Source organism: Neodiprion pinetum, chromosome 1, assembly GCF_021155775.2.
Source record: "Neodiprion pinetum isolate iyNeoPine1 chromosome 1, iyNeoPine1.2, whole genome shotgun sequence".
Lineage (NCBI taxonomy): Eukaryota > Metazoa > Arthropoda > Insecta > Hymenoptera > Diprionidae > Neodiprion > Neodiprion pinetum.
The window spans coordinates 2,216,472-2,338,012 of record NC_060232.1 but is presented as its reverse complement, the minus strand read 5'-3'; the positions used below and the strand labels follow the sequence as shown (position 1 = coordinate 2,338,012).

The following is a 121,541-nucleotide window of genomic DNA, read 5'->3' as shown; positions in this document are numbered from 1 at the left end:
TCCCCTAAATTTCAAGGGCCCGATCGAATCTGGCACTGAATGCGGAAACAAGGATATACTTTATACTCGTGCGATTGATCTGCGCTTTGAGCTTGAAGATTTGTGTAGAAAAACGATGTATAGATCACGCACCTCGGAGTTTCTTCGAAGCGGGAATGAGAAAGGAAGGAAAAACCAGAGACCAGTTATGGGTAAACTAAAAGGCGCTTAATTGCACTTTGCATCCACTGCTGTTATCCGCACACGCCAATGTCTGCAAATGCATACGTAAATTCAGATCCTCCGAGCGATCGAAGTGCCGCTGCATATTTAGCGCCGACGTTTCGTTAGTTACAGTTAAGCTAATTAAAGTTGGATGGTAAATCCGAGGTATTCTATTAATTGCGGTCGACCCAATATCTCTGGTTCGTTCACCGGGAGGTCGGCCGAGGAGGAGCTGTGCGCCAGGTTGGCGGGCGCAAGGGTGGAGGGAAATTGCAAAACTCTGCTTCCTGCATTTGACCCAGAATCGCAGAGATAACGGACCGACAAGGTGCAACAGCAATGAATCCCCTTTGCATTTTCCTGCTGAACCATGCACATGCATGTTGCCCGCTTACACCCAACTCCAAACACCGGTACTCGAGGTAACCGCCTCTCAACAAGGCGCCATTATGCCTTTCCACCAGGCTTCCACCGACCTGCATCGGACGAAACTGACAATCGTGAGTTTCAAACTCTTCTCGTGGAAAACGACGATTCGCTGTATATTGTTCTTTGCGCCAGAGAGAGAGACAGAGAGAAAGACAGAGAGAGGGAGAGAGAGTCGGAATGGGAGCGCCGTGTCCATTTTATCGATTCGTCGTTTGCACCGTTGTCCGAGATTTTTTTCGAAACGGTTAAAAATCATCCTTATTTTCAGTACCGTCCATTATCCCCACTCGTAGTGCACTTAAATTACAGCGCATGCTAGTCGTCCTTAACCCATTCAGTCACAGAAGCCACTATACTGGCATCCTGTTTCTTTTCTTTGCCAATTTATTTTATATTCCATGCAAAATTCTGAATTTTTTTGCATTTTCAGGTAAAAAAATACTTAAACTTTGGAATGGGGATAGGATTTTTTATGAATCCATAATTGTTACAAATAAGTATAAGCAAAAAAAAAAAAAAAAAAGAAACGTATTTTCGAGAAATTTGATAATAAACGTATACTGAAAACGCTTGGAATTCATTGGTTGACAAACAGAAATCTCAGAATGGCTATCAAATTTAAAAAATTCAATGCTTGGGGATATTTTTCACCCTTCCCGGGGGTGCAAATAAATAGTATTCTCGGCCTAAATTCGTAATGTCTCAAACTAAACCTCACTAAAGAAAACTGTCTAAAACAATGTCGATAATTCATCACGTTTTCAACCCATTGCGGGGATTGTTTTCAGCTTTATTATACTATTCACGCCAGATTCGCATTCAGCTTCTAAAAATACGTAGATAACGTGTAATCGCACTTACGTGCCAAAAAAAATTCAGGATTTTGCATGGAAAAAAAATAAAATAAATAAATGACGAAGTAAACGAAGAGAAAAAATAAAGGGTGCCGCTGTAACGGCTGCTCTGACTGAAAGCGTTACCACCGGGCACATCTGCTCTCTGTCGAAGCGAATGGAATGGAAACCGACGCGAGGTGAACACCTGCAAGCGGGCCACAGCCCTTAGACGAGAAGCCGTTAAGACTGCGCCACAATAAAGTAATTGGCTCGGGGGTGGAAAGACGGAGGTTCGCGTTCTCGGGGCTGAGGGTGCGTGCTGCGGCACATCGCGGCGCCCATTTCTCAGGTCTAATCTAAGGAGGTGACCGGTCAGTAGGTGAGCCAGGTTCGCATGTCGCTCCGCATGCACCCCGGAATTGTTTGTATAGAAGTCGGGCTGGCGCAGATGGTTCTTCCGTCTTGTTAACGGGGTCAGACTCGCTCGACTCGAGGGTACACGGATACGTAATCGTTCGGGGTGGTCCTTAAGAGGGTTGTTTTTCAGTTATTCTAGCCGAATTGCACTTCCTCCAAATAAGGAAAAAAAACGTCAGATTCGACGAGATTGCCTCGCACGACGATGTGTACTTTTTTAACTAAGACCTCGCGGTCGGGTTACAGATTTTTTTGGAACATTAGTACTCTTGCGATAAAATAGATACCGAGGAAAAAAAGTTTTTCCCACGCTATTTCCATAAGCTACTACTTCGATCGCAAAGCTGACCACCTTGGAGTCGATGCGGAGTGCTCGAATATTCAGGGAATTCTTTTTCCATAAATTTGAAAGCGTTTAAGCCCCCGGGGGTATAAAAATTCAAAAACAATCCTATCAAGGACCACCCTAATAATCGCTCGACCCGCGACTTTCGACTTTTTCGGGGAGGTCTTTTAGCCGCTTGAAGTCGGCGCGGAATAATTTAGGGCAGGAATTTGACATCGTTCGTGGAGTTTCGTGCGATCGGGTAGGGCGATCAGGGCGACGAGGGAGGTCCGGGAAGTCGTGGATCCGGGAAAAGTGCCTCCTCGCGTGAACCGCATGCACAGAGGCAACAAACCTCTGAATCTCGGCCGGGCTGTTCCACTTTCGGATTCACAGCCGGCTACGATTCGTTATTATTTTCACTAAAACACCTGCTATCTTACCGCCGCTACGTGACGCGCCTCTTAATTCGCTCCCTGGTTCCTTGCAAATATCTCCCGGCACGGAAAGACACGCGCCCGGACCTAATTTTGATAAATACCAGGTGGATTTTTTAGGGGCAGCCGAGATCATGGGTCGATCTCGTTTCTCAAAGCGGCAACTACCCCGCTTTGACTCTGACGTCTGACAAACACCGATACTTAGCCGATTCTACGACTTCAAAGGGCCCGGCCGGCTGCTGTCATAAAATTGCTTTATAAAAAAGATTCCCTCGAGACGCCCGGCCGTTTCTTCAAGATGTTCCTTTTCGCCGAAATCTCCGTGTGCTTGGGCAAATACGTACACGCGTAGATCCGCGCCGCCTTGAACGGCAGAAATCTCCCTCGTTTTTCAACGGGATTACATTATATTATATACACAGTGTTGAACGCGTAGACTATCTTGTCGGTAAAACGACGTTTTTTCTTCTTCTCGAGATTATAACATCACGCGATAGGTCTGAATTACACAGATCGACAGAAACAAATTTTTGGTTTTTCCCGAGTTTCTATTTAAATGAACAAATTATGATTCTACACACCGAATAATAACGAAAATCTTCATTTATTACTTTCAAAGTTTGTCTTTGTTATTTTTTACGTTGATAAATAAGATTCGAAATTTTTGGTTGACGGTATAATCAAGCGGCAGGTAGCAGCAGGTTGAAATAAAAAGCAAACTTTATCTGATGTAACTATTTTTTCCTTTATTAGTTACCGGAAAGAAATTGCAAATTTGACGGTGTTATATTTTAAAAAGTGTACAAGCGCCGGACTGTTTCTACGCGTATATTGAAAATCGATATACCCTCGAGTTCTCCGATTGACGAAGTACACACGCAGATGTAACATGTGTCAATTGTACCTGCGAACGGGATCGTTGAAGGTTCGTTTGTGCGAGATGAAAACTGAAAAGCCTCATCGAGACGCGCGATTCTTGTCGATAAAATCGTTTTCACTCTATGCATTACCCGATATGGATATTTATACAATTATAGGAACGAATCTGCGGCCGCCTCGTCGCGGGGCTGCTGAATATTTCGCAACCGAGCGAACGCGAATTTAAAGCCCCGAGGCAATTTGGAGGTAACTACCTCGGCGGGTAATTTTTTTATTTTTTTAACCGGGAGGTTGTACATGTATCGTTTGCTTTTCGCATGGTCGATGGTTACGAACTTTATACCATTTTAAAAATTTTTTTATCCTCGAAGGCTGCGACTTCATTTCTTGCTCTTAGCCGGGCGTTTCTTCTTCTTTTCTTCGGGTCTGTACGGGCCGAACTTTTGGCGCACCATAACACCCCGCCACCAGGCTTGAATTTTAATCGTACTTTTTCGCACGTGTTCCTCGAGCTCTTTCTTCCTGCGATCAGCTTCTTTCTCCGCCAAGTACGTGTCGATGAAACTCTGTTTCTCTCGTTGCTGTAGTTATAAAGAGAGTCCGGAGAAAGAATACGGCGGAAAACGAAACAACTCACTTCCACCATCCGCCTCGATCATTCAAACGAATATCGCAAAGCTTACCTCTTCCTTCAGTAGCTCCAACGCTGTTTTCTCCAACTTTATCTTCTTCTCCAGCCTCCCGATCTCGTTCGTATACTCGGTCCATTCTCGATCGTGTCGTTTCTCCCAGCCGATTGTCAGCTCCTCATTTTCCTGTCCGGCGTGAAATTCGACGTTAAGGAGGGGATACAGCTCGCAGGTTCTAAAATCCCCCCCCCCCCCCCCCGCCCCCTCGCCCCTTCACCCCTTAACCAAGTGCAGAATGACTGCGAGAAACGCGTTCGTCTCATTGTCAGATTTACGTACCGCGATGTTGTCGCACAAGAAAGCTTCGATGTCTCCGGTGATACGATTTTCATTTTTCTCGTCTATCTCGAGCTTCTCCAGAGTTCGGCGTAAGTCTTTCTCCGCGAAACGACAGCGCGCTATGTTCTGTTCGCATCTGGCTTTCTCCCAAGCAGAAACGTACGCGATCGACGCTCTGCCCTTTGCCTGTTGTGCCTCCATTTCTCTCTGAAACGAGAGGCGTCAAGTATCTCTTTACGAACTCTACCGCAGCTGACAGAGAGAGAGAGAGAGGGAAGAGAGAAAAGAGAGATTTTCACCCTGCGAACGACTGAGAACGATGACAGCGCATTCGAGGTAGCGATAACAATAATATCTAGCTTATAAAAATTGAAACGAAAAATCCCGAATATGAGTTTCTCAAAAAGGTACCAAAACCGTCGACAATTTTTCGACACATTTTCTCCTCTCCGATTCGTTGGCTGTTCTCTCTTGAGCGATTAGCTCTCGCAGCCGTTTCACCTCCTCGTTGTTTTTCTCCGCTTTGGTGAGGATCGAATATTCCTCTGTTTGTGCGTCGGTAAAACTTTTCGGGATCGTTGTCAGGACTTGGAACGATCCGCTTGACCGCAACTCCTGGACTGTATTCTCCAGGATGTTTACCAGCTTTGTACTGGAAGGAGATGTTCGCGTGAGCAAAAACAACGAGAGCTTTCGAAATTGAGACGAACCTGTCGCTTGTGAGCTTTTGAAAAACAGCTTCCGTCTCCATATCCTTTATGGCTCGCTCCTCGCTGGTGTAGAGTAAACGTGACTTGATCAGATCCAAATACCTGCGGGAAGGAATAATTTTGGAAGCGCATGGCAAGATTATAGACGCGAAATTTCTCCTGGTTGAAGAAAATTTTCATTACTTCGCAGAGAGTAAAAAGTTCACCTCACGTCGGTCGGCACGAAGTTCAAATTAGTACCAGTTTTCTTCAAATTGTTCCTTTGAAGGATCGCTGCCATTTGTTCGAGGCATTCTTCCAGGGACGATACTATTACGTCTTTTTCCCAGGTCCTTAAACGAACTTCCGTTCCATTTTTTACCCCACGAACGACCGCCTTGGGAGGAAGAAATTTGAACTTGAGACGGTAATTTCCCCTTCATCCACGTCGAGAAAAGTTTCAAGACACCCGCCGCCCCGACTTTGAAAACAGAAGTGTGACCACCTTCGGCCGATCTCAAGCGAAGTAAAAGTCGACCGCTGGTCTTATTTCGAGTAAACCGGTGCTGTTTCCGGCTGAATCTCGGCTCACCTGACGATCGGGATCCCCTCGGGCGAAAAACGAAGCCAAGTCTTCATCCCCGAGCATTCCGTAAAAAATTAAACAGAGGCACGTCGGATGACACTAACGAGAAAAACCGGCAGAACCCTAATAAAGGAGCCCGGACTTAATGTAGTCGTGGCTGGAACAACAATACTTACCCCGCAGACTTTATCCCTAAGCCTTGAAGCGGTCGTTTGATCCATCGCAGTCGTTGCCGGGGAAACTGAGCACAGCAATTGCGGCGTGTGGCGTTATTATCATCGCACGGAGAGCGAGAGAGAGAGAGAGAGAGAGAGAGAGTGGCGGGGGGTGGGGGGAGGAGTAAGCGCCGAGCTTAGACTCGGGATCCACTCTTGCAAATTGCCAGGGATGGTTTACCTGGATCGAGGGCGGCGGCGATAGTCTCGAGGCGATTTTTGCCAGTGAAGCATTAACCTGGCTGCTGATTCGGGCCGAACTTGTTCATCATCGCGAAAGATGAATCCCGGAGTTGCGCCAGCTCCGGATGGATAACTGTGAACACTGAACACCCTGCCGAGTATCTCCTGCCGGACCACTGACTCGGACTAAAGCGAATTCGATGCTGAAAGCACCGGCTGGCTGGATGCAGACTAGACAACGACGTTTCCCGGAGGCGTTGCTCCTGCAGTTAATTAACGAAGCTTTGACTACGACCGGCAGTCGGCTCGGTCGTTGCAAGGGACTCGCGCTTATTCCCTTTGTCGAAACGATCTTCCGACGGGACTCCGGCTTTCTTTATGCCTCCTATTTCGCCCGAGCTCCTGCAGCCACTTTGGTAACTTTCTTACGGTCCTTGGTTACGCTTCAATATCCGGTAAACGTCTACGAAACGTGAGTGAAAATGAATTTGATCCGGAAACGTGAGTCATTTCTGCGTCCTTCCGTCCGTCAGAAGCTGATCCGTCTCTCCTGCGACTTTATTTTTCACCCACTTTTCAATAAGTTTTCGATAAGCCGATGCTTGGTGAAAAGTTCGACTGGATGAAAAATCTGGACTTTATCTCGATCAAACGTCCATCTCAACAGCGAATCGTTTCAATTCTTCCAACTGATATTCTCTCACTTTTTTTTTCTCGTTTACCGTAGCACGACGAATGAGAAATTTTCACTCTCCGAGTATTGTTCCGAACATTTTTCACCGCGTGTCGATGATTCCCATTCATGCTTTTGAAATATCGTCGAGGGCCGATCGATGAGGCAGCGTTTCAATTGTCTTCGAAAGAAAATTTTCGACTATCCCGGGGTTCGATCGACCGGAACGAGAGAGCGAAGGTTGGAGCGAATGAAAATTGATCGGGCTGCGCGGGGCGGTGAATTAGTTACTTTTTCCCAGTGCCTCTTTTCGTTGACTTATCCGCGCTCGAATGTGGCGAGAAGAGTGCTTGTCCTAGTTTTGATTGGAAAACTTTTCCCAGCGAAGACTTTTAATTGAATCTGCATTGTCGAGGAGGCCGTCCGGCATACCTAGTTAGGTCCTCGAAAATCCTCTCCCGGTTCTTCTCGGTATTCCTTTCCGCCCTCAAAGATCGCGAGATAATGGACCAGACCGTCCTCCGCACGTGCTTGTCCCCCTTTATTACATCATCCCGATTCGGGCCACACGTCGGTTCTCCGCTCTTCGTCCCGATCGCGCGTAAAATCCCGCCTTCGAAAGCTGGAAAAATCCTCTGAACTCTGAAAATTTCTCAATAAGGTAAGCGTACCGGTTACTGATCCTGTCCCAATTATCGACCCGTTTCGGTTGTGTCTGGTTGATCCTCAGTTCTAAAATTACAAAATACCAAATTTGTAATTGTCTAACCCTCTGGCAATTGATTTTACTCATCGAGAAATTCACAATTTGTGCCGTAAATTGATAATTTTGTCAAATAAAAGGGTCAACAATTGGGTCCAAAGGTGTTAATAACTAGTACACTTACCTTACAAGTCACTCGGAAGTCCCAGAAATGGTCTCGCGGTGAGAGTCGAACGAGCCTGATAATCCGGTGCCGGCGTTGCCGATAATCAGCAGCCGGTTACATTCCAATTTCGCTAATTACCGCCAACCGTCTCATCCGGAGGTCAGAATAACGCGCGCATTTCGAACGTCTGAGAATGTTTACCGAAAATGTTCACGTGTCCAATCGTAAGATGTTTTGAAAGAATTCAGCGCGTCAATTATTACACGATTTATATAGTAAATTTGATAAAATGTATAAGAAATCACCTAAAAAAATTACGAAAGATCAAAATTCGTACAGTTGATTGTATAATTTTTGACCTGGCATACTTTACGATTCGTGCTTTTCGTAATTTATTACATATTCGATCGAATTTACATAACAAATCACGTGTAAAAAATCAAACGCCGAATTCTTAGAAACCATTACATGATTTGACACGCGAACATTTTCAGTAGCGACAAGTTACGGTTACAGCAGGTGCCTGCTTATACGATACGGAATGGAAAAGGGATCCTGCAAGCTCTCGAAATTTGTAAGAAAATGGATATCCGAAGGACGGACGGACGGAGTCGTCGTGGAAAGCTCGGGACTGGCGGGTGCTTTTTCGAGCCGTCGCGTCAGCTGGCCGAGCGACGGCGTCGCGACGCCCTGCGTCGGGTGAACGGGGAACCCAGGAATGGACCGGACCGTGGCGAAAGCTCGAGGAAGGTCGGAGTCTGCGCGTCGCGTTGCGACGGCGCCGTGGTCGTCGATCCACCCGAGCTTTCAGCGAGGGCGAGGGCGGTGGCGGAATCCGAGGTTGAGCTGGTGCGGTGAGCTCCGATAGCGAAGGCGGCTGCACTCGGTGTTCGAGTTTCGACCGACTGCGTCGCGACGCTGGTTAAATTCGGGCCGATTTCATGGCGGCTCCTCGTAGAATTTCGCCCCGTATTCACCGCCGTCGCCGTTCTTCTTCCTGTCGTTGTCGTTGTCGTCGTCGTTGCCGCTATTGCTGCTGTTGCTACTGTTGTTGACGTTGTTGGAAAACACCGCCGATGTTCGTCACCCCCGCGTTTTTCTCCGTCGGGAGAATTTCGAGCATCTTCGTCGCGTAGCGCCGAGTTTTCGCGAGGAGTGCACGGTTCTCGCTCTGCTCGCTGTTTCGCGTACCGAGTCGCGAGATAATCGCGGGTGTTTTATCGTTGGTTTTCACGTGCAGTCACACCGAGCGAGGCTTGAGATTACGCCGGAAATCCCATCACCTTCAGAACGGTGAGTTATTGTCTGTACCCTGCGGCGGATGGTGATCGCTGTGAATCGGGACAGGGCGCGGGTTCCGATCGCGCAGCGATCGGCTCCTTCGTCCCGAGGAAAAAACCCTCGCCTCGCAACTCCACGTCTATCACCAACCCCCGTTAGTAACACCGTCGAGGACACGTGACCGCGGTATCGAGAGTTTTCATTGTTTACATTTACAAAATACACGTAATTTGGGGGCTGCTTTTTCAGACTCGGCAAGCTCGAGCCGAGCTCAGTTCGACCGCGGTAAAGAGCCGCTGTTAGGCATCGAATCAACGATCCGACGTGACTTTAGAGACTGGCTAATTGTAAGTACGACACGGATACTGCAACGCGGCAGCAGTTGCGGAGCGTTTGTTGTTTAAACACAGCGGCATTTGAAGCAATTGGAACTGGTTCGAGACAATGGGATTGAAACTGGATGTCGGATCGTCGTTTCGCGCCGATTGCAATCGACTTCGATACTTTAGCGACAGGCTTAGCGAAAGTTCGCCGATACGATCGAAAGGCTTCTCTGTATAGAAAATAATCGCGCAAGAGGTTTAAACCACGTTGAATCGCCACAATTATCTGCACGTTCCGTGTAAGTCAGGCAGTAAAAAAAGGCGATTAACAGGCAGGAAAAACTAGACGAGGCTGAAGCTAGCAGCCAAACGTCCCAACGTTCGTTCGGATAAGGTTGCAGTCAAGTCCGAAAACCAAAATTTTGCGAAACACCTTCGCAGAGTTACAAGGATAAGGCTGAACTGCATTTTTTTAGTTCCAACAAGTTTGGCTGCCAACTCTTGCCGCCGGTTTCACCTTCGCGAAAACGAGCGGCATCGGCCTCCGTTACCCGGTGCACATGGCAGTGAAGGACGCACCTTCGCCGTAATCCCCGTATTGCGCCAACGGCCTGCTTAGCAATTCCGAAAGTGTCTTTGGCGAAAGAGGCGAGTGCTTTTGTGCGAGAGCCGGGTTAAGACTCGGTGCAGCAAGGGAGAAAGGGAGGATGGATGATGCCCCAGAGCCACCGATATCCACCGGGAGGTTCACCCGGTTCGGGGAACTTCCTTCCGGTTTCTCCTCTTCCTCTTCTCCAGGAATTGGCACGGAAAGGAAATCCGTACCGACGATGAATTTCAAATCGGACCGAAACGCTGCGAGATGTTTCATGCGAGTTCGAATTTATCGTCCGTATCCGTTCCCCGCTAAACTCCCATCAACGAGATTTTTACCACCTTTCGATATAAGAGTTATTTTAAAAGAAACTTCTGCTCCCGTACTTATACGAGGTGTGTTCAAAAAGTGACGGGAATTTTCGTTTTTTTTTTTTTTTTCTTTTCTTTTTGTTGTCTTTATGGAAAAGAATTTCATTCGTTCGTCTACAACAACGTCATATATAAACCTACTTTAAAATGCTCCCCATTAAATATTATACACTTATACGCCAGCGCTTTTTCCAATCACCGAAACACTTCTTGAACTCGTTCTTTGGGATATCGTTCAATTCTCTCAGCCATGCCATTTTAACCTCGTCTAGGCTTGCAAAACGACGACCGTTTTAAGGTTCTCTTAATGTATTCATACGGAGCCATTTCTGGCGAATATGGAGGCTGGGGCATCGTTACGGTTTTTTTTTTTTTTTTTTTTTTTACCAATAAAGCAGCTGCAGGAGCAACGAATTCTCCGATCCATTTTCAAAATCATCGATCTTGCCAAAACACATGTAACGTTTTTGACAGCAGACGGTAAACCGAATATCCAATACGTCTAACCACAAATACCAACGCGAAAACGAAGATATCGCGCAAATCGTTCTAACGCAACACGCAACATTATAAAATTCCCGTTATTTTTTTAACACACCTCGTAAAGCGAGAAAAGCCTTGACGGCAACGGGGAGGAAAATTTCTTGCCCGATATCACCTTTCGAAGACGGATCTTGGCTTTCGCGTCAGATTTCACGAACCCAACGCCGGGGTTTCGAAAGAATTCACAACGCGAGGTACTCTCGTTGTTCCACTCACCGAGGGATATCAAATTTGACACGGTTATTTCGGCACTCTGTATCCGCCGATTTGTAACCCTTTCATTCGTTGTCGATCGATACCTATTTGCAGGCAATGTCCTTAGAGATTAACGATATTGTCATTTAGGGACTCTGGAAGCTGAAGAGATTCGATCGAGTTGCGCTGGGTGGGAAAACAACACCCTGTACCCAAACGTACGTGCAAACCCAATTAAAAAACAGAAGCTAAACGAGAAGCAAAAAAAAAAAAAAAAAAAAAGGTTGATCGAGAGAGAGCTTAATTTTCCTAGTAAATTGACCGTTTTTCCGAGAGCAAAACGGACAGCATTGTTTGCGCGTACGAACCCGACGACACTCGATAGATTTCAATATCGAACCTTTCCGCGTGTACACGCTTATATGTACGGGAGTTTTTCATTTCCACGAAATTAAACTGTGATCTGCGAACGAAACTTTTTGGTCACACTTCATTTCTCTCGGCGTTACGTTGTATGTTTAAGGTACGGAAATTCAACGTCACGTACCTTAAAGTTATCGGGCAATCGTATTCGAGGCAGGGCGAAGGATCGTCAATCATCCGGCCGGCATTCATCTCAAAGTATAATCTATTGGTTGCATAAGCAGAATATATAGGTATATAACAGTCGGTCGGTTTTTCTCTCCTCCCATTTTCCCGCTGTTTTCGTTTTTTCTTTCATTCTTCCTTCGTTTCTTTCTCTCATTCTCCTCTCCACGGAATGGAAATTATTTGCATTCAACTGGTACGATAAGATCCTCCATCGGAAATAATTGCGTTCACTTTCAGCTGAATACACTATTCGCGGTTACAATGCGAACTTTTTCCTCCCCTTTTGCACATTCTTACTTACTACTCACTCGGCGCTTACGGCCAAAGACGCTATACGCTCCTGTACCTACGCAAAAGCGAGATCGTACGACTGATTCTACAATCTACACGCGCATTCTTCAACCTTCGTTGCCGTTTGAGAATCGTTCGTTTCTGTTTAATCGAAAATACCGGCGAGATAGCTCGCTTCGCGGCCCGGGTTTAACGGCTTGAAAAAGTTTCACCTCGCGGTGTAAGCTTGTCGACGAAAGTTTTAAATTAAAAAAAAATCAGAACGCAACTACTCAAGGACGAAGATCGTTGTTGCGCAAAATCGGCGAGTCGATTCCCTCGATTACTTCGCATTAGGATAAAGATAAAGTGACAAGGTACTCGAATCGGTTAAGGGGTTATATCCGGTCAGGATATTCCAAAAACCGATTATTTCGATTCTTTTTTAATTTCACTTTCGTAACGTACGTATATTCGAGTACATACACAGAAAATTTCACGTAGAACCGACAAATATTCTCGAAGTTACGCGCACATTTGCAAAGACGCCACGGAGCGTTTGAAAGTCCTTTTGAAACGTTGAACGGGTTTTTCTTAAAACTATGTTTTCAAAGTCGGTAAGCAAGATTTCTCGGAAACGGATGAACCGATCAGCCTCCAATTTTTACACGAGCTTTATGAATATATTTTTCAGTCCTTGATCGAAGGTTTTTTCTCGCCGGTAAATATCTTCCCATTTTATAAACAAACTAAGGGGAAAATTTTTATGGAAAATAGAATTTTTTTTCTCTCGGAACAACGACGAGGGAAACCAACGAACCCCTGAAAATCCCTGATTTTACAACGCCTCGAGCGCTACACGCGCTCTTTTCTAAACTTTGTACAAAAACCGGGTTGAAAATCTGCTCCGAAAATAATTGAGCATTGTTGCAGATGCCTGTGAACATTGACGAGTATAAAAAGGAGAAATGAAGGTAACGTTTTTGTGAAAAAATGTCACGTCACTCGGCGGAGTTACGGTAATCGGTATAAAAATAAGTGAAACAAATTGCGGGAATGGACGGAGTCGACTTCTTGCGGTCTGCGTCGATTATATTTACGCAAGAGATTTGATCAAGCCAGAAATAACCCGATATACGTATACTTCGGGCAGCTTCTTACCGAGGATCTGAGGAAAGTGGACACTGGAGATTGCACTCGAGAATCGAAGGACGCGAACATCTGGTGGAAAAGGAAGAGAATAAGCCAAAATAAAGGAGAACAAAAATATCGCGAGGGGAAAGAGAAAGAGAGAGAGAGAGAGAGACGCGAGTGTAAAAACAGTGGAATATCGAAAAGGTGGTTGCTGTTGTAGGAGGAGAAAGAGACGAAAAATAAAAGAAGAAGAAAAAGAAGAAGAAGATGAAGAAGAAGTCTCCTCGAATATCCGCGAACGCCTTCGCCTGCCATCCAAGGATCGAGACGTCAATCGGACGCAGCACTTTGCGAAGCCCCGGATCAGAATCCATTTTAAATTCTCCCCGGAGTCAGGGACGAGTCACTACAGTAGCTGCCATTCGCACACGTGCCCGATACACGCGTGTACGTGTAAGCACACCTACGCTTTACTTGACACGCATTTCTCTTCGTCTCCCAACAGAGACAGACACGCAGGCAGCGTCTTAACGTCGGTGTATATTTATTTTATTTTCCTTTGTTTTCGTTACGTTTCGTTTCGTTTCGTTTCGCATTTTTTCTTCCTCGCTTCTCCACCCTCTCCCATCGTCCAACTTTTTCTTTTCTTTTCTTTTTTTTGTTTTTGGTTTTTTTTTTTGGTTTTTTTTTTGACGAGGATGAAATCCAGCAATATTTCTCCAGCGTTCCCCCTTTGTGCTCAAGGGATTGTACGAATATTCCTAAGGGATAAGGAACGGTGAGAAAGCGCGAGAGCGAAATAGTGCAGGGGGGAGAAGGGATGAAGGAAGGGCCCGGAGGGGGATGAGCGTAAGTTATGACGTCATAAACATCAAGGGCTCGTCTCGAAAGTTGCCGCTTTTTTCATACACGTATACTCGTTGCATTGTATAACGTGGGTACAAAGGTAAAAAATGTAATGATATGTGTACAAAGCCACGATACGCGGGATATAAAGTGCAAGCCATGCATTACGGGTATCGCGTCGTCTCGATCGCTTCGCGATACGTGCACCACGTCGATGAAAGCTCAATTTCATTCTCACTCCCAGCACTGAGAAAAATTCAGTAAAACAGGTATCGTTAATAAACTGTTCGAGTGTTGCTGGGATTACGAAAAACGAGTTACGAGTAACCATTTTGCGCTATCGTCGATCCTTTTTTGGTAATTGCAACGCAAAATCAGTTTGTTCGGTTCACTGTACTTTTTTAATTAACTTTAGTTCTGTGGCTCAGTAACGAGGCGATCCACATTAATGTCCGATACATATTTCTGGTGGGAATTTAATGTTGCAGAGAAAAGGTATCTTGTAATATTTTGATAACTAATCTCTTTCAAAAGTTATCCAACGTTAAAGTTGAAATCGTGGAAAAATTCGCTTTTTTCGATATCAACAACGAAAATATTAGACTTGTGAGAAAATATTGTGGATTTTTTTTTTTTTTTTTGAAAGGCACTTCAACAGTTATAAAATCGTGTGATTCAATTAGTTTTCAACTTAAGCAAATTAATTTTTTACTCAAAAAAAGGTGATTTTAAAACGAAATTATTTAATTCTCGCGTTCATTAAAATCATTAGCGAGACGACGTATATTTAGGTAAGTTATTTTTTATTACTTACTTAGAGTACCAAAAAGTATGACTACATTTTATTCACTAAATTGATTAGTTTAAAAACATGTATTTTCGGTGTTATTCTCGAATAACTTTTGAAAGAGTTTACGTATTAAAATATTATAAGCTTTTTTCTAGAGCATTAAATATCCTACAAAAATATGTATCGAGAATTCATGTACATCGCCTTGTTACCGAGCTGCAAAATTCCGAAACAACTGAAATTATTTTCTCGCGTTAATTGAACGAAAAATGGAAAATTACGTTCAGCAACCGTTAAAAAAATTGTTAACGGCTCAAATTGTAACATGCGTCTCATTTCCTCTTCCTAAAACTATTGAAATTGTGAAATTAAAAGAAAAAACAGAAAACTATCGATTTTTGTGAACCATTTTAATATATATATAATAATATATATCTATATAAATATATGTATACGCGATTGAAAAAATGTTGAATACACGTAGCGAAAAGAAAGCAAATAAATTTAAACAAACGAAGAAGCAAAGGATATTTGATCGGCAGAGGTATCTTGGCGAAATAGCTTGCGGTGGAAAAGATGAAGTTGAATAGACGAGGCTCAAATTATCGGGAAAATTGGGACTCGATTCGGTGTACACGCATAAATTACGAACCCGGTTCGAGTGTCTTGACCCCAAGGTTCTCGGGGTCGAAGCGAGCGTGTAGCGTAATCTGCAAGGTTCGCCCTTGATTTTCGAGAGCTCGCTTTAATTTCGCGGCTCCATCCACTTGGACATTACACGGTCATTTTCGCGCTCCCTCGTCGGCTCCCGAGTTTCGGGCGAACCGGAGACGGTTCGAATCCTTGTTATAATTTAAAACTGACTGCACGTTCGCCGTTTAATTTTCCCTCGGATCGGTGCAGCCGAGCCGTTTATTAGCCGCTGTTGAAAAGCTGCGTGAGCTGCCCGCCGAGCCGAGGATTATATTATAATTATGCGGCTTCTGGACGTACCGAGAGACGATTGGCGAAAATTCGATATTGTGGCGAGGTTTGACCGGCCGCTCGATGATTGAATCGGGGAAAAATTCGAGGAGGAAAACAGCACCGAGGGTATCAGAATGACCAAAAGTGAAAAATATGTTTCCCGTTTAATCGAGTGTAATCGATTATTTTTTTTTCACAATCGCTTGTTGTTATTTACGACGCGATACAACATCAATTTATGGGATCCAAGTATCAGTGTCTTACTTAACAAGTATCTGGTTTATACAACAAGTGAAAGATGAATGAATATTTTCACCCGATATTGAAAAATATTTTGAATGAAACTGTAAATCAATAAATAAATTTTCCGCTGTTAAGACTGATAACAAAAATACGAAACAATCGATTATTTTTAGCTCAGTGGGCACGGTTGAGAAGTGTTCGAAGCCTCGGGGGCAAAAATGGGTCCTTCGAAGAGAAGAATTAGGACGAGGGTGATTAAACACGTCTGAAAGATTGGCTGATTTATGCGTACAATTTCGGCCCGAAAGCAAACGACGTCTTTGGCGAGTAAACACGAGCTGCAGGTTTCGATTACGGAGCGTAGAAGGAAGGCGGCCTACCAAAACACGTTTAATTTTCCACCAAAGGTAACCGAGCCTGGATGCTGTTTGTTCCCGAGGTAGGTACGTGTAAACTGTGTTATAACCGCACTCGGGACACTGCGTAACAACGTTGCGTATACAGCTGAAGGGTACGAAGCAAGTGCGTCTCCCAATGCTCGGCTGTCGGGCCGGATCCCGCGGGAGAAAAGGGAGCGCCGTATTCTTGCGGCACGTCGAAACTCGCCGTCAGGTATGCGCCCGATGACAAATTGAAGGAGAAAAGGAGAGTAACGAGATCGCCTCGGCGAATTGCGACCTTCCTCCGTTATATGCGCGAGCTTTAACGGCATGTAGATCAACCTGCATTCACGATGAGATAATATAAAGTTCGTCGTGGCGAAAGAACCTCCATGAAACTAGATCCCGGCTCCTGGCACCGCCTTGTCCTTCCTTCTCTCTCTCTCTCTCTCTCTCTCCCGACACTTAGCTTTTAACGAATAGCTACGGCCGGCACGTTAAGGGTGGTTTATTTTTATTGACTGGACGCTAGGAGCGCTAGTGACGTTTGAAATAATAGGTCGTTGGGGTTTCCTTGGTTTGAGAAACGCCTCGGGATGGCCTGATTTTCAAACGCGGTAAACGACGACAAAGCGATCGAAAATCGTGCAGACTGGTACACGTATGTGCCCCATACGTACCATTTCGATCTGGGTCCGACCCTTGACCTCTCGGGTTTGGCTCGCGATTTTTTTTTAGATTTTTTTCCACGCGGTTTTAATCCTCTACAATTTTTAAAAATCATGAAAATGTTTCAGCAGCTATCCATAGTAAAATGACTTCCTCTTCCAATTTTGGAAGGAAAAAAGGTTGAAAACAGTAAGAAGGAAAAACTTCTCCGACTCCGGCTCTGAGCTTAAAAATTCTGATATCTAACACACGATTTTTCAGAATTTTTGTCAGATTTTTAAACTGCGTCGATCAATAACATGGTTTCGAAAAATTGTAGAAAATTAAAACCGTGTGGAAAAAAAATCTAAAAAAAAAGACCGAGTGCCTTTCAAAGTGCGCAAAAGCGTGTAAATAATCGCGGGTTGAATCCGAGAGGTCAAGGAGCTTGCAACGAGTGCGTGAAGTCAATTGACAGCATGGGCACAAAGAAGTACCGATAGTGGCGAAGAGTCGAGCGGATACGTTTCGCGCTTTATGCAGTCAGGGGTTTTTCAGTACCGCGGTGTTTTGTAAAATAACGTGACACAGCTGGTGAAGCGAAGCGTGAGAATTTAACCAGTGCAACAGTAATATAACAATATTCCCAACGCAGAGTGCATCCAAATCCCGAACACATGGTGAAAAGTAGAAACCTTTTGTTAATGTCGATTGAAACTCGTATAATATGGCGCAAAAATGGTTCCAACGTGACGAATAATCATTAAATTTTTTTCAACTTTATCCCATAGAGATTCCTGACGGGTACTGACTTCCGGGCAGTTTATTTTCGACAACAAATGATAACGTCTCCTTGCCTGACGGCATGTTTTCCCTAACACGTTCCATGGATTTTCTCTACTTTGATGCTTCTGACGGACTGCCTCCTCTGACAGCCTTAATTACCTTCGCAGATTGTAACTTTCCCGAAATTCCGAGACTCGTTTGCATGGTGTAGGCCAGTACTTCGAGGCTATCTTCTTCTCGAACCTTTTCTATCCTTATCCGTTTTGACCTGTCACTCAAGTCGTTCCAACTTGACGAAGAACGCCCCTTCGTTTTGAATTGTGAAGAATACAGGCACGTTGAGCCACGCGTAGAATTTATTCAAGAATTTTCTTCCCGCCCTGCTGACTTGTCTCCACTTTTGTACAAACTTTGATACAAATTTAGCAAAGACGTCTTTTGAATTTCGCGACAATTCTACGGATGTTTAAATTTTTTCGACGCATCTGTTTGAACGAGATCTTTTGCCGTGATATTTAGATTTTTTTTTTTAATACCATTTTCACAAATAGGAAAATTACGTTTCTTGCGTAAGAGATTTTTTTTATCATATCATTCGCAGATTCTGCAAGAATTAAAAAACAAAAAGTCACATGGAAGAATTATTTTCACCAATTTTTGATAAATAATATTTCAGAGGCGAAACCTATGAAAAACTGAAATGAAAGTGGCAAAAACGCAACCAAAAATCATCGCATAAAAATTATAACACAAGTCAAATCGGCAGCTATCTGCACCTAATTTTATAAACATGTTTTTAATAAATGTTTCATCGACAACTTCCGCTTGATTTCAGAGCTAGATCTTATATGACTTCTGACGCAATATTATTTTCGTTATCACGACTTTTCAGAACGTGACCAAAAAGCAAAAAGAATGACTACGTTCATTGTTCATTTACTATTTGATGCATTGTTATTAATAATTTCTAGCACCACGTTCAAATCGTACTTTCTTTCTGGAGAAGAATCGATTAAGATAGGGATCCTTGTTCTTCCTTAAGAGTTACAACACATACTAGATGTACCGCTGTAACTATTCCGATAGTTAAAAATCCCTAGAAAATAACTATTTTTGCCGACTCTTGGCCAGCTTTTAGGGATTTAAGAGCGATGTGCGGCCCAGTGAACTCGGGGTGATTTTCAACGGTCTGTAAAATCAGGAAACAAGTCGATCGGATCCATGCATCCACACCTCGAAATGTGCATTGGATATGACGCAAAGTGTTAGTGGGGAGATACTTTTGAAACGATTTGGGGGACAAGTACAGCTAGTATAAAAAAAAATTATCGTAGTTCCAAATCGACTCATTTCTTAATCAAAATTATACACTTCGCACAAAAAAAAATTGTTGGATAAATTTTTTTCATTAAAACTAGGATGACGGATAACTACTCGCACGCTTTGCGTACTTCAAAGCCCTGCATTCGAAAGACGAAGAATGATCCGTCAATGAATGTAAGGTACAATTTGGGCCAAGGGTGTGGAAAAATTATTACGATAGTCGAAACAAATAAGGTTCCTAAAAATTTTGCTCCGATCCGAAATGAAGTTTGATTGAGAAGCGAGTCGATTTTGGAGCAGGTTAAATTTTTTCGCAGCAGTTGTACCGCAGATCGCCTCAAGGGGGAACATACGCTAGATACGTCATAACATTGATTTCTTTTTTCAATGTAAAATGATATATAAACACTTGAAAAACATGATCTTAAATGCCCGGAATAAAGTTTGGAGTATTATTTTTCATTGCAAGTAGCTGTGAAAAAATGTTCCAAAGTGACTCAATTGTGATTCGTATGACTTTAAAAAATGATTAAATATAGTGTCGTTCGCTGTAATAAAAAATGCTCAACGTTTAGAAGATATCCACGAAATTCTTCCCTGAATACAATTCTTCAGGATGAGATGATAATTTGAAAAAATCAATCGTAACCAAGTTTATAAGATAATTCATTGTGAATAATAACAATATCAAAAAGTTGTTAACAAGCTATACAAAACTCTGCGCAACAAATCTCCAGTGAAATTATTTTAATTTCGCATAAAATGAATTCATTGATTCTTCTGAATACCTATGATTTTTTTTGGAATTTTCGGCGATTCAGAAAAACCCATTTTCGAGAATTTAAAAAATTTTGAAAAATAGATCAAAAATCCTGAATTTTTGTAAATGCCTGTACATTACACTGAAGAAGTTTTAAAATTATAGAACGAATAGTTTCGTAAATACAGCGTTAGAAAATTTCAGAAAACAGAATTATTCGTAATCACCTAAAGTTCAAAAAAAAAACATCACAGATGTTGAAAAAAATCAATGATCACATTTTACATGAAATAAAATAAAAATACACCATAGATTTGTTTAAACAATGATTGATCAACTTTCTGGCGCTGTTATTATTAAAAACGAATCGTCTCGTCGATTCTTTTTTTTTTTTTTTATCAGATTTTCATCTCAGCGCGAAGCGTTTGATATTCTCCTCGAGCCGCACTTTTGGCTGTAAATACACGTCCCGCAACACCTCAAGTCCCGGTTGAACGCGGTCCCCACGCCCTCGGTATTCAAAGGCGTCGAATCGTGGTTACAACCGCGATGCATCCCTTTCAGGACGAAGGGTCGAGATCAGTCGGCTGATCGAGTTTCGTAATTCTCGTGGAAATATTCCCACCTATAATACAACGTGTCAGCCGACGACCCACAGCTGGGCCGCTTTTCCGAGGCGTAAGTAATTGCATAAGGCGAGTTGTCGGAGTAATAACATCGCCGTCGTTTACGCTCACTCTCTCTCTCTCTCTATCTCTCTCGCTCTCGGCGTTTCGTAGCCGACGACAAAAGCCCGACGCAATTAGCGAAGCCGGCGGAAGACGCGCGGCGAAGCCTTCTCCAGGGAGAATCGGGAACCCGAAGAGGTTCCTTACTCTTCTTCGATCGCCCCGAGTGGACGACGGCTGCTGAGATAGCCGTGATCTCCCGCAGACGGGGATCATCCCGGAGAGAAAGGAGCGGTTAATGGCCCGGTTTAGAGTCGGATTATCCCGTGTACACTCCGCGGCTAATTCTACCGTGAAAAATTGACCCCGCTTGTTTTTCGTCCCGCAAACCGGACGGCCAGACGGCTCGAAGCCGGCAAAAAAAGATGCAAAAAACGCCAGGGTCTGCACGAGATCCGCCAAAAACTATCGGCACGCGAAAATTTGTTTTCTCTGGTTAACGCGGTATCGTCGACGCGCTTGAATGATGCTTGTACGGCGATTCGCACAAAGTACTCTCGGGAAATACAATCTATTTTGTTGTTAGAGGTGCTCCTTACTCCGTATTCGAATTCTAATCTGCCAATGAAACTGTACGAGTCTTTTATTTCCTTCAATATTCAAGTCAAACGACGCGTTTTCACGAAGGCTTCGGTCGATTAGGTTTCACACGTGTTATTCAAGACGACGTGAAAAAATGGTGCTTTTCATAAAGCTTATCGCGGTACTATTCTTGTGTCGAACATTTCGGAGGAGCGTGAGAAACAAGAGTTGACGTGGAAATTAAGATCGAACGAGTCGGGTACAATCTGATTGTGCTAATAATTAGCGATTGATAATTTAATTAATTGCGAATTAGGTGGCAACTTGCATGTTATTTGTTTTTTTCGTGTTTCCTGCGACAAGAGTTGTAGCGTAAGAGGCTTTTTGAAAAATGCCACTCGTCGATGTTGTTTCGAATAAAATCTGGCCACGCATGGAACGTGATTGAATGAAACCGCAGAGTAAATCTTTATTGTGTGTTCATATTTCAAGGAAATCGCAAAATTAACGCATACTCTTTTAACACTTTCACGCACACATTTTTCTTTACACGCGATTCACTTGAAATTTTCTATACATGGGCTGTTAGTGTCACCGATTGCGAATCTGAAATCGAAATTCTAAAATTCAAAATGGCGGATCCGACATGGCAGACAAACAAAAACGACGAGAAGAAAGATTTTGAAAAAATGCTGTAAAATTTGTTGCTGTGTATTAAGTTTGTGTAAAAATTGGCATTCGGATTTTCATAGCAGATTGGTAGAAAATGCAGTTTTCGTGGAAAATTAAGAATTTTGACCATTCGTTTAGACGCCTAGACGTGCTATTTTTTCAGTAAATAAATAAATAAATTATATATATTTTTTTTAGACTTGGAAATATTTCGGGGACCGTGTGGATCCAAAAAACATAAAAGTATACGCTTAATAAATAAAAAGCTGCGTCCCAGCGTGATTTAAAGTGTCAAACAATCGATGTCCCACGTCTCGTTGGGTACCGATGAGCAATTCGGGTTGAAAGTTACGGGAGAGCGGGAAACATCGGGGAATAAGAGAAAGGACGGGCCTTCGGAGACTCCGCGTGGACGTGGACTCTGGAATATGGAACGCGGATCCCGAAGCTCCGCGAGTTCACGTCGCTTGGACTTCTCCCATTTTCCCTCCCGCGGGAAGACTGAGCTAGTCCTCAACCGAAGGTTGTTCCCGGGGGAGTTCCTTGGCCGGAGCGTTTCTTCGCGCACGTAAAGAGCTGGCCGAGGAGAATATGCCGCCGAATATCCTGGTTATTTATTTTCGCGACGTTAGTAATCAAAGTTCAAAGGCGAAAATCAACGCCGGCGGTGAATTAAAGGCAAGAACTTTGTACGATCGGCAATTTACGAATGAAAATTTGTTAAAGGTTCTGCGGGACGTTTTTTTCCCGGATCACCGATACGCGGTGAAATTCAATTACTACCTAATATCGTAGAACAAACGGAAACTTTCGAGGGATGGTAAACTTTATCTCGAGAAACTTTTCTTTCCTGCGGGTAAACATATGTGTGCGAGACTGAAAGAGAAAAGAGAAGGGGGGAACATTTCGAAATCTCCGGGACATTCAGCCCGCTTCGCAATTAGTTAATTAAACTGAAATTGGCCGATGCACGGGTGTTCCCGAAACTCGAACGCTCAAGGGGATAATCACATTTCGTGGTAACAACACTCGAACCGATAGAAGATCTCCGTCATACAAGCTTCAACGTCAGGATATATCGTTCTTTTTCCATGTAAGAAAGAGTGTCCGTCTTACCTTGTCAAAAAGTTGTTCATCTTTGTACGGGGGCAGGAATTAATGGACGACGCCGGTAAGGTCCTTTATTTCCCTTTTCGTTTTGCTGAACGGACATCGATTTCCTCCCAAGGATAGAAGATTGTAGTACAGATCAGTGTTTTCGGTGTTCGGTACCTCCAGAAGTATCCCGGCTGTTTCTGAAACAGTGAAAACTGCGGGTACATACTAGAATCGGACTTTATTTGCCGGGCAATAAATAAGAGTCGTGAAACGTGTATTTAAACAGAAAATTAAAATTGAAATTAAAACTAAAGTTGTGGAAATAACGCAAGAAGAAAGAAAACAGCAGACATAAAGATAAATAGAAACAAAACGAACGGCAAGTACGAAAAGAGAAAATTGATAAATAGGTAAATAAGTAATTAATTAAACCAACAACGTAAAAATGAGTAAGAATAAGAATAAAAGTAAGAACGAGACGAGTTCAATGAGAAGAAAATTGATGAAACAATCGGAGAGAATGGGAATGAAAATTAGAATGACATTTTATTCAAAAAATTAAAACAGTCAACGGCGAATGCACAGCTTTTTGCGCACGCGATGAACGGCTGGCTGTTTGGCGAGGTACGGAAGGGGGTGAAGGGGAGGGGATAAATTCGTCTCGCGTTACGGTTTGACGTTCGAAAGCTCGCAGGATCAATGACAAACTAATTGGGAATTAATAGCCGAGAGATGTATCGTGACTCCGGCGGTTAAAGCCTCGTAACAGGGGCTTCGCCCTCTTCCTTGGAAACATGAATCGGGCGTGAATCATTGTCTAGGCTTGCAGCCAAGCCCGTAAATCCTCATGAAATTTAAAGAAATATCGCTCCGAGGAGAAGCCGAGATTTTTCATTCGAACCGACCAACGGCGCTGAAGCTGCACGTCCTTCGATTCCTCGACTCGCGGCGGAAACCGAGGGTGCAAAAATACACGCAATTATCTTCCGCCTGCGAACGATATTTTGCGACGTTGCACTTTCGGATTACACAGGTCTGGAAACAAAAAACTGCGCACGGTTTTTATACCGTTTCTTGTAGACTTTTACACACTGAAATCGGGTAAAATACTCAAGAAGTTTAGCTTACAGTGGAAACTCACGTTTAATTCGAAATCTGGTATCGTATTCTTGATTCTAAGAATCCTACGGAAGAGTGATTTCTTACATCCATTTGATAGGAATTAGGGTGAGACTCGAGGATAAATACGAACGGGGCAACGGAAAATGGAAAGCGAAAGCGTGTTCGGAGGAGTATCAAAGAGTAGAAGAAAAGGTTTCACGGACGAAAATAATGAACACGGAATGTTAAGCACATTTAATAAAGAAATTGTTTGTTTAATTTTGTAAGGAATATCGTTTAGTTCAATGTAATAAAATGGTGGTTTTTTTCATTGTTGCTATGCTTTTTTTATACCAAAACTTTGCATTTTGCAAGAATACTTTACGCGATGGAGGAAAACGGAAATCATTTTTCGATTCAGCAAACTCGGAAACATGAATTTACCAGAAACATCCCCTGCAACTGAAAAACAATATTTTTTTGCAGATCTGTGTTGTCTCGATTCTTGAATGATCGTCGATTCTGCAGATCGTCTCTTAATCCTGGCTCATCGGTATTTACGCGTACATGCATTGTTACTGCGATAAGCAACGTCGGAGTTTAAATAAACTCGCGTAAAAATTTCGAAGCATTCTGCTCTACACGCGGACCGAAATTTACCGATACGAAAGCTCGAATACGTGACCTCGGACAACAAAAATCAACGCGTGCGTATATCTCGAGAGAATTCGCGAAAAGGGTGAAAGAGTGAAACCGAATTTCCCTCCCGACATAAAAATGCGAAACACCTTTCAAAATTCCGAGTACGTATTTTTTTGGAAACGAAAAATGTCCGTCGGGGTTGAGAAAAAAAAAAGAACCATCTTATCCATCTCTCTCTCTCTTCCTCTCTCTCAACTTTACACTACCATTGACGAAGAATTTAGCTCGGGGAAAAGATGGCATGCGATTTTGATCCTCGCTTCGCCAATAGACACCCCGAGTTTTACGGACGCGTACTTCGGTCGATAAGTTTCTCGGGGATGCGACACCCACTCCGGGATTCTTATTGGTCCTGAAGGATCTCAGCTGCACAGCGACAGCTCGACAAATGCAGTCTATGTACACAATGTGTCTTTCTCTGGAGAAAATGTCGCTTATCTACTCTCCGCAGAATACACGTTGGATGAAATTTTTCACAAGGGACTGACGGGAGGAACCTTGGCGCTTCTTTCGTCTTGACGCTTTTTTTCCGGAACGAACGTCCGACAAATTCTTGATTCAAACCTCGAGCCGCTTCCCGTCACCTCGGTCAACCCGCCGTGAATTTTGAACGACGATAAGATTACGCCTGTGAGTAATGTATTTTTCCTTGCAGTCAAATTCCTTGAAACTTGGTATGTAAGTGTCCTCGAGGTCACCGATTTTAAAAATTGCGTCGGATTTGAGAAATCTTCAACATTCGAAATGCCGGATCCGATATGCCGCACTGAAAATGCGAAAGTGATCGGAATGGCTCGAAAATACACACTCGGGAGTTTTTTGGAGCCGCCCAAATACAAGGCCGAAAACCCCCGAGTAATGAATTTCGAGCGAATCGGGTCAATTTTTATATTTTCAGCCGACAAGAAGAAAAGAACGGGATCGAATCCTTGTGCCGTTAATTCACACCCGCTTATATGTGTGTAGAAGAGATGATTCCACCTGATTCCGGGGGTAAAAATATAGAAACACCAAAAAAGCGAAGGGACGCAATATCGAATTTTTAAAAAAAGCGAAAGCTTACGATAATATAGAATATAGAATTCCTCTCGATAATACAGAATTGTATACAGATTCTCGATTTTACCGTTCTATGTTTCGACCTTTCTACACATTGTCGACTTTCTATATTCGCAATTTTCTACACTTGGACATTCCAGATTTTTAAATTTCATATGAAAATTCGATCTAAACGTTCAAAACACGGGTCAATAAATAACAGATCGATGCTCTTTTCGAGATGAGAAGAATGAAATAAAAATCGCAAGATATGCTCCTAGGGAATTCTGAGTTATAGATAAATCGAAGGGCGGAATTGTTGTAAAAAAATTTACTCTCCGAGTGAAAGCAGCTGGTTTTTAGGTACAAACGTCGTCGGAAATATAATATCCGATACTCGACTCTTCGGATTGTCGCGTGATTAACTGCCGCTCGTGATTGATCGGCGCGTCTGTCAGGAGTTCCGAAGATACTGGCGGCAGTTTTGGTAGATCGATGCTGGATAGTGACGAATTACGAGTGAGGAACGAATTTGGGGCTTCTGATCGACGACGCGTTCGCCCTTCATTCCCATCCATTTGCGCAACCGTCACCGAGAAATAAGTTATTTCATACAAAGAAATATTTTTCTCTGATCCCCTCGTTCGATATCAAGCAAAAATTTGTCAAATAACAATAAACAAATAAATAAATAATAGCTCTATTCAACTAAAGAAAGTTTTTCTTTTTAAAGAACTTCTTCGTTTTCTAGATCAGACAAAGAAGATCTTATTCCAAAACTAATTATATTTTTTTCCTTGCGTACTCTTGAAACTAAAAACCAATTCGTTTACGTCAAGCGAAAAAGGTAGAAAACCGTGAATATTTGCCGAACCGCGTTACAATGCGAAAAATTTTTTATTAAAGCTGTAAATTTTGTTTCGATTGATGAAACTCTTCTCGTCAACGAGAATCGAACGAGTGTCTGTATTTATTTTGCCGGAACGTCAATCCCCGATAATAATTGTTCGCCTCGTTATAACGAATGACGCAGAACCGCGGGTGGAATTCAGCCGGTTTTAGGCACACGTCGTTGATTTTATCGCAGATGTGGGAATTCGAATGCCGAATTTACGTCTCCTGCCTGCAGGGTGCGGCATAGAATATGCATGTATCTCGAAATGCGCAAAAGTGCGCAGCTGACAAGCAGATTTGATAAAGATACGCGAGGCTGCATGCCTCGCAATATCTCCTCGTCATAAATTAACAAGGCATCATTCACCCGAGTTACAACCTCCGGCGATATTAATCATCTCTGGCAGCCAACGTTCTACCTGCACGTTTCTTACCATGAACGCCCGTTGCAACAGGTTGAAAATTAGAAAAGAAAGCTTTCCGCTTTACCTGAAATTAACAAAATTTTGGCCGGAAATGATTTCAAATTAACGAAGAGTGATTTCGATAACTCCCTTCACTTTTTTACACTATTTTTCGATTTTCAATGATTTTTCGATTAATTTCAGTGCCTCCTTTTCAAATAATCACAGAGTTTTATCGCTCTGTGAATCGATTAAACCCCATTTTCGCAACATTCAACCTTTGTTCGAAATTTTTGAATATGAATAAGATGAGCTAATGATAGGATTCCGGTTGTTATTCAATGCTGCGGTCTATAGACGGTAGAAGGTTGTATATTTCCATCAACGTCTTTCATTCGGTAGTTATTCCGTATATAATATGTATGTGTATTCTTTGATAGGTTGCCAAAAACACGTGAAACAGCGGGCAAAAATGCTCTTTGAGGTCTGTAGCAGAAGCATTGTGTAGGGAAACTGATTTTTTCTTTTTCTCTCCCTCACCCTCTCAACATCCGTATTGCATGCACGTTTTTCACTTTCCTTTTTCGCTAGTTTTCCTTTCATCCCTGTCGTACACAGCTCTCCGAGGCTGGCGATATTTTAACGAATTCCGTCCCTCGCTCACGGCGACTCATACTTTACGCCTAGCTGTCAATTTTACCGAGGGGTCAGAATTGATTCAGTTTCGATGTTAAGAAGGCCTGATTCGGTCTGTTATTCCCGAAAGAAAAAGAAGAAGACGGAGAGAAGAGAGAAAAAAAAAGGAGAAAACGCTCGACCCGCGTCTCGACCTCCTGTCGAATTTGACGCTGATTGTAAGTCCGTTTTCTCTCGGACAAAAAAATCGTCCTCATCTTACGCACAACAATAATCCTCTCTCTCGAGAATGCAAGAAAACGCGAGCAGGTTAATCAGCTGCTACGTATTGTATATGCACGCATTATACGGTGTATGTACACACGTACAGAGAACCGTCGTAATTTAACTAATTGCACAATTACTTTTATGCCGGCTAATTATTTCCGCGCTTGTTCCAGGTGGTCAATTAATCTGGAGAGTCTAATTCCTGCGCCATATATTGCGGTAAGAGTACGCACATCTGTATACGTATAATACTGAAGCATTGTGTGGAGTAATTTAAAATTTGAATCCTAGGCCACTGCTGTGTACGGCAGGCGAAAATTGTAAGTTTCTCGGCAAGCGAGATAAGGGGAGAAATGTATGTATAGGTTTAGGAGTACGTCTATTTTTTTTTTTGTGATTTTCAGGATTTTCATCTGAAATCAATAGGGTTTCGAATTTACTTTAAGGACACATCTTTTTTTTTTGTATGAACCCAAACTTGGAGTAATGTCATTGTTTGAAGTATTTTTTTACTGCAAAGAGTTGAAGAAAAACAAGAAAAAAAAAGAAGAAAAATGGCAAAAAATTATGCTCCTTTGTTTAAACAGCTCTAAAATATTTAATTTTGACAATTTTTTTTTGGGGGGAAGTTAGGTTCATACGGAAGAAAGACATGTCCTTGAAGTAAATTTGAAACCCCATCGATTTCAGACGGAAACTGTGGCCTCCGTATTCTATCTGCCATATTTTTCGAGGAAACACTTGAACAAAATTACGATATTTATTTTAACATATGTACATAATGTGTTCTCAAAGTTTCAATAAATTATATATACATTACTTTTTTGCCAAAAAAAAATTCATGTAAATCAGTGAAAAAAAAACTTAGTCCTAAACCACTTTCTCACCTTAATGAATGAATTTTAATTCCAATTATCTCGACTATCGCATAGATCGTATTTCGTAATTATTAGATTGTCCAGATTCCTTATCGAAACAAGACGAGGTTCTGCTTTGACTCAATTTTGGAATATTTCGACGCTGGCAGATGCTGAATTAAATCCACCGGCCCTATCCTTCGTACACACACACACACACACACACACACACACACACACACACACACACACACACACACACACACACACACACACACACACGTATATAAACGATGAATTAATAACGCGTTGAAAAAACTTTCGACGTCTTTTATCGGATCTTTCCGAGTTTACGTGTAGGATAAAAGCGAGAAAGCGAGAAAACGAGTCACAGAGAAGAAAGAGAGGAAAGAAGGCGAAAAGGAGGAGAAGGAGGAGGAGGAGGGGGAAAGAATTAAATTAAATATTTCGCTTCGGAGTATAAGAAGGGACAAAAAATGATAATAACAATAAGAACAACAAAAATAACGATAATATCCCTCAGTCCTGCCTTTTTGCCAATATCTCTAATGACTCTTCATCACCTTCTTAGACGGCGTATTCTCTGCAAGCTTATTTCGTTCCCTAAATTGACAATTTAAACGCCCTCGATTGTCTGTCTGTGTCCGTCCGCAGTCTGGTTTCTTTTTTATTAGAACTGGAAAAAGCAATTATAACGAAAATGCGCGATTATATGTGTATTTACTTACGAAACTTGTGCAGACTGGGGATGAATCGAGTTTAATAATAAACGAAACACCTACGCTTCCGGAGAGTTGTTTGATTTCTTAATTAGTTTTTAACTATATATTATACGTAGGTGTACACAGGCACGGAGGACGAATATTTGGAAGTCAGATCACGGAAGCCGGAATATATCTCGATTTCTCGTTCCAACTTATTCGTCAAACAATTCGTCCAAACAACGGGACAATTAATTGCAGATGAAGGGAGACTGACGATTAAAAATGTCAAAAGAACCGTTTTAGTTTTAGATTTCGACAAAGAAAAAAAAAGTAAAAAACAACGAGGGTGAAAAATCTGGAAAGTGAAATTGTAGGAAACCGAGTTCGTTTGTTTTTTTCGGTAATAAAAATACCAACAAAATCGTAAAATTAAAGCATCTCCCGAACAATCGATATCGTGACCGTTCGATTGTTTGTTTCGGGTGTTCGCCGCGTTCTTATCCCCTTGAATTTCGCCGGCGAACGACTTTTCCGCAATTCGTAACGTCCGAATGATCTCCCGTCGATTCGAACTCTGCACGGAAACGAGTTCGAAGTTGACTCGGTAAATCGGGAGAGGAAGCCGGGAATACGGGGGCGATGATTGCGATCGCGATAATGCCGAGGATGAAGATGAGGGGCGGGGGTTGAAAGGGCACGGTCCGGTGGTCGCAGCCCCTCCAGCGGCCTATTTTCATCACCGCGCCGCATGCGAAGCGCTTGCCCCGCGCGTTTTCCACTCTCGAAAGGAGCTTTTGTTGCGTTCTTTTCATCGTCGCGGTGCCGGATTCAGGCCACGATGCTTACGCCTCGCCCCGTTCGCGAGCGAGCAACGGCAATGCGGACGACGAAACTAACGATTACACGAAATAATCGATTATTAGTTTTTCACTGTTTGATCAATTTGTGGGATTAAAGCGTCAATTATTGTCATTGTCCTACTTGCTAAGTACCTGTTTCGTGTAACAAGTGAAAGATGAATGAATATTTTCACCGGTTGTTGAAAAATATTTTTAACCAAACTATCAAGTATCGAAAAGCTGAAGTGTACGAAATTTTGGGTCCGAATGCACCGTTTAAAAGAAAAGCAAGACAATCGATTAATCCATTTATTTTTACCGATACGATCGAGTCGTGTCCGATTATGTTTTTGGCGACCTTACCGCTAATTAGAAAGTAGGAAGCAGAACGAAATGAAAAAAAGGTAAAATATTGTAAAAGACTCGATATCAAGTTTAATTTAATTTCTTCCTCTTCGCATCTCCGATCGTAATTTTTTACGGATTTAGAATGATAAATGCAAATTATTACATTATCGTCGATCGACGCGTTCGTCTTTTCGAGGTCTGCCGGTGCCGCAGAGGCTCGACTTGAGGTGAAAATTTCACTCGCTAGACCTACGTTGTACACCCTTACGTATACGATACATATACGTGTACGTATGCGTGTGTGACATATCCACGTACATTCGCCGGGAATTCGAACCGCGTTTGAGTATTATATTACCAGGAAGGGTTCAAAATGGAAGGTCGGAAGGTCAGCTCGTGAATTACGGATGGCGAAGTGAGCTGGCTGGGCCGCAAAACGATTGAAATTCAGGCGTATAAAGCTAGCTCGTTGCGAATACGTATTTCCCGTACAATAAACCATGAATTTCGCGATACCTGTATGCAGCAATTGTTTCGATTCAAACGAAATCAAACAACGCCGTAGGGGAAATTCTTGTCCTTATTAGAAGCGGATGTCCGAACTCGGGAGATTTTGGTCCCGCGTACGTAGCTTCGTGGTCTAATGACTTTTCCACCTCTTCCCGAGTGGGTCCGGTAACGATAGCGGCGCGAGAAGAGGATTCTTGGCTTGCATATACTTTGAAACAGTTTCGAGGCGCGTCGTTGATAGCGGCTAATTTGCCCCATAGTTAACCACCCGCGAAGTAGATTCAGGCACGATCTCGCAGCCGAGCCCGAGTCGAGTCATCGATAAGGTGCCTCGATAAGAACTTGGCTTCTCATTTTTATGGACTTTTCTTTTTGAGACCTTCCGATTTGCGAGTTTCATTTATAAAAAAAAAAAAAATACAAATAACAATTACAGCGCAAAGACTCGTTTCTTCGTCGTCTATAAATGTATGTATATATATTGTGTATGTGAGGTGTTTCAGGAAAAAATAATATGCGATTTATCCACCGTATATGGGAAATCCCCTCAAAAGTTTTTTCAGGTTGAAAGAAAGATAAGCGTTTTACGTTACGTGAAAGATCTTGGTCGGTTGATTTTTCAATTTTTTACACTTAGAAAAAGGAAAACAATCTTTTATAGTTGACGGAAAAATATGCAGTATGGCTCAAAAAAATAATCTAAAACGCGTTGTAGTGAAATTCTGATATGGAAGAATCGCAAAAAATTTTTACTTTCATTTTTTATAATATATCTCTATTATATTTCACAAAATATGTTTTACGGCATTTTTTGCAACCCTTCTACATCAGCGTTTCTCTGTCACGCACTTTCGATAAAGTTTTTTGGAACACACTACGGTTTCTTCTAGTATTCTTCTTGTAAAAATCGTTTTCCCACACCGGAAACCGGCGTTACAGTGCACAGTCTTCTTGAGGCTTATTTTTAGGCTAAGGCAAGCGATTTTTGAATACACCCCCTATAAAATTTGATAATTTTTTAAATGTGAAACACGGTCTCTAATTTACAGTGTATATCATTGAACCACACGGCGGTTATAATCGGTAAAGATTTTGTGAAAACTCCGGCTAAAGTTCGACCAAGCGGAATTTCAACCGTATAGATAAATGAAACACAGCCGTATACGTATGATGTACACGTACAAGCTTAACGCTGCTGGGAAAAGTTTAACCGACACGCGAATTGCGCCGCGCTTTTGACTCTGCGGTCGGATTTAACAGCGGCGTCCGTAATTTTTGCTCGATCTGTATTACGTTTGATCGAAAATTTTTTTTTACAGCGAGTATAAAAATCAAATTTCGGATCGGCATTCGCGGGATGATGGGAATTATTTTCTGTATAAGCCGGTAGAAGAGACTGAAAATCAACATCTCACAGCTGACGGGTTTTATAAATTAGCCAATCTAAAGTTACTAAAACTTAGCCGCACTGCGGCGAAGCCTCCATTATGAGTCGAGACTTTTTATTACGGACTCGGGATTAATGACGTCACGGACTATCTTGCCAGACGCACGCGATTTAGTCTGAATTTTCATACTCATTCCGGGTATAAATCGTGAAATAAAGACGTTCGTGTTTACAGTTTTAACTAATTTCGAGTGCGGTTCGTGGATTTCGCTGATTCGCCGCCGCGCAAAAGCTCGCCATTTGCGAAATCCGAGGGTAAACGGGGAGGGCTAGGTATGCGAATAATCCAAGATACGGCGTGTTACAGCGATCACCGATCACTTTCAACGAAAACTCCTTCGGCCTAAAGAGTCCCGCGATTCGATATCGACGCCGGAAGTCGCGCGCTATCGGGATGAAAATGCGACGCCGATGAAGGGGGGAGGAGGAGGGATGACTTATCGCGGTTCTGATAAACTGAGTACCGGCTACGTCGAATAAGAATTTTTTCACCAAGTTCCTCTCATCTTCGGGGCAAGAACGAAGCCTCGAGTATCGCGCTATCTCACCTAATGCATTCCCGATGGCCTCTCGAATACGCTTACCTGTACACATACGTACATGTCTGTAGGTACGCAAGCTTTCGAGCCGCCAGTGCTTTCAGCCGCTGTGAAACTTTCGCGGACAAATTACCCAAGAGTCGGCAATTATACCTATGCTCGTGATATACTCGAGGCAGTGCAATTTCACAGCTATGTAAAATGCACAGAATTTTTTTTATACCGTTCCTTATAGATTTTCGCTCACTGAAATCGGGAAAAATAGTCGTAAAGTTCCGTCGCTGCGGTTTTTCTTTTTGTTTTCGAACTCGTGTTTGCAGTTTCGTTTAGAGTGGAAACTCCCGTTCAATTCGAAATCTGGGGTTCTGTTAATGATTTTAAAAATCCCATGCAAAAGCGATTTTTTACTTCCATTTAACGCGTATTAGAGTCGGATCGAAGAATAAATGTCCGTTTGACTCGAAACAAATGCCGTCCATACATTCGCCACACGAGCTGTAAGATCTGCGCGACATTTTCTTTTTCCGCGTGTGTGTGTTTCCAATCGTTGCAGTTGCGGCATTTGCGTTTGCTGCTTTCGTCGCAATTACCGTCTCTTGCGGGCGAGTCTCTACGGGTTATGCTGCGATTTTGCGGGAATGCGTCGCGAAGCTTTGATCGCCCGGCCGCAAGCTCGACCTGCGGAATCTCACCGGAGTGTTTAAGCTCCTCGAAGAGACGTCGGTCGATGCGAAGTGGGCACCCCGTGGCGATGACGGGTTAGGATGCCCATAATACGCGGCCCGACTATTATATCGATTCTGCCCCGGCAGCCAGGGAAACGCTACAACGGACCGAATGATTAGCCATGCACGGTGATCGCGTGCCGCCGCCTTTCGCCCCAAGCAAAATGACCGCTCGCTGCACGAGGACCGACGACTCGGGTTTATAATCGAAAATTATAAGGGGGCTGCGAGAAACTTGTAGGTGCGATCCGGAACGCAGAGAAATAACGACGCGATGACGAAAAGAAGTAGAAGAAGAAAAAAAAAAAAGAAAACGAACCGAGTCGAATCTGATTGAAAGCTAAGAATTTTCACAGCGAGGGGGTGAAGATGAAACAATACGCGGTTTCGAACTTTCAAAGCTCACAGATGTTGGAAAATTTGGAAAAGAATGAATTTCAAATTTGAGGAAATAACCGCATCGTTCGAACGATTCCGACGAATGTTGGTTCGTTTTTTATCCGACATAGAATTTTTCTCGCCGGCTCGGAAGTTGGTAGAAAAAAAAATATTCCGATTTGTAAAATTGTTGTATAATTTACCGCGCATCTTTCGGAAACCTTCTTCTCAGCTATTTCGGAACTTTTCGTTACAGCGTCAATTTTTCAGCATTTTACAATCCAGTCGCTCCGAGGTAAAGTTCCCGCTCGGGTTCGGATTTCAGGGAAAAGGACGCGCGGACCATCCTTCATTTGGATAAGACAAACCGGGCACGACTGCCGGATAAAAAGCAATCTTCCGAGAACGAAGACTGAGACTCGGAGACGGACAGGACGAAGGAACAGGTTTAGAAGTACGCGGTTAGGGCGATGGCGAATCGGGTACAAGGGAAGGACGAGGAGGACAACTCAATTTACCGGACGGTCCTCCTGCAGGATGTGTCATCCTTAATCCGTTGTATCGCTTTTCGTACACGTGTCACTTGGCTTGTCCATGGAAGAAGAAGAAGGAAATAAAAAGACCGAGTTCTTATCCGGTGTATTCGACCCCCGCGGTTTTTCTCTTGAAAACGAAGTCGGCTTAATTCTGGCAATATCCATTATTTTCCTCGGCTTCGGCGATACAATACTCATGTGTTTCGACCGTCGATTTTCTTTCCTCCGGTAAGCGAGGATGGGATCGATCACCTTAATCGGCGATACGTCTAATTTTCGGGAAAACTAAGGCGCGTGTTGCGAATTCTTACGGATCGCAGAACGGAAACTGGTCCGTTTAATACCTCCGGAAAATTCTTGTTTTCCCCTCCCACCCCATCCCGTATCCGCTGTGGGATTTATTATGAATTATTCAAGCTCGAAGGAAGCCTCCGGAAAGATCGTGTTACAAAAACGTACGACGGCTTATAACGGCGTTAAAGCCCGGCGTTGACGAGGGATTTCTATATCGGCGGTTCCGATGTTGAGTAGAGCAGCTTCTGCCTCGTAATTTAAATCCTAATTATTTATCCAGCGGAAACAGATGTTGTTTGAATGTTGAAGGTGGAGCTTTTGAAGGGCAATCGTTGCCGCGGGGCGAAAGGGAAGGATAAAGGGGCTAAAATTTCAATCAATGTCAGTCCTCCTTCGGCTCGCGACGTGACGTTTTTAAAATCACCAACGTACGCGAGTATCGCACTCTCCTCGTATCCTTCTCTCATCGCGCTGCATCTTCGTATTCCTAATAAATCCCGGTAATAAAGCGATTTATCTTCGGATGCGAAACACTGTTTCGGGGGAAATGATTGTGCGCCAAAGGCCGAAGAATAAGGGAGAACCGAGTCGAGGCGGAACGAAGCCTCGGTGAAAGGCAAGAAAAGCGAGGCACGTTTCCGACGAGATAGGAAGGATGTTAGTCGAATCCTCGCGCAGCCTCGCGGATCAAAAGAAATTCCGGGAAAAGCAGAAGTACCGAAATATCATTAAACCCGACGATCGAATTCCATTTTTATTCCTCTCGCCTACGCGGGTGGGACCTGCGAAATAAATTCTCCGCAATTTTTCTACCGCACAAGTTTTTTCCAAACCGCATTCGGAATCATCCTTCGGATCCTCGCGCAAGAAAAGTCGCGGGAATTCGGATCGCGAAGGAAGCAAAGCGCCCGTCGTCTTACGCACGGAATTAAAAATCCTCCTGGAAAAATTCCGACCGTAAGTTTCAGCTGAACCTTTTACGCGATGATCATTTTCTTTAGCTCGGCGCCAGAAAATTGAACCCAGCACTCGTTCGGCTCCTGGAGTATTCTCCGCGTCTTATATGGAGCATTCTCCGTAAAAACGTATGGTAATAATAACTCGATTTTTTTATTCCATCAAAATTTTTATGGGTGAATATACCTAATGAGAGGATTTTTTTTCACAACTTCGTTGTTTAAGCTTTAAATGAAAAAGTCATACCGCAATTGTTTCAAAAACAAAAAAAAAGAAAGAAAAATAAAAACACTTCAGCTTGTCAAATTTTCGTGAAGTTGTGAAATTTTTTAAAGAAAAAAATTCATGTATCTAGAACGTGTGAACGAAAAAAATATTTCATAATCGTGAAAACTCCTTTCATTAAACGTAATCAGCCATAAAAATTTAAGTAGAATGAAAGATTCTAACTATTATTCCCGTACGTTTCGACGGAGAATGTCCCACATATTCTATCTTCGACAATATCGCATTTCGAGTAGGTAAATGAGATACTCTTGACGATCGCTCGCTTTCGCCTCTCGACGTACGTCGGCGAACAATATTCACCTGCACGGAAAAACGCCGAGGAAAATTACAATGTTTACAATCTAAGATCCATCCCAAGGGAATTTATATCAGAGATGCAGTCATTGTGATTAACGTCAGCCAATCGAATTATTCGCCTGTTAAATTCCCGATCCGTTGATTGGACGACGAGGCTGAACATTCTGGCGCCGAGAAGTCGGCTGCCTGTGATTAATTCACGAATTTTAATACGCAGCTTGTAAACACTTCGTCGTTGTATTTTCGTAACGAGAATTGTTCTCGCCCACAATAAATATTATAATTAGCGATAACAAAAACTTGAGAATACAAAAGCGGTTTTCCAATGATTCTCGAGTGAATTCGATTCAACTCTCTACGATTCTCCTCACATATCAATGGCGAAATTGTCACGGCGAATGACTTTCGCGTATATGTAAGATTGAACCGCATCGTCGAATGTCTCGGCATTATTTCGCCCGATTTCTCGCTTCCGCAAAGAACACTCATAATAATCATCGGAAAGGAGCCAAACATATCAATCATTCGGCCAGAGCTTTTTTTCCGTGCGGCGGGAACTTTCTTTTTTTCTTTCTTTCTTTCTCTCTCTCTCTCTCTCTTTCTGGATGGCTAGTAATTTGCAAAATCATTCGCTTGCCGATAGCTGCAATTATAACCATCGACGTACAATTTTCCACCCTTAAATTAACTGCCTAATAATTTTTCTTCGCAAGAGTTGCACAAATCTGAGAACGTGAAACCGGTCGTATACGTAATTCTTCCCCTGGGAAAAAGGGGGGAATGAATAATATTATCCGCATGATGCGCCGATCACGAGGAATGAATAACAAAATTCTTCTCTTTGGAAAAATACACCCCTATTTACGCCCCGCAGAAACCAGGGACATATTATTATGAATTTGACGGAATATTGAACGGATGCCAAATGCCGGGCGGTTCAACCTTCGCCCTCTTCGCCCTCCGGCGAGTGGATGAAACCCCCGCATATTACGCGGTGCGTGTTTATATTCAACCCCCGTCAGCCCCCCCTGCTTATAAAACCCGTGTAAGGTACGATACCTACGTAAGGGATACGGTTTTCTTTTACGCGCTGCCTGTGTACTAAAATGCAGGCGAACGTTAGCTTCGCTGAAAGAATGCCCGGTTCTTGCGACATTTTTCGAGAGGCTAATTTGAGGACCTTACTCCCCCTTCTTTCCGTCCGGCTCTGGGACGCTCGTGGCTAAGGGGAAATTTGGGGTGGGGTTGAAATTCTGAATTTGAAAAGCTCCGACAGCGTCGAAATCCGAATTTTTTCGTGGCGAAGCTTGAAGTAAAGAAGTCAAACTTTTGCGGAATATCAAAGTTCGGAATGGTCCGAAAACCGACGCTCAAAGTTCCGAAAGGGTAAAATTCCGAAAGGGCGGTACTACAAGTCAAAGTTCCGAAAGTGCGAAAATTTAAAACTTGAAACATCGAAATTCCGAATGATCCAAGATCTTCAGTTCCGTAAATTTCTGGCTCGGTGAAATTTCACCACTGTGAGCTTTCTTTGTTTCGGATTTTCAAAATTTTTACGTTTAGAATCCTTGTCATTCTGAATTTTCTTTCTTTACATCAAGTTTTGCCACCAAATAATTCGGAATTAGGCACTTTCGGATCCTTTTAAATTGAGAACTTCAACCTCCCCCCTGAAATTTGTACCACCAGAAACAGTTTTAACTTCTTGATTCTGGAATTGGTCTTGAAAAGTTGATATCTCAGGTACGCAGCCTGACGTTCATATCTCGGCAAGATAAATCCTCTGATACTCGACGGAAATTGAAAACTTGGACAAAAAATAAAGAAAAAAAAAAAAGAAACGGCCGCCCGAACGTGATCGGATAATACAGGTATAGATCATACATGCCATCTACGAATCCATCTACTCAATTATTCCTGCCGAACGACGAACTCGGCGTGACGTACAGGAAACTTTTCACCGGAATTTTTTTCTACAATGTCGCAGATCGTCGGATCTGCACGTTCAACGGGGGGAGGGGGGGTACAGCTCGACGGTCTAAAATTATACCTGTTTGTAGGAGTTTTTTTTTTTTTTTTTTTTTTTTTTCAAAGAAAAATAAAACACTCAGAGCTATTTAAATTTGAGGACTTTATTATTTATAATTTCAAGAACATTTTCACATTTTTTCATTGAAATTAATAACAAAATGGCTGCATGGCACATATAAGTAGCGAACGACCGCATTTTCAAATCGATGGCGTAGATTCCCCGGTCAATTTTTGTCCGATCGATATGAAATTTTGACACAATCTTTAAAACTTGTCTATCGATACCGAGTTGTGCCTAGGTATTGGAATTTAAATCCGAAAATTTCTTTCTAAAAACTTTTTCAACAATTTTCTGATCGAAGAATGGAATTTTAGTTAATACTCGGATATGTATGAAATTTTTTTTCAACATTTGGGCCTCGAGGCCGAACCCGTAAAGGTGATTTTAATGCAAAAAATTATTTCAAACTGTTACAAGTTGGACAATGATGTCAGGAGATGCGCCACCGTAAAAAGTCCTCGAGTTCGGAGTCGTTCGCTACTTATACGCGCCATGCCGCCATTTTTTTTATTAATGTCAATGAAAAAATTCAAAAACATTCCTCAAAGTATAAATAATAAAGCCCTGAGACAGAAATTGCTCCAAGTGTTTTCATTTTCCTTGAAAATAGGTATGATTTTAAACCGTAATTTCTACCTCCAGCTTTCAGCAAATCTATAATCCTTGTCGGGGTTGGTTATAAGGTATTATACGTATACGTACATATATATACATATATATACACATGTACAAACACAGCGGGGATCGCGTCCAATCAAAAAGCAATCTGTGAAATTCAATCGAGGATTCGTCGACGCCGGAGAAGTGCGCGTAGGTTTGTGCATGTAGCGAATATATAACGGAGGGAATCGGAGTCTACTTTTACCCTCTTTGCTCTTCGTGCAGCCCATTATTGCGAGCCTCTCTACGCCGACATTTTCATCAGCGCGCGTGCCGAAGGAAGTCTGGAAGTGCGTCCAGAGGGACTCGGAGAAGTAGGAGGACCTTTTCGGAGTGAAAACCGAGCCACTGTGGCAGGTGTGAGATTTCACCCTGCGAGAAGATTTCAGAACCTTTCTAATCTTCCAAGACTTGTTGCCGAATTTTCTGGACAGAAGTAAATTGATTTTAACCGAGAAAATTTACAGAGCTTTATAATTTTCCGCACTACGTTATTTCAAAATTCTCCTTTTCTTTCGCAGTAAAATATCGGACCTCCTGCACAAGTGGCTCGGTTTTTACTCCGAAAAATTTCGAGACAATTGGAATTAGAATTAGAAATTGTTCGCTTTGGGAAAAGTCCCCCAAGGCAGCACAAAAGGTTTAACTTGTAAAACATGCACGCAATGGAATGAAAATAAACACGTCGGTGTGATAAAATAAAACAAAGTAAGAGAGAAAAAGAGTGAGACGAAGAAGGTCCGAGACATTCGAAATAAGCTGTTTACATTCACTCGCGGTAAAAAGATCCTTTTCGCAAATTTTCGGCAATTTGCGAAAGCCGTTGATTTTGTCACGCGCCTGACGGGAAACCGGATACCTTGTGCGAATAATTTCGCAGCTGCTAATACCGCCACCTGAATTCCAGGCACGGGTTCCGAAGCAGCGAAACAAAGCAGCCATCACCGACACGTGCGAGTCTCTGCAGAACTCTGCGAATTATCGCCTTCCTTCGTGCACCGAGCTTTTTCAATTCCTTCGGGCCTTCGGAAGTATCCGCCAATAGTCGCAAGTTTCGCGCTTTTGTCTAACCTCGAAAAATCCGGGTAAACTTTTTTAAGCGGGTAAAAACCCTGGAAGCTGAGAGCTTTGCAAGCACGTTGGCCCGCATCGGCCTCGATGAAACGCGAGCCGTAATATAATTGCCACCGCGAATACATCCGGCCTTAATCGAGCAATCGGAAAGCCCCGAAGTCGAGGACCATTTCTGCGGGTCAATATATACAGACTGCGAACCGCAAAGTAATTATACCAATGTCCTCTGTTATGTCGACGAATATTCGCAGGATGTAGAGCTATGCGCGAACGTACGTGGCGAAGTTGAAGGATGAAAATGGATTATACGACATTTGCCTGATTTTGTAACGAGATTAAGTTTACAGGTAATTCATACATTTTCGTTTCACCGTTTTGGCTAAGATTTTACTTCCAAGTAAATCAGCATCTGAACAGTTTTTCAAAGTACACGTATTAGAGTGGTTGAACAAAAAATAAACTTTTCTCTTTTCGTTCTTATCTCCTCGAATACATTAGCGCCTGATGGAAAAAAGATTCTACCGAAAAGTGAGCTCTCTACCTCAAGTATAACAGGTCGCTCTTTAAATATTTATTTCCAATCCGTTTAGCATTGGAAAATTTCACATTTCGATCAAATTTAAAATATATACTCGTAAACTGTCCAATATTTTTTATATTCATGCATTACGGATCCTTGAAGCTGATTCTTCGAATTTTCCGAACCTCTGTAACAAGCCTAGTAATCTTCGTACGTGCACAAATTACAGTCATCTTTTTTTTTCCCCCTTAACCACCCTAATATACATCCATATTACACCGATGTGCAAAGCAAATACGTGCGCGTGTGTAAAATGGAGAAAAAGGATCATAGGTACCTAGAATGAAAACGAATCGAAACTGTACGTTAGAAGGGGAACCGCAATTTTTCCGTCTATTATTCTCACGTAAACCGTGCAGAGCGCTACGAGTGCGTATGAATGTGTATAAATTTTCTTCATTTACGGGGAAAATATTGGGCGGATATTGAATAATTCAGCATCCGACTTACGTACGTACGTACAACGTATGTGTTACGTATACCTACGTGACTCTATAAAATTTGCGTAATCCGGCAGTCGCGTATCTCCTTACTTCACCTCGAACTGTGTGCAGGCGCCAGTGCATTTACCCGATCTGCAGAGAGCTTTGCATGACAATAAAATACACGCGAGGAAGTGCCGAGTGTCGGGAACAGACGCTCGCAGCGAAGCTTTTCAAACGCGCCTTTTGCAGAATTTTAAAGAAACAGAGAATGTTGGGAAAATTTCAAATTCTCGAACAATTTATTTATACACCTCGGAATTCAGCTCTGATTTCAGCGAAAATAAGGGGGAATTAAATAGAGAAACAGAAAACGATCGGGGAAGACAAATTCTGTACGTAATTGCTTGGAAAGTGATCGAATATTGAGGCATACGTGAATGTTGATGTTTCGTCGATGTCGATGATTTTTGTCTCGATCGATGCGATTCTTTTCATTTTGGAACTAATGAGCTTTTGGCACTGTTCGTGTCATTCGAATAGCGGAATTCGATTAAAAAAACAAAAACAGCAGAATCTTCGATCTTGAAAAGCGTCTGAGGGAAAAGTTTGCAGGCTGTCCCATTAATTGGGTTAAAGCTACCGTATTAATAGCCACCAACAATAAGCTAAAAATAATCGAACACAACTCCAGTGAATCGGTAGAAATGAAAGGATTAATCGATTATTTCGTATTTCTTTTTTTTTTTTAAAACGGTGCATTTGAAACCAAAATTTCGTAAATTTCAGTACATAACCTCAATGGCAAAAAAGTTTTTCGATAATTTACAGTTTCTTTCAAAGTATTTTCAAATTTTAGGTGAAAATGTTCATGAAATTGGTACTTGGTAAATAAATTGATGTTGTATCGCGTCGGTCGTGGGAGTCATGAAAAACAAAAACCGACCATCTGGAAAAATAATCGGTAACTTTTGGTCGTTCTTACCAATCAGTGCGTCCCGATCGACATCGGCGGTCGTCAATCGCCGTTTCGAAGTAGCAAAAATCCTTGTCACGTGACCGGGTTCAGGGGCTTTTCGACCCGACGTGCAACAGCGGAGGGTCGACGCCCGGAAAAAGGCCCGTGCATTCAGCCATTTTGCGATAAGGTGCGTGCACGAGGAGCGATAAAATTTTGTGGCGCTGCCGGCGAGCTTTAACGCTCATTCGGTCTAACGTACAGCTATCTGATTCCCTCTTGCCGTTTCGAACGATGCACGAACGGAGAGAAAGGCGGGTTCCTGCCGCGCGGAGAGCGTTGAAAATCGAGATAGCAAAGTGAATCGGAATTAAAACGATTGCACTTCCGATCCGCAAATACCTGCCCCACTTTCGACTCGCCTCCACCGCGAACTGCACTCCGATTCAATCCCCTATTTCGCGGGTATTAGTCGAGCGGTTGGAAAAAGCTCGGGCAGTTAAAGGCCAAACTTGTACAGCGGATTCCGATCGTTCGGTATAATTAATACGCCGTAGGGGTGGTTTATTTATTTATTTTTGCGGAAAGTTATCGCAGAGGAACGAGGAGCGTTTGTAATTGACGAAATTCGCGAATTTCAACCTTTTCAAACGTTGAAGTAATAACGTTGTACTATTTTCATGTACGTACCTGTTTGGGATGTGAATACGAGTAGAAGACTCGACACACCCCCTTTTTCTGACTACACCGCGCGAGTTGTGTAGACAATATTGTGACATACAAATTAGAAACGTCACGGAGATGATGAGCGAACAGATTTTACTCAAAACTGTAAGAAAAGCGACACACCTCAGGTTTTTTGATAGAGTATAATTCGTCAAGTGCAGAATTTACCGTAGAAACAGCGAAAGCCACTGTGTGCAGAGTAAAATCTGCCGCAAACATTTATGACAAGAAATATCGCTGACGCGGGTATTTTTTTCCCAAAAACCGTGACGTTTCCCTCTTTCCCTGCAGTTTTGAGTAAGTTCCACTCTCTTGCCCCTCTCCGCGATGAGAGCTTGCGATATTGCTGCATACGCGATCCGCGGAGCTTGTCTCTTATTTCCGAAGAAACGTAAAAAACGTCGAGCTTCGGGGGCGGTGCAGAAATTTCCCACTCGACTCGCATCCCCCCTGGAAAGGAGCGTGTCAAGGTCTACACCGAAAGTGTTTTAAGGGTTTCTCGGCACCCCGTGACGTCCGCGGCGTAGAGGGTGGAGGGTGGAGGGTGGAGCGATTCCGATGGAGACACGCTCGCATTCCGTTGTACGTATACCCGGGACGGACCGCGCTTTAAATGAAAAGCCTAATAGCATAATATCGGGAAAAGAAGAAAAAGAAGAAGAAGAAGAAGAAGCTACGGGTATGCCAGACATAACCTTATAGGTATACGTATACGTGTGTATAATAAGAGAGCGGGATGTTCGACATCGCGAAGGAATCCGAAGGTCAGCGGGTCTCCCCCTTTTATATCTATTTTACCGAGCTTCCCGGATCGCCCTCTGCGATGTGTGTTTTATACGTGTAATACAAAAACCCCCCTATAACCGTCTTGTGCAAATATTTAGGTATATATATTGGGGTGGTTCATTTATTAACTTTCTTCACTTTTTCAAGGTGGCACTCGAAAAATTTGTTACCAACACCGAAGTAAAAATTGTCGTAAGACCTGGAGGAGGTAGGAAAATATTTAGAGGTCGCTACCGATTATTGCAATATTTTTTATTACAATATTGTATGTACATTAGTGTATTTTTTTCGTATCGCGGTCTTTACATATATTTTCCTACCTCTTCCAGGTTTGACGATAATTTTTTTTTCTTCGGTATTTGTCAGAAATTTTTCGAGTGGCACGTTGGAGAAAAAAAAAAAAGTAAAAAAAAATGAACGACTTTTGTACACGTAAACTTTAGTGGTTCTTAAAAATCGAGTAAAAAATGTTCAAACTTTAGGAAGAAACTTGTTAAATTCCCTGGAGAAATTTCATTCGATCTTTTCCTCAAAATTAAACGGATTAGTAAATCATTGAAATGATTGAAAATTTTCGAAAGAAGCGTTCCTCGCTACCCCGGGATTTTCACGTCGACAATTTTACACCGCGAGAGAGAAACGAGAAGGATTTTTGGCACGCCTTGCTCGTTCGTAAGACGAGAAATGTGAGGCGGGTGCGGATTCAAGACGCGCGGTCATTTCGAGGATTGCGGCACAAGAGTGTCGCGGATAGTTGTAACGGTAACTCGACTACCGTCACGCAGTTACAGTCGAGTTCTCTTCGTTCTGCGAGATCACCTGTTGCTTACCAATCCATATATTCTCGTCATAAAATGAAATTATTCGGTCGAGCTCCGGGATCGCGACCTTCTGTATACGTATAAACTCTCATCCGAGCCGCCTGTAATCGGAGTAATTGCACCCAATTTACTGGCGAACATCTTCGGCTTGTAGGTTGTATAACGTAGGTGGGCACCTACCTACCCTGCGCACTCGCTTCCGCCCCGACTCTTCCCGTCTAACTTCACAGAGTAGATACGTACTACAAGGGTGTCTGGTGATAATGACCTGCTCGATAAACCCGAGAGGAAATCCTGTGTAAAGTTTCGAAAGATCTTTGCCCCGCTTTCTCTTTCTCTGGATATTATGTTTGCGAATAGAATGCAGACTGGAACCTTGTTGAAAATGATTTTTTGCCATTTTTTACGAGTTTTTAGGACCATTGGGCCGTTTCGTACGATTTTTTACACAAGACATTGTTTTCGTACGGTACGAAATTGTAGATATGCGTAGTTTGTCATAAAAACTTGTAGATTTTCATGTAAATTTGGATTATTTTTACGGTAAAACATCTGCAAGTCGCTGCAATTATTTTTTCTTCGCGTAAGAATCATCGATAAAAAAACTATGCGTATTTGGAATTTTGTACGAAATGATACGAAATCTTTTAATTTTTGTAAATATTCGTAGAAATGATGACCTTAATTTTGCAATAATTCTGTCAAAGATTCTTTCAAAGTTGTGCGACAATGTGGGGAAAAGGTTTGAACGCTAACCGAACCCTGGATTTCGGTTGAAAATCATAAATCTGGACTAAAGTTCGCCCAGCACGCAAAAAGACGCGGCTGGTGTACGTATACACACATATATATATATATATACGCGTCGGTGAGGTGAAGAAGAAATAAATCCTCGGGTAATAAAAGGGCACTATTGTTCGTTGACGCGCGACAACGAGAGATATAGAGAGAGGGTGGCAGGAGAGCTCGAAGGGGATGATTCCGCTCGACGGGTTTCGCTGACGTGTTACTCGGCAATTGGGCAAGAGAATTTTGGGACGACAAGAGGCATACAGAGAGACCCGCTTGGGTAGACAAAGATCGAAAAGGGCCGAGGGTCGGAGTATTGCGGGATTACTGTACGGAGGTACGGGATGCGGACATGCAGACATATTCCGAAAGACAATCCCGCGTCAACTCGACCAATCATTTTTCAAATGTGAAAAAATTCGTGAGTGCTTTTCTTGAAAGCGAATCGATAACGGTAAGGGAGAATCATTGGTCGAGTTGACACGGAATGCCATGTATATGAATATACAGGATAGACGCGGGAAAAATAGACCCCTTAAGACAGAAATAACGTTGGATCAATTTCGACAGTGGAATTTTTTTGTCTGCCTTAAAAATATATTTCAATCGTTATTATCGACATTTTTTTAAATCCCATTTGATTACAGGTACATGGGGCACATTTCGGCCGCCTCACCCCTACAATATATACCCACATACATGCTTCTTGGTAAAAGGGTAAGGAAAGAAAAATAGGAGGAATGTAAGGATCGAAATTCCGCTCCGAAATTATTGGGGATCATTCGATAACCGCCCGCGGGTATAATGAACGCGATAAATAAGGGAGGGGGGGTGAAAGAAAAAAACAAAGACAAGAAAAAAAGAAAAATATTGTTCGACTGACGTTCGATCAGCGAATCTTTTCGCGGCGGATTAATCCGCGATACATCAGCGCCGGGAGAAGAGTGAGATGAGAATGTGCTGAATACAAAATCGGTCGTCTGATTCTTTGGTCTGCCGGTGCGGTGGAGGGAACAAAAACGCGAAATCCGGTGTGTGGATAACGCGGGCCTGGCACAGACGGGGATGAAAATTCACTCCAACCCCTCGAAATTGTTTCCCCTCAAAACCGAACAATCCACTTTGCCACTTTTCCACCCCTTCAAAGGACCGAGAAACACACCTTTGTATACATATACATACAGAATTTCAACCCTCCTATACGCGACTACGCGTATTATAAATCCGACCACGCATTCGTCGTGTCGGTTGATTTCTCTCTCTCTCTCTCTCTCTGTCTTTCTCTCTCTCTGTCTTTCTCTCTCTCTCTCTCTGCAGGCGGGATTTTGGCTTCACGTTTTTCTCACTCTCAAACTCGAAACGTCGAGGAACAAAGAAAGGAGGAGATTTAATAATCCTTCATCGTTTTACGTAATTTCCTGACACGTCGTTAACAATCCTGTACTATTCTGCGAATATACACAACTACCGCAGTCCGTACTCGTAACACGGCTTATCGCTAAACGGCAGAAGAAATTTCCCTGCACTTGTTGTATAATATACGTACAAGTTTTGAAAGAAATCTCTTAGGTGGAATAAATTTGTTTCGAGAAAAGACTTCCTCCGCCTTTGTAATTCCAGTTTGGCTTAACAAATCGTGAACGAATGTACTTCTTTCATTGAAATGTTTTACTATTCGTTCGGCGTGTTTATTTATTTATTAATTTCTTTTTTTTTTTTTTTGTTGTCAATTTGTCACTCCCCCCCCCCCTCTCACTCCCTCTCTCCTTGCTCGATAAAGAGAATGTGGAACAGTGGCCCATTTACACGTCGAGTATCCAAGAAGTACGTACTTATAGGTATGCACTTTAGGCGGTCGCGTACCTTTGCCGATGAAAGACGTCTTCAATTTATCGGATACTGTGCGGACAGCTTTTTTTTACCTTCGTTTATTTCTGTCTCGCCTCGTCTTTTGCTTTTCTTTCCACTCGTCGTTCTCCTTTTCGGAACTTACGACTCGATATATTTCCAAAGAAGCAAGGGGGGTGAGGGGGGGGGGGGGGAATGGGACGGGGTGGCTTGAACATAAACTCACTCACCTCTCGATTAAAGAGCTTTAACAAGGACTTTGCGACCGTCTGGAATTGACGTGTTCAATTTATAACACGCCCTTGAAATATCCATTGGCTCTGCCCGAACGGCACTCGATCACACTTACGCAACTTTACAATCAAGCGATCCAATTTTATTTATCTTTTACAATGTCCACGATTTTTAATAGAACGCGTCCTTTGCATCACCAATTATTTATGCCTCTAATTTTACGCTCTATAAAAAAGTACCGAGTTAGAATTTTCCTAACTCTAACCGATTAACAGATGTTCGTCTATAAACATCAAGTCATCTTGAATATCTCTCAATCGATTAGAGTTTGGAAAAATTCTATCTAGACATTTTTTCACAGAGCGTGAAATTTTCTACGAGAATCTGTATTCGGATAGTTTATAAGTCTAACCGTTTACGGGAAAAAAAAAATTCAAAAATTTTTCAATTTTCTTTACACGTTATTAAGATGGAAAATGGAAAAAATAAAACAGGCACATCCAAATATCAGTATCAGTAGCTCATATTTGGCTGAGATATTCTATTTGGGATGCTCTAACAAAATTTTAATGACGTTTGAAAAGAAAACAAGAAAATTTTTTTCTTCTGGCACGGCTTAGTATTGCTGTACTTTGTCTTCCGACTGTTACGGCGACTTGATATTGGTGCAGATATAAATTGACGTCGATGCCTGATTTAGGTAAAATAAGCCTACTCGATTGAGGAAACAGATAACTGTTGCGAAATATAATGATAAACGACAATTCTATAAAAAGGTATAATAACAAATCTTTCGCAAACAATCGAACGTAGATAATTACTGCACAGCGGTACTCATTTAGCGATGATAGCTTTGAAAACGAAAATGAAAAAGCCGTCACACGATGCACGTGTAAATTGATGACGGAATTAGGTGAGGCGAATCGGGAGGCGGCTGGAATCTGTCGAACCGTTTCTATTTTAATTCGCACCTGGAAGCTTCCGTTGAAAACCGTTGTCGAAAATAGAATATCGGAATCGGGATGTACTTTAGAGTCCTCTTAACCCAATTTTAACGGGCTGCACAAAGACCATTCGACGATGATATTGAGCCGTGAGATGCGACCCAGTTGTTCTACCGGTTAGAGAAAATCCCCTCCTCCCAACACGTTCCCGATTCGATTCTCCGATCCTGCAGCCGGCTTCATTCTCCACGCGCCAATTCCTCCAGGAGCTATAATTTTTTTTCAATCTTTTCCCGGGAGCTGACAAACCGCAGGGCGCGGCTTTGAAAAAATCCGCGCATCGGCGAGGCGAGGTTTAACCTGCACAACAACAACAACAACAACAATAACAATAACCGCGGGTGGCCCGGATTTTTGCAGAAAAATATACATATGTATATATATGTACCACCAACGGAAAAGCTGTAAATTCGGTTATACAGGCGATGCTGTAAAAAGTCCTGCTTTTAGCTCGTAGATAAACCGCGTCTGTTTGACGAGCGGAGGCTATAACAAATGAATCCTCGCAATTCGCTCAGGGATCACGACTTTTCACCCGAGGAATTATTCCGCCGCATGATACGACTTTCCAACAATATTCAGTCGGTTTTTTTAACGATACGTGTTTTACTGAATTTTTCTAGTTACTGTGACAAATGAAATTTTACTCAGTGTATAATTGTACGGCGGTGACTGGCCAAGATTCGGCCCTGGAAAGGCGGAGTTATACGTATCGTACCTAATCTGGGATGACAATGAGTTGTATTCAACTTAGGAGTCGGTCGTGTTATCGTGACAGTTGCGCAGAAGTGGGTTTATACGCAGAGCTTTGAGATATGGGAATCCGACGCTGCAAGCGAGGCTCTCGAAGCCTGCAGAGGAAGAGCGGACAAAGGTTCCTGCGAATTTGCGCATCTTTGACGCGGATGTTTCGCCGCTCAGCGATTCGCCAGGTTTAACGGGAAATCTAACGTAGGTATCGCGTCACCTGCTCGCGACAGACGCCGAGTCGCGATTAATCCCGAAAGTTGAAGGAGAGAAGAAGATTAAGAGTGCGAGGCTATTGGAAACGGCGGAGAAACAGCTGACGGAATGCTTGAATCGAGACGCGATGAAAAACCATCGTTCGTTATTATCAAACTGTCAGGCACTTGACGAGACTTTGCGGAATAATTTTTCTTCGTTCGTGAATTAATTAATCGCCGGGCCGGGACTCGAGGATAATATCGTTGAATCTGAAACTCCTGAAATAGTGATTGAATCTTTTTTTCTCTCTCTCTCTCTTTGTTTTTGCTCCCCTGCGGATCATTTCAGCATTACGAATGTTTTATTATTCTATACGTATAAGTCTGTGTAATGTATAATTTGGGGAAACGAGACGCGCGAAACGTGTTCCGAATGAATAATGGAAAATTCAGTTCCGCGGCATTGATTTGCCGAATGGGAATCGGCACGCGGTCTTGTTTATAATCTATTTCTCACGCGAAAGCAAATATCTCGAGGCGGGTGAAGCGGCAACTCCTGCAGGACAGATCGGTGGTTAAACTACGGTCGAGGGTAAGATACTTTACCCCGAATGCGCCAGGAGTCACGGACGTGACCCGAAAGCCGAAAACTCTCCGTGCACTGTATCTTTTTGGTGAAAGATGATGATTCCCAAAGGCGGAAAGGGAAAGCATGTATGTCAGTCGTTTATTTTACCGGTGATAAATTTGCGGGAAAAGGAAGACTCGACTTACATTCCCAGGTATAATATCATGCTAAAAAAGGCGAACCGCGCGTCGGGCGATGGCGATAAGCTTTCGATTTTTCTACGAATCTATCGCGAGTAATTTTCGCGCAGACGTCGAAAGCCGTTATGTGAGTAAAAATGATCGATTATACTCGATTAATCGGGAAAAAATAATCCATCATTTTTGGTTATTTTCACCACGCGTACGTCGTACGAATTCAAGACTGATGTCGGATTCGCGAATCTCATTTCCGGTGCATTCGAACGACAACAAATTATCGACTGTCTCTCCGAGTCGACTGGTGCCAATAAGGGGCGGAGTTTCAGCTGCATGGATTGAAAAATATTCACGTCGCTGCGGCATGATTCGTGGCTTGGGGAAAATCCAGGGAAAAAATCCGTTGGTCTTCATTGGTCGGATTAACATTTCCGCGAATTACCAATTTCTGCACTTTCGTTACTCCGAATAACGAAGGTGCGCCTAAAAAAGACGTGACGACGGTTTTCCGTAACCTACTGAGAAGTGAAAATTCTGACCTCGGTATTTGTACAGAAATCGGCAAGTTTTATTAAAAAATGACGAGAATTCAGTCGGCTGATTGGCTTTCGTAACTTGAATTGAATTTTGACAATCGCTGGTATTGTACGGGTAATTTAATAATAGAAAAGCAAAAGAAAGTAGAAGAAGAAAAAGAAAAAGGGAACTATGATGTATAAACTATCCGCTCGGCGGAAATATTGTGTATAATTTAACCGTCATAGACATACGCGATCGATACCGAATGATCGAATGAGCTAAAACTCACGATCGCGATTAATTTCAGAGCCGAATAAACCTTGCAGAGTGAGAGAATTTTCATCCCTGTGTAATAACAATAACGACGGAAGAAAAAACGTAGCAAATAATCCGAAGAATTTATCAGAGATCAGGAGCCGGGCGGGAGGGGGAGGGAATAATATCGAGAGTTATAAAACGTCTTAAGGCCCGGTAATAATTTGACATTATCGCGAGACTTCAAGAGCCTCGTTTCCCGCAGAAGCAGTTCTGTCCCGTCCAGAATTCGTGATTTCATTAAACATCGCCCGGGGGCGAATAATAAACGAGAAATTTAATCAACCGTGACATTCAATTTCTACAGACGTACGTAGGTACATATCTGTATCCCACGCACCTCGGAAACGATGCCTCTGCATGTATATAACTAATTCGAGGTAGATGAAAATTAGCAGTTCGCGGAACGATACCTCGTGCCTTCGAATTATTATACACGTGTATTTTATACAGCACAACGCGCGGGATAAATAGAACCGTTCGTACTATGTATGATTGTATACGTATCATGTACCTACCCTTGTAACATCGAAATGATAATCGTGGGCACGAGGCAAGCAACCGGAGTTACATATCACGTTTGAGTTGAGCACCGTATTCTGCCACGGCCATCTCAAATTGAGAGTGACCAAAAATGATCGATTTTCGATTAAATTCATCATTTTTTCCCGATTAATCGAGTAAAATCGATTCATTTTTTTCACCATCGACTTTTCTCTCTTACTCCCATGAACGCGATACAATATCAATTTATTTGATTAAAGTGTGAATTATCATCATTGTCTTACTTACTAATTATCTATTTGATATAAACGAATATTATTACCTGACATTGAAAAATATTTTAAATGAAGCAATAAATTATAAAGAAAACATTTCGGCTATTAAGACTATAGGTACTGAAGTTTACGCAATATTGGCTTCAAACGCACCGTTTAGAAAAAAATACTAAGCATCGATTAATTTTTACCGATTTAATCGAATCGTGGTTGATAATTTTTTATTTGGGCTCGTTTAATCGATGCGTCGATTATTTTCAGCTCGTTGGCCGTCGCTGTCCCAAATGTACCTAAAAGGTTATTTGTCAAAGTAGCCTGAATATTAGGAAATGCGAAAAGCGCGAAAAATTGAATTCGGACAATCAACCGAGACAATAATGAGCTAACGAGGCAATTAAGAGTAGGACTGTCATAAAATTGACTCGTTCACCGCGATAATGAGTTTAGGGGGGGATACGGTGCTCAAGCTGGACGCGATGCGTAGCTCCGGCTGCTTGCCTCAGGCGTTCACGGATCGTTTCGCTGTTGGGAGAACTCAAGGTATTATATCATATACGGAACCTGACCCAGATCTGAACTTGGAATGCGGTAGGAAATAAATTGAAACTGTATCACTGCGCGCGGTTGTCGGACGTAAATCCGTTTCCGCTGCGTCCTCGCGGTTGTTTTCGCTCCCTCTGGGTGTATGGTAAACAAATATACGTACGCGTGAAGAACGTGAGGGAAAATTATTTGCGGGTTTTTGAACGCGGGAAAAGGGGAACCAAGTACCGCGTATCGGAAGACGCCCTGCGTAAAGCGCACCTTTTAATTGCCCGGCCCTTCGGCCTTTTCGAGCTGCCGGCGGCGGTCCTCGACCCTTGTCGAATTTAAGGATCCACCGTCGACCCGAAGCGAGCACCTTTTCAGAGCCGCAAAGGACGAGAAGGTCCTCGAGTCTTGCGTTACCGACGAGCTATCTTTGTCGGGTGGATGTCAGCTCCGCAGGTAAAACAGCGACGGCTGCTTACCTTATTTCAGAAGCATCGTAGGTTAATTGAAGGAGCGATTAGAGAGCGGCGCCTTGTCGAAATCCCAAACGCCTACCCTGGTGAAAATTTCTGAACTAAGAATTTTTATAGAAATCGGAATATTTCGTGTTATTACAATTTTGGTACGACAACGATTTTTTGTGCATAATTTCACGAAACGTCGAAATTTCCCTAAAAATACGTAGAAATTATTTTTGACTCTTGGGGAAATTCTCGCTGCACTAGCAACACGATGATCTGCAACCGCCTCACGTAACGTCGCTGCGGATATCGGTGTCGCATCGTTGCAGGCAGCTGACGCTCCGCCTAACTTCCCACCTCGGGGCTCCGGGGAATCAGGAGCTTTTTTCCAACGAAGCCGTTCCCCTCTCCTGTCTCGATGCTCCGCCGATACGAGCTTCCTTCACACCTACGACACGGGACCGAAACACGCGATTCCGTGCGCAAGCTTAACAGCTTTTTATACATATATGTATATCGGTGAGGATGATCGTCGATGGAAAATTGAGACATCTTAACGAATGTTACAAGGCCGGGAAATCCTTGGAGCAAATTTTATACCGAGTGACTCGCTCCTGCGGAACTCTTATCCCGTATCGTCCTTGAAAAGAAATTCGTCTTTCCCCGTTTTCCCGGCTTCCTGATTTCCCAAATTCGTCTCGTCGATTACACTCGCATAATTGTACCTCAGAATTGCGCATCTGTTTCAGGACGGAAAGAGCGCGAGTCGTCCGCGAAGTTGGAGGAGAGGAGCTCCGAAACGCGGAGAAATGAGGCGGACGTGACGTCACAATGACATGATGAAGAGCCTGGTGGGGATCATGTGGATAGTCTTGGTGCTCATATCAGGTTCGAATATCTCTTAACCGTCAAAAACGAATCGCCCGCTGCGAGCTGCAGTCTTTTTTTCAACCCGAAACGCAAGTTTCGTACGGTTGAGCTTTCGTCAATTAGTCTCGAGGGTGTCTCAGGCATGCGGGATCTTTGAGTCCGTTTGCGTGTGCCTCGAACACACTCGCACCGGCAAAAGTGTCGATTTTCACTCCAGGATATCTCGAGCATGCATCGCGGGCGAAGCCACGAAGAGCTTCGACGTTAGCGGAGGGGGGGAGGGTATATTTTGAAGAGTTTTTTTTTAAAGAAAATGAAAACACTTGGAGATGTATGAGTTTTACGGCGTCGTTACTTATGGTTTCAAGAATATTTTAGAATTCTTTCGCAGAAATTAATAACAGAATGGCGGCACGGCGTCCGTAAGTAGCGAACGACTCTGAACTCGAGGGCTTTTGCGGTGGCGCATCTCCTGGTTTGACAAAAAGAAATTCATTTTTCGACCAAAAATTTGTTACAAAAGTTTTTATAAAAAATTGTTGGGATTGAAACTCAAAAATCTGGCCACGAGCTCGAATCGGTAAGCAAGTTTTAAAGATTCTGGCAAAATTTCAAATGTATCGGATAAAAATTGACCGAGGTATCTTCGCCACCGGATTGAAAACGTGGTCGTTCGCTACTTGCACGTGCCATGACGCCATTTTGTTATTAATTTGAATAAAAAAATTCTAACATCTTTTTCAAGCAATAAAAAATAGTGTTTTGATTTTCTCTTAAACCCCCCCCACTTTTAAGAACTCGAATCAGCCTCACCGACTCCCCATTTTTTCAATGTTTTTCTGTTCGCAGGATGCTCAGGAAATCCAGACGCGAAGCGACTGTACGACGACCTCTTGTCAAATTACAACAAGCTGGTCCGTCCCGTGGTGAACGTGACCGATGCTCTGACGGTGAAAATCAAGCTGAAGCTATCGCAGCTGATCGATGTGGTAGGCGCGATTTTAAACCCGGTGTTCAATTCCCGCCCCCCTTGGCCCTGAAAATTTCAATTTGTTAAATCGATTCCTGATGACGATTAATCTCAGAGTTTGACGCGCCCGTCTTACGAGCACGGCCCTCTTTTTGTCGCCGAACCCGCGGAACCAAGAACCGTTTCGAACTGTCGTTATCGGCGAAGATCGATTCCCCGCCCCGGAGTCGAACGAATACCGCTTGAAATACATGTGTCTTCATTTTTCAGAACCTGAAGAATCAAATCATGACGACGAACCTCTGGGTCGAACAGGTAATCAATTTTCCACAATCCCCTTCTCTAGCTCGTATTACATATCCGTAGGACAGACGCCCGCGATGTTACTCATGCTCTTGCGATGATCAAACGACCATGGGGTATACATTATTTACCCACGCCCACGTACAGCGAATTCGGCCAGGGCGAGTATTAGCGCAGCCTTAAATCGAGCTCGAGCTTATCCGAAGCAGAATTTTCATTGTCTCGCAAGCTCCGGCGAGCGGAGCTTCACCCACGTCGCGGTTTTCGCCGCGGTATCGCGAGTACAGCCAATTTCGAAAATTTTCGTCCCGCAGCTTTTGGGGGATTAGCGAGTCATTGAGGGGCGGAAAAATAAGGGCAAACAATATCCTCTCAGAGTTACAATATCTTGTCCCGATCTTGCGGCCTGAGTTCCTCGAACTGTTTACACTGGGACACCTAAGTGCTTTCGGACAGGCTCTAGCCTCCGCTGGGCAAACATCAAACAGCAAATATTAGACGACGGCAATGTCCGCGGGCATAGATTACAGTTGAACGAGTAGTCCTGCGGACGCGGAGGTGACGAAACACGCGGGAGCCTTCATATATAATATCATATATCCTACCGTTTGTAAAAGGACGCGGACTTTGGACAACGGACTCGACGTTTGTCTTGCAAAATTTCCTACTCATAGCCGAAAACTCGTCACGAGGCATACATTAAAACTTGCTCCGATAATCTCGAGGCGTGCCTGGTGGACCCTTCGAGATCTTGGTCCGATCCTCAAACACAGATTCGCTCCTTGTGTACGGTTGGAAAAGTTAAACTTGATTGCATTATTTAGCGGAACGACGGTATATCATTATTATTATTATTGTTGTTGTTGTTGTTGTTATAGAGAGAGCATATTCGTAAGCTCGAGTGATTCGCGGTTCAAATATCATTATTCTCTATGAATTATGTTATACATAAGATTATTCTGCGATAGAACGGATGTTTATATTTTTATTATTCCTTTCTCGTCCGGTTCCGGTCTCGATCGGTGAAGCAGTGCAAAAGTATTTGAATCACTGTTGGAATTACTTGGAAAAGTTGGGTGGTGTAGAAAAATGGGAAACACCAGAAAATCGACGGGACGAGATTCAGTAACTCGAAAATTTCGGGTTTTTATAATCGAGCAAAAGTTTTACACCGACGCGAAATTTATAGGCTCGAAATCTCGCTTTGAGCCGATGAATAAAATTTTTCCGTCATTTTAGTCGTGGTACGATTACAAGCTCAAATGGGACCCGAAGGAGTACGGAGGCGTCGAAATGCTGCACGTGCCATCGGATCACATATGGCGGCCCGACATCGTCTTGTACAACAAGTAAGTTACCAAAAAAATCGACCATTCTTTTGTAAAATTCAAGTGATAAATATTTTTCCAAGTGACTAAAAAAAGTATGCTGTCGATATTAATATTTAGAACGTATTTTTGTAGGGAATTGAAGGGTCTGCAAAAAAGATCTCTTGACATTTTATCATAAGTCTGCTCTTTCAAAAGTTATTTGAGCTCCTTTGTTGACCCTTGACCTTTTCTGCAGGGCGTTCAGTTCCCTGAAAAAATATTTTCTGGTCTCATCAGCACACTAACGTGTTGACGAGTTATAAAATTTAAAATTTTTTTAAAATTTCCACCTTGTTATTCTAATGAAATTTTGAAAGAAATAACAGTCGATATTTATTTTTACCGTCTAGTATATGTATACGATAGTATGTGTGAAATGCTGCCTACCGATACGTCTATAAGTATACCTGCCGAGGATATAAAACTTGTGTAAAAATCAAGGGGAAAAGTTAATCGTCGAAGCTTTTTTCCCCCGGCGCTACGCGAGCTTTTTCTTTGACTTTTTCCTCCTCTTATCTTCTCTTCGCTTTTCTTCCCTTACATTCGTACTCTTATATACCCTTCTTGTTAATACTTTGCAAAGAAGCGAAGTAGGTAGAAGTGACAGCTGTCGATAATACGCACACCACGTATATATATATAATAATAGCGTACATAAGATACATGCTGTATAACTGGAGTGTAAGGAGTTCCGGAAATATATCAAACCACCCTGGTGAAAATGATTTCTATGATTTTCAACGAATTTTTAGGGAGGTTGGTAGGTTTCGTACAATTTTGTCGAAAAAAATGTAAATATGCATAGTTTGTTAGGAAAATTTGTATTTTTGTCAGTGAAAAATCAACAAGATAGTACAATTTTTAACAAAAATTAAATATTCTTCACGAAAAACTATGTATATTTACAACTTTGTACGAAATAATACGAAACGTTCCAAATTCTGTAAAAATTCCTAGCAGCAGAACATCTCACCAGGTCACCCAGGATTTTCTAAAACACTTTCTACTTGTGAGTTTTATTCGATTTGACTGAGCTCTGGTTAATTTTGTTTATTAACTGAAGACCTATAATTTATGGCTCGACCCGAGCCTTAACCGCAAACAATCGCGATTGTATTCCTGACGCACGTTGTAATTTGAAGAATTTTTATCGCTGAACGGGAAATGAAAATTTTGTTTTACCTGCAGCTTGTGGATTATACATATTGGTACAGGTCTAAACGAAGCGAATATGAAATATAACGACATGCACGGAGGATGCGAGAAGAGGCAAATAAATACATTTATTACTCTCGTAAAATGTTATTTACCGTGAGAATTACTTTCACTTCCACGCGATACGTACTGCACATGTATACGTATACATGTATACGGGGAATAATGCAGATTATATTTTCATCGCGTTTAACGATTTCTAAAATTTTTTATATTCACGTTCTTTCAATCATGTCGCAATTTTTCATTCATACATGTGTATAAGTACTTTTGTTTATCATAATTAACGTATACATAAATATAACTATCGAAAATGAATCAAGACCGAGGAGTTATTTTTGTAACAACAAATTTGATTACCTGTTTCAACCATTAAACTCTCGACTCAACAAAAACATGAATTAAAACAGGCTCAATTTGTTTTGATACAACAATTTCACATTTTGAAAAAGACACGATCGAGGTACGTTCAATCAATTTTTTAGTCATTTCAATAACACATATTCTTTAAACAAAATCCACATTATTGCAAGGAACTCGCGCCATGTTATCATGGGTAAATTGATAGTCGTCACGATCGTTCAAAGGCTTGATCAAATTCTGTATCAAGTTGTCACAAGTATTTTGTTGAATTACTCTTCTTTACCATAATTAACGTATACGTATATACATATATTTGTTATGCGTACAAGTTAGTTGAGTTAACGCATGGATATTTCTTCAATTCCAGCGCCGACGGGAATTTCGAGGTTACATTAGCGACCAAGGCAACGCTGAATTACACGGGTCGCGTTGAGTGGAAACCACCAGCGATCTACAAGTCCTCTTGTGAAATTGACGTTGAGTATTTCCCATTCGACGAGCAGACGTGCGTAATGAAGTTTGGCTCATGGACCTACGATGGCTTTCAGGTAATCGGACAGATCAGCATCCCCCCCACCCCCTCACTATCACCCTATTCTCCCTGTTGTGAAATTACTTAATTTTGTCCAATTAGTTTGTTTCTTATTTTCATTTAATTTCTTATTTTATTAGTTATACATATTTTGTTCAACGTGTTGTTGTATTTATTTTATTATGTAGTTTACACTTTACTTTATCGTTACTTAAATACGCGTCTATTTTTACATTTTATCGATCACAACTGTCATTTATAGGTTGATTTCTTAATGCGGGTTACACTTGTGTACGTCTTCCTTTTTACCCCAAAGTGTTCTAGGGCGTGACGTATACGATCTATCTATCTATGGATCCGTCTATTATCTCCTCGAGAAAGCCTCTGGCTCTATATTACACACGTACGTACCTATACATGGAGGCTGATCGCCGAGATTGATCGCTGGGGAATAATACAAGACCATCCGTGCATGCATGCATTCCGAAGTCGGAATCGCGTAATCGAATCTGCGCGTTAATAAAATGCCGCCCCTTGTTCACCGGCCGAATAAACGAACAAAAAGCAACACGGAGATTAAGCGGCTTATCAATTTTTTAAAGAAATATATTTCAAACAGTCAACAACCGAGGAAACGGAAAACGAAAGGGAGAAAGAGAATAATAAAAATAAAGCTCCCCAGGTGCCCAGGGTCGCTTTGCAAGCTCGAAATGCAGATATCGAGTATGATAATAAAAATTTCACGCAGAGCACTATAAACACTTTTCGCATCACCATTTTCACCGGGACGTGGGTTTAATATTTAAGGCTAAAGAGCGACGTTTCGCGGAAAAAGCTCGACGGCTAAAGTTATATTATACAACTTTTTCAAGGATCACCTCCTCATACTTAACAATCGCGTATTTAGCGCGACTTCCGCTCACACAGCCAGTTCATACTAAATTCGCAGAGATTATGTGCATGCGGCATTCCACGTTAAATCAGCAGCCCGTATACCTCACCCTCTTCGATTTCAATCACAAACAAAAGTATAACATAAGTACATATTTTTTATTTATTTTTTTTTCTTCAGTCGTAGTCATAATATGCACGGTTTAGGTATAGTTAGGAGTATACGATTAAATCGCGTATCTTTTTAACGCCGAAATCACCTTCGCTTGGACGATGTAAAAGCCGACCTTTTCATCGAGGGTTCATTAAGGTGGCGGGTTATTAAAAAAAAAGTTGAAAACGGATTTTTCAATCTCGTTGTATAATGAGGAATATTACAGACACGTACGCCATCTCGAAAATGATTAATTGTCTGCGATATAATTACCCTCTTGTTATTATCCAGCCCCCCCCCCCCACCCCTGTTGCAGTATCGGCCGGAATTAAGTGGCTCGTGTATTTTCCGAGCTTCATTTTCGCGGAGACGTCCCACGATAATCTATCGTTATATATATAATATATAAATATGACGAATATTTCTATCCTGATTAGCGTTTCGTTCAATTTTTCTTCCGCTGAAAAATACAGACGACACAGTTTGCCGCGTGAAATAAACGATGGAAATTTTTTAGCCTCGTCCAGCTCGTCGGTTTAATTAATTGTCAGTCGGTTTGAGTTGAAGAATTGAAAAAAAAAAAAAAACTCGCAACCCTTCGGCTTATTCATACTGGTAATTTCCAGTCCGTGCTTCAGCTCGAGTTTGACTTGGTTTTTCATTTATTGTACGAGTCTAATCTAACTCTTGTTTGCTTTTTCCCGGGCGTAATTATCACTCGTAATAGCAATGCTTCGGTATGTACCGCATGCAAACAACTTATACCCAGAATAACACAAACGATGCATAATTCATGACCCTGCAGTTAATTATTTCAATGCGAAATTATACTCTACGATGATTTTGTAATACTACAGCTGACTTTATGCGTCAGAATAAGACCAACCGGAACACTCGCGCCTTGTATCTGTAAAGTCGTGACAGACTTGAAAAATCCCTTTAAACACACCGCTTAATTGTCTTCTGACACCCTCGCGACGATCAATCATCGTTTGTCTAGCGACGGTTTAATGTACCTGCGCGGCAGAAGCTATTTGTACAGCTGCGTAGCGATGAATGTATACAAATATCGATTTTGAGACGATTTTTGTTTTTTGCACGGGATACAATCCACGACTTTTCGTTTCTTCGGCATTATTCTGCATTTCTTCGATCAAGCAACTTGACATTCCTTTTTTGATTTTACCAACTCACCGTCAATAAACGTCACTTTTAAAAATCCAAGATATTCATTTTTTTAAGCTACGGATATGACAGTCGGTCCTTTTCTTGAAAAAAAAATAAACTTCTAAAAACAGGTACAATTTCAAACCATCAAAGCTGTACCCCCCTTAAAGGGGAGGTAAACGATAACAGTAGTTCTATTACGCTGCCGTTTTCCGTTATCTTCTCTCTTTTTTTTTAATCCTATTCAATTCTCTTACCGTTCGCTTTACCGGAAGCGAAAAAGCCTCGGGCAGGCAAACAGGACGAGAGCGTTCGATTACCACCACGTCCGACCAAAGCCGGACCTCCGCTACTGAAAACGTGTCCGGGCATCCGATTCGAAGGTCGCGTTACGCCTCGCTTCGTCGTTTCGGTTTCTGCTTTGAAAATTGAAACGCATCGATTAGCCGATTCGTTTCCACCGACGGTGATGAAAAGGCGTCGATATCTGGGACGGAAGGAACGCGAATTCAGCTGCCATTGAAAGCCCGGTATTTATAATACAACCGGCGAGATATTGTACCGACAAGGATCATGGAATTGCGCTTTTTCACCCTGGGAGTCCTTGTAACGCGTGACCGGGAATCCTGCCCTCCTCGCACCCCGTCGAACATGATCCCTCGTAGACCAAGGTCGTGAAAAATTCCTCAAGAAATGATTACGTGCTTCGATTTAATCACGTCCCATTCGCCCTCGGGCACGTCGCCTTCGGCCCGTCGAACCCTCGAATTTAGTCGACGTCGAAGGGACGCGAATGTGCCGTAGAAGTAAAACGGATTGAAATTTCTACAGGGTTGTTGATATCGGCGGTAAAGCGTCTCGCGAGCTTTTCAGCTAACGAGCTTTCTCCTAAATGCAAGGCCGTTTTGCTCGCAGGTCGACCTGAGGCACATAGACGAGGTTCGCGGGAGCAACGTCGTTGAAATCGGAGTAGATTTGTCCGCCTTCTACACGTCGGTTGAATGGGATATACTGGAAGTACCGGCCGTGAGGTAAATATCAAAGATGTAGTGCACGTGATTTAGGGTGTGCCGAAATCGATTTTTTTTTTTTTTTTCTCAAACGCGCGGCAAAATTTCGGTACAACATCTCAAGTAGAATATCTCATCATAGGGATGCTCTACCGAAATTTTGAGGCATGTGTGGAAGAGAAAGAAAATTTTTTTTTTTTTTTGTTTTGGCACACCCTAGCGGAATAATATGATCATATATCCATAATCCCAGATAATGCTTACTTGTTTATAACCCTGTCCTTTGCGCAGGAACGAGAAGTTCTACACGTGCTGCGACGAGCCCTACCTCGACATCACGTTCAACATAACGATGAGGCGAAAGACCCTGTTTTATACGGTCAACCTGATAATACCCTGCATGGGAATATCCTTCCTGACAGTTTTAGTCTTCTATTTACCGAGCGACAGTGGGGAAAAGGTGGGTTATATTAATTAAGCTGTAAGGGAACCAAACGCCACTCGGAAGAGCGGTCGGGCCTGACTTTTCACCCTAGATTTCTCATTCGACGAGATCGTACTCGGCTGGCAAACGATATTTTTTTTTTTTAAATAATTTATTACAAGATGTTCTCACGTCGAATGTTGAGAAATTTTCACATTCTCGAGCTACGGTGTTTGTCCCAGAAGCGTGAAAAAGAAGAGACCAAAATCGTAGACGTGAGCTTCGATGTCGATGTTTTCTATTTGTTTATAAAAATAAGAAATAGTGCAATTTCGAAAAATTACATAGGTATTCAGGGAAACACCGTAGTTTACGAATAATAATAATTCGACAAACGTAAGACGCGTGACTGTCTTACGATAAGATTATCACCCAAGCATTGAGTTTCGATTTTACGACCTGGTTAACCCCGGGGATGATCGGGTGAAAAGGGCTTCTCGAACCCGCCGGGGCAAATTCTATTCCTAGCCTCGATCCTTGTGTGCAGTTGATTGTATATGTACGCGGTTCGAGGAGGCACCTCTCGGATTCTCGAGTCACACTTTCGTCCTTTGTCCTATATTGGCCATCTTGACCCAAAAACAATACCCCCGAGTACCTGGGACTATAGAATTCAGAGATCGGAGAATGTCACGAGTCGCATTCTCACACCTCGACACCCTCGAGAAACGAGATCAATGCCGCACGCTGGACAATTATATGTATGGGGCATTCCACGCCAACTCGGTAAACGGTCGACCTTCACATTATTTTATTTCACCAAGGATTTTTCCTACGTTAATACCGAACCCTGAAAAGCTTCCGAAAAACTTTCAAATTTTTTTAATCAATTGCGCTTACCCTATGATTTTTTAAATCCATCTCAAAAACAGCCAAATTCATTTTTTGTAAATTGTTTTGGCAGCTTTTCGGGGTTCGTAATGACGTAGAAAAAATCCTTGGTGAAAATAAAAAAATGTCATGGTAAACCGTTTACCGAGCTAGTGGTGGAATGCCCCGTGTACAGCTGTACCCTGCATCTGCCCGGGTCACGTTCCACGACCTTAAATCGGGCGTTTAATTGATTCCCAAAATCGAATTACTATGTCGTCGTTTCATTATGGAGTATAATCGACGAGCGATTCGAGTAATTTGACCTTATTCTGCCGTTTCGTCTAGACGACGCGGCCTTTGTCGCAAAAACGAAACAACCTATAACGTTAAGCCTCGGCTTACCTTCAACCTTGGCTGATTCCAGGTGAGTTTGTCCATCTCGATTCTACTGTCACTGACTGTGTTCTTCTTGCTGCTGGCAGAGATCATTCCACCGACTTCCCTGGTGGTTCCTCTCCTCGGCAAATTTGTCCTCTTCACCATGATCCTAGACACCTTTAGGTACGATTCGTCTTTAGCTCGATTCTACCGTCGTTAAACACGCGTGGAAGCGCTTGTCGGAACTGAACCTCGTCGAGCTTACCTACGACTAAACTTGACTTTCCAAATTTCAGCATATGCGTGACGGTCGTTGTGTTGAACGTACACTTCCGCTCACCTCAGACCCACACCATGGCGCCATGGGTCCGCAGAGTTTTCATTCACGTTCTTCCCAGGCTGCTCGTAATGCGCAGGTAATTTGGCAAGCGACTTTCCACGGAAGGACACTCGGCTTACGTCAACTTCGCATTGACCTGGAACGAAGATAAAGAGAATCACGATTTACCGGCCTCTCTTTCGCAGGCCGCAGTACCAAATCGACAAACGGAGTATAGGCGGTCATCACAATCATCGAGTAATGGTGCGAACCTGCAACGGGCTGGAGTTGAGGGACCCTTCGCTCTTCGTCGAAGCCACGGCGTCCGCGATGGTCGAATCCTCGGTTCTCTTCCCGAGTCTCGATTCCCGGGACGAGTTGCACCCACGGTACTTAAGGGTTGCATACACCTCGGACAGCTAAGACTAGGCTCATGTTCAAGAATTTCTTTCCTGTATAAAACTGAATCTCATTCCACGATCACGTTGTATCTTTCCAAGCATGACATTTTATCCATATTGTGTGAAAATTTGGTGGAAAAATTTCAAACGATAAAAAACTTACGTTTAGTTTTCCTGAGACGTGTTTTTGTTGCTAGCGTTTGCGGTGCCAGACGTGTTTCTGCCATTTTTTATCTGAATACAAAAAACAAATTTGTTCGGTAATTGCGAGGATTAAAAAAAACAAACGAGTATTAGATCGTTGAGTGAGACATAACTGTGCAAAGCTAGATTCCGATCGGTTCGTCAGTCGCAGAGATATTTCTGGTATCGAATTTGCAAACACTGTTTCGAAAAAAACGCGTTTAAAGTTTTGAGTACAGTTTAAACTGACAATGAAATAACTGGTTCATTTCAAATTTACGTGAAATCGTTTTTTTTTTTTTTTCACCGTGTCAACCCGATTCTTCTTTATTTTAATGCCCCTGTCGCTGCTCGTCCGTTCGTTTACAAAACGCTACAACTTCGTCGTTACTTCGAATATCTTTATGAAATTTTCAGGGTAGACACTCAAAGGACAGTACTTTCGAATGAGCACCTTTTCTAAGAAATCGATTTTTTTTTTCTCACCTGCCCAGGTATACGTAACCCCTTAATTAATTCCCCGATATCTTCCTCGCCGTCGTCTGCGGGACGAAAGGGAGCGAGACAGATCTGTGACCTTGTTCTTTTCCCCGATCCCCAGGGAATTGGAGGCCGTGAATCTCGGGAGCACGTGTCGGATCCACGGTTCTCCGGCTTCGGCTCCCGTCGTTCCTCCGCCTCAGCTTCCGACGCAGGAGAGCGTCGACGCCCTCTGCCACTCTCTTCATCACTGGCACCACTGCCCCGAGCTCTACAAGGCCATCGAGGGCATCAGGTTCATTGCCGATCACACAAAGAGGGAGGAGGATTCGACCCGGGTAAGTCGAGGGTACCGGCGACGGCCTCGGGACGTCGAGTACGAAGGGTTACGATGGGATCACTCGTGAAATCTGGTGTACACTTTTGCGGAAATCTTGTAAAATCTCTTGAAATTTTTGAATTTCTTTTAATCTTTGAAATCACTCGTCATCTTCCTCGTTATATCGACGCTGCAGGTGAAGGAGGACTGGAAGTACGTAGCGATGGTGCTCGACAGGCTCTTCCTGTGGATATTCACGCTGGCCGTCGTCGTCGGGACGGCTGGTATAATTCTCCAGGCACCGACGCTCTACGACGACCGCATGCCCATCGACATTAAACTATCCGAGATCGCCTCCACCACTGCCAAACCACACATCGCCCCCATTCTTTGAGGGACGATCACTGCCCCGTTTTCACCCTCGTTTTTGACTACCGTTCAACCAGCAGACGCTTCGCTGTATGCCTAGAAAAACGAATGGAAAAATAGACTGATCAAGATCAATCGGAGGATCATGGACGAATTATACCTAAATGCAGTGTTTACACATCGCAATATCCACGGGCCTAAACGACGTGCAGTATAAATAATCGGGCCTGTTATATGTTTGCGGCAGAGGAGATCGGATTTCAAGGGATTTGCTGAACAACCGTAAGAAGTTACGTACATCAATTTTTTGTTGCCGTACCCGAAATTGCGCAAACAGAGCGTATCCCGGGATCAGGGTAAATTCTACGCTTCTCATCGTCGACTTGATCGAGATAAAATTGAACGGACGTCGTCAACGCTGCGTCTATCACGTTTTTCGACAAAAGAGCTCGGTGTTCTGTTCGTATAAAGACAAATTTCAGACGTTCGATCGAGCGAGGACCAGGGATCGCTTTGTTTTACGCAAATTCTATTTGGTACACGGGATGATCGATGCTGGTTGCAGACTCACGGGAAACGATCTGGTAAATGATTTTCTCCGGGATTTCACTGCGTTGAGCCTGCGACAGAGGGGGCCACATTTTCAATTGAAAAATAATAAACCTACACTGCGTTTCTCATTGTCAAATTCTAAATATCTGCGGCACGGGAAATTGGCGCCGAACGGGATTCGGCATCGATTAAACTTAAACGGCCAGTCCGCATTTTATTGCTCATAAGTGTTTGTAACAGTATATAAACAATTATCGTAATCATATTGATTGTTCCGTTATTTATACGTATATCAATTACATGTGGGCATAATTATTTGATATGTTTTCAAACGAACCTTGAATATAGTGATATAATAATTGAATGAAAAGAGAGAATTGTCCGTTACCCTTGTTTATGTCTTTATTTATTTATTTATTTTTCTTTCGTCTAATCTAAATTTCTGTTCGATATCGAATGAATATATTAAATATTTGTATCGTAGTAGCTATTACACATACCGAAATGAAATATAATAGCGTGATACACGGTAGTAGATTATTTGAATACCGATACAAATTCGATTCATAATTTAGCTTCTCATCACCTCGACATGTTAAAAAATGGGTCCCATACCCGATAATTATTTCACTCGTTGATTGGTTGAGACTTTTATAGTACGATAAATGAAAACATAAGAGATAAGAAAAATAAGATAAAATAAAATAAGAATAGTTATTTATCATAGGTATAAAAGAGTGAATTCGAAGTATGCAGAGAATAACTTTGACAAAGAAAAAAACAAAAAAAAAAAAGATGAAAAAAACTAATAATTAAATGTTGTTGTGGAAGTAAGCACAGTGATAGTTACCTATTATAAATTAAACTATGAGGGAAAAAACAAACAATATATAAATATATACTATATTATATATACATTATACATATACATATATATATATTATATATTATACGTAACAAATATGAATTATCCGAATATAAATTTAAGACACGTGGCAGAATATTTTGTGAGGGTGTGAATGATCAATTAAAACTATATAATATATGTAATAATGATAAAACGCAGGTCTCGTTTATTTCTATATATAAAAACAAAACTTCAACGTATAACGAAGCAAAAAAATAAGTAAAATAAAAATAAAACAGAGAAAAAAGGGATAGAGAAAGAGCGAGAGAGAGAGAGAGAGAGAGCGAAAGGCATTTGATAAAGCTGAAAAACGCATGTTTCACATTCGAATACATACTGTATTAAATCATGGCGTCGCAACTGGCGTAATGTCAACCGTCTATACGATATTAAAGTTTTGAGGAAACTGCTCGGATTAATTAGTTTACCACTGCAGAAACGCACGAGCTTATTGTTAAATACCGTACCCTGCCACGTTTTATTCTAAACAAATTCCGCGAGGACATTTAATCTTCGTGATGATGTATAGGGTAACCGTATGCGCGTGTATACGATGCATACACAATATACGTATGTATACTTATTTTGTCTAGTCATTTTTTCCATTGTTTAATAGCTAAAAATTGTTGTTAATTGTTACGAACGAAGAAACAAAGAATATCGGAATAAGTCTATTAGTTACGTAATCCACAGCCCTTGTACAACAGAACATGTTATACCTACTCACGCTAAAATCATCTCTTCCACCTTTATGGAAATCATTTTCTACGCGGTATTGATTGAACTGATCTCTACTCGAAAGGATCTCATCGAGCGTTTGAATTATAAGCGACAAGTACGTTATGAAATAATAATAATCATATTAATAGTAATAATAATAATAACAATAATAATAAGAATAATAATAATAATGACCTTACTGTTATACGATCATTAATGAGTAATGATGATAATGGTGAATACTAAATAACGATTTTAATAATAATAATAATAATAATAGTAATAATAATCGCAACAACAACAACAACAACAATAACGGAAACGAGGAAATTTGCAAAGTAGGTTAGTTTAGATATAATTATGTAGTATGTTACTGCTGTGTGCGTGTATCCATACATATATATGTATATATCTAAGGTGGCGTCCGCCGTTTATTATAGCTGCTGTTTTATATAAGTACCATGCATTATTCTCAATCACGATATCAGCTAGAAATTAGATTCAAATACGTAAGTCATACGACGTCAGGATCGCGCCAACTTCTATTTACATTATGGCTATCTCTCTTTCTCTCTCTCTCTCTCTCTCTCTCTCTCCCTCTCTTTCTCTATTTTCAACTTTAACTCTCGGTTCCCATTCCTATTTATTTATCAGACTGAAGTTTGTGACGTTAACGTAACGATGCATCTGTTGAGAAAGTAAGTTATTTTGCAGCTTCATGATTACTTGAAATTTAGTAAACTGTTAATACAGCATCGACAAATTCAGATATTTTAAATTCATTTTTTTTTTCAGGTATTCTAACGGTGCAAAATAGTAATTTTAGTATCTACGTTTCGATATATTAACGTTATTAACTTCAGTCTCGTATTTATTTTCTGAAAATCGTTCCCCGCTGGTTTGAACTCGAACCCCTCGATTACACACGAGCAATTTTTTATAATATTCCATGAAATACAAAGAGTACCAATGTACTGTGTTACTTTTTCTGTCAGGTATTTGTAAGATCTTTGTCGTTTCTCAAACTCATTCAAATTTCAATAATATCACAAGTTATTCGATAAGAATCGAAATGAAAATGCTTTTCGAAGAGTAACTTTAGTTGCTTATACACAGGCGAAAGGACTCTAGTAGATTTTGTATCATAAATAATTATTGTTCTTAACCTTCTTTTCCTACTTATTTTTTTTCTTCTTCTTCTTCATATTATTATTATTATTATTGTTAACATTGTTACTATTAGTATCATCGTCATGATTATCATTCATATATGACACTACCGCATCGATAAATGATATTAACTATGAAAAGTTGAATTAACAACTAATTATTAACAACGAGAAAGAAAGAAATAAAGTAATAAATGATAGTTTTTCTAAATACCTACTTCAATGAAATAATGTACACGTATCGACATTAATTCGGTGACGGCAAGTTTTTCGGCCCAGTCGATTATTACATCGATTATAAAGATTCAGCCTGCAGTGCTTGAATCTGCTTACCAACGTAATAAAAAAAAAATAAAAATAAAAATAATTCGACGTCTATGAATTAAAATCGAAATGTGCACCTACTCCTGGTTGTCACGAGCAACATTACCGAAGCATATGGTCAGTCAGAATAGGTCTTTTCAAGAAAATTATGCCTATAGGTTGTATGATAATTGCACGCATTTGACCAGATGCTTTGACGAATAATAATAATAATAATAACAACAATAATAAAAACAACAATATGATAATAACATACTTAAACAATGATGAAACTTTCTACGTAACAGGTATATGTCTATATAATTGACGAATAAACTTGATTTTTGTATAAAAAAAAAAAAAAAAAAAGAGGAATGAAAGAAAGAGGAAAAGGATTACAACGAAAGAAACGATTTGAACTCAGAATAAATCCTTATCCCAAAATCCTCGAGTTTCAATATTTTCAATCATGCACCAGCGAGTGTAAGAATTTATTTGTTGTTTAGGGTAGCCCCAAATTTTTGGGGAAAAAATTCCATGTTTAGTTTTCCCTGACATTTTTCCCGTTCTAGTAAGTTACTAAAACCTAAATCGTTCGGCTTATTAACTCTATATTCGGTTGAAATTCAATTCAAATTGAAGAAACATATAGCGTACAAAAAAGTCAGTTTAAGCCATTTGTTTTCTCGATGCAAAAAAGTAAACTTGTTACCTCGAAAAATCATTTCCAATTCCTGTGATAGCATGACTGAAATTTTCCGTTTTTTCCATGAGCAAATTGAAAATCCCCTGACAATTCCAGGTTTTCCAGATTTTCCAGACGTGTGGCGACCTTCGTTATTACCTTATTTACCCGACAAATCTTCGCAATGAAATTTCGAATAACAATTGACTTCCGCCTATCGAAGTTAGAGAGTAGAATAGATCGATCGAATCTGCTACTCGCGTCCGAAACGAATGCGCGAGCGCCCCTAGCAGCAGCGTGAAGAACTAACTTCAGGCAGACGCGGCCGGCTGTGCACCACAAGAGTAGTATTCATACTGTAAAACACGTTATAAACACTGAAAAAAGGCGCAAAAACCGCCCAGCGCCTATGCACGCCTATGCGACGACGCACTGTAATAGAGATATATTATTTCAATGATGCGACAGCACACCATCTGCTTGGAGCTAGTTCCGCCGTTTGCCGCTAGGGGCGCTCTCGCATGTTTCGGACGCGATGATCAAACCTCGAGAGTACCGAACGATCTCGAATGTAAAATGAGAAAATAACAACATGGCTGCCGCAGTGGGTGACAGCCAAGCGCTTCTGCTATATCAGTCAAACCGACGTTTGAGTGGTGATTTGACGTGTTGTGCTGAATTGAAATAAGCAGTTATAAATATATTTAACGGAGTGGTAGAATAGTCGGTAAAATGCACCATGATTCTAAACGGTCCAAGTATCAGAGAAGCGAGAGAAGTTCGAGCAGCACGCATTTGCATCACAGGTAATAAAATACACCACGTATATTGTTACTCGTTTCGTTTTACATTTTTCTTAAAGATCGATGATAATTTAGTACATACTTCTTGTTTTCTACTTACGCACCTGATCAGGAACAACTACACTTCCCAAGAAGATGAGTTTATGGATACACGAAGAAGGGACAGGGAACAGATCGGTCTTACCGGCGTAGAAAGAGTTTGGGGAAAATCTCCGACGCGGATTGACGAGTGAGTTTAAAGTTTTAGTTACCGCAGACAAGGTTCGGTGACTTATTTTGCCACATTTCGTATCCTGATTCTCTGACATGTGGCGATAACATTTTTATTCTTACAGTTCGGACGATGAGGAGGAATCGTCGAACAAACACAGAGACGACTTAACCTCAAAAGAGAAAAAGAAGAGGAAGAAGGAGAAGAAAAAGGTGAGTTGCATGCGATTCACGAGATTTTTGTCGTTATCCTGTGCGGCTCCCAAAATATCAAATTGTTCAGTGGCACATGATTTATCAAATTTTCAGAAAAGTAAAAAATTGAAGAAAGAGAAGAAGGCAAAGAAAAGTAAAAAGAAAAGAAAAAAGAGACGGAACTCGTCCAGCAGCTCAGACAACGACGAAAGCGATTCTGAGCAGCTTCAATGGGTTGAGAAAAAGACAGTAGAAAAAAGTCGAAAGAGACATCGTGGCTCCAGCACTGATGATAGCGAAGACGAATTGGTAGGTCCTGTACAAAAACAACACGTCACTCTCTCCGCAAAGGACTTTGGAAAAGCCCTGCTTCCTGGCGAGGGAGCGGCTATGGCTGCCTATGTTGCGGAGGGAAAACGTATACCTAGAAGAGGTGAAATTGGCCTGACGTCGGACGAAATCGCGTCTTACGAGTCCGTCGGTTACGTCATGAGTGGAAGTCGGTAAGCAATGTGTCTCACGCCTGTTTGTGGTCATTATATTGTCACAGTTCTACACGGAGTTTTTGCAAACTCCAAAAATATTACGCAACTGTGCCTCATCTTCGATTACATGTAGAGATATTATGCTTCGTTGTTATAAAATTCACTTACTCAAGGGTTTCCCATCAATGTTTTGTCAATTTCAGGCATCGGCGTATGGAGGCTGTGCGTATTCGTAAGGAGAACCAAATTTATTCGGCGGATGAGAAGAGGGCGTTGGCGATGTTCAGCAAAGAGGAAAGGCAGAAGCGGGAAAATCTTATCCTGGGGCAATTCAGAGAGATGGTTAATCAAAAGCTTGCTCAGGAACAAAACAAGGATTGAACCAAACTGTTCAGTCTGATCAAATGATTGATATTAATTTCCTATATTACGGAGAATGTAAATTTACATTGATATAAACAAAGTGCTGTAATTTTATTGGCGAGTTAAACATTTCTCCCTATGTGTTTGAGGTGGCCTGTAATTACAGCGTGTCTACTGCTCCTTAAATATGTTTAAATTCTGGAAATATCCTGGAAAACAAAAATTGCTCCTCAAGTGCTGGAATCGTCCCCGGAATGTTTTGATCTATCCTAGAAAAGTTGTCATAATACATTTTTGAATAAAAACTGCGACATTTGATTTGTTATACGTGGCCTTGAATGCGTTCAATTTTAGCAGACAGCGGACTATCCAATCGTTAGCAGTTCACTCTGTACATAAACTGTATAATTATTTTTGAATTTAAAGTTTGGTTCTGGAGTTTTCCAATTAATAGTCCCGAAAACTCCTGGAATCCCAATTCTCAATTGCAGTAGACACTCTGTGTTTAATAAAGTAATTCAAAGCATTCTGGAAATATGTATAATACCCAATGGATCAAAAATTTATTTCTACTTATAATTCCCAATTAACGTACAATATACTTCGCTAAAGATCCATGAATTCTGCTTAGAGTCTCATCGCTCCACATTATCACTGACGATCTTAGGCCGTTGGTGCTTGTTTACTTTCCCAGTCAAGCCACCCGCCAGTGTAATTGTAGGACCTACGTTAAAAATCATTTTTGTTTTATTACCTGCCAAATTTCCCATGCAAATGCTTCATTGGGTTTGGTTTTGATTGTAATTAGATGTCCAAAGACCAGTTTTTCATTGCATGGTAGTGATTCTTACTTTTCATATCCCTGTTTGAGCATCTCTTCCTGAACGGTGGCGCTTCGTTTCCCTGAGCGACAGCTAAATATAAGTTTGGTATCTTTGGTGGGTTTTGGTTTTTGGTATCTGTCGAAAAACTCCTTTTCTGGCAAATTTGTTATTGCGTTTACGGCCTCCCCCACTAAACGATAAAACGAAACACATATCACGATGCGAGTTTTACTCGAAAACTCAACCATTGGTAGTTATAACCTAAGTTTGAAAAACAAAAGAGAATCGTTAATTAATTACTCGGTATGTGAATGCTGCCAGGTAGTTTTCCAGTCGCTTTGATTTCTTCATCTTCTCTAACATCAACGATGAGAATCTTGTCATCTTTTTGTGCTTTCAAAATATCCTCGTAGTTCAAGTTTAGACCATGATCTCCTTCACCTTTCATGACTTTAGTTTGCGCGAGAAGCCGAGTAGCTATTGAAATATTTCGAATGTCTCTTTCCGCTGAAAGGTGAATAAAATTTCATTGCGATGATGAAAAAAAGTGAGAATCGTACGGCTTCAGCGGGAGTGATATTACCGATCGACGTTGACCGGTAAGTTTGGGTGAGATTTTTCGCTCCGCAAATGTTTTTTACGAGGTTATTGCTCATCAGTGAGTACCGTCGTTGATTCACGCTTCTGAATCGCGATAATACAATTTGATGGTAATATCCGGTAATTCTTTTGCTGGACATCTTCGTGTTCTCATTCACGTTCAATCGGCACCTCGACTTTTATCCCTATTTCACGTATCGTTGGCTGCGTTCATGATTATCACGCTAAACATATATAAGGTCACGCTTTAACCGCAAATTGTACATTTGACGAACCTGAAATACCTAATCATACGCAGTAATAGTAATACTTGCGAAATTTCCTGTACATCCATTCTATTTTTAACCACAGGATTTTTTCAATTTTACAAACAAATGTCAAATTGACCCCGCCGCTGATGATAATTAAAAAAAAAGAAAAAGTAAAGCGTGAAGTAGTTGCGAAAGAGCAGCGGCGGGGGGGGGGGCGAGACCGATGTCGCCCTCTGACGAGGAATGCGAGTACTAACAATTTTTATTTCTCGTGTGTGAGGAGAGAAGTGTATTAATTTATTAGAATATTATCGCTTTTCCGCTCTCTTCCGTATCCCCGATCGTGTGAGTAATTGTTAAACAATATTCAAACGATATTCGCCCCATGGTTGATCTGCGCGGCAGGTCCCCCTCCCCCCCAAATGGTGTTAATCTCCTTTTGTTTATTTATACAGCTCTGTGCGTTGTAGCTGTGAAAAAAAAAATACAGTCTTTTATGTGCTCCAAATAAAGATTATTTCATTTAAGGTAATAATGTATACTGGCATTATCGCCAGTTTAAATACATTTATCGATACGTCGGAATGTCGAGACCACCTCATTTTCAAATAATCAACATTCCAGAATGTTGACACCTCTCCAGGCCTCTGTCACACTTTATACACCTCGCTATCTCTCTCTCGATTCTATACATGCACGTCATTTTTGATCTCTGTGTTTTACTTTTCATCATTCTACGTCAAGCTCAACATTGAAAATTGCTCAGGCTTCATTCCACATTATACACAACCACTCGCCAGCCTTAGAATTTTTATAATCGATGCGTTATATCCTTGAAGTCAATTGTTCATTCCTCTTTTTCTTACTCCTCTTCCTGCCGAGCAATATTCAAAGCACTGTAATTAGTTTTTCTTCTTTTATTTTATTTGGTTACTTAAATATTGTAATTCAATCTTGCTTGGTAACACTGTGATGAGATTACTCGTTTCGGTTTGGCCAGGTTCGTCAATAACAAGTATTAGATCATTTCATTTTATGCGGTTTGCAAATACGTCTATTTACCTTCTACAATTGGTAACCGATTATTTCGGACACATGAATTACATATATTAATTATTTCAAGCATAACTCATGGTGGTGAAATTTTTCAATTTTCAGATATTAAACTTTTGTAAATAAATGATCTCCTAAAGAAATGAGTTCACTTCAGCAAACTGGTCGATTCCTACCATTTGCTAACAATAATATACAACGCAAGCAACTTCCTACACAAGGTACGCTGTATTTATTATTTCTCAAGTATTTAGCAAACCAGGAAGTTGACGTCGATAAACATTTTAGTATGAAAACAAGCAATGACAGTGAAGGTTATTAAAAAAATGCCCAAATCTGTCTCCGGAATAAAAAAAATACAACGTCAAAAGTAACGTGAACGTTAACAAAATCAATGTACTATGTAATTCCTATGACAATTCATAACAGGTGGGTTGCCGCAGAGTTTAAGTGGTAGCGATACAGATGTATCAACATCAAACGAAAATTTGAGTAACGAAGAGAGATATGTTATAAGGCATACGGCACGTCAGGAACCTCAAGGCCAAGAAAACCAGCAGCAAACACCATCTAGATCGTCCAGCCACAAAGAGAATATTCCCAATATTCAAGTAAGTGGTTATGCAGTTTCTCCTACTGTGCTCTTTCCCTACAGATTAAATCATCTCTTTGCATCTCATGAATAGACGCGGCAGAGCATTCAGGGTGGGGCACGAGTACATGATGCCAGTGCCATTGTGTGATTAGCATTGTACATGGCCGCATGCCTAATGCTGTTACGTAAAATTGTAAACGACTCTATTTTCCAGGGCAATCTGTTGAATAGAAACAGTCTGAAGGATAGCCTGAATGGCTCGAATAGAAATAGTTTAAAGGAGAGCCTGACTGGGTCCAATCGCAATAGCCTCAAAGACAGCATCAACGGTTCCAATAGAAATAGCCTTAAGGATAACCTGAGTTCTAATCGAACCAGCGTTGGATCTAACAGAAGTAGCCTGGATGTTTCGACCAGCTCTTATAACACCCTCATCATACACAATGCCAACGACGAAAATTCCTGGACACCATCTAGCAGGTTAAATATTTTTTTTTAACATTTCTCAAAGCATATAAATTTATTAGCAGGATACTTTACTCTAGGCTTCTGCACACTACTACAATTTCATTCACTGCATAGTATACGCATATATCTATTCAAGTTTTTTAAACATCACATTGTTAGCTCATCTAACAATATTACGTTTACAATCATATGCTACAATTATTGATTTAAATATGTGTAAATAGGTTGACCAATGCAGAAGCTTATAGTTAGATAATAGAGCATTTCATGCCGAGACACTCGAGTAACGATACCTTTCTTTTATTAATGCTGGCATGAGCATTTCTTTACGTGATCCTACTCGTGCAAATTTACTGGAACAATATTCGTCACAGTTTTCACGTTTCTATTCTCCTCAGATTATCTGGAATGGTAAGAGAACATGGAGAAATGGGCTATCTGTACTGCGAGGGTGGAGGTAAGGGCCACTCTAATAGCCCAACTATGCAATCTTTGACGAGTCTTCCTCACGACGATCACCATTATGAACAGCCCGGAGGAGGCGGTGGGTGCCAAGAAATAACTGATATTCCAGATGATTACCTTAATCAATCACAGGTACAACCTACCCCAAGGAATTCAATTCTTGTGAACAATTCTTGAAAATGATTTGGTAAACATTCCTTCCAGGTGCTGAAACACCTCGCTAAAGAAGTGAAAATACCTTCGTATGGAAAATTGACCAATAACGGCGGTAGTATAGAAATGAGGATGCGAGAGAGAGATGGAGAGCGTGGTAAACAAAGCGAAACCGAATTCGAGGACAGGCCACCTCCGTCGTACACTTCTACTATGCTGCCGCTCAAAAGTAAACATAGACTTCTTGGTCCGACCGAAAAATTGACACTCTCAAGATCTCAACCTGATCTATCGAGGATTGGGAAAACTGATACGGATAGTTACGATCCACGCACAACGTCTCCAAGGTGATGCGTCGACAAACTTGTAGCTGTTGGGTTCTTGCATTTTTTCATTTTACCATTGAAACTGCATCTGAATATTCAATTTACTGCACAGGCCTCAAACAAAAGGTAGGGAGGAAAGGGAAACGGCGGCAGGCGAGATCTGGCCTTCGGCCGAAATGGTGCAGATTTTGATCCAGGAAAACAGTGCGTTGAAATTGGAGCTTGAACGATGTTATGGCAAAGTGTCAAAGTCCCAAAAACTCGAGCATGAAATAGCCAAAGTCCATCGTGCCCACGAGGAATTGGCAGCATCCTGTGAGCGCAGAGAGAAACTGGAACGGGCTGCTCGAGCGAGGCTCCAAGGTGACTGCCGTCGCTTGACTGATTTGAATCGTGCGTTGAGGGAGCAAATTGATTTGCTGGCTTCACGAACGGATACTCCTCCGATTGTTGAATCCCTAAGGAAAGAACTAACACAACGAGAATTATTAATCGGTCAACTCATCACCCAAAGTAAGCTCAAACATTTCGGCTCAGTATCAAACAATGCATATGGTAAAATGTTTAATCGTGCTGAAGCTATTCTTCGATTCATCATTTTTAGACAAAGAACTGGCAGCTGCTAAAGAGAGACAGGAAATTGAGTTGGCAGCACAGCGAGCTACTTTGCAAGAACAGAGAACACACATTGACATTTTAGATACAGCTCTTACAAATGCACAGGGAAATGTTGTCCGCCTGGAAGAAGAGGTGTGTAAATATTGCCAATGCCCTCGTACATTGTGTTTTATTTGTCCTTGACGATTGTTTAATCACTGCTCGTATAAATGCTAATTTTTCAGTCTCGAAAGAAGCAGGTTTACGTTGAAAGAGTCGGTCAGCTTCAACGCGCCTTATCCTCGCTTCAAGCGTCAAGTGATAGACGAGAAGAAACGGAACGACAACTTAGAGGCCAGTTGGAGAGAGAATTAAGAGAGGGTGGATGTGGAGGCACGAATAGTGGCGAACACGCATCGAACGGCGAGACAATCGCTGAATTAAAACGAAGGTTACGTGAACGAGATGAAAAAATCATGTCCCTAGAAGGAGATGTGACTAAATGGGAACAACGATACCTGGAAGAAAGTGCCCTTCGTCAAGCTGCTATAGACGCTGCCAGTTTACCTAAGTAAGACCGTGATTTTCACTTATCGTCAACAACTAATGCTTACGGATGTAGATGTCAGAGCACAATTCTTTCGGGTTCCGATTTATGCTGATGAACTATCACTTGTTCTTCTTATCAGGGATGCTAAAATCGCGGCACTGGAGAAGACGAGCCAAGATGCCGAAAAAATGATAGCTGAGGCTCGTTCGGAGAAAATGCGTCACATGGACGAGGTGCATGCCGCGCAAAAGAAGCTTGCTGATCTTGAATCAAGGTTTGCCTTTCATTCTGAATATTACGTCCACACTTATAGTTGATAAAATTCGCTATCACAAGGGGTCGACGACCTTTTTTTCGTGCTACAGAATGAAAGACTTGGAATCCAAACTGGCTGAACGAGACGCAATGATACGGGTCTTGCAAAAACATACGTACGACAAGGACAGTAGTAGCAGTAGCGGAGTTGGTAGCTATCCCGCAGCTCACTCGTCTCATTCAAGTACATCCGCAGATCATCATACGGTCCTTACGTCGACACCGGAACTCGGTAATGACTATTAAAAGATTAATTGAGATTAGAGAAGCAATTTGAGAATGCAATCGATGGATATTTGTTTGTTTACTTCAGGAAAATTAACGTTGAACATTTGTTTTAACAGTGAGCAGTGTTCTAAGCGGCGGAAGTGGATACGGTAGCGGTGGTTCTTTTGCCGTTTCCGACAGCTATAATAAATATAGAAAGCAGGGCAGCTTTGAGCAAACCAACAAAAGCCTAGACGACCAATTGAAAGAACTAGACTCTCAGCTTCTCAGCAAGGTAGGCAGAATCTCAACTGTGTAGCGTTTTGTTTTTTATCAAAAAAATTGCTCATAAATTATAAACAAAGGACCTTATACAATTCCGTAATTTAGGTAACGATTAGACTGTACAATGAATACCAATTCATTGTTGTGAAGGATCTATATGTTGACGACGATCTAATTTATTCATTTCTCATTCTTCTATATTAATTAGATTAGCTGAAATAAGTGTCACAGGTCATAAAAAGTATTACAGATCACACGCTACAAGGTATTTTTGTGTTCGTGTTTGTAACTGAATTTAACTCGAACCCCTACGAGAGTCATTAATGTGTTATTAAGTAACGCAACACTATTTCATTGAACAATACACAGTATGTGCGGACAATTATTTACAGTATCTGTACTTGAGGTTCACGTTAATGATTCCCAAACTCAAATTAACCGACTTGATGTTTGATGTGTGCTTGAGAGTTCTTATTTATTTTTCATTCTTTAAAGCTGTTAAATCTATTATTTGACGTTACGATTTATATCAAAAATGCAATGTCTAAGCCAGAAACTTGGAAAAGTAAGGGTTTTACGATCCCTGAAGATTTCTTAAAACGTGAAATCCCAACTTGAACGTATGACGGAATCTATTTTTAGTCAAATGTTGATTCAAGTATATAAATATCATATCTGTTAACTATTTTTCATTCATTGGTCGTATACAAGTGAATCTTGACTTGTGTTCATTTCTCCCTTCTCGTTTAATTAATTTATCATCCGTCACGCGTAATATAATAAATAATTATGTACAAACATTGTTCGGAAGTTTGAATCGGACAGAAGTGTTTCCGTTTTCAAATCAATTCGCCTAAAAATTACTACTTATACCTGTAAGATAATTAACTTCTGCGCATGTGCTGTCATGTTATGTTGATTTTCATTGAGATATAATTGAAATACACATTAATCAGAGTATGTAGTTAACAGAGTTGATTTGGCGTCATTGATGGAATTTTTTTTCATTTCGTTGCGAGTGAGAACCGACTAATCCTGCCTAACCCGCTCCCACCGTCCTTGAGTGAGCATGCACTGTCGTGGCGTGCGCTAACACTCTTTCCAGGTCCCGGACCCCTTCCAACGGAGGTATTTTTCTCTCTTTTCAGCGGGCACTTTGCTGTTTTCCAGGATTCTCTAATCCAGGCACTGCGTCGCGAAAAGGAAAAATACCCAAGCCATTATTGGCGGGTGTAGATAGCACAGGTAGTTCGAGTACCGCATCCAGTAAAAGTCGTCTCCTCGACGACTCGGGAGGTGAAGCTTCCGGGGGTTTGCTGGAGTTTGCCGCCGCAACAAGGTTCAAAGGTACGGCGTCCAGGTTGTCGGACAGTAGGCCGGAGGAGATGATGTTGCTGGAAAAGCAAGGCAGGAGTTCGCAACGACAGAGAATGCAAGAGGGGGAACCGCGCAGGGCCGGCAGTCTCCCTCCGAGCTCGTTGCCTCGTCCTCCACGTTCCTTAAAAGCCACGAACAACCCACGCTACTGTCGTCTCAGCGACACGGAAACCCGCAAGAAGTCGGACCCAGGACCGATAATCGAATCTGCTATGAAGGGACGAGACTCCGGTAATTGCACCCTCGAATACGGCAGACTTGACTCGAAAGGTCAGAGGCGGAAAAAATCTTCAAGCTCCGAGGTCTCCGTCCAGAGTTCCGCGGCGAGGAAATCTCCGTCGCTGATGATCGGACCCAGCGGGGAGTACGAAAGGCTGGGAGATGTCCAGCGAAAGAAACAGGCAATCGCCGAGGTGAAACACAGGGAAAATCAGGGCCGTTCCATGATCCCGCCGCCGTCGCGACGTATCGGAGAATACGGTCGTCTCAGCGACAGCGAAGGGCGAGGCACCCTGAGAAAACAAATTGGCTCCAGAGGACAGAGCACCGGAAGTACGGTCAGCAGTAAAAGCGGAGGACGCGACTCCGGAGGCACTGCTAGCAGCGAAGCTTCGACCTCTTCGTTACCGCCTACCAGGGCCAGGTCAATACCTCGGCCTAGCAATTACAGGATTCAATTTTAGAATACGTAAATACGATTTACCACGACTGTTGTTCGTACGCAGCCATAAGAAGATATTGTTGATTTCTTTTTTTTTTTCTTTGAAATTCATTCTCCTCGTTACGCATGAATATGCACGCATACGCGTTTGCGGAGTGCGCGCAGCGAGCATGCGTGCATACGCATGGACGAGTAACGTGTAGTAATATTTATAGGTAAGTCCGCAAGCCAATCATTACGCCATAATAGACATACATTGTACAGATAACGACACATAAAATAGTGATTGTAAGACCTAGTCATTACCAAAGTAACTTCTGTACGGAGAAATAATTTTCTCCCGTCACATGCGCATATATAGTCGTTTATCTTAGAGTTTTTCCCTTCCTCTGTTTTTTTCTGCCTGTGAAATCCGATACGAACGGACGATATGACAAACAATTTCTTCTCTTTCGCATATAACCGTGAGCAACCTCGTACAATGGGCCTTGGAAGAATCGCCTCACAGCTCAGAGGGTACAAGAAATTGTAATATCGAGAAGAAAATTTTGTGCCGCAGGATATACCGAGTAATAGATGGTGTAACGGATATACCTTGCTTTTAAAATTCCCACAGACTTTGAAAGAAATTTACGAACCATTTACGTTCTACCTTCTTCTCTTTCCGCAAATTTTTTTAACAAGTTATCTGTCTTTTTAACATTGTCGCGTAATTTCGTATACCGATTGAATTTAGGAAACGTTGAGAAAAAAAAAAGTAGCTTAGGATCCCATAAGACTGATCAAATGGATACTGAAGAAACAAAACTCACTCAATTTTACTGAATTTGTTTGTCCCCCCCCTCTTAGATCTTACTTTCACTCCGCCCTTTGAAACACGTTCACATATATAATTTAAATTACAATACTTGAATGCATAATATGTGAAACATAATTGCATCGCGGTCAATCGGGACCTCTGTCGTATGTAATACATAGGATTCATTGTCGTCGAGAATTAGACGAGTGCAACAGGAGAAAGTCAACGCTCTACATTTGCTGGAACACCAAAGTGTAGAATTCTCTTTTATAACTAAATAGTAATGAAATATGAAATTAGTGAAGAAAGAAAGAAAGATAAAGAATTTCTTTTAATATAATTAAACTATTTATTCGTGCTTGTTTTATAATTATTATACCTACATATAATGCGAAAGCGAATCGTCATTTCCGATTCAATTATATAACAAAGCAGGAGATATAAGAAGGGCGTACATGCAGGATGTACCTATCCTAAGTTGTAACATAATATTTTGATTGTGATGTAGCATAGAGTAATGGACTAGTGGTATTTGATTTTGAGGTTTTTACCTCTTACCAGTGTGCGCGAATGGTATCATTCGCGACTAATGATTGTGTGAATGTGATAATTGTACCGACAAGACCAAGGTGAACATGTTGATAGTCTTGCATTGAATTTCAGATATTTTCTGTGTTTTTTTTTTACATATCTTTCCTCCTTCTGACTACAGTTTCTACATTTTGCAGCTACGCTTTATAATGGTTGTGCCGTAACAGCCATCACTAAACACATGATATATATATATATGTATATATGTATATATAATATATATATATACCGAGAACATTTTTTACCTAGACATAATAAAGAAAAATTTCGATTAGCAAATTTTAATCAAGTTATGAGTTTGAGCCGAATCAATTTGGCTATTGAAGGAAGTATGAATGTATTTAACGAGGCTGTTATTTCACAGTTATTGTAAAAGCGGTAACGGTGAAACAAAAAACAAAAGAAAAAAGAAAAAAAAAAACTTTTTCTTTGTATAGCATGAACAATTTCCAAATAATTTTCAATGTGATGTGTAAAATACAAAAGAAAAAAAAAAAAAAAAGTTTATTTATATATCACTATCTACAATACAAAATATTTCATATATAATATTTAAGATTCTTATTAAAATCTGACGTACCTTTACATATATATGCAAGAATACCAAATTACAGTATCACCAAAGAAATGTAACGGTCATGTAATATTGCGTCCGTGACTATACGCTGTAACCAAATATTGTTGCTTCAATATTTTTGCGTACTACACGTATAGCGCACGAAAAAAGAAGAAAAACAAATGTAACTATTAAGGAAACACAACTGTTTGTCGTTTGCTCTCTATTTTTGATACAGCCGTTCTAAGTAAGCCTTATACGTATTTATTGAGTATACATTTTTACTGCCATTTTTTTTTCTCTTCTTTTTATTTGCCCTTACCTATTCGTCATTGAGAATAGATGTTCAAAGTTGCAAATAAAACAACGGAAATATGAAAACCGCGAGTAGAGAATACCTATATTGAATTTCGCAGCTACGGACTGGAAAATAGACAGTAAGCGTTTTGTTACAAGGGTGATGTGTGAAACAGTGCCCAGTCGCACTGGTATGTATGCTAGCTTTACTAACCAGAAACCACCAACCAATGTATTGTTTTACGGATGGAAGCTTTCTATGCAAAAGAAAAAAAAAAATAAATAAAATTTAAAAAAAAAAACAAAAAAAAACCACTAAAAAATAAACACAAAAATAATGGTAGTTGGCTGATGTAAAGAAATCATACAAAAATACAAGCTCTGTTGTAAGAAAATTGTTTATCTCATCTTCTATTTGTCACTTATTACAGATGTATTCATATAACATTTGTCCTTCTTATTTCACAGCTGAGCAGTACAAGAAGAAACAAAACGAAACTCATCTTCTGCCATTCTTGTTGTACACTTTTACAGAGTGCTTGCGTTTCAAGCTTATGTCTACAAGTGAACAAAATTTAATGTACCAAGTTACATGCGTTGCATAATTGTGTCAGTTGGAAAGTACGTGGTGAAAACTATAGTTATAGCTAATCACTTTGTAATCTCGGGACAAATTTCAGGCGGATAGGCTTTGATGGTCGTAGAACCAAGTCGGGAAGGATTCGTACATCGCGTGAAAAATCGAGCGGCTCCAAATAGAAATTGTGCAAGAAATGCGCCACCAGCACCTTCAACTCCAGCATCGCAAATTTCTGACCTGCAGGAAAAAAGAAGAAGAATAATGTGAGTATACACACGTGTACATTCGTTCAGCGTCAATTGTCGAATACAATTTCGGCGACGATTGTTTCTCTCCGCCCGCACGGATCAAATATTCGCGAACAATTCGGGCAGACGTCAATTATCGTCCGGTTGAAAGAAAATGTGCGGAGCTTAAATTCCGGAGCGTCGTCGCAGCTCGTGAGACGATTGCGGATAAATTTGAATACAAAAATTGCCTCACGCTTGACTGGAATTCGCAAATATACGCGTAACGACAGTCGCGGACTCTACAGAACGGAATTTACGCAATGGCACGATGCTCGGTGCAGAATTATTATCCTAGTTGAACGCGTCGTATCCTCACCGATGCAGTTTCGCGGTCCCGCGCTGAAAGGCACGAAGGCGAACGGATGACGTCCTTGCGATTGTTCGGGTAAAAATCTGTCCGGATCAAAGACTAAAGGGTCTGGCCAGAAATTGGGATCCCTGTGGACGTCGAAAATGTGAACGTGAACAATTGTTCCCCCGGGGACCACGTACTTCTCTGAAATAAAATATGAAAACGTGCCGCGATGAACGAGCGCAATATCCATGCGATTGTTGGGGCGAATGCTCACTGAGTTGCAGGTCTTCGGATATGTGACGAGATACGAACGGCACACTTGGAAACAATCGCAGAGATTCTCTGATGCATCTTTCCAGGTAGGCCAAGCCCTGGACTTCGCGCATTGACAATTTCTCGTCTTTCTTTCCTTCGAATACCTCGTCGACCTCAATTCTCGCTTTTTCCTACGACAGACACGAATCGCAAGTCCTAAAGTTTGATTTTTTCAAGGTAAAATGTGCAGCAAGCATCCGTTCAATGCAATCGTCGTACACAACCAGCTCTTACATTCGTAAGCGAGAGAAGAAGATAAAAATAGAGAAAAAAGAAATAGAAGTTAAATAAACATTAAACGGTGTATCGGTCGTACATTGATGACGCAGATGCATGAGCTAACTCTTTATTTATATCACGAAAGAAAGAAAATTAAAAGATGAAAAAATCATATGATACGCAACAAATATCGAATAAAATATCAATTATCTACCTACTTGAATGTCTTCGTTTTCGGCCAGCAGCATCAACGTGAAACATAACGCCATAGCGGTAGTGTCGTGACCCTGCAGTAAACATAAAATATCTCTGTAATTAATATAGGAATACATTCGCTGCATTTATTGGCAATGCGAAAGAAGAAGAGCAAAAAATTCTGTTATAATTTTAACCATTTTATCACGTGTAAACGCGTGCCACGGATCACTAATGATTCCGGTATGCATTTTTCAAAGCAAGAAGAAGAACAATCATTGGAATTCATCTCTATAACACGTTTTACGAAAACACCGAGTTGCCGCTTTGTAAAACAATAAAATTTCCATAAACAATGTAAACTGCGACAAAGTCAAAACTTATCGGAATCCGATTAGCTCGTTTCATAACTCGATTGAAAATGAGTAATGAGGGAATAAACGAATTCCCCTAAAAAGTTTAAGCTGCACGAGGTGTGCACAGATTAAACCGTCGTAAAAACTGGTCAGTTTCAAAGAAATAATTTTTAAACTGACCTCGAATATAAAAGTATCGACTTCTTCTCTGATTCCTTCGTCGTCTATGCTGCCTTCACGCCTGGAAGCTGAGATGAGGAGATCCAGCATAGCCGGGCGTCCTTTACCTTGAGGATAAAAATAGTTCTTTTTCGATACCGATTTTGAGCAATGGAAATATTTAGATACTGCTTCTCGTCGTGTATCGTGTAAAGATATAAGCTCTGCCAGACGCACCCTTGACATTTTCGTCGTCGAAACTGTAAATGCCCGGATCTCCATCACCGCCGAGTCCTTGCAAAAATCGACCTCCGGTCTCGTCGTGATATCGTTTACGCTCGTTGATGATCTTCGGAAAAGTAGGGAAAAAGTGTGATCGTTAGGAAAAAATTCCCACTGCGCGCATAACTGCGTACTCACATTTGTTGAAAAACCGTGAAGAACTTTGAGCGCACGAACTTGACATTTGAACTTTTGGGAAAACTTGAACATCCAGTTTGAGTGCCACCAAGGCCTTAGCATTCTGCGATTCAAAACCGAGAAATCGTTGGATCAATCTCGTTTTTATTTCGCTTGTGATAAATGAAATTTACTCACCGGTAAAGCGTTATGTCTCCCATTTTCGAAACGCAAGATCTGTATTCGTTCTGAACTTGCCCATTCAAGTCCGACGTCGCGCCCATCGCGGTTTCTGCAGAGTTAAAAGATGCCGAAAGGTTTTCTCACGTTTTGTAAGACTCCTTCTCATGTAACTCACCGCAAATCGAGTTGAGCGTGAATTTGTGGAGAAGGTGGACGAGATCGTCGACGACTTCGTCTCCCTCGAGGCAAAGCGATTTCACGAGCTTCTCGCTCTGCTCGTTGAAAATCGCCACGAATTGTTGCAGTACGTTGAAGTGAAAAGCTGGCGTGAGGATTTTCCTTCGTTCGTGCCATTTTTTCCCTGAACAAGAGAAAAAAGAGTCATGTCGCCTTACATCTTTCAAAATTCTCACCCACTCCGACTGCAGAACGAAGCATAATTTCCTACAGTCAAAGTTTTGGCACCATTAAAACGCAGCGAGAATTGTTCTGCTTAATATGTCTCATTGTGCGTGTCAAAAATATGCAAAACAAGCGGGAAACTGACAGGATTTGGCAACAACGTGCAAAAGTATGGGTAAAAAAAAAAAATTGATAAAAACTAAAAAAATTTATAAATGAAGTCGGAAAAACATGACCGTTCATTTGTAAAAAGTAATGAAGATGAAAAAGTATATGTTTGTCGGTGAAACATTGAGAATCGATACATTTCCGGTAGAACCAGAAGTTCAAATTAAAGCGGACACGAAAATTTGTCATGCGCATTATTTGGTTGTAAAATCTTGTAAGTGTAAGAATTTTTTCATCAAATCGTTTCGGAGATCATCGCGGGAGTTTGTCGGACAGACCGAGAGACGGACCTTTCTTTGAAAACCTTTTTTCGAATTCCAGAGGCTCAAAAACGTAAAAGTTTATTGAAATTAGGAGTGATTTTCGACCGGAACCAACAGCTTTCTTGCATCACCGAAGGTGATGAAAAGTAAAAAGATTTTCCAAGTATCACCTTTGCTAGTCAAAAGTCCGGTGCCGAGCCACGGATGGAGGAAATCGTACAAAGTGCTTTTTTCGATGTGCTTCGTGCTTGAAATCAAGGCCTGGAAAATAACCGCGAAATTAAATGCTTCTTATATACAATGTTCAGTAATAAGCTAGATACTTAAATTGCTGTGTTTTTCCCGACAACAACATTACATCTCGCGTGATATGATAATTCTATTTTTTACCGTAACTCAAGTGTAATTACTACAGATCGTGACGAGTATACTCATCGAGATTGATTCCGTCACCGTGTATCAAAGTATGGAATTTAAATCGTCGTTCTACGAATCATCCTCTGCGATTGTATAATTGCTGTATTAGTAAGTGTCCGAATAATTATAGTGTTAAAAATGATTGTGAATTTACGAAATCAGGTTTCAAATTTACAAATTCCGTACAGCGACCTAAATCAATATCTCCTTGTCTCGAATTGACGATGAAAATTTTTCATTTCACTAAAATTTATAGGAAAAGAACACAAGAAAGTAATACGAATTTTCTAAATTGCGTAGCACACGGTAAATGCGTGATGAATTCGCTGTTCCGACCTTCGATACGGTGTCGGAAGTTCCGTACAGAAATTTTGGACAGTGTTTTCTTTTACCTCGACGTCGTCCGGATGAAAAACGTTGACTACTGGAGCTTTGACACTCCAGACCCGATTAATGGGGTAATACTCTTTGTTCAGTCTGCGACTCAAGTTCCACAATTCGGCTGCGGAAATCGGGAAAACAGCCGGTAAAATTTGATTCGATATTTGGCTAATGAGCTTAACAACACTTTCAAAAACGACAAGTATACTCACCGTGAGACACTAGGAATGTTAAGATATTACCGATAAAAGGCCAGGCGTGTGGTCCGGGAATTTTATCTATAAGTTCACCTCTCCTGCCACCGCGAACCAAGTAGTGTAATCCGTAAAGAACTCCCGCGATCGAGCTGAGAAACAGCATAATTTCCAACATTTTTTCGGATCTGTCAACTCGGGAGCCGGAGAAACGTGTCTAAATCCAATTAACGAACTATTTTTCCACAGTTTAAACGCGTTTTAACGACCACAGAATTTACCGGCACTCTCTAGCTCGACGCTCCACAAATCTTTGCCATTAACCATGCGGTTCAATTGATAAGCTCTGCTATCGCAATAACCAAGCCTGCGCAGCCTGCACGTACCCCGTTGTATTATCACACATGGATAGATAAGCTTGAATTTTTTATCAGCGATCAACAGCCGGTGTACGCACAAGCCTCATGGTCCATTTATCGACGCCGTGAAGAAATGCTGAGGCGAGATAAGCGTGCCACTTATCGACCCTGTCCCGATTATTGACCTTTGTTGATCGTAGATGTTTAATCCTAAGTTTTAAAATTACCAAAAAAATAAATTTGCATCGTTTAACTCTCTGGCAATTGATTCTAGACATCGAAAAATTCACAGTTTGTGCCGTCAATTTATAACTTTAGCAAATAAATGGGTCAATAATTGGGTCTAAACTTGTCAATAACTGCTACGCTTACCTTATATTATCTACGGGCCGTGCGATATTTAACGCGCTGGCAGAGCAACCGGTGCCATCGGCTGTTAAAAGCACACTGATCCTACCGTCTTCGGCGTCTTGTATACATACCTATACCCCTCGCTCGTCGAACTCCACCTCGCGGATGCTGTGAACGCACACGAACACGCGTCCGCGATGGTGAGATAACGCATTTGGACGTACGAACACGAATGACTGCAGACCCGACGTTGGCGGGGAGAAAAATATCCGAGTAAAAAATATTTTTTAATCTAGTCACCGAACACTCGATATATCAAGTTAAACTTGTTGATATACACTGCGGGGAATAGGAATAGTCGTTTACTGTAGAATGAATCCCGCTCTTGACGGATGATAAAAATTGTTTATGTAAATTACACTGTGGAGAGAGATACAAGAAGGAAAAATGGCGCTACAGGATTGAAAAGAAAAAGAATTTCCACAGTAAACGGTTTTTCTTTTTATTCCAAGATCGTTCTGAAGCTATTCTTGTGATTGACGGATAATTCTTGTTTTCCGTAAGATAATGAGCGAGGAAACGAAATAAAGGAATGAATCTGACGGAACGTTAACGTTCCGGCCATGCGAGTATTATTCTTATGAACATTTTTAATTGCCTGCATTTTATACTGCGTTCGAAAATTATTCCTGAACCGGTTGCATGCCAACGAATATAGTTACGTATAAATATGGAAATCGAAAAACGAGGTACTGAATGGAAAACCGGGAATATCCAAAATTTTACAATAAATATAGATCGGGTCCACGTCAGTTCGCTCAAAAAAAAAAAAAAAAAAAAAAACCGTCAAGTCACGGATCTTGCCGCCATTCAAAATATCCGTAGTACTATGTAAAAAAAAATACCAATTCAAAGATTTTGAAATTTTTTCAAAAATGAGAGAGTCGGAGTTGTGTGAATTTTTGTAAACCACTTTTGCACCGCTGTGTTTGAAAATTCAGATCTCCGAAAATTATGAATTAGTTTATTTTCAAACAGAGGTGTCCTACTAAGCGTCATCCTGCGAATCATCGCTAAAAATATCGGCCGTTTTCAGAACCACCAAAATATTGCAAAGGATCAATTAGTGGCATTGCACAAACCGACTGAAGTAGAATGAAACCAAATTCCAGCACAGGTATGTATAACTCGGAGAAAGGATGACCGGTAGACGGACACGGAAGGGTTAAGATGGTTGAATAACTATTTTCGTAGAACTGAGATCGGACCCGGGCAAGTAGAAAAGCATCAAATGAAAGTTGTCAACTCTATACGCAACACAGCGAGCTCGCCGGAATAGCGGCGACGTGCGACGAGACGTTTCTTTTTTTTCCTTCGGCCCGGATATTCTCTCCATAGATTTTTTTTTTAGGATTGAAGGGGAAGGATACAGGTATCTGAAAAAAATTATCACCGTGAATTGTTGCGCGTCGCGCGGAAATGGCAACGAAATCAAAAAAAAAAAAAAAACGTTGGAAAAAAAATTAAATGAAATTTCATTTTTGTCAAAATAACATCGGTTGCATCGAAACGCATTCTTTTACGAACAGAATGATTGCAGGTTCGGTCCGCTCCGATGAATACTTTCGGAGATATGAATTTTCAAACATAGCGGTGCAACAGTGGTTTACAAAAATTCACATAGCTAACTCCGCCATTTTTGAAAAAAAATTTCAAAATCCTTGAAATGGTATTTTTTTTTACATAGGACTACGGATATTTTTAACGGCGCAAAGATCCGTGACTTGACGGTTTTTTTTTATAGTGAAGTGACGTGGACCCGCTCATATGCTCTCTTTTCGGTTTTTAAATTTGTGCTCTTTATTGATAAATTCGTAATATCCAAGGCTTCGCGTTGAACTCAAGCTATATGGCTTTCAGATTATTCTGTGTTGCCGCAGAATGTTAAAATCTTATAACTGGCCATTCGTCGAATGTTTGGCTTAATTTCAAATCAAAAACGTATCTTAAATATAAAAGAATTTTCGGCATCGAAGTCAAGCGTCTTCTTTCATCGGCTCATCTCCGTTTAGCGTATCAAAATCACTCGATGCTGTTCTCGGAATCAGGTAGATAATAGCAATCGCCAGACAAATAATCAGGATGCTGCCGTAGAGGCGTATCAAGAAATTTCATATTGGGACTCAATGAGACGAAAGTGCAAAACAAGAGTCGTTAAGGGATATTGATGAATATTGAAGTTAGCCAACGAATAGTTAATCATGATTCTTCTCTGATCTTGAGACAAATTTCATGCGAACAGGTTTTGTTAGCCGGATGACCAAGTCGGAAACGATTTTTACATCACATGAAAAATCGAGCGGCTCCAAATAGAAATTGTGCAAGAAATGCGCCACCAGCACCTTCAACTCCAGCATCGCAAATTTCTGACCTGCAGGAAAAAAGAAGAAGAATAATGTGAGTATACACACGTGTACACTCGTTCAGCGTCAATTGTCGAATACAATTTCGGCGACGATTGTTTCTCTCCGCCCGCACGGATCAAATATTCGCGAACAATTCGGGCAGACGTCAATTATCGTCCGGTTGAAAGAAAATGTGCGGAGCTTAAATTCCGGAGCGTCGTCGCAGCTCGTGAGACGATTGCGGATAAATTTGAATACAAAAATTGCCTCACGCTTGACTGGAATTCGCAAATATACGCGTAACGACAGTCGCGGACTCTACAGAACGGAATTTACGCAATAGCACGATGCTCGGTGCAGAATTATTATCCTAGTTGAACGCGTCGTATCCTCACCGATGCAGTTTCGCGGTCCCGCGCTGAAAGGCACGAAGGCGAACGGATGACGTCCTTGCGATTGTTCGGGTAAAAATCTGTCCGGATCAAAGACTAAAGGGTCTGGCCAAAAGTTGGGATCTCTGTGTAGGTCGTAAATGTGAACGTTAACGACCGTCCCTCCGGGCACCAAATAGTTCTCTGAAATAAAATATGAAATCGTGCTACGATGAGCGAGCGCAATATCCATGCGATTGTTGGGGCGAATACTCACTGAGTTGCAGGTCTTCGGATATTTGACGAGATACGAGCGGCACACTTGGAAACAATCGCAGAGATTCTTTGATGCACCTTTCCAGGTAGGCCAGGCCCTGGACTTCGCGCATTGACAATTTCTCGTCTTCCTTTCCTTCGAATACCTCGTCGACTTCAGCTCTCGCTTTGTCCTACGACAGATATGAATCGCAAGTCCTAAAGTTTGATTTTTTCAAGCGAAAACGTGAGGCTAAAACTAATTCACTGTCACACGTAATCTGCATTATTCACCGGCGAGAGAAAATGCAAAAAATGTTGTCAATCTAAGCAATAAACAAGAAGTCAAACAATATCGATCATCTACCTGAATGTGTTTGTTTTCGGCTAGCAGCAATAGCGCGAAACATAGCGCCATAGCGGTCGTGTCGTGTCCCTGCAGGCAAGAAAAAATACTTGAATCTTTGATAAAAATATGCTTGAGGCACGCTGAAAAGTATCGACGACTATCTATCACTCGTTTAATCAGTCATGCGGAGACGAAAAGAAAATAAATCCTATTTCGGTTTCAATGATCTCGCCGCGTACCAATTTTTTTCTGTATAGATTAGGTACTTGTGCATTGGATACGTATTATTAAACCGGGTGATATTTGCAAATTAAACTGACCAAGAAATATGAATGCTAACGTACTTTCACGAATCTCCTCTGAACTGTTAATGTATACTCAATTGTAACGGGCAAGTTCACTGTGAATGGAATTCTCATCACCAAAAAACGAATCGAGAGGAACTTGAAAATTTGTAGTACCACAATATTTTGTTGATCCCCCAAAGAGTTAAAATATGGCGAGTGCCAAGTTCGTGTCTATTTTTCGCTCTTAAATTTTTGCAATTTCGACGTTTTCAATGGTCAACGTATCGCTGTAACTTTTGTCCGATTTATTCGCCGTCGTGACAAGGCTCGGGTCAGCAGCCAGAATTTTACTGATTTTTACTTGCCAAGTTTAAGTTGGATTAAATTGGGGCATTGAATGATTTAGTGGAATCCGGAGAAAATATTCACCTCGAATACGAAAGTATCGACTTCTTCTCTGATTCCTTCGTCGTCTATGCTGCCTTCACGCCTGGAAGCTGAGATAAGTAGATCCAGCATAGCCAAACGTCGTTTGCCTTGAGGATCGAAATTGCAATTTTTATGACATCACGTGATAATAACGAAACATTTTTTACCTCTGTCTTGAAAGCATCTTGTCTGACATTGTTATTGAAAAGTTTATTCTGAGCAGCGAGGAAGAGTATTTAATGCAAAATATAATCGTACCCTTGACACTTTCGTCGTCGAAGCCGTAGATACTCGACTCGCTATCACGGCCAAGTCCTTTTAGAAATCGACCTCCGGTCTCGTCGTGATATCGTTTACGCTCGTTGATGATCTTTGGAAAAGTAGTGAATAAAATGTGATTGTGAGCGGAACGATACTCGCTGCGCGTATAATTGGACACTCACATTTGTCGAGAAACCGTGAAGAACTTTGAGCGCTCGAACTTGTTCTTTGAATTTTCGCGAAAACTTGAACATCCAGTCCAAGTGCCACCAAGGTCGGACTATTCTGGGATTCAAGCCCAAGAAATCGTTGTATCAATCTCGTTTTTATTTCGCTTGTGATAAATGAAATTTACTCACCGGTAAAACATTATGTCTCCCATTTCTGAAACGCAAGATCTGTATTCGTTCTGAACTTGCCCATTCAAGTCCGACGTCGCGCCCATCGCGGTTTCTGCAAAGTTAAAAGATGCCGAAAGGTTATCTCACGTTTTGTAAGACTCGTTCTCATGTAACTCACCGCAAATCGAGTTGAGCGTGAATTTGTGGAGAAGGTGGACGAGATCGTCGACGACTTCGTCTCCCTCGAGGCAAAGCGATTTCACGAGCTTCTCGCTCTGCTCGTTGAAAATCGCCACGAATTGTTGCAGTACGTTGAAGTGAAAAGCTGGCGTGAGGATTTTCCTTCGTTCGTGCCATTTTTTCCCTGAACAAGAGAAAAAAGTGTCATGTGGACTTACATCTTTCAAAATTCTCATCCGCTTCAGCTGCAGTCGAACGAAGGATATATTTCTCCGCACAAATTTTCGCATTCCAAACCACGGTGTATACCAGCGCAATTCGAGTATCAGCTAATTTCGCAAATCAAACGAAAAAGAAAAATCACAATCTCCAAGTCTTACCTGTGTTGGTTAAAAGACCGGCTCCTAGCCATGGATGAAGAAATTTGTATAAGAAACTTTTTTCGATGTGCCGTACGTTTGAAAATAAAACCTGGAAAATAAATTCCAAACGAAGTGTTCGTATTCTACGAGCAGCTGGTTACAGTGTAGTAATTTGTGTGATATAATAACTTCATTCGTATAAACGAGAACGGCCGACGTGTATTTTTGTTCACCTCTACGTCATCCGGATGATAAGCAGTCACGACTGGAACGCTGATGCTCCAAAGTCGATGAATGGGGTAATAATCCCTGTTCAACCTACGAATCACGTTCCATAATTCATCTGCGAAACCACAAAGTTAAACGGTTAGATTGTGTTTGATTTCTTTTCCATACCGAACTCGAATGCAGTTTCACAAATGGAACAAGTTTACACACCCAGGGGTACCTGGAAGGTGAGAATGTTGCCAATGATCGGCCAAGCGTATGGTCCAGGAATTTTATCGACGAGTTCACCTTTCCTGCTTCCATGAATCGAGTAGTGCAATCCGTAAAGAAGTCCCGCGACCAGGGTAAAAAATAGCGCGATGCTCAAGAACATTGTTTCACCGACCATCAGATCGGGTGTTGAGAGATGAATTCAATCAAATTGACGAACTTTTCTCACCACTTGAACGCGTTGCAATGACCGCAGAATTTACTGGCCCCTCTATTTATCGACGATCCATTGCAGGAATGAAGCGATTTGCTAACTTTTCTCTCCAACGCTACCCTCTCCCTGATGTCACAAAAATACCCAAGGAGACGTTGGATTTTGGACTATCATTCATCTACGATGCTATCGACGACGGAATTCAATAAACAAACTTTCGCAGAGCAGGCGGTATTCGTCCCATCGTTTTAAGCTGACTACCGATGCTGATAAAAATTTTATTATTTTCTCTTTCATCCCATGCTGTACAACAGTGATTTTTAACACGTGTCGGGTCGTGACATGCATCTTAAGCCACGTAAGCGATCTACATTTACGCAGTATGTACGCAAATATCGGTCACTCATTTTTTATGACGCGAAAAGCAGCCGCTCGAATCTTGTTTTTCATCATTTCCAACTGTCTGCGTGATGTTTTGCAAGTATTTGCTGAACGCATTGCATTTCAATGATTCTGACGTCCGGACTTAGAGACAACGGGTTGGACGGAAAACCATCAGGAATTGAAACTGTACTGTAATTTTGCTTCCTTGTAAATTCGTTTCCAATTCGAGTACCTTATCGATTCGTATGTTATTCCAAATTTTTTGTACTAAATTCGACGCACTGACATAGTACGTGGAGAATAGAGTACTTTTCGGTATTCAACGATAATTATCCCCTGTGAATAAATTTATTGTAATTAATAATGCTCATGATTTTAGTCGATGTTTAATTTTGTTACAAAAGTACAACAGGGAGACAGAATAGTAAATGTCAGAGAGATGAGAATGCTGTTATTGACGGGTGTAAACACATTTATTATAGAGACTTACTGACGATGAATACAAATATTGGAAATATTTCACGTGACGTGCTTAGGACAATTTATGTTACGTTTAGGTCAGTTCTCGATCGGCGCTGTCAGAAAGAGTGTGAAACAAAATGATTGACAACTTCCAGCGGCGTCGTCGCGCAGCAAACCTCACTGACTAAAATCCAAGCGAGTGTTTTCCACAGTCAACTTGATTACTGCGCGATCTCGGGACAAATTTCATACGGATAGGCTTTGATGGTCGTAGAACCAAGTCGGGAAGAATTTGTACATCGCTCGAAAAGTCCATTGGGTCGAAGTAGAAATTGTGCAAGAAATGCGCCACCAGCACCTTCAACTCCAGCATCGCAAATTTCTGACCTGCAGAAAAAAAGAAGAAGAATAATGTGAGTATACACACGTGTACATTCGTTCAGCGTCAATTGTCGAATACAATTTCGGCGACGATTGTTTCTCTCCGCCCGCACGGATCAAATATTCGCGAACAATTCGGGCAGACGTCAATTATCGTCCGGTTGAAAGAAAATGTGCGGAGCTTAAATTCCGGAGCGTCGTCGCAGCTCGTGAGACGATTGCGGATAAATTTGAATAAAAAAATTGCCTCACGCTTGACTGGAATTCGCAAATATACGCGTAACGACAGTCGCGGACTCTACAGAACGGAATTTACGCAATAGCACGATGCTCGGTGCAGAATTATTATCCTAGTTGAACGCGTCGTATCCTCACCGATGCAGTTTCGCGGTCCCGCGCTGAAAGGCACGAAGGCGAACGGATGACGTCCTTGCGATTGTTCGGGTAAAAATCTGTCCGGATCAAAGACTAAAGGGTCTGGCCAAAAGTTGGGATCTCTGTGTAGGTCGTAAATGTGAACGTTAACGACCGTCCCTCCGGGCACCAAATAGTTCTCTGAAATAAAATATGAAAACGTGCCGCGATGAACGAGCGCAATATCCATGCGATTGTTGGGGCGAATGCTCACTGAGTTGCAGGTCTTCGGATATTTGACGAGATACGAACGGCACACTTGGAAACAATCGCAGAGATTCTTTGATGCATCTTTCCAGATAGGCCAAGCCCTGGACTTCGCGCATTGACAATTTCTCGTCTTTCTTTCCTTCGAATACCTCGTCGACTTCAGCTCTCGCTTCGTCCTACCATAAGCAAAATGAAAAAATCATTCGTTGTACCTGTCATCCACTACGCTTCGTTTGTTGACGAGAGATTACGAAACAGTAGAAGCGAATTAAATTTCTTATCTCGCACGGTTCACTTGTGGCCTGCTGTACGACAGTCGATCACAGCAGGAACGTTCAAAGTCGGTCAACAGTTTACTACATACGATTCAGGATAATAGAGCCGTGCAAAGGTGGGGCAGATTTATTCTGAGCAAGAAAATACTCCCACTGAATTGATAGCTGTGCTTAAAAGTTAAGTGAAAATATTGTAAAAAAGAAATCGAGCTAAAATTTCAACGACATACCTGAATCTGTTTGTTTTCCGCTAGCAGCATTAACGTGAAACATATCGCCATAGCGGTCGTGTCGTGACCCTTTCGGCAAAAAGAAAAATACATGAATTATTTATAGGAATATGCGCAAGGTATGCCAAAAATTGTTTATGACAATCGAATTTGTTGATTACAATTTCTGTTTTCTTTCGATTCTACGTCACGCTCTTTGGCTTGTACTATACGGCGTCTATAATACATTTCTCTTAACATTGGTATCGATTCGGACATTTTCAACGGTCAACATCACGCTTCAACTTTAGGCTTAAGCAAATAGTCACGATTCCTCTTTATTCTTCTTGTGTATATTAACTTTTAAGAATAATCAAGCGATAGTCGACCCCTCGACAAGTCCACTATCTGAGTAAAGGGGGGGGTTACAGCCAACGAGGGCAATCTTTCGGTAAACAATGACAACTGAGAAGAAACAAATCGTTCGCATAATGTGAGAAGCTGGTGTTATCACTCGTATAAAAAATCAACAAGCGATTAAGCGAAACTTTTCTGAGCCGTCGTATACGCGGATCAAACCGCCGTTCAAATTGGTTGATCGCGAACGAGTTTTTCTAGAATCTCAGTCAGAAAATTCACCTCGAATATAAAAGTGTCAACTTCTTCCCTGATTCCTTCGTCGTCTATGCTGCCCTCACGCTTGGAAGATGAGATCAGAAGATCCAGCATAGTCAAGCGCCGTCTGCCTGTAAGGGAAAAATTACAACTTTTATGCCATTTTGCGATGGTGTGGTTGATAGAAACGTTATCGTCGTACAATGAGGAATGGATATCGGTACGACATGTGAACGTACTCTTGAAACTTTCATCTTCGAAACTGTAGACACCCGGATCTCCATCACCGCCGAGTCCTTGTAAAAATTGACCTCCGGTCTCGTCGTGATATCGTTTACGCTCGTTGATGATCTTCGGAGAAGTAGAGAAAAAGTGTGATCGTTAGGAAAAAATTCCCACTGCGCGTATAACTGCGTACTCACATTTGTTGAAAAACCGTGAAGAACTTTGAGCGCACGAACTTGACATTTGAACTTTTGGGAAAACTTGAACATCCAGTTTGAGTGCCACCAAGGCCTTAGCATTCTGCGATTCAAAACCGAGAAATCGTTGGATCAATCTCGTTTTTATTTCGCTTGTGATAAATGAAATTTACTCACCGGTAAAGCGTTATGTCTCCCATTTCCGAAACGCAAGATCTGTATTCGTTCTGAACTTGCCCATTCAAGTCCGATGTCGCGCCCATCGCGGTTTCTGCAAAGTTAAAAGATGCCGAAAGGTTTTCTCACGTTTTGTAAGACTCGTTCTCATGTAACTCACCGCAAATCGAGTTGAGCGTGAATTTGTGGAGAAGGTGGACGAGATCGTCGACGACTTCGTCTCCCTCGAGGCAAAGCGATTTCACGAGCTTCTCGCTCTGCTCGTTGAAAATCGCCACGAATTGTTGCAGTACGTTGAAGTGAAAAGCCGGCGTGAGGATTCTTCTTCGCGTGTGCCACTTCGACCCTAAATAACAGAAAAAGGGAATTAATCCGCTGACCCAAAGTTTTGAAAAATTTCATGCATTCGAACAGAACAACGAATAGTGTTCTGAGCTGAAATATTCACCGCCACCAGTTGCAGCGTGCATCGGTATTATCAATGCAGCTCCATTCTGCAAACCAGAAAGGTGAGAAAAAAAATTAAACCTTCCACGTCTCACCTTCGCTGGTCAGAAGACCGGTACCGAGCCACGGATGAATAAAACTGTAGAAAACGCTTTTTTTTATGTGCTTCATGCTTGTAAGTATGGCCTGGAAAATAACCACGAAATTAAATGGCGCATATTCCGTAAGATTCCGATTGACCGGAATCTCGCCCGATACAACGATCTCAATTATTCAAACGAATGCGATCACTAACATCGGACTCGTCGAGGATGATTTTTTCACGTGACGATTGATCTTTCACGCTTCAATAAACGGGGGAATTTAATAAGATCACTCTCGGTGAGTTTACGCGAAGCATATCGTGTAGGTAATTGACGTATTCCGTGATTGTATATTCTCGGATACCGATAAACAGAGACTTCATAATTCTGAATACCTCGACGTCGTCGGGATGATAAAGGTTCACGTGTGGAATATCGATGCTCCAAATCCGATTAATGGGGTAGAATTCCCAGTTCATCCTGTGACCTATGTTCCAAAATTCCTCTGTAATAACGGGGCAATAATCGGTTGGATTTCATTTCCATTTCGGGGTAAGGAGCTCGATTAGACTCGAGACACTGTTGTGCAAAACTTACCTAGGGGTACCAAAAACTTGAAAACATTGCCAACGAACGGCCAAGCGTATGGCCCGGGAATTTTGTCGATGAGTTCGCCTTTTCTGCCTCCGCGAACCGAGTAGTGCAATCCGTAAAGAAGTCCCGCGATCAGGGTAAAAAATAGTCCGATACTAAACAACATTTTTTGAATCTATGACTCAGAGCCCTGGATACGACGATTATTATTTTACACTGGCTCTGTGCTCTGCAACTTCTCTCGACGATGTAGCTTGACCAATTGAAAATATTTAATCTTAATGCCGACTCGCCAATTAACAGATACGGTGACCTTTCGACTTGAAAGTAACTATCGTGAGCCGAGGTTTATTTGTCGAATATATTTACACTGACAGTGAGACAGGGGTTTATTTACTGTTACCAAACGCATATTTGTATACGGCGAAATAAATGCTTCGTTGATATTATTAAATTTTTATTTCCCGAAATTATGACTGACAGATATTTTTTAATTAGTTAAAAAATCGGATTTAGTTTAATTAAAATCTGATAGTGATAACAAAGCATTTATTTCGATATATCCAAGTAAACGTTTGCATGTTAAGAGTAAATCGATTCTGTTCTCGGCGTGTGATTGAGGTCCTGTGCACAATGATTAGGTATCCTCAGGTATTTAACGCACAAAGGAGCTACCGAAGCGATCGGCCCAAGAAGTATAACTGAAGCTACTTAGAGACATCAGACGCATAAAAACGGATGATAAGGAAATCGGGTGTGGAGGGAAAATATCATACTTGCACAATCTCTTCCCCGCCACCTTGAGTAAAACGAAAGGAAAAATACAATGATGATACGGGGATATCTTGAATGTATTGACCGCTCGAATCTTGTTTCACGATTATCTTAATTAACCGTGTTTGTACTGTTTTCAACAATTCTTTTCGAACCTACGGTATTCCAACGGTCGTATTATCGAAACGAAAGAAGATCGGGTAGAATGAAAATTTTGAGGTCTGTACTTGTAATGAATTTTGCAATTATTTTTATGACATTTTATTTACAATTAGATGGAAGTGAAGTCCAATTTTACGTAATTCTATCGACGTATTATTTCTATAACTTTCACATGATTCACATTGGCAAAAAATATGGTAAATAATATCTGGCCATTTTCAGCATTTACAAATTTCATCATCCATAATATTAAATCTATTTAAATTATATTGAACCATGGTTTTTTATGTTTTTTTTATAATAATCGTTAAAGTAAAAAGCACGATTTTTTTCTTCCAGACTAATAATTTTAGTATTATTCTCTTCGTCACAGTTTTTTTTTTTTTTTTTTTTGTACTTGTTGAATAAGTCTGTGTAAGTTATTTTGGTACTTAATAAGGTATCAGACTTTACTGCATAACCATGAGCCATCTCGTTACCAGTAATCCCTTTATGTGATGGTATTGTAATTAGCCGTTCATTTTTATGTCAATTTTTACTTATAGATAATTGATTACGTAATGATATAATTAATGCAGACGCGCTAGATAAATTAATATTATTACTCGAGGATCTTAAAGCATTTGCCGAATCAGTTGAGATTCGAAAACTGTTGTCTTTGTTTGTGTTGATAATATGGGCCAAAGATTCGGCCGTAATAATGGAAGATTAATCAGGTATTTTATAAGACATATTGTACAAGTTATCGCTCCATGCAGAGAATCCAACTAAAGAGTGGTTGTTTTCCGTTATTTTAGAATCATCTGTAAGGATATAAACTGTGTTGGAATCTTTTGTGGAAATATCATTAAACTATTTTTTGCGACAGGAAGATTATTTATAAACAGATGTAATTCGCTGATTTTACCGATCAATTAATCTACCTATTTTTTTTCTCGGGACCAGAGAATTCTCCACCAGAGATTCCCAGGAATTTTCTAATTCTGGAGAAATTTCTAATACTTGAAAAAAAATCAAAAAATGGTTGATTAAATACAAAATGAAATTAAGCTTATTAATAATGATCAACATTTATTATTTATTCAGCCTTGTTTGAAATAATATTTCAGTTACATACGCATTTTTTTAACAAAATTAACTAAATTAAACTTTGATTATCTTTCTATAAAACTTTTAATTTGTCTATTTATTAAAAAGTAGGTACTTTGAATATGTATCTTAGCTTCCTTCCTGAGGTGAGTAAAAATATTAATCACACAGTCTTTTAATAAAACAAATGGTAGGCACCTGAAATATCTTTACAAAAGTAATCTTCAAATTAGAGTTACATACAGTATTTACGATCACATACAATCAAGGTGCGATTTCTCGATTGCTCGACACTTTTTTCTCGTCTTGAGTAAGGTCAAATTTCCCGAGAATTCTCACTTCAAGATGTCTCGACCAGAAACCCTCCTGATACCCCATGTCCATTCTCAAAGCAGTTTTAAATTTTCAACAGCATAAAGTGCTGCCATCTAGAAGCGGCACGAAACGTCGATATTGTCAGTAAGAAGTCTCGTATCCGGCTAGCAGCTCGGTCGTCCGCGCTTCTCGGAGCCTCCGCAAGATGGCGGCACAGCGGCGGGTCGCGCGTCATTGAGAAAACAAGACACGATCGGCGGCAAACAAACGGTAAAAGGGATTCGCAGCATTCGCAACAAGGAGCCAAAATCGAAGTCGGCGCCTCAAAGACGAGCGGTACGCGTGACAATTGCCAAAATACCGGCGATAAACGATTCCGTATACTTCGTCCGTGAATCAGAGTCGCAACTGCGCCTTAACTCGGGGATCTCGAGGTCAAGCGGCCGCGGCTGCCGCCTGATCGACCCACTGACCCAGTTATCAACAGCCCTTTCAGCCGAATCGAATTTGCCGTTTAGCGCCGGCGGAATTCGGCCGCAGACAATTCGACAGGTAGGCTAATCCGTTCCTCCCCCTCCCCCAATCATAGGGGACTCCCGGCCACCCGTATTAAGTTAGGGAATTGAATTTTCTACTTTAGTTTGTTATGACGAAAATAAAGTCCCTTATGAAATTCAAGATGGCGGCCGAGGAAGCTACTTCGGAATCTAATCGGAATTCCGGATTCGGAATATCGATGATCCACCCCCCCTCTGCCCAAAATATTACAAAAAAAATTAATCTATTGTCGAAAAATTTCAATTTGAAATGTACGTTCCGACCAGCCTCTAACGGGCAGATGCTTCTGCAGTGTGAGTTAATCGCCTCTGGATTATCCTCGTCACGAACGATTCGACGGCTTTGACAACAATGCTTATTATAACTTGATTGTAATGGAAAATACGTTTATTTGATTGTCAAGCTTTGAATTTCCAGTATTCACTAATCGGCTCTTATTTTAAACTCCGTAGGTGACCGGTGTGAAAGTTGAACGACGAAATGTACTGCGAGCGATGCCGAGACAACTTGAAGCACACGGTTACACCGTTACACCTAAACGCTGTGCGTCGCCGCGTCGCGAGGTGATTTCTCCCTGTGAAATCCAACTTTTCAGGGAACCGCGCGTTCGGCTCTCGACGTTGGATTTCACCGATTTCGGTGAGTGTCTGTATTTTTTCACCGTTTTTGTTCCTTCGAACAATCTGAGAACAAACGTGCCTAATACACTTGTTCCTCAAGTTATAATCAAGCGATGGATGCTTTATTCGTGCCTCTGACGGCACAATGAGGATCTATCGTAACGTTCCTCCGAAAAGAAATTCTGCCCTATCTTTACGCGTGTTATACCTACGTGTATAACGTATACCTGGACTTACTTTCGCGCCAAGACGTTCGACCGTGCGGAATTATTATCGCCGAGGGGTAGAAAATTATCTTTCAAACTCTATTCCAGCGCTGGTGCAGGAACTTTCGTCAAGGCAAACTTTCGTCGCTTGGCATAACGTTTGCCGTTCTCTATAGCTTATCAACCCTCCTTCCTTCCTTCCTTCGTTCCGCAGTTTCTTGCCAAAATTCACCTCGCGAGTAAGTGAGAATTACAGCAATACGCATCAATTTTATACACGACAGTTTAAGCGTCGCGAATACCTTCGTTGTCAACTCCTTTTCATTTACCGGATGTACGTAACGGCTCGGATAGCCTTTGCTGCGATGGGATTGTATAACGTGCCAACTAATTACTCCGAACGTGAAAACGCGTGAAATTTTTCAAAGAGGTCACAAACCGAGCTTAATTCCGGAACCCGCGCGAGTTTCGGGGTGAATATTGTATCATGCCGGACGATAAGAGTTACGCTCCTGAATATACTTACTTGAGTGTCCGACTCATTCGTGTCGCGTCCCCCGCGTTTTCGTGCTGCTGCGCTGGAGGGGCCCAAAGCAACAAAGATTAATCAAAGTTTAATCAAAAATTCTTGGCACAGAGCGCAGAGACAGAGGCAGAAGCAGAAGCAGCCCGCTAGCTCGGTATAAGTAAAGCTCTTTTAGCAACTCGAGACGCACGCTGAACGTAAATACCGTTTTATCAGTCGCGACGTAATATCTCCTCCTTCCTGACGACGGCTTGCAGTGAAATTTATTAACAGCTTCATTATGGGATAACAGTTGAACGCGATGCGAACGGCGTTTCTCCTTTTCATCCAGGCTAAAATAAATAAAAGGAAGAAAAAGTACGAAATTAAAATATAAACAAACGAATACAGAGGTAAAATAGATTCCTACATGATGATGAAAGAATGTTTACGGCGAAATGTCGGAAATCCGTAAGGTGGTGCATAAATTCAACAATTTCAAGAGGAGAACGACTGCTTTCCGAAATAACTTTATTACATAATTATTGTCATTAGACTTGAACAAATTTTGCCAACAATAAGCAGTGCGTGCTGCGTATGACAGATTTACTATCGATACCATTGTTCGCTGGATACGTACATAATAAAGGCTCTTTTGCGCCCGCGAACGGCAAATCCCAAATATAGGTATATTCGTTGAAATGTTTAAAGCGAAACAAACACAATTCAAGGGTTAATACAATCGGCGATTGATTAATCGAGCCGCAGATTTGGCCACTCCGAGAGGGGAGCCGCCGATTCGAAACATGCAAACGTATCGAACGGTGTAGACAGTCGTTCGCGATTAATATCCGCGTTATTACACACACCCGTCCAGATATATAAATATTTTCCGTTTTATTTCGCGGACGCAAAATGCGATTTATTAGTGTATTACAATACGCATATATTAGGCCGGTTCAGAGAAGTATATTTTTTTCGGAATTCGCTCTTCTCCGAGATTCTTGTACTTTTTTATTAACAATAAAAAATAGTTGACGCGAAAGGGCTGGGGTGAAAAATATTTTGAGGTACGTGTGATTTTTTCTAACACCGAAAAATCCACGGCTTTAACTTTTTTAACTTACAAATATTTGGGAGTTACAAAAATTCATCCCTACGGATTTCAACACAGATTTTTAAAATTATTTGGATATCACGGGAAAGCTGTCGGCTGCAGCTGAAAATTGTATGGAAAAGAATAAAAATAATTTGAAACGAGCGATCTCGGAAGAAGGAAAAACAACGACGTGTAAGAAACCTCGCGATATAAGAGAACTTTTGAAGCAACGATTAGTGTCTAACAATAGTATAAGTGTGCGTTATGTGTAACGAGAAAAGCCGTAAGCTTGTCGCTGCATCAGAGGGGGATTTAGAAAGAGCTCAGCGGCAAAACTGTCAAATAAATGAACGTTATAGTCGGCGAAGCTGGCGTTGGCGGTAGTTCAACTCCCTTTCTAGGCTCCCTCGGGATCCGAGCTGCGATGCGTGGCAGTCGACGGTGTGCGTGAGGGAAGGAGGGATGGAGGGAGGGAGGGAGGGAGGGAGGGAGGGAGGGCTGCGTAATTTATTCATCCAGGGAGAGGCCTCCCTTTTCTTTCCATCCCACTTTATTCCTCTCTCTCTCTCTCTCTCTCTCTCTGAGGGTCGGAACGAGCGGGGCGAAGGGTAGGAGAAGATATCCCGGCAAAATTTAGCTACAGAGCCGTACAACATGTCGGAGCTGTACGCAAGTACGAGATACGTACGTATCACGTAATACGAAAGGATTTCATTCCGGAAGTAAAAGATCTCGGTTATTTTCGTGATGGCGTATAGTGAAGGTAAAAATAAAAAAACAACAGCAAAACGAAGGGAATAGAAGGTTGTGATAGTAAAATTGCGTTAATTGAAACAAATAAGAATAATATTTGGGAAATTTTCTTTTCTTTTTTTTCTTCGTCTCTTTCTTTCTTTCGATCCGTATTTTTCTTTTCGGTAAGAAATTATCGCGATAATTCAAGCGAGAGCGAATAATGATTCGAATCGATCCTTGTCGCGTAACGTATACATGTTATATACATAGAAACATCGTACGTACTGTACGTGGTAAAACAAGGGCGTTGTAATTAGCTTTTCCTTTCACTTCGTCTCTCGCTTTCGCCTCTCCTGCAATCCATATTTATTTATTTATTTATTTTTTTTCTTCCCAGACCTCGCACACCCCGCGACTTTATTAGGATTCAGTTTTCTTTTCACCGGAAACGATTATGACCGGGTCCTATCCCTGCACGATCTTGGACGCATTTTGCGGTTAAAATGAAATTGCTCTCGTACGAAAAAAGACTGCATACGTGGGACGCGTTGTTTTTCTATGGGGAAAAAATAAAAATCCACTTTGTCTGTTACACATACGCGAATCGGCTTCTTTATATACCTGTATTCCTGTATAAATGCGTGTCTATATGTAGGAATTAATTTCGTCGCGGGAAAATACAGTTGTGAAAACCGTATCTCGAGATTGCTTTATTCAATATACGTCTGCGAAACGCCGGTTTCCAGCCCCACGTGACACAGCCTCGCATGTATTACAGACGCATACCTCTGCGGAGGGAAAAGGGGTCGGAGGTTTTCTTCTTCTTTTCTTTTTTTCGTACGAATTTAGGAGAAAGTGGCATTCCCGGAGCTTCGGCATCCACGTGACTCCCCGGATCGTCTTTTGTCTCCGTTTCTGGATTCTGTCGCACCCATCGGGCCTCCGGGAATATCCAACGGGTGAGATGTTTGCTGGCGAACACCTGAAAACGCCCTTCGAGTACCACGTTAGGCACTGTTAGACCTGTACGCAATCGCTCAAGGGCAACCTTAAACAAGCCAAGATGCAACACCTACCTTTGATTGATCTTATTGCGAGATACCTAGTCGCGCATGTTCGAGCACTTGGCAAATATGTAACGTATCATGATTTTCCTAAAAATGTGAGAAAATCAAAGCAAACTCGTATTACGAACGTGAGACTTTATCGGTATCTGTTTTTCATTTCAATTATTTTGAAAGTTTATCAAATTTTCTACCCTGTGACAGCGATTTGTAAATGAATCCTCAGCTCTTAGTCGTAGTGTTATCACGTCGTTCTCTCCTCTACTTTTGGAGAAAACACAGTTATACCTTACAAATGTATACTTAACAATCAATTCGACGAATACTCCTACGATGAACAAAAAAGCATCGATTTTCAGCTAACGGAAATCCAGCAGAAATACACAAGACAAGTGTACCAGTTATCGAACTATTTCAATCGTATCTGTTTAATCCTTAGTTCTAAAATTATCAAAGAATAAATTTTTCGCGTTTAACTCTCTAGCAATTAGTTTTAGTCGTCGAAAAATTCACAATTTATGCGTTAATTTATAATTTTGCAAAATAAAAAGGTCTATAATAAAACTGGTGCACTCATCTTCCGCACAACAACCTGATCCTAGCGTGATATATTTGTGAACGATTCGCATAAATTTGCCCTCGATTTCCGATCGATCAATTATCCGAGAAAATCTCGGTTTCGGTCTCTGATCTTTCGGTCCGACAACCGATCCTTGACAGGGATCAGGAAGCTGGACGGAAGGGGAGGCCGATTTCGCCCGAGACGCGAACGAGGGCATCTATAACGCAAATCCCCCGGTATGTCATGGAAATCCGCTCTGTCCCGTCCCCGATGGCTGCCGGGTCTCGTCGCCTCGGAGATACGCGGAAGCTGTAAAGACTGAGTCGGGACGAGGGGGGGACGTCGGTCCGACTGGCGCGTACAGAAGCCGAAATTGCTTCCGCGGGTTCGAAAGTTTGCACCCCGGGTTAAGGTCAGGCTCCGAATTCTGAAGGGCTCAAGGCGGGAAGACTCGAAACCCACTCTGCAAATCCTCCGAGTGCAGACAATTAAACCGCGACACTGGAAAAGGTGAAAATGTCAACTCGATTTAGTAAATCGATTAATTATAATCGACTGCCTTGGAGGCTTGATGGTTTGGAAATCGTTCCTTGAATATGCCTACACGGTTATCTCCCGAGTATCGTTTATCACGATGGAAGAATTTGGCGATTTTGGTCGTTGTAGACTGTTTTGTTAGTGGATCACGTATTACGACGTTTCGACCCGGCTCAGCCGATCGTCCGGAAAAATCACCCGGATGATCGTCGCAAGGCTTGATTTGCCAGTGAACAGTTGGCCTAAAATAACCAAAATCGATGAATTTTTCCCTCATATATCCTCCATGGTCGCTGACATAAAATTTACCGTTTATCACGCGATGTAAGAAGACAAGGTGCGTCGGTGTCTGTGCATATCCAAGATGACGTCACAGAAATCACGTAAATAGATTACTTGAAATTACTTATTAATTTCCGTACATTCTGTTTGCTGAAAATCCCAGTTTACGCGGTCGAAAGTTGAAAAAATGACAATATAAACACCGTAGGATAAAATATCAAGGCTGTACGACGTCGCCTTGTTTTCTCACGTCATGGTTTATCAGAACATCCCGAATCTTGTCACACATAGATAGGAAAGTGAAATCTAGAGTATGAGAAACGTCAGCTCCTTCCGTCCTTGGTGTCGTAAAAGTTCGAATCCACTCTCGGCCCTTTTTCTATCCCGCGAGTTTCCGGCACTGACCCTATTCGTTGTGTATCCCCGTGGTCACGCGTCTGCTTTTTTACAGACACGCACTAACACGCCTCCCTCTCAATTGCTCCATATCCAACCGAGGCGGGGAGATTTACGCTTCGGTAAATCCCGAAAATTACCTTCTTCGTATCGGCAGGTGTGATAAAAAAGTGTCTCGATGTCTCCGCGGCCACTTGTACAATTCACCTTAGCGTAGGTAGGTAGGCTACCTGTAAACGAAGAAAAGTTTCTCTGAAAAATTCGCTGCCAGATAATGTATTTTACAACGTACACGACGTCTTCGGGCTGCGAAAGAAACGAACAAATTCTTCTGTGTGGTCAAGTTGAATCAACAACGCTTGCCATGTCTCGAATAATTATCGCGAGCGGCACTCTTTTCTTCGCATCTTTCCACCGGGTCACAAATTCAATCAACCGTCTACTCATACATTTACCTAAATTTACACGCGATCGGTCCACCACCAGGACTCGGAGAGCTCGCGGTCAGTGAACCTTGACATCATCCTCCGGACCCCCGGCGTACCGCTACCAATCTCTTCGGAGTACCCGTCGCGCCTACGCGACGTGCCGGAATCGACCATCTTTCCAAGTGTCCGCTGTGGCCGGAAAAATACTCGGTTATGGTGTTTTAGTTATAGACGTGGGATCGGAGAGAGATTCGGAGGAATTACCAGAGGCGCGAAACCGTGGACCTCACGCCAGTTTTGTCGGGTCGTGTAAGTTGGTGTGTAAAAATTTTGAATTACGATTGAGCAGTACTTGTCCGACGATTCGTTTCTCGACACTTACACTCGGCGAATTTATGCTCACAATTTGAACGCAGAGTCGATGAGGGGTCATTTCACGGAGCAATTAAACGAGTCGAGACGTTGAGCCTGGATTTTGGGACATTTCGTCCGATCATCTACCGTTCGAATAAACCTGGGGCATTCCGAACGATTTAGTCTGAATTTGTTGAGATTATTAAAAACGGCGTTTTCGCAATTGGTTTTCGCGATTGTGTACAAATTTCACCAGTGGCTGAAGAAAATCTGAACAAATGTCCGAGACTCTTTTGGTTCGGTAAGAACGTAATACCAAAATATGATCAGATTCGAAGGGGATGAAGGGTACGCGTGCTGCCAATCTGCTAGTTTAAATTAGTTTAAATCAGACTTTGACAAACGGAGCGTCCCGTTTTGCAAATTTTAAATTTCAACATCACTCGCCGCTCGTCCCACGCGTCAAATTCACAGCCGTGCGGCAACTCCTTGAAAATATTTTGCAAACGAGTGAAAAAAGTTCTCGTTCCAGATTCACGCTCCCAACAAGCAAAGTCTCCGAAGATAACGGGGCATTTTACTAGACGTTTTCTCGAAGCGTATAATGCATTCCCTCGTTCGTGCAGCGTATTATACGCCTATCGCCGGGGTTATGGGACTTACTTAGGATCTAGGCGATCGTTTTCCGATTGGCTGAGGCCCGAGGGGCTTCTTCCCTCTTAGCCTCGAGAGTGAAAATCTCTTAACTACTCGGCGCCGAGCTGTCATCCGTCAATTGGAGGCGCTCACCGTTGCCCGAGAAAAAAGTTTCGAGAAGGTAAAACACTCCGCGATGTTCTTTGGGCGTAAGTCGTTGCGACGATCTTTTTCCTCCCTGATACTTCAACTTTCTCGGAGTACTAATGACAATATTTATCTGAAATAACGAATCATTTCTCCGCAGCATTTATGCGGTCTTTTTGTATCCTATCAAAATCCTCGTTGTTTCAGCTGAAAATTTGCAGTTCAAGTTAATCGAGTCGAATTTTGTTTAAACACTGCCTCCCAATGTTTGCACGGAAAAAACGTTCAGTTGTCGACAAATTTTTATATATCCATTAACTTGGGTCAAATTTTACTCAATCTTACAGTTACTCTAGAGGCATCCCCGAGTCCAAATTTTATCTAAAGTTACTTTGAAGGAATCTGAACCTGGAAATCCTGCATTGATCCTCCGACTGCTAAAAATGAAACTAATCCGAAACTATTTTGACGCTATTCGATCTACAGCTCCTCCATTGGACCTGTAACTCCTCCTTTGCCGATATATTATCACAGCGACATTCAATTAATCACAATGAACGATCCAAGGGATATTTCGATATGTTTTTGACAGGTTTCAATATCATTTGAAAATTAAGTATCGCATTTCAACTGTATTTAATCAACGTTCTTTCGAATACAAAAACCCTTTTAACTGATCCAATATACAGAAGATACGATTAAACGTATGTGTAAACCAATTCCCATTCATTGGGATTTTAATTTGATTTCATACGATTTAATCGTATTTTTTGTATTTCAATAACAATCAATCACAATCGATGAATCTTTATCGGCGGGTTCGGATTTTGAGCGTTAACGGAGGGTTTCGAACAAGCAGGTTTAACTCAACCTCCGGAGGGTTAAAGGAGATTCCAAACATACCCTGATTCAAGACTATTCTTGATAAAACGGTAAATTTCGGATATCTTTAAACGTCAAAGTAGGAACCTGCTTCGCTATCGTTAAACTCTAGGCAGAAACTCGTACGTAGGGTTTCGAGTAGGCGCTTATAAATTTCGGCTCGGGTCCTTATTTCTCTGGAAATATCAAAGGGCTGCACCCCTCGTCGCGAAGCTCGGCGAAGCTCGGCGCCATTCGGCTAACGCAATGTGTCCAGAAATTACGTGAAATATGAGAAGCACGTTGGCGACACCACGGGCACGCAACTGAGGTCGTTCAAATTTCCCGGATGGCCTCCAAGCCACACCGGGTAAAATAAAAGCATCGACTCGTGACGAGACAACAACGCGACGCGACGCGATTCTGAACGTATCACCTCGACTCGTTCAACTGTAATTGGTACACCGTGTGATTTCAATTCGTTTCGGACAGGCATGAAAATGTACGAACTGCTCCTACACCGGCGACACACAATCCTGCACGCTTTAGGCAATTCCCACCTCGACACTCTTTAATTACAAACTTCGTAAATGAACAATGCCGGCACGCGGTGTTGTCTCTTTTTTTCCACACCAACCTCCCTTTACCTTTCGCTTCCGCTAATTCGAAAGTATCAACTTGCGTTAAAGCTCGTTTGAGAGCGTGTTCTCTGATTCCCAGTCTCCACCTCTCTACATCCCTCTTTCCCTCTCTCTTCTCTATATCGTATACAACACGGAGCGTAGGTATATTCACCTCAGTTTTCCGATAAATCGAGTCACGCTGTCGTCGGAACAGTTACAAACATTTCATTGAAACCGTTATGCGATTCCAAATTACCTGCGCTTATATCTTCGGTAAAGAATTTTCTCTAACTTTCGGCAAAAATTTCTTCTCCCAATTCTTAAAATTTTTTTTCAGTTTCGTAGGATGTTCTCACCGCCATTTGGGGAGGAATCTGTCGCCTCGTTACCTCCCGAAAATTACATAATTGCGTCGAATTTGAATAATACGAAAAAATTCAATCGCGATCGAGATTTATTTTCTTATTTTCCTCCCCACGTCTCTCTCTCTCTCTCTCTCTCGTTCTCCCGCCGTTTTCACGAAAGCGGGCGCTTCTTTCGACCAGACAATAGCCTCGGAGACGCTTTCCGACGGCTCAAGTGTCCGTCGGCTACACTCGACCCAGCCTCCGGGCTGCTGCAGGAGTGCCGAATGACCGTCGCCCTGGAGGAGCTCGAGGGCGGTAAATAACACCGGTTGACAGGGCGAGCCGCGCACCCCGGAGTCCGGCTTCGTTTCGTTGGATTTTTCGAAAAAGGGGAGCAGGCTTGTATTATTCACACCTCGGGCAGCATGCCCCGATCCTATCGATCCCCGAATTCACCTGGTCGATGCAGCAAATACGCGATCGTATATCCATGCGGGATCGGTTTTTTACACCACCTATAAAATTACCGCGGGTATAACGGTTTCAAATTCTCACTCTTTTCGTGCGCCTCTTTTTTTCACGCCCGTTTTCAATTATTCCACTATAGAAGAGATAATTCCAGCTCACACATAGGTATACCATACCGTAGAGTAATACTGCTGGAAATACCGAACCAATACCGAATGAATTACCACGTTAGAATTATCGGTATCTGGATAATAATTTCACCGAATTAAAGTGAGTTTGACTAATTTTACTTACTTGACTAATTGAAACATCAGTTCGTTCTTTTCGGTGTAAGAAATTGAGAGTAAAGAGATACGATGATGTCCGAAGGCTTACCCACCGAAGCACGAGTCTGTCGGGTACAGTTATTATACGTATAGAGTGAAACCGCTTCGCCGTTTAGTTTTCAGATTTAAGAGCTCCTAGTCGCGCCGGTGAAAGCGACGCGGGATTTAGAATCGTCGAGTCTCGATGAGACGGGCGTCTGTGTTGGCGGTGGAAAAAATTTGGAGTCGGGGAAGACACTGGTTGTATCGAAGTAATTGATATCGCAGGTTGATGCCGAGTGACGTCGGCAGAAGAGAAGAGAAGAGGGTTGAGATAGGCCGAGCAGCCCCGCAGTCGCTGACGTAGAGAGAGAGAGAGAGAGAGTGAGAGTGGAAAGGGGGCGGAGGTGGAGGGACGCCGTTGCCATGGCAGCCATGGCTGGGTCCCGCAGTTTCGAATGGTTTGGGTAATGTTCCGAGGGCTTGAAATGGATTTCTCTCGCCTGGCCAGCAAACGAGGTTAGTCAATGCCTAACGCACAAATGGGCATAGTTGCCTAATTAATTGTCGCTTACTAGTAACGCCGCCTCGTTTACATGCCGCTCAAACTGCGCGTGGTCTACGATAATGATATGCGTATAATGCGTATACTTGTGCAACACCTTCGCGCATAACGAATACGTGTACGAACAAATTGCGATTTATCGTTCTACCTTGATCCGAACAAGTTATGTACACCGTGGAAATCGATTCGTTATAGTCGTAGAGAAACGGCGATTCGATTGTCGGACTGGTTAGAGAGTGATTGGAGTTGGTATAAAAGTTGGCGCGTACTTCGGAGGGTGGATCGATGGATCAGGTTTCACCCTTGCCGAAGTTATTTGAGTTTGAGATGTTTTTACCGTCGATCGTCTGCGTGCCGGTGAGACGAGAAGGATCGCGATAAGGGGTATTGGCGAAACACTTAGTGCATCGACGTCAAAAATTTCCCTCCGCTTCCGCTTAACTACCAACGAACCGCCACCTCGCCGGGAGGAAGACATCCCATGACCGTATAGTTCGGAAGGTTGTAAAACGCGATAACCGGGAGCTGGGAAATTGGCAGAGCTATCCCGAAGATCAGCTTCGGAGATTCCCTTCTCGTTCGAATTATCGAATTAAGGTCACACGTACGCTGAGTTTATCCTCGCGTCCCCCTGCGGGGAAAATCATGCCCCGCTTTTTCATAATGCGGAAGGGTATAGTGTAAAAGAAGCCGGCGGCAAAAGGGATGCTCGACTCGTTCAAAGGACCTTTCAAAGTGGCTTACAATCGCTGATCCTTTACGTATAGGCGCACACACCCACGTATGTACGTATATATATATACACCTACGCATGTATACCATAAAACTCGCTGCGGAGTAGAAAACTATTTATGTCGTACCGTTCGGGGGATTTTGCCTGCGGTGGAGAGTCTTCGTTTGATGAATTAATTTACGAACAGCTTCTTGACTCGATGAAAACTCTTTTCAAGTCAACTCCGACGAACGTCGCGACCGAAGTTGCTTCTTCTTTTTTATTATACCTTATAAACCTGCCGGTACTGCCTACTTTATCCAGCAATAAATGATAAGTACAAGAAGCGAATTACATCTCGTGAATGTATTTAAATTATATACGTGATTGTGAGAGGTATATTTAACATCGTGAAAACAGTCGAGTAAATACCCATGGTTATGCCGCAGCCGGTATTTTTGGCCCCGTGTGATGTGCCGATTAATCACGTGGCGGTACTAATTGCCACGCATATTATTGTCGTCAATCGGTACTAATTTTAGATTCATAATCGACACGGGGCTAATTATTGCGAATAAGAGGTCCGCGATGAATTCAATTATTACACGTTACTCGCTTCAATTGTATCCTACTAATGGGATACACGTGTATATACACATATATATATATACCAGGGCGGTCCTTATTTGGGGATCGGAAAAATTTTCACTGGGACAATCCCGAGATCTGTTACAAACGATTAGAAAAAAAATCTGTGTTAAATTCCAAGACTCTGCGTCAACCGGAACACGCGCTTCTAAGCTCCGAGAGTTATGTACGTGAAATACACATAGTTTTTATAACCAGTGATTTCGTTTTGTACGACTTTGGTGTAAATTATTCGGTTCGATTATTTTTTTTATCCCAGTGGCCATCGCTATTATTTGTCTTTCGCTCAAATAGCACGTTACATGTCGCAGAAACGAACATCCTCAATATCGGGGCGAAATCAACTTTAAAGTATGTACACGGACAATATCACAGAATATGTATAACGCTTAATTGCAAATTTCTACCAGTGCAGTGAGAATATATAATGTCGTCGCCAGTGGCGCAAGCCCGTAATTGACTCGTAAATATTATCGGCCAAAGGGGTTAAACGATTGCGACAAGTGCGCGGAGGGTGAAGCGGGGAACGGTGGTAAAGCCAAAGAGGGTCGTGAAAATTCTTTGCCCCACAATTCCGACTAGACTCGGTTTACCTTGGCCGACGGTTGACCTGAATCCGAACGCGCCTCGGGCCTGGTACGCCATTAACCGGCAGGTGAAGGAAAACAAACTCGGACATGTACTCGATGCTTATGAAAGTGAATATATATACATATATACATATATACATATATATATATTATATATACATATATGTGCCCGAGCGTCGCGTCTCTCCAACGATAAGCAAAACGGAAAATTTCGTCTCGCTTATTCAAGCTGGTTCGTTCAAGACAGCTTTGCAGGATCGATCGATCATTTCTTACGTCTCGCACGGTGAAACTCTCACCTTGTATATCGGTATTAAAATTTGAGCCACGGAATTGTCCGAATTGTTCCGTGTCCTCGTCTCGATTCAAGTTGGCCAGAATGAAACGCTAGACCGTAACCTCGACTCGCCTTGAAATCACGTCTGACGCCGCGTCTTTGAGCCGAAAATTACAGGCTGCCGTGCACGCGGCTACTCGATGCTGAATATACATTGCACGGGAATAAGAAATCGGGAAAGTGATCGTAAGTGTACGAGACTTTAAAGCTCCCGGATACCATATTGCATGAAAATATGACGATTCTTTTGTATTTTGAACCACTATAACAGATCCGCCATTATAAATTTTGGAAGCCTGACTTTGGATCCGTTATCGGTGACCCAAAAAAACTTTCACCAACAAATTTTGCAATCTAACTTCAGATTCTTGACCAGCCACCCAACAAACCAAAGAGTACACCAATTTTCACGAAAGTCCAAATCTTTGTCGTTTTTTTTTCCTAGCTTAGCGAATATGCCAAATTTAAATTTTGCAAAACTGACCACAGATTCGCGATTAATGGCCCAAAAAACCTCACGGTACCAATTTTCGTTTAAATCTACTCATCCATTCTCATGATATCATTTTTATTTAATTTATTGGAATTTTGTTATTTAAATAATTGGAGAAAAACTGAACCAATCAAAGCCAAAATCTAATCACAGTTCTACGTTTGGAAATGCCGCGTCGATTGTGACGAGAATTATTGAAATCCGGTAACTCGTTTTCTCGAGATATCGTCGGACAAAAAATTACACACGCATACAGACGTCCGCCTGAAAACGATTGGAGGTGATTCTATAACCTTAAAAACTTGGAGACCTAGCGAAGGCTCAACTTTTAATTTCCGGGATGATTACGATGACTTCCTTTTTTCTCCGAAACCAGAGAAACGGAAAGTTAAAAAGGCGCAGCTGCGCGGCCAGATCAGCGAAAGCAAATCAAATCACAAAAGGGAAGTTCGGTGCAGTTCTCTGTCTACCTATCGGCAATAAAGCTCATGCGCGTGTCTGGTGATTGTCCTGACATTGATGCATGGAGTCGGTTACCCGTTACAATATACACACCTCCGCGTACCTATGCGCGTGCGATTGTGTGCAGGGGTTGATTGAAGGATTTATGGTGTCCCGGTATGTTTTGTAATAATTAATCACGATGTACAAGCACGGAATGAATGATTATTATTCGCGCGATGTGTGAGTTCGCAGCCGCAGCTATGTGGGTGTAATAAACGACCGCGAGCCGGCGTATTAAATCGTTATTCGCAGGCTCGTCGTACATCGATCGCCGCATGATCGGGCGAAAGGAAATATCACACGTCCATCGATTGAGATCACGGAGGCGAAACGATTTAGGTACGGTGTATCAGTGACTAACCATCAGCGCGCCCCTTTCACTACCGTCTCGTTATTTTCGGAGCAGCTTACACTTTTCTTTTCCTTTCTCTTTTTTTTTTATATTTTTTATCGCACGAAGCGAAAAAGACAAACTCTCACAGCCCTCTGGAGCGGCGGTTGTTCGCTGCAGGAGAACCGTCGAGAGCCACGGTAATCCAATTTTAAAGTTTCAAGAAGCTGCCGGCCCCGTCCGAGAGACAACCGTGCGGATATTCCGCGCTGCCCTTTCTCGCTGAATTTATTCCTCAGCCGTGCAGCAGCCACGCCAGATCCTCATCCATTCTATTCGAAGACGGGGATTTTTTGCGAAATTGTGACAAAAAAAAAAAAAGAAAAGAAAAACAAAGAGAGAAGAAGAAGAAAACAGTTAGAAACAGCCCCTCGTTTCAGGAATTATACCCAAAATTGATGTCTGAAAACACTCTGCGAGATGGTCGGAGTCCACTTTCGCACGTAAGTCAAGTCAGGTATCAGAGTAGGCGGGAGAATCAGCTTCTCCGAGTTTGCCGCGGCAGAGTTTGTCCCCGGGCAATTCGACGGATGAATTTTCAGCCTTGACACCGTTTTACGTACAGTCAGTCGCGCAAGCAGAGCGCGGCTCTTCGACTCCGGATGTAGGTATCTATGGATTGTAATTCAGGTGAGCGAGGATCGCCAAGTTTGAGGACGGCTCTTGGGTACCTGATTCGACGTCGCGCGCCTCGACTCGTTCGACTACGTTCGTCAGAATGGCTCGAATGCGGGACGCGGGTGTCTAACACCTTTCACGATAATACCACGCACCCATTTCCTACGACTTGCCAGTCCACGGGACATTACGATGCGGCGTGGTTTCGTGTGATTATTACGTGACGTAAGCTCAGCTCACGCGTTGCTGGCCTTCTTCGTCCTTCGGAAATTACCTCACTCGACGGAGATGACGCAACGAGACTCTTTCCTTGCTTGAACGTCATTCCGCGCAATGCCGTGCATCTCATTCTCTCTCTCTCTCTCTCGGTAGATATATAAGGCCGGTTCTGCATACAGATCCCGATACCGATATTGTACCGACATTTTGAGCCGGTTCGAAACTCGGACACAAACCCTTTTTTTCGGGTCAAGGTTATCCCCAGGCGAAAAAAAGGGTTTGTGTCCGAGCTGTGAAGCGGCTTAAAATGTCGGTATAATGTCGGTATCGGAATCTGTACGCAGAACTGGCCTTATATATCTTTTTCTCTCCCTATGCTTGCGTCGTTTTATATTGACGATCGAAGAGTAAGGTTGTAACCGTGGCAATTCCCGTGCAACCCGGCTCAATAAACACTCGAGTATTCCACCTCGGGATGTACAAATGAGCGTCAATTATATTTTTTACACGAAATCCGGACGAGATATAAAAGAAAGATTGCAAATGTCTCCATCGAGCTAATCTACGAGTTGCGTCGCTTAACCCCTCGTACGGGACTGAATCTTTGAAGATAAATTTCATGTCCAACGCTAGGGAAATTGTTTGGATTTTGTAATTTTACATTAGTCTCGATACCACGGGGACTTCTTTTACTCCTCGATTAGATAAACCTTGATCAGCCTCGGTACGCTTTTCAATGTTTGTCTTGGAATGCCTGCTGTTCGCCAAATTTTCATTCCGACTGTACGTGTCGTACATCCTTAACCCCTTGCCTAACCGGACGGACAAAGGAGGAAGGGCTGCTCCAGAATCGGCTCGTTTTCTCCTCGAATCGATTCGCTAATTGCCAAGTTTCCGCACGTCGTCATACCTCAATTCCTGATTCAGCTTTGCGCAGCGTGTTTTCCAATTCAAATTCCGGCATTTGTACACGTATATAAGCCGCTCGGCGACGACTCTTCGACGACCTGTTGAACCCTGGCTTTTTCTTGTTTTCTCCCCGCCTCGATGATACAATCTTGCCCGCGATTATTCACGCGGCTGCACCGCGATCCGGATGCCCAGCTGATCGCAGCCTGCAACAATTGGGTCACTCGGGCTGATCGTGACCTTCTTGAGCACGCGGCGAGGCTTGACCTTCTTGCTCGTACAGCGAAAGATCGCAAGTGCAGTGGTACAGGTTTGCTTGTCAAGCCTGCGAGGCGAGTTGGTGATCGGTACGTGAGGCTGTCGGAAATGGTCGCTGCAGCGATAATTCCTCCCCCCTTCGCTATCATCCATTGAGGGGTTGTACGCAGACACAGGTCGAGAGAAATCGATTTTTCGCGGATTTTTCACGAAGAGACATTTCAATTTATTTATATAAAAACATGCATACGTATTGGGGTAACGTTGAACTTCATTTTGTTATTTTTTATTTTTTAAAATGATGATTTTTAAAGCACCTCTAAAAAAAAGGCGTCCTACGGCGAGCAAGATATCTCTGGACTGGATCATCGGAAATGAATAAACGATTTAGTTAATTTAAGGTATTATCTGATCTTTGATCGAAGGAAAAAGCAAAATATTAATTTGTAACAAAACGACAGATTCTCAACAAGAAAAGAAAAGAAAAAAAAAATCGGTGTTCCATAAAAATCTTTGCCTTAATTTGTTTATAAAATGGTAAATATTTATCGGCAAGAAAAAATCTTCGATCAAGAACTGAGAAATATATTCATAAAGCTTGTGTCAAAATTCCAGAATGATCGGTTCAGCCGTTTCCGAGAAATCTTGCCTACCGACTTTGAAAACATAGTTTTGAGAAAAACGCATTCAAAGTTTCACAAGCGCTTTCAAACGCCTCAAGGCGTCCTTGCAAATGTGCGCGAAACTTCGAGAATATTTGTCGGATCGACTTGAGTGTATCCACATTACGAAAATGAAATAAAAAAAATCGCTTTTGAAAAATCTCGACTACGTACAATGCCCTAATTCAATCTTCCACTGCATGTTGTAGCGGCAACAATACAATACAACGTTTCTCACACGTAAGTTACTCGGTTGGACGAATCCGTTAGATCCCACCCACGCGGTTGTATATTAAATATAAAGTATCCATCTATTCCTCATTTGGATCCGCGTCACGCCATGATCAGATCTTTTTCAACTCGTCAGCTTCTCAACGCAAACTCGCTCGAATGCTCGCCGCAGGCCGGAAATGAATGACGAAATCGAGGTCAGGTTCAAGGACGTCCGTACCTGATATACAGTTCTTCTTTTTCCGCTTTGTTTCGCCTTTAATTTTCGCACAGCTGACGGCAGAACTCGCCTTGCATATCCTTAAACCTTGTTCGAACTCGCCGACGAGTCAATGATTTGCTTTTCATCCTCTTTCTTGGCGATTGATAATAAGAAATGAAAAAATGTGATACCTGTACTACCTGTAATTCAGATTGCAGATTCAATTACTGCATAAAATTATGGTAGATTCACGTTTATAACGTGACAGGTAAACCGGTTAAAACTGATGAACATCGAGTTCGAAGATTCCCGCTGGTCTGAGGGTCAATTGAAACTGAAATTAATTGTGGGAATGAGAAGGAAATTTATTCGTGGTATAACTTGAAAGTCTAAATTAGATTCGTAACGGAGCAGGTTCACCCCGCTGCGACGTGTCCATAAATCCACACCGCGAGGAGGAACGAGAGAGAGAAAGAGAGAGAAAAAAACGACCGAATAAGACCAAAGAGAAAGACAGGGAGAGAGAGAGAGACGAAAGCAACGAAGAAACAAATTTATCGCCGAGTAGGTAATAAATACTCACTATTCGTATATACTGGGTAGTAAAAAAATTTCACGCGTATGTCGACAGGCTAACTTCGGTTACTCGACAGTAACGTTGAACATTGATGTACATAATTTTGTAAAAACCGTTGGATTAATCTTGGATCATCAAAGAAAAGCGCGTCACGAAGTCGAAACTCGCGCCTGCCCGCGTCGAAGCGCGGATTAATCGCGTCTCTCCCGCTACTGCGAGAGAATCGCGCCGCCTGGCGGCGAGGCGGCGAACTAGTCGGGTCATTCGGCCGATTATAAGGTTGACGCGAAAATTGGCCGGATTGCGTGTTGAATTGGCGCGCGGCCCAAGTTCGCGTCCTTCGTTTTCACCCGACCCGGTGACCCGGGATCGAAGGAACGGGGAAGATCTTTAGCCAAGGGGCGGCAGTCTCCGCCTCTACCTACAAAGTGAAAAGAAGATCGAACCTGGCCGCGGATGATTCATTGATTCCTCGGCTTGTGCGACCCGCTGCGGCCCTCCAGCCTCTTTCGACACGTGCAAAGGCTACAAGCCAAGCTGAGAAACGCCTGCAGGCGGTGCCTAGAAAGAGAGAGAGAGAGAGAGAGAAGAGAGAAAAATCAGCTACGCCAAGCAGTTGGGGCCGGTGAATTATCGTGGTTGCAAGGTTCTTCGCCATTAGTGTAAGAGTCGTAGGCGAGTCATGGGCGAAAAATCATGAAACCCGGGAAAATTCGATGCAACTTATAACCTCTGTATTCGGATAAATCCTTTTCCTCGAGGTGCACCGCACGGGGTTATGCAGCAGCAGCAGCGGCGGCGTCTATTCTCGAATATTTGTAGATATCTGGAGCTTATTGCGAAAGGGGAACGAATGCGGGGAGGGGGAGTATCGCATTGTGCGAAAACGATGCATCGACGCTTTTCCCGATATTTCTTCCTCCGCAAGTACAAAGGGCGAGGAAAATGGAGCGCTTCTTTTATCTCCGCGGCGTAATACACCTACACCTACACCTAGACCTAGACCTACACCTGTATCTGCATGTTACGCTTTACGCTTCGTCGGTGAAACTTCGCTCTTTGGATTCTCGATCAAGTGCATCGCAAGCCTTCGAGTGGTGTTCCGGTTGTTCGAATTCTCATACGCTGCAGATGCTAGCCGATCACTCCCTTTATACTGTACATATTCGATCAGAGTGTCGAACGCAGACAGCCGGACGACAAATTCTCTTCAGGTTCAGGTTGATGGTCGTATTCGCAGAGGGTGCGGACAAACGCCGCAGCAAACCGATCAATGAACGATTCAAAGTCGAAAGAGGGAAGAAAAGCCTAGCCGTGCAATTGGCAGCGCCTTGGTCAACAGCAATTCTAAATTAGAACGTTTCGTTCGAGCTGACAATTCAGGTTTTTTTTATACCTTTTTTTTTTACATATCTTTACTCACTGAAACCTGGAGAAATGCTCAAAAAATTCCAACGGTCTAGATTTTTTTTTTTTTGAACTCTTGGTTGTACTTTCATTTAGAGTGAAAATCCCGATTGATTCGAAATCTGGTATCCTACTCTTGATTCCAAGAATCCTGTGTAAAAGTGGAATTTCACTTTCATTTAATACGTATCGGAGTGAGACTCGAGAATAAATAGAAACAGAGAAACGATAAA

At 42.0% G+C, this 121,541-nt stretch overlaps 7 protein-coding genes across 21 annotated transcripts; 3 read left to right on the top strand and 4 right to left on the bottom strand.

Moving 5' to 3' along the window:
* Positions 1 to 3,426: 3,426 nt before the first annotated feature.
* LOC124210791 (dynein regulatory complex protein 9) lies at positions 3,427 to 5,856 on the bottom strand. Its single transcript, XM_046609151.2, has 7 exons — positions 5,780 to 5,856; positions 5,415 to 5,584; positions 5,209 to 5,310; positions 4,910 to 5,150; positions 4,499 to 4,705; positions 4,214 to 4,345; positions 3,427 to 4,111 (listed from the first exon to the last, which is right to left on the bottom strand). The coding sequence occupies exons 1-7, from the start codon at positions 5,834 to 5,836 to the stop codon at positions 3,911 to 3,913; spliced, it is 1,110 nt and encodes a 369-aa protein (XP_046465107.1). The 5' UTR covers positions 5,837 to 5,856; the 3' UTR covers positions 3,427 to 3,910.
* A 669-nt stretch (positions 5,857 to 6,525) lies between these two features.
* On the top strand, positions 6,526 to 66,840 carry nAChRa3 (nicotinic acetylcholine receptor alpha3 subunit). 5 transcript variants are annotated; one of them, XM_046609142.2, is made up of 14 exons: positions 8,555 to 9,006; positions 27,994 to 28,039; positions 53,618 to 53,756; positions 54,588 to 54,727; positions 54,979 to 55,023; positions 56,251 to 56,360; positions 58,327 to 58,507; positions 61,619 to 61,734; positions 62,005 to 62,173; positions 63,435 to 63,571; positions 63,685 to 63,804; positions 63,914 to 64,096; positions 64,893 to 65,109; positions 65,287 to 66,840. In XM_046609142.2, exons 3-14 carry the CDS (start codon positions 53,705 to 53,707, stop codon positions 65,482 to 65,484), a joined length of 1,668 nt encoding a protein of 555 aa, XP_046465098.1. In that variant the 5' UTR covers positions 8,555 to 9,006; positions 27,994 to 28,039; positions 53,618 to 53,704; the 3' UTR covers positions 65,485 to 66,840. The 5 variants fall into 5 exon arrangements, with proteins under 5 accessions (XP_046465099.1, XP_046465098.1, XP_046465097.1 ...); XM_046609143.2 differs by lacking the exons at positions 8,555 to 9,006; positions 27,994 to 28,039 and adding an exon at positions 6,526 to 6,587; XM_046609141.2 differs by lacking the exon at positions 27,994 to 28,039.
* Positions 66,841 to 70,359: 3,519 nt separating this feature from the next.
* Positions 70,360 to 71,965, top strand: LOC124210792 (NKAP family protein CG6066). The gene is made up of 5 exons (XM_046609152.2): positions 70,360 to 70,601; positions 70,711 to 70,827; positions 70,934 to 71,021; positions 71,118 to 71,506; positions 71,692 to 71,965. Exons 1-5 carry the CDS (start codon positions 70,528 to 70,530, stop codon positions 71,867 to 71,869), a joined length of 846 nt encoding a protein of 281 aa, XP_046465108.1. The 5' UTR covers positions 70,360 to 70,527; the 3' UTR covers positions 71,870 to 71,965.
* A 421-nt stretch (positions 71,966 to 72,386) lies between these two features.
* LOC124210795 (rhodanese domain-containing protein CG4456) lies at positions 72,387 to 73,487 on the bottom strand. The gene is made up of 4 exons (XM_046609156.2): positions 73,259 to 73,487; positions 72,976 to 73,182; positions 72,703 to 72,865; positions 72,387 to 72,575 (listed from the first exon to the last, which is right to left on the bottom strand). The coding sequence occupies exons 1-4, from the start codon at positions 73,413 to 73,415 to the stop codon at positions 72,515 to 72,517; spliced, it is 588 nt and encodes a 195-aa protein (XP_046465112.1). The 5' UTR covers positions 73,416 to 73,487; the 3' UTR covers positions 72,387 to 72,514.
* A 290-nt stretch (positions 73,488 to 73,777) lies between these two features.
* LOC124210782 (angiomotin-like protein 1) lies at positions 73,778 to 83,548 on the top strand. Of its 3 annotated transcripts, XM_046609121.2 has the most exons (14): positions 73,781 to 73,871; positions 73,982 to 74,054; positions 74,685 to 74,800; positions 75,009 to 75,190; positions 75,389 to 75,654; positions 76,041 to 76,239; positions 76,312 to 76,607; positions 76,699 to 77,099; positions 77,191 to 77,336; positions 77,429 to 77,754; positions 77,873 to 78,007; positions 78,099 to 78,280; positions 78,393 to 78,550; positions 79,689 to 83,548. In XM_046609121.2, the coding sequence occupies exons 3-14, from the start codon at positions 74,722 to 74,724 to the stop codon at positions 80,598 to 80,600; spliced, it is 3,282 nt and encodes a 1,093-aa protein (XP_046465077.1). In that variant the 5' UTR covers positions 73,781 to 73,871; positions 73,982 to 74,054; positions 74,685 to 74,721; the 3' UTR covers positions 80,601 to 83,548. The 3 variants fall into 3 exon arrangements, with proteins under 3 accessions (XP_046465078.1, XP_046465077.1, XP_046465079.1); XM_046609122.2 differs by lacking the exon at positions 73,982 to 74,054 and having other exon boundaries at positions 73,778 to 73,871; XM_046609123.2 differs by lacking the exons at positions 73,781 to 73,871; positions 73,982 to 74,054 and adding an exon at positions 74,186 to 74,526.
* Positions 83,202 to 88,576, bottom strand: LOC138190343 (cytochrome P450 4C1-like). Of its 9 annotated transcripts, none has more exons than XM_069132998.1 (14): positions 88,369 to 88,443; positions 88,024 to 88,206; positions 87,656 to 87,789; positions 87,455 to 87,564; positions 86,816 to 86,906; positions 85,988 to 86,173; positions 85,828 to 85,921; positions 85,651 to 85,753; positions 85,468 to 85,579; positions 85,252 to 85,358; positions 84,739 to 84,807; positions 84,261 to 84,432; positions 84,008 to 84,187; positions 83,202 to 83,638 (listed from the first exon to the last, which is right to left on the bottom strand). In XM_069132998.1, the coding sequence occupies exons 2-14, from the start codon at positions 88,041 to 88,043 to the stop codon at positions 83,469 to 83,471; spliced, it is 1,548 nt and encodes a 515-aa protein (XP_068989099.1). In that variant the 5' UTR covers positions 88,044 to 88,206; positions 88,369 to 88,443; the 3' UTR covers positions 83,202 to 83,468. The 9 variants fall into 9 exon arrangements, with proteins under 9 accessions (XP_068989099.1, XP_068989100.1, XP_068989096.1 ...); XM_069132999.1 differs by having other exon boundaries at positions 88,024 to 88,132; positions 88,369 to 88,430; XM_069132995.1 differs by lacking the exons at positions 88,024 to 88,206; positions 88,369 to 88,443 and adding an exon at positions 88,479 to 88,576.
* A 248-nt stretch (positions 88,577 to 88,824) lies between these two features.
* Positions 88,825 to 99,599, bottom strand: LOC124217834 (uncharacterized). Its single transcript, XM_069135233.1, has 25 exons — positions 98,916 to 99,599; positions 98,714 to 98,823; positions 98,331 to 98,421; positions 97,949 to 98,134; positions 97,789 to 97,882; positions 97,612 to 97,714; positions 97,429 to 97,540; positions 97,214 to 97,320; positions 96,596 to 96,664; positions 96,095 to 96,266; positions 95,842 to 96,021; positions 95,271 to 95,472; positions 95,114 to 95,154; positions 94,026 to 94,229; positions 93,821 to 93,930; positions 93,606 to 93,696; positions 93,224 to 93,409; positions 93,064 to 93,157; positions 92,887 to 92,989; positions 92,702 to 92,813; positions 92,444 to 92,550; positions 91,746 to 91,814; positions 91,401 to 91,572; positions 91,148 to 91,327; positions 88,825 to 90,778 (listed from the first exon to the last, which is right to left on the bottom strand). The coding sequence occupies exons 1-25, from the start codon at positions 99,076 to 99,078 to the stop codon at positions 90,603 to 90,605; spliced, it is 3,234 nt and encodes a 1,077-aa protein (XP_068991334.1). The 5' UTR covers positions 99,079 to 99,599; the 3' UTR covers positions 88,825 to 90,602.
* Positions 99,600 to 121,541: the final 21,942 nt, after the last annotated feature.

Bases quoted from the DNA above. Each gene is read 5' to 3' on its own strand.
- LOC124210791 (XM_046609151.2), bottom strand. From the start codon at position 5,836: ATGCTCGGGGATGAAGACTTGGCTTCGTTTTTCGCCCGAGGGGATCCC. The intron at 5,311-5,414 runs GTGAACTTTTTA...TCCTTCCCGCAG, and splicing joins TTCGTGCCGACCGACGTGAG to GTATTTGGATCTGATCAAGT. The intron at 4,112-4,213 runs GTAAGCTTTGCG...TTATAACTACAG, and splicing joins TGGAGCTACTGAAGGAAGAG to CAACGAGAGAAACAGAGTTT.
- nAChRa3 (XM_046609143.2), top strand. From the start codon at position 53,705: ATGATGAAGAGCCTGGTGGGGATCATGTGGATAGTCTTGGTGCTCATA. The intron at 53,757-54,587 runs GTTCGAATATCT...TTCTGTTCGCAG, and splicing joins AGTCTTGGTGCTCATATCAG to GATGCTCAGGAAATCCAGAC. The intron at 64,097-64,892 runs GTACTTAAGGGT...CCCGATCCCCAG, and splicing joins CGGGACGAGTTGCACCCACG to GGAATTGGAGGCCGTGAATC.
- LOC124210792 (XM_046609152.2), top strand. From the start codon at position 70,528: ATGCACCATGATTCTAAACGGTCCAAGTATCAGAGAAGCGAGAGAAGT. The intron at 70,602-70,710 runs GTAATAAAATAC...GCACCTGATCAG, and splicing joins AGCACGCATTTGCATCACAG to GAACAACTACACTTCCCAAG. The intron at 71,507-71,691 runs GTAAGCAATGTG...TGTCAATTTCAG, and splicing joins TACGTCATGAGTGGAAGTCG to GCATCGGCGTATGGAGGCTG.
- LOC124210795 (XM_046609156.2), bottom strand. From the start codon at position 73,415: ATGTCCAGCAAAAGAATTACCGGATATTACCATCAAATTGTATTATCG. The intron at 73,183-73,258 runs GTAATATCACTC...TTCACCTTTCAG, and splicing joins TTACCGGTCAACGTCGATCG to CGGAAAGAGACATTCGAAAT. The intron at 72,576-72,702 runs GTAAGAATCACT...TTTTTAACGTAG, and splicing joins CTCAAACAGGGATATGAAAA to GTCCTACAATTACACTGGCG.
- LOC124210782 (XM_046609122.2), top strand. From the start codon at position 74,722: ATGAGTTCACTTCAGCAAACTGGTCGATTCCTACCATTTGCTAACAAT. The intron at 77,337-77,428 runs GTGTGTAAATAT...CTAATTTTTCAG, and splicing joins TTGTCCGCCTGGAAGAAGAG to TCTCGAAAGAAGCAGGTTTA. The intron at 78,008-78,098 runs GTTTGCCTTTCA...TTCGTGCTACAG, and splicing joins CTTGCTGATCTTGAATCAAG to AATGAAAGACTTGGAATCCA.
- LOC138190343 (XM_069132995.1), bottom strand. From the start codon at position 88,561: ATGCGTTATCTCACCATCGCGGACGCGTGTTCGTGTGCGTTCACAGCA. The intron at 84,808-85,251 runs GTCAGTTTAAAA...TGTTTACTGCAG, and splicing joins TCGATACTTTTATATTCGAG to GGTCACGACACTACCGCTAT. The intron at 84,433-84,738 runs GTAGGTAGATAA...TGTCTGTCGTAG, and splicing joins CCGAAAACGAAGACATTCAA to GAAAAAGCGAGAATTGAGGT.
- LOC124217834 (XM_069135233.1), bottom strand. From the start codon at position 99,078: ATGTTGTTTAGTATCGGACTATTTTTTACCCTGATCGCGGGACTTCTT. The intron at 97,715-97,788 runs GTGAGTAAATTT...TTTGAATCGCAG, and splicing joins GGAGACATAACGCTTTACCG to AATGCTAAGGCCTTGGTGGC. The intron at 97,321-97,428 runs GTACGTTCACAT...TTTCCCTTACAG, and splicing joins CGAAGATGAAAGTTTCAAGA to GCAGACGGCGCTTGACTATG.